The following is a 142,512-nucleotide window of genomic DNA, read 5'->3' on the forward strand; positions in this document are numbered from 1 at the left end:
CGTTCGCCTCATTAAAACCTCTCCCATAGATGTACCACTTTGTACAGCTCTCCACTCATCATCACCTCCAATCCGCTCAACCCTGCCTCCCTGTGAGCTCCACTATTTATTTTCATCAGGGCCTCTCTCTCCCCTCTTCTTTCTCCTCTGCCTCTCGCTCTCCCTCTCACCCACAGTGGACTTTGTTGCTGGGCTGTCATGTATTGAGGCACCTATTTATTTGCTCTTTTTACTTTCTTCGCCGCTAATTCTCTCTCATTGTCCCTCCTGGCGCTCCCCGGTGCGTCGGGAACAAGGCCGCCGCGAGAGCTTTCTGCTGCCTGTGCTCAAGACATGAGTCAGTGAGCCAAGATAATGATGAAGAGCTCAGACACACAGGAGACACACAGGAGATCCAGTCTCTATCACCGATCACACCACAAGTCTCCTCCGAACACCTGACACCCCTCACACAAGGTCATTATCCCAGAGAGCTTTCAGTGTGTGTGTGTGTGTGTGTGTGTGAGGAGCTGAGGTCATCACTGGAGCTGGACCAACACTGTGCGACTTTACAAACGTTGTTAAATCCGACCTCACACTGTGCGACCAAATTGTCTGCGCTGAAAAGGCGATTTACGTGCTCTCACTGAACGCTCCGCTGGTCTGACCCGACCTCACTGCTCGCACTGCACGTTGCCGTCGGTTCCTCCGGACCCGTTTCGGATCAGTGCTTTTGCCAAAGAAGTCGAAGTTTGTTTACCGACAATGCTAACAAGGAGAAAACATGCAGCCTTGATCATGTGTCATTTTAGCCATTTTCAGACATGACATGGCCAGAATTTGGTCTGGACTTTCTGCGGAATTTACCTTTCACACGTGCACAACGCAGCAAATGACTCTCTGCTCATTGTCACGTGTTTGATGAATCGTCAAAAACCCACTCGGGGATTTTGTGTTCACACAAACAGCCCCTCTGGAGAATGTCAGGAGGATCTCTAGAGTTTGGTGCATTTCTGAAAGCAGCTTGTGTGTCAAAACAAAAGGAGGTATCAGCACATGGACACGCTGGTGCATCTCATCGTTCCTCGCACCCCCTTTTACACTGTACGACAAACTATCCCTAACCTTGGAAAATCGATCCGTTGGGGAAACGCATGCAACGTGTTTTTTGTGCGTTGTCACAACGAGACAGTTTCTATATAACAGGGTCTGTATGCGTCTACTCCACAAGTCAATCAGATCTGCTCTGTGACTTCAAAGAGCAGTTATCAGGAAGAGGCCATCGAACCGTGGATGAACATTCACTTTTCCCTTTTCCTTGGTCAAGGGAGCACGCCACCGCTGAGAGGACGTTACCACCATCTGACTTTGAAGTCAGGCCTCGGAGCAGACCGTGTTTACATTCTTCTTCCTGCCCACTGCGTCTTACACACATCCCTCTATCAGACTGGGGGGAGTGGGAATGCTAAATACTGAAAACTGATATATTATTATTTTTATTATTATTATTACTATTATTCTTATTAAGTAACAAATAAATGCACTTCTTGGAAATGTAAGTTGTCATTTCCAGATTGGCCACAAGATGGTGTTGTAGGCACCCATTCAACATCTTGAAAGATACGTGTGTGTGCATGTGTGTGTGCGTGTGTGCGTGCACGTTTGTGTGTTCATGTGTGTGCGTGCGCATGTGTGTGTGCATGCGTGTGTTTGTCATCTGATGTTAAATGACATCCTGTCGAGCCATGACTCACACGAGAGTGATCACCATTGCAAAACTCTCGAAGTGCCCTGTGCACAAACCTTAGTGTCAGAGTCACACTGGACACAGCTGCTGCACGCTGCACCACGTTTTGCACCCCATCCTCTCATTATACAACCGTAGACATGGCACGGAAAACAATATATGTCTTAGTCATCATGGCTGTGACTCATCGTCCACTACACACGTCCATCCCTGTTGCTCTGCAGCTCATTCTGTCGGCACGGTCCCCCCCCTCCCAATCCCTGAACCTGCACACGCTCCGCTCTCCCGTGATGCAAGATTGGAGAAGTTCACAGGGTTGTTTGGTTTTTTTTTCCTTAGTGTATTATAAATAATATCAGGTGACTCAAAATGAGGAAGTGCCCCCATGAGGAACTCTGGAGATTTTATCCTGCTGTGTCATTCTGATCTTTAAAACAAACACAGACACAATATGCCCACTCCAGGAAGAGACGTGTGCAGCTCAGTGGCAGCTAATGCAGCGTGGTGTTCTCTTACAAATGTAACTAAATGAAATGCCGTTAGAGAACAGCCAAACGCAATGAGCTTTCATTAAAGTGCATTTTATAAACATGCAAACATAAACTTAGCAAATTGATATGTCATTGATTGGGAAAACTATTGCTATATAGTGTTGGAACATCATGTTGGAAAAGAAAAAATAACAAAACATTATTTCAGATTCACTAAAGGACAGATGTTTGTCCAAAATCTCAAGATCCAGAATCTCATAAATATGTCATGTGTCCCACTGTGAGAAAAGTAGTTTCATTCCCTTTGCAAATTTTGCATTATATTTTAGTATTTAATGACAGTTAGAAAGCAATGCATATTGATAAATATATATATATTTATTTATATATATATATATATATACACATAAACACTAATATTTTTTTATTAGTAAGCTAGATTTGTGTTCAATCTCTATTTTCTTGTTTAATTCTTATTTCTGTTGCTGTTGGAGGACGAGCAAAGTAAGATTTTTATTGTACATTGCAACTCCTGCTTCTTCTGCACATATGACAACTAAGAATCTTGAATATATATATATATATATATATACAGGTATATATATGGGGAAAAAATATTTGGTCCGAAACCATCCAAACCTTGCAGTTATGTACTTCCTGTGGAAACACTACTTTGGAATTGTAAATAGCAGCAGTTATAGTCACATTATAGCACACCTTCAATTGCAGCACAAATTGTCATTGTATTTGACAGATAAAGAATAAATCTAAAATTCTCAATTACCTGCAGATTGGAGGTTAAAGAAGTCAGGTCCACTTGTTACATGCACAGTAAAAGTCTGGTTCTGTTTCAAAGTCCAATATTCAAATGAACTTGCTCGTGGATCTGCCTCCTCCTGATGCTCAATCATTCCTTGAAGCACAGGCGGCAGTGAAAGGCCTCCAGATTTAAAGCAAGTTGTGTTTCCTCTTTTCTCGCCCTGTAAGAGCGGGGTGCAAAGGGAAGCTTTCGTGTCAACTGCATGCCCCTATAACCAAAACAAAGAAATATACACAGATTCTCGCAAGTCATCCTGTTGCATCATCTGTGGGCTTGTAAAAAAGTTTTGAATGTTTGGATGTTTTTAAATGTTAAGAAAAAATAAGCTTTAGCCTTGAAATACAGTCCGTTGTATATCATTTTTGAATTTTGGACACTTAAGCTGATAACTGGACACTCGAGCTGATAACTCAGGACTCACACTTTCATGTTGTTGTCAAGGTCGATACTAAAAATACAGGCTTGACTTCAAGTGTGGACTGAATGCTGCTAGTTTCATGTTCTTGAGACAGTTTGTCCGCACCTGATCAGTGCTGCACAAAATACACACACACACACTCACAAGTGTTTTCGGTCAGCTTCATGGAACGGTGACATTTTTTCGTTCCAGAGGGGAAAAGGGTCTCCGGTGCTGCATCCACGGTCACACTGCAATCTGCATAATGACAATGATGAACAAGCCTCCCAATTCCCCTTCACATGCGCGTTGATTGTGTTTATTCGCGGCAGTTAGGTTGATGAGGGAGCAATATGGAGGAGGCTGGATGGACACTCGCCGCGCGTTACCGTTAAAATAGCAGACATCTCTCGACAGTGAACAAACAGCGAAGGCCGGACGAAATCAAGGCGTCTGCGAAGGCTCTCAGGAATGCAAATTCAAAAGCACTTCATTACTTTCTCTTTCCCTGCAATCTCGTGTCTGAGAGACTGAACTAAGTGGTTAATCAAGCCAAAAAGAAGAAAAAAAACGTGTCTGAGGGGCCAGAGAGGAGACACCTCTACAAGGCCAAGTGTGTGTGTGAGTGTGTGTGTGTGTGTGTGAGGGTGTGGAATGGGCACTTTGTGTGATTTCTGAAATCTTTATTTTTTATGTTTACAGGATTATATGTTTATAGTGCATGAGAAAATACACAATGATGGTTTGGTTATAGATCTTCACAGCTAACAGAGAAATTCCCACTCATTGTTAATCATTCTGAAAAGTAGAGCACATACCACCAACAGTGATGGTAAATGGACTGTGTTGAAAATGTGTTTTCCAGTCTCATCGACCCCTCAAAGCGGTTTACAGCGCAAGTTGCATTCGTCCAATCACGCACACATTCATTGAGATCTTCTATCACACATCCCAACGTACCTTCTCTCTTTGCACATTACACAATATGTTTTCTCATTGTGAAATATTTAGGAGCAGTTTAAAAAGAAAAAGTTATAGTGTGTGCAGGGTTTGTTTTTTAGTAGCTTTCAAATATACTGTTTCATTTTATTGACGCAAACAAATACAACATTTGGTTCTGAACTATTTAAAAGGCATTCCTATACAAACCCATTAGTAGAACAAAAACATAAGATATTTAAAGGTAATAAATACAGAATAAACACTTGCATTCACCATCTGAGAGCTGAAGGGATTGGAATGGGAACGTTACGAAGATCCAAACCAGCTGAATGGTTAAGGTAGCACAGAGGCCCTTTCACAAATAACACTACATTCCCTGGCATTAACTTAATAAATTGTCTGAACTATTCTGGTCGAGGCAGCGGCTTCTCTTGGCTTCTCTTGGCTTCTCTTGTTCGCAGAAGCAGGGCCCTAAACACAATTTCTCAGTCTATGAGGCCATTGATGCACCAACACCCCAGCCACTGTCCTCTGTTGTCCCAAATTAGATGGGTTTTCCATCCGTGTTGGCTGCTGTTGTGTATGTGGTGACGCTTTTCTTGAGATAAGATAAGATAAAGAGCGCATACCTCCGCCAAGGCCTCAACAGTCCCCTTAAATTTAATCAACTGCACCAAATTTCACACACTCATAGATAATAGTTCCCTAAATGTATTGGATTTTAACGTCAAGATCCAAGTGTCATGTCCTGGGAAATCAGTGAAAAGGTTACAAAATGCTGTATCTCCAAATGTTCCCGGATTCACCCCCTGATCTGGACCTGGACCAACATTTTTTTTGCGTAATCCTTTTTACAACCAAATGGATAGGGGCGAAAACATAAACTCCTTGGTGGAGGTAATTTGATACGAGACGATACTATAAGACGATGCGATATGAAGATATGAGTTCTACAAAATAAAGAAGGGCATGCATAACCTCAGCCAAGACCAAACCTCTATCTCGCCAAGATATGTCCATTTATCCCAATCTGCTCCCGAGGTTCTTCCCTGGGTCATGTCGCACCCCTCGACAAAATAAATAAACAGCAATGGAAACATAACCTCTTTGGCGGAGGTAAGGATTCGCAGCACGTCCTCTCGGAACCAAAGGAGAATTATAAATCGTATCATCTTAGAAAACAGAGCAAACGTGCAAATATTAGCATTTTCGAGACTAGATCCAGTATTTTTTGTCGTATTTGCTGGAAAAGATGAGGCTTTGATGGATTGTGAAAGTTGATGCCGTTAACTGTTACCCATCGACTAGTGAATAAACAGCCTAATAGCTTTAGCTCTAATCAATTTTGTCTGTCTACCTAATCCAGATGTTGGTGGGATTATTGTAGGCTTTTAAATAATAACTTTTCCACGATGTCTGCTGGGCTCAGATCAGCCCAACGTTCCCTCCCTCCCTCTCCGCACTTGATGAACGTCCACGCTTTATACTCATGACGTAGGGATTTCTCTCCCTGATCTTGTTATTGTTCAGCAGACGGAATGTGCAGAATGCGGAGTGTGTGAGTGAACTCTGCGGGAGCTGACACTCGACATTAGATTTATGGGTGGAGATTGTGACCCGGGGCGCTCTGGCGAGAAAGGGAGAAGAGGACGGAGAAGGGCTGAGGCGTAGGAGAGGTGGAGGGAGAGAAACGGGGAGAACAGAGCGGAGGCAGTGAAATGAAATGAGGTGTTTGATCTCGGCGGGACAGGTCAGGGCTCTCGCTGGTGCGGCGTCTGGTCTGATGTGCGGCCTGTGAATGGATGGAGTGTTCATTATAATAGAAAGAGAGGACAGCAGCTCGTTGTGATCTATGTATTTATTTGTCACAGCATCGTCCTCTCTGTAGGTCGCATATTTCCACCTTTTTATCCTCCGGTTCTTTGAGAAAAACCGGAAGAACACTCGCCTTGATTGACACTTTTTGTCCTGAAGTTTCCTTGAGTGCCACTTGGTTTTTCTCTGGGCCTCTGTTGTATCTTCAAAAGGTTGTCTCTCTCTTTCCCTTGATTCTCGTCGATGCTCGCCGCTCAGTGAAACCTAGCAGCTACACCAGCAGTCACAGAATAAGATCCTCCGGAAATGCCCTCTCCCCCATTCCTTGTCTTTTTCAAGGTGGCGATTGTGTGTCGCTGTGTCTGGCGTCTGGTTTACCTGCGGGCCTTTGATCATGACAGCCTGCGACAGCATTTGATTCCTGGGATACTTTGACAGTTTGCGGGCTGGCAAAAAAAGGATCTGCGGTGTCTGAAGTTAGATCAGAGCGAGACGGGGCCCTGAAAAGCAGGCGTCCAGCTGGGAGAAGATCAGAAGAGACACAAACTTTAGCGGGAGCCATTGTGAGGTACACACAGTGGCTGCTGGCTCCAGTAACTTTTCTCCTTTTGTGTGTGTTTTTTTCCTCCATCTCTTATCTGCCGCTCAGAGTGTTGAACGACTCAGTTTAAAGGTCTGTGAGGTTTTATCTGATTTAGATAAAATAGAGAAAAACCTTGTATTTGTCTCTTGGGGTTTAAGGGTACGTTCAGAATAGTGCACATTCAGAGTGTAAGCATTATTCCATAGGGAAAGTAGCAATCACCAATTAAATAAAGGAATTTAATCAGCTACATTTCACGCCACATGCTGGACAATGACCTGGTGTTTGTTCAAAAAGCATTTTTTCCCACTATGAATAAAGGAAAGGAAAATATTGATTCATGTGCGTGAGGTTTTTAGGAGGCTAGAAGTGAAATAATTCATTCATCATTCATTCAAGTCACCGTAAATAATGGTCAAAATAGTTCATGTATATATTTTTGTGATTATGTTACTTCTCAGTCTCATTTCTGAGATTTGAGGAGGCAGGAAAGTGTGGTAATGGTGCCCTCTTGTGGTTCATTGGCAGAACTAACAAAAGGTTTTAGCCTGCTGAAATTCAGTTAAATAAACAAGTGGAATCCAAGTTTTTTGGCTGTAATCATTTTTGATAATTGCATTTCCACTAGTTATGTGTTTTCTCATATATTTATATCATATATATATATATATATATATATATATATATACGTTAATTTCTTTGCCAGGGACATAAAAATGTGATTTCAACTCTTCTTGTCCATATGATTGTATCCATAGCAAAAGTCTTTGTTACTTCTAAAGGATTTTTTAAAATCATATTAAATAAGAGCAAGTTATGAATGTCATCATCAAAAAGTAGCTGCCTTTCCTTTTGGATTTATTCTGCAGTACAGTATAATTACTTGAAACTTGACAAACTGAAGTGGGGGGGGGGGTCATCCTGAACAAGAGTGAGGGGAAATATCTGTGTCACCTCTTATAGATCTGTTCAATTATATTTAATATGAGCAAGATGTGAACGATATAATTGATCAGACTTTACCTTTGATTTTCTTTCAATTTCGTCTCACCCAATTTATCAATCGTCCATAATAAGTAATATTAAATAAGCGATATTAAACTTTCATCGTTTGTTTGGGTCCTTTTTGTCCGCTCCCGGCACCTGTACCGTAACTAAACGAGTAGACGCGCGGCTGGTGTGGTGTTTATGGTGTGAGCACTTGACTCTTCCTCCCAGTCTCTCCCTCGTCCTCTGGAGAAATGGCCGCGACAGTGAAACTCAACACCGGTGCACATATTCCCACAGTCGGGCTCGGCACATGGAAGGTGCGTATTGACATCTTAACTAAACTCTCACCAATAAAACTGTACAAATAGAATTAGCCTGTGAGCTAGTTAGCTGGACGCGAAGCTGCGAGTTTATGAACGAGTCGTCGAGGAACCTGTATTTTAATGGAAAGTCACACGCAATTGCGTTGAATTTGACACGTTACGAGTGGTGGACGTTCAACTTAATTGTTAATAGTTAACAATAACTTAAGGCTGGAACTAAAACTGTTAAACCTTAATTAGTTTTTGCAACAGGACTAAAGTTTCTTAAAATATCTCAGAAGTCTGATGTTTCCTGCTTCACAGCAAATAAGCGATTAGTATCAGCAATATTATAGATATGTATGTGTATAATAGTATAGATTGGAAAAGTAAATCCAATCTGTAACATACAGGCTTGATACTAAAGGTATGATTGTGAAATTCCCTGCTTGGACAAGAAAGTAGAAAAACTGGATCTGCCCCCACATCTGGATCCGCATCCAAACTTAATGGCTTCTTCCCAAACCCACATCGCACCCTTCCAACGATTTTAGTGGGAATCTGCATTTAGTTTCGTTAGTTTTTGCATGAATCCTGCTCACTAACAAACAAACCAATGCAGGCAGAGGTAAGTGGAGCTTAGTCCTCGTTCAAGTGAATTATTCCTGGTTCTGAGCTGAGAAACAAAATCACCAGGTCCCTTTGGAATCACAAGCATGTCACAATTTCTATGTGCCGCACAATCATGTAAAAACATGTCACCAGGAAGCCTATACGGTCTTATTTTCAGTTCAAACTAACCAGTCATGTTCTTCCAGTCTGCCCCTGGTCAGGTGACAGCAGCAGTGAAAGCAGCCATCAAAGCAGGATACAGGCACATCGATGGAGCGTTCATCTACCACAACGAGGCCGAGGTGGGAGAAGGTGTTCAGGCCATGATCAAGGATGGCGTGGTGAAGAGAGAGGATCTTTTCATTGTTAGCAAAGTGAGTTGTTGATGAGGAAATGATCCTTTTATATGTCTGGGTTTTTCAAACTGCTCCCCCTGACCATGCATGCTCTGGCCTTTCACATTGCAGCTGTGGTGCACTTTCCATGAGAAGTCCGCGGTGAGGCAGGCTTGTGAGAAGACCCTCAGTGATCTCCGACTGGAGTACGTCGACCTCTACCTCGTGCACTGGCCCATGGGTCTCAAGGTAGTTTAATGTCCTTTTTGAAGTATGAAGCTCACTGTCACATCTAAGGGTGTAAACCTCCTGCTCACATTCTGCTGGAATCCTCAGTGTTTTTATTCTTTTGTCATGTTGCAGCCCGGCGATGACGAATTTCCTCTGGACAGCGCAGGACAGCTGATCAGTGGTAACACAGACTTACTGGAGACTTGGGAGGTGAGAGTCGATCGGAGAAACACACAAACAGTTCAAACTCCTTACAGATGTAATTCTTCACGGAAGATGCATGTCATCTTTAACTCTTATATTTTAGTTTCAAAACTGAACAAACCGTTTTACCCTGTGAAAGTAACAAGGATCGACAACTAAGTGCACAAGCACACGTTTGCAGCCTTGAGTTGTGCGTGCAAAGTTTTGTCTGTACTATGTTAAGATTAACAATATAGATTTCATTTTTTAAAGATCTCATGTAATCTAAACTTCATGCGTCATCCAAATTTTCTACAGTTTATGGTTCAGACTAGTACAAGCTCAAAATCTGACACCAGTGGGATGTTCACCATAGCAACAGAGTCCAAGTGAATTATAGCTACGGTATATTCAGGAGGTTTGGATGATATCGACGGAGCTGATATTTGTTTTCGTTGCCACAGTTGCCAAGTTTAGGTAATCCTAATTTCTTAATGGTTGTTTGTCTCAGGGGATGGAGGAGCTGGTTGACGCTGGTTTGGTGAAAGCCATCGGTGTCTCCAACTTCAACAAGGAGCAGATTGAAGCCATTCTCAACAAGCCCGGCCTCAAATACAAGCCTGCCAACAACCAGGTACGCTAAAGGACCTCACAGTGACATCACTGCTGGATAACACCTTTTATTCTGGTAACTGTAGAAACGGCCTACATACGCAGCCTCTTTTAGAACTGACATGTTTGAGTCCTGGCTACTGAGAAGCAAGAAAACAGATGCCTTTCAAGATCGCTGTTCTTAAAGGGCAAGAGGCCGTAATGGCATTATCTGTCCCCTGACGTCAGGTCCGAGAAACAAATGTCTTAATTCTTAAAAGGCCACAGCAGAGTCGCCTCGGGCCAGACCAATTAGCTGAGGTGACCTTACTTTTCTGCTGTTTCTCAGAACCTTTGTTCGCCATAAATCTCCTGCTTTTGTTTGGTTGTGTTGTTTATTAGGTTACAGCATCATTATCGTCCTTCTCCTTGTAACAGTACACACCAAACAAAGAGCAAAACAATTGAACATCAGTGAGTAAATCCCTGAGAATGATGCCAATAAACTGCAACCATTTCTGAGAACTTGTGGAACATGTGTAAATATAAGTACAGGAAGTCATAGATTAGTGAGAGTATTTTTTTAAACCACAAATTCAGCTTTAATTCTGACTGATTGTTTTTGGTATTTTAACAAAGTATAAAGCAGTTTGGAACCGACAATACAAGAAACAATATAGTAAAATATGCATTCAGAAAGATTTATGGTTTATAGACATATATGACACACTGCGCTTTCTCAGCTTGTCTCTGTATAAATAATATACTTCATAACTTCAGTTCTGTTACTTTTGATTAAACATGTTCAGCAAATTAACTGATGGATACTGGATACACTTTGAAGTTATTCTTATTCTGTGGTTTAGGCATCACTCCCTTGTTTCTGTACTGCTCCTTAAGAGCTGTGTGTGTTTGATCCACTAGGTGGAGTGCCACCCATACCTGACCCAGGAGAAGCTGATCAAATACTGCCACTCTCAGGGCATCTCAGTGACGGCGTACAGCCCCCTGGGCTCCCCTGACAGAGACTGGTAAGTAAGCAAATATCTCACCAATTAAAACAGTTAATGAGAAAGTGTAAAAGTAATTTTTGTCTGACACAAATCATGACACCTATTCTTTTTATATTCATCTGTTTGCCATCTTCTGTTGCTATGAAAAACCTCTTTATGAGACCAGTTTCACAACAGTTCAACTTCAAATAAAGTTGTGTGTTATATCTTTAGATGATGAAGGATATGCATTTTTTTTAATTACAGGGCTTCAGCAGATGACCCACCACTTCTGAAGAGTCCCATCCTGAAGGCCATTGCAGAGAAGTACAAGAAGAGCACAGCTCAGGTACAACTTTTACACTAGATTGAACAAATTAACAGGAGACTTGAAAGACTAAAAAAAAAAAAAACAGTTCCATTTTTGTTGCAAAGTAGGATTCTCATCAATAATTTGACTTTTATTCTCATAGTCCGTAGTAAGCATTAACAAGGATGCAAGAAAAAGAAGTGTGGTTGATTGAAATTCCATGTATCACGTGTTCATACCCTCTCTCCCCCCCCATCAGGTCCTGATCCGCTTCCACGTCCAGAGGAACGTGATCGCGATCCCCAAGTCCGTCACGCCTCAGCGCATTCAGGAGAATTTCCAAGTAATAAGCTGACAGATTGTTGAGATATTTTCTGGGATTAGCTGTTCACCGAGCTTTGCTTTATTCTGTTGGCTCGTGCGTGAAAACTTTGGTTTAAATCATTGCAGGTGTTCGACTTTGAACTGAGCGCGGAGGAAATGAAAACTATATCTGGATTCAACAGGAACTGGAGGGCCTGTCCCATGGAGTGGTGAGATTCTGTGCACTTACTGTAAATTCTGACCACTTAAATATGTATTCTCCTAATTTTCTGGATAAATTATTTTCCTGTTTTTCTCTACAGGGGCTCGACCCACAAGGACTTTCCCTTCAAAGCTGAATTCTGAAAAAAAACACGCTGGTTTTTCTCAAGGTTTGCAGTGAAAGCTGGGGTTTGCTTTCTTTTACCACCCTGAACCTTTAAAGCCACTTACACTGTCAGTGCGGACTTGTATTAGATTTTTATTTCCATGTTACATGTTTCAGGAAATGCAAGGTATTTTCAGGTGCACACATACCAATCCAGTATCAACAACACTCCTCATGGCCCTAAACCTGCTCTACACTCCTCTCTCCAGATTATTGTTTTCAAATCTCCAGTTGTAGCTTCCTCTTTGTTTTTCTGTCTTTTCTTACGTTTTTATTTTTTTGTGACTTGGGCTGAGGTGTTCGTGACTGCACAATAGATTTCCCTAATCGTGGATGACAAAAGTACTTCCCCCCCCTCCCCCGTTGTCTGAGTCATGTGGCACTTTGTAACCATGTGTATTGATCTTGTTATGAAATAACCACTCTCACTTCCCCTGTCAGCTGTTTTTATTTTTAATAAAGTCCTGTGGCAGAAAAATACAAGTCGGTGCAAGTTTTCTTTCAGATTCATCCAGCAGATACAGCAATGAGCTGCCGGAACCTGCAGTGGTGTGATCAACATACACGCAGGTATAAACATACACACGCATATATATAGCCAACATAAATGTAGTGTGATAGGGAATGCTTCACTTTTAAGGCACATGAAAAGTAGTTTTGATTATTTTGCTACTTAATATATAAAGTATACAGTCCAGTGTACTTTAAGACTAACTGATCCTGTGAGATGTACTGTACATAACAGCCATTTAGATGGAACTAGTTTATGCTGAACATAAAGTACATGTTTATCATTGTACTGTAAAGCAGGTAATTAAGTTTGTCTGGAGGGCTGCATGTGTGAACGTAGAGATAAGTCATATTCTGCAGTTTCTCCTGGCAGCCCCCAAGTATGAACTCCCGAGAATGTCCCAGCGAGCCCTTATGAGAACACAGCAGGAGATTATGCGGAGACGTCACCTCTCACCTCAACATGCTGGAGATGATCCTGTTGTGAACATTTCTGACCCAGAGAATCTCCTGCTGCGTTCTTCATATGTTTGGAGTTCATGTCTGAAAAGGTTTATCAGCAGAATGATCTTGAGACCCAAGTTCATGTCATGAAGACGTAGGAGCACAGACGGTTTAACCCAAAAATGTTTTATTGGCTCAAATATTTCACGTGTATTGCTGTAGTGGTATGGTCCAATTCAGATTTCAGGCAAGTTTATTATACTGCAAAATGCCTACAGAAAGTCATTGTTTTACACAGGAACTTCAAAAGATCAATAAATACAGCATAAGTACCGGAGTCTGACAGAATACTTGTGATCCCAAAGGATGAGCAACTATAAACAAGCGTAAATTTGGACTAAAATTCAGTTGAATACCAGTATTTGTTTATTAACCGCAGCTGTCCTGTCGTTAATTTCAAACACTGATCGCTTTTTCATAACAAAGTTATTTGAGTTCTAAAAAAACTAATCTTATCTTCTTCTTAACCCAATCTGTCAGGCTTTGATCATCAGGATGCAGCTTACATAAACGGTCCACATTCCCGAATATGTGAACACCGCTCGTGATTCTGTAATTAAACTTACAAAAAAGGAACAGTTGTGAAAGTGTCATTAAAATTGTGTTTTACTTTAGTAGCCCGTTTGGATGCGGTTGTAACATTTTACAGCGACAACTTCCACTCCCCTTTTGTCCCTTGTAAACATAACCTTCAACCATTTAACAAGAGAGGAGATCATAGCTCAGTATATTGACGTCCTTCAGTCTCTGTCTTTCTAAACACGTTAGTTTGATATCACAACACGTAAAATCTGAATTATAAGAATAGATGCACAGCAGAAAGTGCAGTCCATTGTATTGTATGTTAGTATTCTGTATTCAGGGGGAAGTCTTTGTGTTTGGAGGCCCTGTAGGAAAAAGAAAAAGGTTAATGTGGTTTACCTGAGAACGATAATTGAATGTTTCTCCCCCTTACTGTTTATTTACCATGGCATCGGGAATCCTCTCCAATTCTTGTTCAGGCTCAGCATGGTCTCCATGTCTTCTTCGCTCAACTCAAAGTCAAACAACTGAAAAGAGAAAACGCATCTGAGCAAGTCAGGCAAAACCAGAGGCAGATTTTTTTTGTGTTCTGCATAAAAGGAACCAGACAAAAAAAGTAGCTAAAAGTTGAAAAAGCACATAAAAGCTGAGATGAGTAGAATTTTACGCTCGATATACCTGGAAATTTTCCTTGACTCGATGGGGTGTTACTGACTTTGCGATAACGATCACATTTCTCTGGGTGTGGAACCTCATGAGCACCTGGTTTGGAAAACGGTGCAAAAACATTTGATGTATTATTGTGTTATCTCCTTGAACATTCACCAAATTCAAACAATGCCGTACTGTTAAAGTTACCATGGTCCGTTTCGTAACACATATTTATACACCATGGGACAGTAGTGGCTTTCTCCTTGTGGTTTCCTGTTATTTAACTTTTGAAACGAAGCCTTGCAAAGTTTTAAACAAAGCCATTTGGCTGATTTCCCTGCAGATCATAATACAATATCTGTTTGTTCACTTGTTCATGCTGAACACTTGTGCTGCTGCTATCTGGTATGTGATCTATGAATATCCAATATAAAGTGCCTTTTATAAAAGCTTCAAATGGCCAACGGCATTTGCTCATTTTACACATGCTTCCTCAGTTTTGAGAAGTTTAACGAAATCGAACACGCTTTAAGATCTTATATTTCCAGGAAAAAAAGAGAAGGGGTGAGACATCACAAAGATGTTTCTTTCTTACCTGTGCTGGAGACTTGTTGTACTTGTCAGCGATGGCCTTGATCTTCGGGTCCTCCAGCAGAGAGGGTTCGTCAGATGAAGCCCTTTTGGAAATAAGAGCCACAAATGAGAGATTACAGTTATTATTGTTGACATGTAAAGCTGCCAATACCTTTTATGTATGATATGTGATATTTCCTCTCACCAGGGTCTGTCAGGGGATCCCAGGGGGCTGTAGGCCGTCACTGAGATTCCCTTCGAGTGGCAGTAGTTGATCAACTTCACTTGGGTCAGGTACGGGTGACACTCAATCTGGGGAAACACTCAAAGGCTTTATCTCAAATTTATTTTTATTTTTCTCACACTGGAAATCGTGGTTCTCACCTGGTTGTTGACAGGCTTGTACTTGAGGCCTGGTTTGTTGAGTAAGGCTTCAATCTGGTCTTTGTTAAAGTTGGAGATGCCGATTGCTTTGACCAACCCAGCATCCACCAGCTCTTCCATAGCCTTATTGACACATTGCACATTGGTATAAGTGATGTATCTTCCATCGCACAGATCGTCCATTTGAAATGTCGCAATGCGTCTATTGCAATTACCTCCCAAGTGTCCAAGAAGTTGCTACCATCAGAAATGACCTGGTTGTGTTCATCTAAAGGAAAAATGTCATCACCTGGCTGCAATTTAAAAACAAAAAACAAACAAAAAAAATACTCATTTAAGTTGGATGGAGATGTCTAAATGATTTCTAGTGATCACAAAGACAATACAATCATTCCTCAACCACAAAACATGAATCAGGGGTGAAGGCCTGGTCCAGAGCCTAAAAAAATGCTTTTTGGTCAGGCAGCAAGGAAGCATTCGACAACGCCAGAGCAAGACGGAAAACTGGCATCAACAAGGTAAAGGGGAGGGACCAGAAGAGACTGGAGATATCAACACAGAGGCTTCGAAAGCACGAGGATCTCCACCGTGTGTGAAACCACAGATGAGCATGCTATGCTATGATCATCAAAGGTTTTTGGGGAAGCCAAAATCATTTTTTATACCCATAGCTGTGACTCCGATTTGCCATTTCCTTTATTATCAAACCATGCCACCATCATACTTTTATTTTTTTGCTGGATTAGCATGGGTGAGCCATCTGCCTTATGTGCATGGCAGAGTTGATGTGTGGTTGATTACCCCTGGTGGGTAGATCGTTACTGAAATGTCACTTACTCTCCAAAATCCAAAACAATCCAAAACATTTCTCTTCTAAGAATGACTCTCTCAATAGTACAAGAATTATCCTGTTTGTTAACCTCCCCTTCACCTCCTCTCCTGCCCTGCAACTGCAACACTACAGCCTCTATGCAACCTTCACTGCTGCACAAAGCCTTCCTCTTTACTTGTGCTTCAACATCTGGGCACATTTTTACAAATTTGACCACTTACGATGCCAATCAAAGACATTGGTTGACAATCCAGATTTTCTGGTGGTGCTTCCGTTGCTCTTTGCTTGTTATCTGGTTTATGGTAGATTAACAAACCAGCCGACAATACTGCCTATGTAGAAGGGCACGCAATAAAAGCAAATAAATAGAACAACTCTCAGACTGCATCTGCTTTTTAGGCCAGTTAGGTTTGTTTAATGTGTGGCTTACACTTTACTCAACAGAGATATTAGTACATAAAATAGGCTACTTAACAGAATGGCAGGCTGAACCGGTCTCATGTAGCACAACAGGATCAGTTGATCTAACAAATCTCCCAAGGGCTAGAAAGAGGACTTCAAATTCTGAGGTAATTTCGGTTCGAGCTCAATGTAAGATGAGGATGAGTAAGAATAATTGAGTGACTGGACCAAAAGGCTTCACTAAGTGTGATGAGGCATAACCAGCAGGTGGACAAGAATCGTGCAACTGTGAAGACACTGACTGCTGCTGTTCTGCCTCATTCTGGTCTTCACACATCTCCACCCGTTTCAAGAGGGGTTCAGACAAATCTGCTCTTCTTAAGGTCAGTTAAAAAGTCTAAATTCCCACACCCAGATCTTATTCACCATTACTGATCGAAAAGAAAATCCTTACTAGAAACACCACAAACTGGAAAAAAGTGTCATTCAAATTCCAAATGACTGCAATGCGTATCAGTGTCTGAAGTCAAGTTTAAACAGATGAAATAGGCCAAAGGTGAGTTGGATTACTCTCTTTTTATGGGCATGAAAGCACAGTGGTTTCCAAACCTTGGTTCCCATAGGGAAGTGCATGAGGTAGAGGTCCACGTAGTCCAGTTTAAGGTCTCTGAGAGTCTTCTCACACCCTCCCTTCACAAGAGATGGAAGGTGGAAGGTGCACCACAGCTGTGGACGACAAACGGATAACTGCTGTGGGTGTGATGGTGGTGATAGTCGTACATGTGATGAATTAAACAATGGAGCAGGCGGAACAAAACGTGGGGACCTCGACTAAAGGCATTCAGGTTTAATGCGTTCCCACATGTGGGCTTATACAACTCATGAGGCCAAGAATGAGCAGATGACTCAGCAATTTCTGCCCTGACACACGTGTTTGTGGTGATTAAAAAGCCTCTGTGTGTGTTTATTAGACTGCAGTTTGTACGGCACTTATCTGGTTTGATTGCTGCTCAAATACTTTACGATGTATGTCTCATTCACCGACAGTCTTCCACTACATTAATGCAGGATCAGGGGCAGTTTGGTGTTGGGTATGACCAGGCATGCACCGTACCTTACTGACAATGAATAGGTCTTCCCTCTTGACCACTCCTTGATCAATCATTGCACGGATCCCAGCGCCGACTTCTTCTTCATTCTGGTACACCAGGGCGGCGTCGATGTGCCTGTAACCGGCGCCTATGGCCACTTTTACAGCCTCTACGACCTTTCCTTGTTCTGCCTGCAAAGATAGGGAGATACAAAAAAGAAAGAAATTGCACATGTAGATAAACATTAGATGTACCAGGTGATGTGCTGATCTAGTTTTACACTAATATCCATTCATCATTTAATGGTAGGAAATGCTCACCAGGGCAAATTGTCAAACCACGACCACTCTAATCTTGTCAGGCAGAGGTCAGTGGACAACAACATGTTAATATTTACCCTGAGGCAAGAGGTAACGTTTTCAAAAGGTCAACGATGTACTTCATTGCACCACTTAAATGCACAATCCTCAGTAACCTACACTGCAGGACCAGTGGATTCAGGCCTACAGTAGCCTAACACTACAGTCGATGCAGATCAGCGAAGCTCTGAAAGCTCATGAGAAGAGAAAAACACATCACAACCCGGTCAGCTGTATTCTCACACTCAGTGAGGGGGGGCGAAGTATAAAAACTGCTGAGCCTCCTTACCCTCCACGTTCCCAGACCCACAATGGGCATCTCCGCTCCGGTGTTGAGCGTCACCGCAGGTATCATGTTGACAACGTGCTCGTGCAGCCCCTCAGCCGGTCGTTGCAAGCGGACAAGTCCTTTTACTCCACGGGGAAAGGAGGCAGCCTCTCCTTTAATAATAAATGCCACGGAGAGAGAGAGAGAGAGAGAGAGGAGGGGTTAGCGGGCAGAGAAGAGGGCCTCTGGGGGTTCGATTAGTCATGTCTTGCCTTGAAAGCCAGACGGTATCCAGGCCATGGAACTGTTCAAGAGGCAGAGCGTCGATAGTGGGGGGGGGGATCAGCACAAATGTTGTGATGGCAACGGATGGTGTGGTGCTTGAAACCCAGGATACAGAGGGAAACTAAGGGATTATGTGACATTGGTAAAGAACTGCTTTGATTCAGTTTGAGCAGATTTCTAAAGACTCTGTTTGACAGGGAAAAGAGTTAATGAGGCCTTCCTTTTGGTGCAAAACCAGGAAGTTGCTTTTTTCATCATGGGAATTATAAAACACACCAAATGAATTTAATAGATTTTACAAACATTAAAGGAAGTCAAACTTTAATATTACACATTTTTACTCCAGTAAATTAATTTATTTTAAATGCAACCTTTGGTAAGGGCAATACATTCAGGTGGTTTTCATATCTCGTGGATTTCACTGACACTTCATGCCTGAACTTTGACAAACGTTTTATGGTTTTACTTTTGTACCAAAACATGTCAAATATGTCAGAAAATGTAAAGTTACCATACAGATCAGTACGTAGTGTAGATTATTACTCACTAGCACTGACATTGCCTATAGGGACAAGTAGATTAGAAATAGCAAAGACTATTATTAGTCGAGCTTTGATAAGATAAGACTTTATTAATCCCAAAGGATATTCTGGTGCCAGCCGGCTCTAAGATTCCATAACACAAAATATAATAGTAGAGTACAGAGAATATTACAGTATTACATCCAAAGGAGTACAAAATATAAAGTGCAATATAAGCTAGAATAAAAATATAAAGTGTATTATAAGCTGAAATAAAAATATAAATTTTATCATAAGACATAAAACATGACATTAAAAGTGCACATACAGACAAGGAAAACACAATAGTAATAAATTGCTGCATCACAGTGATACTAATTGAATCATTGACTTTTGAGGCAGCATGCAGAAATTACACTCGTGCTGTCACAAAGAAAAACATTATGCATCATAAAAATTCTGAATACTCCATAACCAGCGGAACATACTCCCAGTAACTGAATAACTGGATATATTGTCCTCACGTGTACTCTGTATTACTCTATCAGTTACCCAATTCACAGAAGCCTAGAGTGGCATCATGAGCCGCCTCTCTCTCTGGATGAGTTCTTGATTGAAGAGATGGTTGGAAGCTGTAAAAACATTATTACATTTATATAGGTTTAAGTATGTTTTGATATATAGTGTGTATGTTTTACTTAGTGTCCAACTATGCAGTACAGTGTTTTCTTTGGTCCATATTTCTGTTAACTGTGTGTCTGGTATTATGTGTTACATGTTCTTACCATAGACTGTATATAAAGATGGACGTCACGTCTCCTCTTCCGCCACACCATCCAAAAATGAAGCCGAAATTTCCTGGGTACGAACGCCGCCATCGAGGGATGGAGCCACGAGGTCGACCAATCGTGAGTCAGTCTCAGCTGTCAATCATGACGTTTGAAATAAACCTATAATGGGTGCAGGTGTAATGGTGGTGATAGTAGTATTAGTGGATTAAATATTGCATTGTATCCTGTATAAACCAAACCACATACTATATTATTCATAGTGAAGTACATGTGATGAACAGGCTCCAGCCGAGCAGAGGGGATTGGGAGTGAACCTTGATTAAATGTTTGCATGTCTGTGCACAAAATTCAACTTGATACAATATTTCCACGAGTGGAGCTGCACAACTCGTGAAGCAGCACACGAGTCAAAGGTTGACCTTGGAAACAAGTTCCAGTGAAAACAGAAAATGAATTATCCACACTTTTTGGGCAATTTCTGCTCTGACAGACACATTTGTTGTGTTTTTAAAAAAGTCCCTGTGTTTCCATCCGACTGCATTTTGTACAGAGATTTTCTAGTTTAATTGATATTAAAAACACTTAACAATGACCGTACACATTCATACACTGACGATGCAACATCAGGAGCTGTCCATATTTGCTGGCCTGATGTGCCAGGCGTACATTTATTCTTTCACTGATCTGATCATGTTGAAGTCTGACATTCTTTTTTAAATATATATTTTTTTATCAAGGTTCACTTAAGCAGGTATGATAACTAGACTCCCTCTGACATATACCTGTATATCGCATCCTTATTATTTTATTTTTTATCAACTTAGCCTCGTTCAGTGTTTATGTTGCAGATGAACACCCCTCACCTCACCCTCCCCTTCCAAACATGAAAGAGAACCTGTGGATCCTTCAGTTGTCATCAAAACTCAAAAGGTGTTGTGTGTCCAGTCTGGGCTTCTGTAAAAAACATGGTGGCCTTCGAAAGAGAGGACCTGCTCCTGATGTCAATTTAAAGTATTTAAATATAAAGGCACCATTCTAGGGTAAAGAAAACAACAATTCATCCAATCTAGACGAAGTGCACTGGTGAAAACATCACTAGGATTATTTCATATTCAATTGTTGCCAATAGATCTCTTTCACCGAAATCTTAAATCTGAATCACACTGAACCTTTAAACTATGAACTGTCTTCCTGTATTGTGAAAGTACGCCCTCTACTGGTTGTTAATGTGAACAACAGCCTCCTTGAAGACTGGTGAAAAACACTGCTGATGTGGGGCTGACAAAATAAGTTACTTTTTAAATTGAGAATTAGGAGAGTTTCTTCAGTTCTGTAAAATGAGTTGAAAGTTTTACGCTATCAGCCACTGCATATATACATATGCATATATATACACCATATTTCACACTATGTCCCATTATATTTTTTTCTGAGAAGCATGAAAACCCCCACAAGACCTATGTCACTGCAAACTACCTGTTTAACACTCAATATATTTAGATTATGGCCCGGAGGCAAATTTACATTTCATACTCTTATTTATTCTTGACAATATTCTAATTAAAGGGTAAATATCAACTTTACCTGAAATAATAATTCATATTTCTGAGACTAAATAATCAAAAATAAACAATCAAACTTTTTGCACTCGTAACTTTTTTTTAATCATTCTCCAAACATTGTTCAACAAATCAACATTCAGGGTCTCTCATTACACGCACACATACACACACACACACTCTCACTCACTCACACACTCACACACTCACACACACACACAAACAAAGTGCGGACATCAGACAATGACATTATAATAGCACTGTCTATGAAAGATAGACATCATGAAGAGCAAAAGGTTACTAAATATTGCACATTATTATTTTCAGTTCAGGAAACTTTTCCGACCCTTCGGCCTCACTGGCAGATGACTCCTGGATTTTGTGACGGTCAAAACAACTGGTCAAAGAGCTGAGATAGAGCGAGAGCACACACGCTGCCTGCGGCTGCCCTGACTGAAAAAGAAGGTAGATGCAGCTCTGTAGAAAGAAACGGAAAAACGAGGTAACAGTTGATTACGTCCAACCTGCACACATCTTGGGATGTGGAGGTTCATTTTCACAGCAAAATTTGATACAAGTGCCATAAATCCAAATGTGTGTAATTTAATCATTAAGATAAGGATCAAAAACCAAGAAGACTCTAGTAGAACACGATGCTAAATTCAGCATCGCCTGTTGTTATATCAGCAAAAATGCTGTTGTACAGTATGGCCTAATAAGCTGCAGAATGAATGTTGCACAAGTTTATTACTGATGTTTGATCAATCTTATTGCCTCACTGCTCACAAAAGAAAGAATATTCTTTTGACTTTAGGCCATACCTGAGTCTAGTCGATCAGGAAACAAATGAATAAGTAAACAAAATTAAACTCACAAGCTAAATAATAGGGAGGTATCTGAGTGAGACGAATACTTATGCTATGAGCAGTAATGTGAGTAAGTTATTGCTTGGAAGCAGCCCCTCACGAGGCCGGCTTGGATATTTGTTCCTTACATACAGGAAATTACACAAAAAAAGCCACACAAAACCATTCTCTATTCCACCGAGTGATAAATTAGCAATCAATTCAAAAAACCACAAGTAAAAGCCCAGCAGTGTCCTGAACGGCTGCCGTCTGTGAGCGCGCCGTGTTCCGCTCGCCTCAGGAGCAGTCAGTGTAGGTGGTCACCATGTTCCCCCTCCGCTGTGTCACTGTCCTGCAGTGCTGCTTCCCCGCACTCTGGAATCCGCCGTCAGTCCTGGCGCCGTGGTTGAACATCTTCTCCAAGTCCTCAAACATGTCATCAAAGAGTCCTTCGCCGAAGGCCTCCTGCTGCTGGAACTGTCTATTGTGCCTGTTCATGGCCTCGCGGTGGGCCTGGAAGTGGCTGTCAAAGTGTCTCTTCTGGTGTTCTTGGTTATGAGCGAAGGTGTGCGAGTTGAAGTGTTGCTGCTGATGATGCTCGTGATGGTCTTTGAAAAGGTCGTCAAAGTTGAAGGACTGGTAGTGCTGTTGGAAGTTGTATGCGCCTCCTCCTCCTCCTCCTCCTCCATGGCTCTCCCCTGGTGATGGGCCATGGCCAAACTGGTCATACTCTCGCCGCCTCTTATCGTCAGACAGTGTCTCATACGCTGGAGGAAACAAAGACACATGACGTCACTTGTTGGTTGCTATGACCCTGGCTCTGTTCACACATGCTAGTTACACCCCTACTGTGAGATGTGGAGTGGACAGCGTTGAGTACATGTATTCACATTTGGCATTAAAATGTTCTGAATGTGTTACCTGTGACCACTGATCTGACTTCTCTTCCTGTTCTCTATACAAATAATCACGACTGTCATTTATGTATGAGAAGACTAGCCTGTCTGAGACACCAGGTACAAGTAGGCTGTCGTTCCAATGTGGCCTTGGACGGATTAGCGTTTACACAGCGAAAAGAATGTGGCCAGGACACATTCATGAGGCAGTCGGGTGTGTTCAGACCTGTACTCGATGCTGACCACTTGTGATTGGATCCCTCAGAACGGATGCTAATACCAAGTTTGAATGGGGGTCACTGATGCACATTTCTAGTTCAACTTTATGAAATGAATCAATGTTTGTCATCTATTCATTGTCAACAAAAGCTGAGAACCATGATCAGTTTCATTTTCCATGTATAAGCTTTCCCAGAGCGGGCTTGTTGTGTCAGGACGTGTCTATAAATAGGTTCTTGAACATGTTCATTCAGTTTTTTAACACAACAAATGTCACCTGACAAAAGAAACAAGACAGGTTATTACATGTATGAATGTGAGGATCGTCTTTCAGAGAAAAACAGAGAGACGCTCCTATTGAAGATTTTATCCTGAAACACTGGCTTTTCTTTAGTTATTTGACCTTTATTCCTAAAATATGTTCAATAATCTTGTGTCACAGGAGAGATATGATGTTTAAAATCTAACAGAGTCTACCCAGTCAGTAAAGAGACTTGAATATCTTCCCCACATTGTGTAGAAATGACCGACATGATGACGCACATACCCTCCGCTATGTCTCTGAACTTGTCCTCGGTGTCCTGGCCCTTGTTGCGGTCCGGGTGGTACTTGAGGGCCAGCTGGTGGAAGGCCTTCTTGATCTGGCGGTCGGTGGCGTCTCTGGGAACCCCCAGGATGTCGTAGTAGTCCCTCTTGGCGAGGATGAACTCTGAGATCAGGAGGACGTGCACCGCTAGCAGCAACACGGACTGAGCTGCGGCCATACTGCTGATTTCTCTCTTTTCTTTTGGCACCTCTGCAACTGCGAAGAGAGCAGTTTGACACCTCGGTTAAGGGACTGGTCCCACACCTCTGACACAAAGAAAGATGCTGTAAAACGGTTATAAAGCCAGATAGTGGGTTCCAAAACAGCCTGGATGTATGCTATAAAGCTTTACCTGTTCGCATTACTTTGTTAGCAAATACAACTAGATAGTGGGTTCAAAAACAAAGAATGTGGGATATATAGCTTTACTTGTTCGCATTACTTTACCATCTTATACAACGAGATAATGGGTCCAATAACAGCCAGAATATATAATATATGGCTTTACTTATTAGCAATACTTTGCCAACAAATAAAACTAGATAACGGGTTGACAAACAGCAGTAATATGTGATTATAGAGCTTTATTTGATATAATTATTTTACTAGCAAATGGAGCTATATAAAGGGTTTAAAAACAGAATGTACACTGTAGGATATATAGCTCAATTTGCTTCTATAACTTTACGAGTAAATACAGCCAGACAATGTTTTCAATGACAGACAGAATATGTGATTTATAGCTTCACTTTGCTAGCATCACTTTGCTAGCTAGTCTAAAATAAACATTAAAATAAGGGGGGTTAGCTCCAGAAAAAGACAACTCACAGTTTTGAAGGCGCTTCCCTCAGCTCTGCCTCGTCAGCGGCACTTCAGCTGGTAGATGTCGGCTCGACGACATGGATGTTACACGTCCAGTAACCGTCAGCTCACCTGGGAGAGGACCTGAACTTCTCTCTGCGGCTCCAGCTGATCCGAGGCTGACGCTTGTTGACGACTCGCATTCCGGAGCCCGAACACCACGACTCGCAACGCGATTGGTCCGTGCGCCGGCAACAGTGATTCGCGTCGCGCTGATTGGCGGAGCCGGCGGCGCACGTTGAGGGCGGGAAGTGGGCGCGGTGCCACACGAGCGAGAGGACGAGCCGCTTTTTACTTCCGCCTTCGCTTTTCATTAAAGGCGCGGCACTTAAACATCGTTTTCATTATTATTTTGCTAACTTGGGCAATAATCCCTAACTTCTTTGCATAAAATTCATTGTGAATGATTAAAAAAAGATGCGTAACTAATGTTATTTTACGTAATCGCTCACATTCCCATAGCCGTGCATCATTTTAAGAGTCGCGGAAGGCACGTTAACGCTCTTGACGACAGAAATCACGTCCCTTTAGGAGGGCTACAAACCGGAAGTGATAGTGTTTTGAAGCTGTTTCTGTGTGGACGTATTTCTCGGTACAGACGTGTGAGAATAAGGTGTTTTCATGTGGTTCGGCTGCAGACATGCCGCGGTACTGCGCTGTGAAGGCTTGCAGAAACCGCGGGGGGAGCTCGTCCAGACAAGACAACAGGAGAATTAGCTTCTACCCGTATGTTTTTCTGTTTTTAGCTGTTTTCTTTGAGGTGACTTGATTTGTCTGCGAGTGTTTGCGTCTCAAGATAATATTGATCATCGAGGCAGAGAGAAGTTAGCTACAAACGGAGAGCATCTTCCTGAAGTGGGCCAGGATATTTATCTATATAATTATTACAGCAGTTTGTACTTTGTGTTGTAAAGTGTTGAAATGGACGGATGGACTTTATTGATCCTAAGCTTGGAAATCCCTGTGTTACAGCAGCAAGGTGTCAGGCACATAACACACTGAACAAAATTTACAAACCCAAGATTATTCCCCATTAAAACCATACAAAATATTCGGAATAAGAAATATAAGAATGTGCTCATACTAGAAAATCTTTGTTGTAGTTTTCATTTTACCAGAACTTTATTTTACACTTCTCTTTCTTCACCCCCTCAAGATTCCCCTTACAAGACAAGCCCAGGCTTCAGAGATGGGTGGATAACATGAGGCGGGAGGAGTGGACCCCGAGTCGACACCAGTGCCTCTGCAGCGAGCACTTCACAGAGGACTGCTTTGATATCCGATGGGGCATCCGCTACCTGAAGAACACGGCAGTACCGACTGTTTTTCCTTCCACTGAAGGGGTGTGTACCTGCTGTCTTTTTTTCACTGTCTAATGAAGAGAGGACTTGCTGCACATAGCGAAATTTAGTCTTTGTCCAACTCTTCTGCAAGAGAAAGAGTGCAAGTAGAGTGGAAGCAGCTTTCTCTTGCAGGAAAAAGCCAAGACGTTGTTGGTATGCAACAAGCCTGTCCTTAATTTGTCATTCTCTTGCATTGCTTGTGATTCTGCAGTGTCTGTCAGAGTTATGCAGCTCTGCAGGGGAATTCTGTTTCCTTGATCATGTCGCTTGTTACAGTGTTTTTGCCTATGCTTCATCTTTTCTGACTTTTGCATTGTCTTATTTAATAAACTGTCCCTTTCGTTTTTGCTCTCAGGATGGTGAGAAAAAAGTGCGGAGCCCCAAGACCAGACTCGGGACTTTAGACGCTGACATTGAGCCCACAGAGTTTGACTCTGCTCTCAGTAGGAAGCCACTCATTTTGAGGAGAACATGCAAAAACTTTGAGTCAAAACCAACAAACAACAGTGTTGCAGAACACACAGAGATGATATCTGATCTGCCAGACACTGGCATATCATGCCACGCGGACCTGTCAGAGACACAGGTAGCTGCTTGTGTGGTACCAGGTGACAGTGAAATGCCAACAGCGTCTTGCCTCGCTGTGTCTCCGTGTGACCAGACCCACACTGAAGAGCCAGCTGACGCTGCTGTGACTGTGTTCTGCTGTGAGTCGCTGAGCTCTTTCTCAAATGGAGAGGCAAACGTGGACGCAGCGGCGCTCCAAGCAGCTCTGGGCCAGGTTTTCAGCTTCGCTACAGTGGAAATGGTTAAGGACAAACCCACGAGCTGCTCATTGGAGGAGAGGGGACCCGGTGAGGGAGAGCACGTTTCCATTTACGAGCACTCGTACTGCAGACTGGACACGGACGAAGATCAGCTCTGGAGCAAGATCCTGAGTTTGCATGCAAAGATCTTGGAACTAGATCGCAGGGAGGAGAGCACCATGGCTAAGATCCACACTCTCGAGACGGAGGTGGGGCTCCTGAAGAGGGACGGGGCTGTTTTCAAAGAGAAGCAGAAAGTTTTAGAAGATTATATTTCATCCATGTTGCTCTGATTTTGGACAGATATTGTGGATGTGGATGTACTTACATTGTTACCATTAAGTCAGTTTTGCAGACATGTTGCACATGCTTCTATAGATGCCATTCATAAAACACAGAAATACTGATTGTACCTTTTTCTACAGAACTTTATTGATACCTGTTGGTCTGTGACATTTCCCTGATTATCTTATGTCCACATGATGGCACTGTAGGACAATTTTATTTCCTTTATTGTTTCAAATCTTGAAACAATCATTCAGTGGCTTGTTGATATGTATTCCTGACTTACTGGAGTGTGGTGTGATCGACACCAAGACCTATCTTATCGATGGCTCTTTTGCTGGTTTTCTTTAGCATTTCGATCTGTTGTATTTCATCGTCTTTGATAGATTTTCAGTGATCTGTTTCAATGTGTGACTGATACCTATCCTGATCTTCTGTTCTATGATGTGATCAACACCACATCTTATCTACCTATTGGCTCTTTTGCAGTTTTTCTTATGCATTGTTGTCCGTCTTTGTATTTCATCGTCTGGTCTGGTGTTTTATAGACTTCGCCTTTGTTACCCAGTCAATAATATAATGTCATGTTGTTGTGATGTGTCATAAATGTCAATTTTATGAGATGTTTATACTTGTTTATGTCACAAACCTCTGCCCACGTAAAATCTCATTTGGCTTTGACTGTATTGATTGATTGATGACCTAGTGTCAAGAAAAACTCTGATGATTTACCACATCTTATAGGGTTGTCGGCGCATTTTGGGGATTATTACGTCCACCAAGGAGGGCATGATTTCACCAGCGGTTTGTTAGTATGCAGCATTACACAAAAAATACTGGATGGATTACTGCGAAACTTGATGAAAGGCTGTGGTATGGTTCAGGAAAGAACCCAATTAAATATTTGTGTGGATCCAGATCAGGGGAGGGATCCAAGATTTTGTTTACCCCCTTTCTTTAGGGCATAATTCATGGATATTGATGGGGAAAAGAAAACAGACATGTTTAGGGGACTGATATTTATGAGTTGGTGCAGATCCAAATAACAGTCGGCGAATAATAATGCAGAATTCATGGGCTCAGATTATTTTTAATAGAAATATTTTCAGTTAATTTTACAGGTGTTTGTCGACATCTAGTGGCAGAAATAAAACATCGCCCCTTAAAACAGACCTATCGCGTCACTTCCCGTCTAGTTCCTGTTTATTTTCTCCGTCCAGCACCTCATAGAATGAAACATTTCAGCTGCGGTCTGTGTCGTGAAAGGTAAGAAGAAGACTTGTGTAGTTTCACGCGTGATTTTGCGTAGAAAACACCGCATTCATTCACGAGGCTAGCAGCGGCCAATTAGCATGTGGCTAGTAAACGTTTAGCCGTGTGGTTAGCAGGCTAGCCTCCAAACATCACGCTCGAGAGGTGTCATCATTTAAATAAGCTTATACGTAAATCTAAAATGTGTCTGTCCATGAATACGGTTGCTGGGAAACCGCTGGGAAGCTCGCTAACATTTGACGGTGCAGTAAACGCGAGGGACACGATTCAGAAGCTATGGCAGCTAACTAGTCCTTATCATTTCAACAGAGTTTTCGTCTTAGCTAACACGTGCTAGCTGGATGTGGCTCTCGGGGCTGATCAAGGTGTATTTGTCGCATGTCGCAGCGCAGCCTTGCTCTCGATCACATCCGCCAGCCACGTCTCTGTGAACCTGGTGGCTCCGGGCGTGTGCACCAGCGTGTTGGACTCCACCAAGAAGCCCACTTCCACGGGCTGATCCCGGGCTTCCACCTTAGACGCGCACATGACGAAGAAGACTGAAGCCGTCCCCTGGATCGGCCTCCCTGCCGTCGGGCCGCTGAAGCGGGCCTGGTAGTGGTGGAAGGTGTGATGCTGCTCCTCGGTCGTGCAGAGGAAATACAGGCTGTGGAGCCAGTGGGGCGGCAGCTCCCAGGTTCGGATGTACTCCCCGACCTGTCTCTCCCCCTCGTCGACCGTGAAGTCCTCGCTCGACACCCAGTCCACACGCCTCGTCACAGGGCTTCCCTCCTGGTCCCCGGTGACAGTGCGTCTCTTCAGAAGGATTTTCACAAGCTGAGCCGACTCCGCTGTGAGACTCACATCGGATAGCGATGCGAGGTTTTCCATATTTAGATCCAGCAACTTATTTCTGATCTGTTCTGTGGAAGCTGTTGTCACCGTCCGTTTTTGTTGCTAGGCGTTTCTATGGTTACCAAGGCATCCGATGGAGCCCTCTGTTGGTTTTATTTTCACTTGCACTGTAAAAAAAAGAGCCAGCTGTTTTGTTTTTATGAAAAACTGGATTTACTGAAACACCGTGTGCACCTGCAGTGTGATGCAGCATGTTAGATGAGAGACCACATTAAAAGACAGCAGTGCAGCAGTGAGGTTGTGTAAGGAGGTAAAAGACCAGTAAAGGCCTTATTGATAAATTAAACCCAGTGTGTTTCCAGTAGGGGCAAGCTCAAATCGTGGCAGCGGTAGCTCGTAGAGGCACTTACGCTGTCAACAGAAACTGCCACCTACATGTAAAGGCAGCTGCCTTTGATGAGACATCGTTCGAAAGTAGCTGCCTCTGTTGCCACACTGTTTGGCATCTGCCTCTGTTGCCACACAGCTGCCTTTCTCCAAGGACTCTTAGTTAAATACACTAACATCCATCCATAAGAACAAATTAGACTCATTGTTAGCTAACCCTTTTTAAATGCAGTTCAAAAAACACAATTACTAAGCAATATGGTTACACAATACTAAAGAGAAAAAAGGAACATCTTTACCTTGATCTTTAGGGAAACCAGTGTGGGTAGCCCAAGGGCTCAGCTACATTATGGGCTCACTAGTTAACTTCTTTTTCCATGGAGACTGGATTTCTTTGGCTTTTACGAGGAGCGGGTCAGGAATATGGCCCTTCGGACCAACAACCCAACCCATGTTGCTCTGTTCCAAATCATCTTTTCCTCCTCAGGTGCTCAACATACCAGCACAGACATTACAGGGCAAGTCTCTGCTCCATCTAGAGCTTGGCACATACACAAAAACACTTACTCTCAAATGCCTATCTGCCATGTGGACTATTTGATTTAATTATCACTTTTAGCTCGACACAACTGAACATCTCTTTTATTGTGTTATTGTTTTTATTGATCATGCATGTTTTGTCTTCTTTTACTTGCCCTAAACCAAATTGCCTTCGGTATAGTTGTATTGTAACTATGGAACAAGCAATATTCATAATTACCTTCCAAACTGATTTTACACTGTAAACCTCTTCTTGTTCCCAGTGAGCAAACGCATGTCTCGGATCAGGACCACGCTGGACAGCGTAACCAAGGCAGTAGGCAGCACCGACCTCATCTCCAAGTTCTCCCGCTTCAAGCCTGGTGGCGCCGCAGTCTGTAGCACCCATGCAGAAAAATCTGAACCCGTTATGAAAGAGCAGGACGGAGGTGAGAAGAACACAGCAGAGGAAGAGTTGGACAAGCAAAGTCACCAAGTCATAGAAAATCCTTTTGTTGCCACCAATAAGTCCACATCCGGTTTAGCTTCAGCGGCTAAAGTGTCTGCCCCAGGCTCGTCCACCACTGTGGCAAAACAAACTACGCAGCTGTTTCACCCGACAGCTCTTTCAGCCAACATGGACGAGACCTACAACACTCTGGCTCAGCACATCAATAATTACTTTGGCACCAACACAGAGGGAGAAGATGTAGAGAACAGGCCTCTGCAGCAGGACAGAGGAGGCGATGTTCCCGTCTCTGAGCCTGTTCCTCGGAGAACAGGGGAACAGACTCTTATTTTGTCTCCAGTGGCGGAGGCAAAGAATATTGAAGCAGCAACTACCTCTCCATCAGATAAGCACAGTCCACCAGTGGGGGTGCACTCCTCTGACACCCCTGCAACAGAAAACATAGCTCAGCCCATCCCGGTGCCAACTACCTCTGCTAAAAAGGGCTTCACCCGCTACCTGTCCTACCCTCGGCCCAGTGTTCAGGCTTTTGTTGGCAATTACATTGCACCACTGGTCCCAAAATTTAGAAGTGACTCCAAGAGCGCTGCAGCTGAGAAAGACAAGGCTGCGGCGGTCGCTGTGGGAGAGCCCGCTGGTGAGAAAAGAGAGGAGAAGACAAATGAAGAGGAGAAAACGGAGGAAAGGAAGCAACAGCTGTTGACACAAAGGCAGAAGGTAAGAGGCATTGATGCTGAGAAGAGTCCAAAGTGGTAAAAACATCAGCAATATCAAAATGCTTTCAAAAGGCTCGTAGGTAAATAAGCGAGGCCCCTTAAGTATAGACAAGTAAAATGTGTTGGAGGCCTTATATTTATAAGATGTCTATTTTTTGTTCATGCTGTGTATTTGTCATGCAGATAATCGCCAGGGTAAGTGTAGACAACAGGACCAGAGCTCTGGTGAAAGGCCTGCTGAGGGTCACGGACGTCAAACTCCTTACTAGTCGCGTGGAGGAACTCAGCCATCATCTCCGGGAGTTCCCGGAGACACGAGGTGTAGCCATCAAGGTTAGTGAGAGTTTTGTGAGATGGGTTGCACAGTCCTTAAATGTTTGTACAAAGTTGGAAATGTAGTTGACACCATGTTTGTCCTTTAGGCGAGCGCGATGCCCTGCCTGCTGCGATTGCGCCAGGCCAGAGACCTTCCTCTCCAGTCTGCTGTGAGAGAAGCTCTGGCTCTGGTCGGCTACACAGAACCAGTCAAAGGCAGAGGAATCAGAGTCCTGGCCATAGATGGAGGAGGGACCAGGTACAGCTTCTGAGACACTCCCCATCTACATCTAATTTACAAACAAACACTCTACAGATTAATATTAAATGACACAACCTTCCTTTGCAATTGTTACTGCGGCTACAGAAAAGAGATGCTGACCATAATTTGCAGTGTGTGCACCACTGAAATTATTAAAGCAAGACTATGCTATTTTTTTACCTTACCCTGAACGTCTGTTCTCTCTCTGAAACTTTGGTGAGGGGGTACGATCTCCTGTGCGCAGTGTTGACTGAAAGTTGGAGCTTAAATTGCCTGAATAAGATCAAGCAAGTTCAAGAGTAACTGAACAGTGGATCAGTTAAAAAGAGATGTCTCAGATATTTAGTGAGAACATTTTTATAATATCAAAAACAGAGTTTTGATGTATTTGTTACAGCAGCAGCTCTTCTGGTTCAGGAAGCAGGGGATCATGGGTAATATCCACTGTTTCAGTTCAGTGAGTGGGACTAGGCTTTATTTCTTCTGGACATGAAAACCACTTAATCGCTTGGACCAACAAAATGAATCATCACATATGTCTGCAGAGGGTGCTATTGCTCAATGAAATTTACAGGCTTGCTTAAAACTAATGGGGTTCTATTGCACCAGAGAAAAATACAAAACAATCTCCACATGTTTATTAGTTCTAATACAATAATTTTTTTTTTTTTTTTTACAGGGGACTGTTGGCACTTCAAACTCTACGTAAATTGCAGGAGCTGACCGGGAAACCAGTCCACCAGCTCTTCGACTACATCTGTGGAGTCAGCACAGGTAAACTGGCACTGCTTAGTAATCTGTTGACTTTAATTATTTTTAATGTCTTTGATTCCACATGTGATTTAATGTGAACTTCCCTTTTGTACCGAATTTCTTCTTCTTTCCTTTAGGTGCCATCTTGGCCTTCATGTTGGGCATTTATCAAATCCCCTTAGACGAGTGCGAGGAGATGTACAGGAAGTTGGGCTCGGATGTGTTCAAGCAGAACGTAATCGTTGGAACCGTCAAGATGGGCTGGAGCCATGCTTTCTACGACAGTGAAATCTGGGAACACATCCTCAAGTTAGTCTGCAGGACTTGTTTTTCATGTCATGACATCTCCTCCCTGCTGCTCAAAATAAGTCATTCAAATAGCTGCATGCTGGGGTAGTTTAAATTCTGCTTTTTGTGTAATAAATGTTTGTGTTTTCTCCAGGGAACGGATGGGTGAGGGGTGTATGATTGAGAGTGCCAGGGACCCAGACTGCCCAAAAGTAAATCACAACTGTTTATCTTTACACTGTTCAGACAAATACTAAATTTGTGCATGGTTTAATTTTGTTTGTTTATATTTTATAGACATTCAAAGACACCCATTATATTTCAGGTGTTAAAATTAGATGTAAAAATGTATATGACTTGGCACAGTTTTTTTTAAATACAATTTTGTTTGTCCACCAGGTGTCAGCAGTGAGCACCATTGTGAACAGGGGTTTACCTCTGAAGGCCTATGTGTTCAGGAACTACAGACTCATGCCCGGAGTGAGGTCCCACTACCCTGGAGACTGCAAACACAAAATGTGGCAGGCCATCAGGGCCTCGTCCGCTGCTCCAGGCTACTTCCAGGAATATGTCCTGGGAAAAGACCTTCACCAGGTACGACACGAAGCAGAGAACTCTGGGAGAGGCGTTCACCTTTTTCAGGGATGTTAAGTTACATTAATTAAAATAGAAGAGGTTGCAGAATGGATAAAAAGCAGAGCAGCAACATCATTGCAAGTGGTCTGAAATGACCATGTTGGTCACCATGGTGATCTGAGAAGTCAAATCTCTTGAAATCTTTGCAATCAATATTCTTCTTCACAATGTGGCCGTGTCTTTGAAAAGACTGGTGCCAAGGACAGAGAGCCCCTGTCTGTCTGATGTTGTCAGAAATAGATAAAAGTTTAATATTTGATTTTAGTTGGACAGTTTTAGTTTAAAGTAGCGGTTCTCTGTATAATGAGAACACAGAGTATTATATAATTATTTTTGCTGTTGAGTCACAGAGATGGACTATAAACTGTATATAAAGATGGACGCCATGACAGCTCCCCAAAAGTGTATTTTTTGCTGGCTCGCTGCAGTATAGGCCATGAATCCTGCCTCCTCCATCTTAGTTAATGGGAGATGGACCAAACAAAGAGGTAGGAAAAAAAGTTTTTTGTCATTTTAATCAAAAATGATAGTGTTCATTTTTCCAGTAAGTTTCTTTTTTAATTAGTTGTTGATGGGGGCGGGGGGGGAGGCAGTCAGATTGACTGCTGAGACTGGTTCACAATTGGCCAAGCGTGCGTATCCTCGGGACCTCGATACAGTGGCTCAATCCCCCGATGGCTACTGCGCAGACTCTGGCTCCAAATATGCAAGATGGGGGCGATAGAGACACGTCTTCCATGTTTATGTACAGTCTATGAGTTGGACAGGAAGAGGGAAGCTGAGGTTTTGGTCAGAGAATGGTAGATTAGGGTTAAATCAGTGCTCAGTGAATGACAACCAGGCTGCTGCTGTTCCTGTACTGTTGCAGTGATTACAAGTCATTCTGGACAAAAGTGTCTGAAGTAATACAGCACTTTACTTGTGACCACTATGATCTTTATATACCTCTTGGGTTTGCCTTTCGGGAGCTGCTCACACAGTCGGTTTAATGTGTTATTTGATAAAGTTCGATTATTAGGTCAGATATCTTTAGATGGTCTTTATGAGCAGCAATTATCCTCAAGGCTTAGCTTCATTTTGATAACCTACTTAGACAAAATTAGCCTTATCCCTACTTCTTACCAGTATTACTCTCCCCTGCCATTTCCTAATGCCAGAAGACGGCCCATAACTCGGTTTAATCAATAACAGAACCTTAATCTCTAATCCCACTCTGCATATTTACCTACCTTAGCTACGATTCTCCTGAATCAGATTTAAAAGAAATGACCCAAGAGTTTTTTTTGTTGTCTGGGAAGCCAATATCTCCATTTGCTTGTATGATATGTGCTGGCATCTCTGCATAAAGTGTCTGTTTTCCGTCATTTTTCCTGCAGACTCGGGGATGACAGCATGGAATGGAAATATGGGGCATGAATGAGTCGTGTGTGTGCGTGTGTTGTTATCCAGATTCCTCTTTTTATCGTCAGTTTGAGCAACCGTCACCACCCACCGGTCTCACTCCTACTCTAGTTTTCAGCACTAGCCTCAGTATTTCTCAGGAGAAAATTTCCCATGCATGGCACCAAAAATACATACATACATACACACAGCGAAGAAAAACATAGAGCTCGACAGCATGAATTTGGAAGTCAAAATCGTTTTCTAAATGGAGATTTTTAACTATCAGCCGAAAACTATGTAACCATCCAAGCTACACTTACCACAAGATGAAATGATCCCAGAGGACAAAGACAAAAGCATGAATCCAAAATACGTTTCTCAGAGCTAAATATTAAACCTATGCAGGTATTTGTAACTGCGTGATTTAGCATTTAATTCATAAAAACAGACATTTTCCAACACTTTTTGCCCAGAGGAAATAGTGGACCCCCACCCCCATGGGGCATTGAAACGACCTTTACCCCAGCTCCGCTCTGCAGCGTCAGACCTCTTGTGTGCCACACTCTCCATCTCCGCTAATCCTCGCCAAAAGCACTTCAGCGGTTGGAGAAGTTCCAGCGCAGAACTAGGGGGAAAGACTGAGAGGAGTGTTTAGCTCTAAATCAGTTCCCGGGCATCTATTCAGCCTGATTGTGCCTCTTTCTCTTCGTTGTCGGCATCGTTTAGGTCAGAAACACTGTTCGGTGAAAACGACGGCACGTGACCAATTAAAAAAGCGGGCAAATAATTAATGGTAAGCGTCTAAATTGAATCAGTCAGGATTAGAATGGGAAAATGCAATATCATGTTTCGCTCAAGCTGAGTCGCAGCTATTATATTCATTATATAGGTCAATCCTGGTCCAAATCCCCCCCCCCCCCAAAAAAGAGGTCTTTTAGCTGCTGATTCACGTTTTTCTAACTTGTTTACTCCTGAATAAACAGAGCTGTTTGCCAGCGCAGCACATCTCTGGCCCCTGGAGTTTCTTTTCCTCCGGCCTGAAGCTGTGTAGCTCAGGGACAGTGTGTCCTCTTCACCTCATTTGTCCCCTGCAGGCTGTCACAACCAATATATTCAAACCAGAGGTGCATGTCACATATGCAATGTTCCCTTTTATGCGATGATGTGAGTAAACGTATTTTAAGTGAAGAGATGCTGAAGGTGTGTCTCTGTTCGTCTTCAGGATGGAGGACTTCTGATTAACAACCCCACAGCGTTGGCCATCCACGAGTGCAAGTGTCTGTGGCCAAACACGCCTCTGCAGTGCGTGTTGTCTCTGGGCACCGGACGCCACGAGACGGCGGGCAAGAACAACACGACCTACACAAGCCTGAAGACCAAGCTGTCCCACGTCATCAGCAGCGCCACAGATACAGAGGGTAGGACCACAATATGTAACAATTCTATATTTAAAATGTCTAAAGTCAACTACACCTATTTTATATATTATTGTGTACTTACATAATCCAAAATGTTTCCAACAATGTTTAATTCGAGAAATCGACTTTTATTCATGGTAACAGGATGTTTCTTTTTTTGGCCTTTGAAATTCTGTTATATCTGCTTTACCCGTCTCTGCTGTAACTTCTGTGGTACAGAAAAATACACTGCGGGCCAGTTAGCCATTTTTGCTTTCACTGGTTGTATTGGTCACTTCACGCAACGTGAATACAACAACTCCCATGATCACTGCTTCGGGATCTCAGACTAGAGCTGTGTCTCAATTTCGGGCCTAATCCCTTGGAGGATGCATTTGAAGACCACTTGCATCAGAGCAGCAGGACTTAGCTGTGCCATATCGAAGGCTTTGTTAAATGCGGCAGACAAATGCGTTCTTCCATTCCCGGCCCATCCTATCCCCGGATTCATTAGGCGAACCGGTTTTCAAAGAGGCAAAGGTGCCGGCAAGCGTCGAGACATCCAATGCTTCTACTCAACCAAACAGCTAACGATACACATGTTAACCAGGCAGCTTTAAGTCTTTAATTGTTGTTCTCATAGAAAGACACCTAGAGGCTGAAGTTATGTATTCTATGTTTAAGACCAATAATGAACATTTAAAAATTGCCTGTGGTTAGTGTCGGATTTTGACAGCTTTAAAACCCCCCTTGCATCCTGGTTGCAGAGGTGCACACCATGCTGGACGCCCTCCTGCCCCCGGACACCTACTTCCGCTTCAACCCCTACATGAGCGAGGACATCCCGTTGAACGAGAGCCGCATCGAGAAGCTGAACTTCCTCAAGGAAGAGGGCGAGCGCTACCTGGAGAAAAACGAGGCCAAGCTGAGGAAGGCGGCGAGCGTGCTCAGCCAGGAGAAGGGCGCCATCCAGAGGCTGGCAGAGTGGGCCAAGCTGAAAGCCGACATGTACGAGGGTCTGCCCTTCATCTCCAAGCTGTAGTTGTTAGCCTGGCAACAGAAATACCACAAAAAAGAGTTTTTAAGGTAAGAGGACCCTGAGTGTAAAAACACTACCAATAAATAAAAGGGCCCGAACTGGATTTATTATTTTTTTATTTCAATGGGAATCAAAAATGAAATGTGTAAATATTCATGGTTTCACCTTCATTTACCAAACACTAAAAGATGATTATTCATAAACAATAAAGACGGTAGTAATAATAATATTGTGAAAATAACTTAAAAAGAGGTAATTTATTGTTTGTAAGATAGCATTTCTGGGACAAATGCAGCAGGTTGGGGCTGGTGCATGATCCAACCACATTTATTGTTGTTGAAAACTTTATGCCAATTTTGTAAAGACTGATGTTCTTTTTCATTTCCTGTAATTTAACACATGATTGCACAGTAAGAACAGAAACGTGACTGCCTGTTTCTTTACACTGTACAGAAGAAAGACCTCATGCACTTTTGAAAATGTAAATACTATTTGAAATAATATTGATTTTATGAGTGTTATTGTTAGGAATGGAGATTAAGATGGAAGAAATGCATTATTCTGTATTTACACCCACACTGAAATCTGCTAACATAATAAACTATTAGAATATAATCCGTGTCATCCTCGTGTTACAAATCTAATCTGTAGATTAATATGTTAGTTAGTGTAATTTCTATTTAGCCTGAATTCCTCAGCCCTGGTTTTTGATGCCACACCCTTTTATAAATTTGACACATGTTCTAAAAAAAGATTCTTCCCTTCCTCATTAATTTGTGGAATGCAAAAAAAAAAGTGTCATGAAATAATAAAACTTGATTTCAAATGCAATGACAAACTCTGTTCTTTTGACCTCTGAACTCGGAAGGATTTCTTTAAAAGTCCACATGTATAAAAATGTGAGGGATGATAATATAATTTAATATTATTTGATTTTGCTCATCTTTTATCTGCTTTTACGTTCTGCTGCTTCCTTCTTCACACAATCACACATCCCAAAGCGCTCATCAATAGAGTTGCCACATAGGAATGCCAAGTGTCTTCCTATGATGAATTGCCCCCTCAATTGCACACAATGATTTTCTGCTTTATTGTTTTGATCCCACTGAAGATCAAACTGGAATTCCGTCCCTTCATTCCACTAAGTCACACGTCGTTGCCCCAATCAACGTGAACAATATGCCACAATGACTCTCGCCCACAAATCACCACGACACATGTCAGAAGAAACACAAAACAATATGTCGAGTATTTCACTTGACTGGTCCCTCGCTCCTGTCAGTCTTACAACTGGTTTGACTGAGAGATTGATGGACCAGGCTTTTTTCCACCCACCAATGCCAGCAGGAGCTTCACTCGGTCAGCGGCCAGTGTTTGTGTTACCTACATTTTGTTTTGCCCTCATTGGGTCTTTTTAGTGAGTAAACTGAGACTGAGGGGTCAGATCGCTAAAATCAATCTGTTGCAGTGTGAGTGGAAATATTTCTTCATAATTCTTAGATGAAGATGTGTGAGAGTCTTCATTATATATATAAAATTTACTGTTACCATGTTTTAGAGACTGATGGGACTCAAAAACCATTAGTAAAACACAATGCACCAGGTAGCCAATGAATTCCTCAAAAAGGTCACCATTTAAAATGCATTAGTCATAGAAACTGATTATATACGATGTTTATTAGAATGACCAATTGATCAGCTCGCTGTTCAAAATTGAATGAAATGAGACTTCTCCAAACCAACTTAACAATCCAGAAAAGATGTGCATTCACGTTTTAAATCCACCAAAGAAGTTCTACATATTTGGTTTTACTTGTGTTTTCTTTTTGATATAATACAATGTATCTAAAACTGCTGTGTATAGTGCTAAACCTGAGTCATTGAGCCGGCAATTAAATTAATCCATGAAATTGCTTTGGACATATCTCACTTTTTGGCAAATTAAGTAATTAATCACAATGTTTATGGTTAGGGGTTCAGGTGAAGTGTCAAGCCTCAATTACGTTTCCTTGTAAGGGTTTGATAACGGCACCGTGGGAATATTTGCAAAATATAAATCCTCTCTAATACTCTTACTCTCTAATATTGGTTTCGGCCCCCAAAAATCCACACCGGTTGGACTTTTAACGTTCATGTAGAATTTAAAACCTCGCCACAGACGTGAGGTTTCGTGAGACTCCAAAAGTATCATTTAACCCTCCCGTCAGACTGTGTCTCTGACGAGCGCAGTCGAGACGGACAAATGAGGTGAGCAGAAGATAAACACTCTGGCGATGTTCATCCTGGTTCCCATGAGTGTGATGCAGGCCAAAGTGTGGAGGTTAAGTGAAGCCTGTCAGACTGTGCTTACGTGAAGGAGTGACGAATACGTATACATATAGAGAGAGCGATACCGGAGATAGTTTGTGCCGCTGCGTTATTAGTTGCTTGTTGTGGCAGGAGCTGTCCGTCTCCTCCTCCTCCTCCTCCTCAGAATTAGATAGTCTGGTCTCACGGTGTTCCCTAGCAACCATTATAGTTCCCTTCTCGTTTATAATCTTCCTGATGTATGTGAGCCAACATTTGCCTAAATTTATCCCCGATCTGGTAGACGTGTTACACAATTGACCTAAAAAAAGTGATCACATTTAACTTTCCTATCAAGCGCTGTGTTCTTGTTTTCGTTTGTTTTCGAGCTCCCGCAGTTGGCACACACACAAACACCATCAGCCTAACGTGTGTCATCTTCATACACAAACACTAAAGCGCACGAGGAGAGGTCCACACAAGTTGCCATACCTTGTTTCTGTCAATACTTTGCTTTAATTTTCTCATATCTGTGCCCGACCTCAATGTGATGGGTTGCAGCTGCAAATATGTAAACACGGTTACATAAGAAGAGCCATCGAACAAGTCATTGCAACCAAGGAAAAGGTCCCTCAGGGTTTAGAAGTGTGTGTGTGTGTGTGTGTGTGTGAGTGTGTGAGAGAGACGCTCACTCAGGAATAAAAATGAAGGAGAAGGAACTGATTCATATGTCTCCATCTGTCACTGCAGAGGAGAAAATCACGCAGAGGGCTCAAGGAGGATTCACATATAATGAAATCCTTACTGATCCCCCGCCCCCCAGTCCTCTTGCCCGGGTCAGAAACCTGTCAGTTTGCAACATCCCAAGTTAGGAAGGCTGTTGTGTAAACAATAACAGTATCTGGTTGCTATCAGAGAGGCAATGTCTCGCCATGATAAACCCCAGCCTGTATGAACTGGTTTTAAAGTACACAGCTCCCCAGAGACGCTTCGGAGTGGGTCCTAAAGATATAAACTCTTGCTGGAACATGACGAGGGTTTTTACGCAGTGTCTTTTAAATTGTGCTTTTAGTAAAAATGTGGGGATGAGAGAGACAGAAGACTCACTGTTTCTGAAAATATGTCCAAAGCGCCGGGGAGTGTTTCACACTCCACAGCGGCATGTTGGTAATGTCACGGTGCCAGAAAAACATCTGTCTGTCGTCACGTCAAGGAATTGAAAAGCAACGGCTGAGGAGTTTGCACAGTGGTGTGGTTCTCCGCAGGTCCCTGCCAGTCGGTTAGCGAGAGGACACACACACCCTATTTGTCTAACTGCCCTGCATGGATGTCTGTGTCCTCTATTGCAACGTCTGTGCATCATCTTGCACATGCATGTACAGATTGTATCAATACTTTAAAGGTCGGGTTGGTAAGTTGATTCTGCTGATAGCCAGTGATAAATAAAGTTGTCTGGAAAAAATATATAAAAGCCGGTGTCTGTAGCCCACCGCCGAAGCTGAGACAATGGCCAGAAGTTAACGAGCCAATCAGGGAAAAGTCGGCTTCTTGCATGTTCGTTTGTTTTTCGGGGGCCGAACTTTGACGGGAAGGCGGGTTTGGGATGATTCGGTTACATTTTGTTTAGCCGGCTCTTGCTTACTTTTCCAGGATTACCAACCCTATCACCAACTGTTAATAGTTATATTTGGCTCTGTGTGTTTTCCCATCATCTTGCACATACATGCACAGAAACCCCAACACATTGTTTATCTGGTGTGAAAGAGCACGTGTGATGACCAGAGCTCCATCGCCCAGCTTTGTTTTGGCCTTGTCACCATTACTCGCAGCAAACGCCACATGGCTCACTTGTGAACGCTCCTGCCCCTCGGCCTGGATGAGTGTTACTACATGCATTCATCATGTGAAGAAGCAGTGCGCGTTTTTCTCACGGTGAGCTCCAAGCCCTAAAAGCCCGGCACACACATTTTTGACGCTTGACATTTTTCACCGAAATGAATGGTGGAAAATGTGCGGCTGCAGTGTAAACACAAGCGTGTGAGTCCTGGCAGACGAGGAGAGTGGAAACAGCGTGTTGATGGCTTGATGTGTGGATGACAACGTGTGTGTAGACATGCCCGGTCTGTCGCAGGTTGTGAGTGATGTGGGGTGAGGGGGCGCTGACACACGGCTGACATGTGAGACGAAGGGTCTGCAGTTCACAACGGGACGGAGTCAGGTGTTTGGCAAAGAAGCCCCCGACTCTTCGACATTGGGAAACGTTTAGATCAGATGTTACCTCTCAGGTAGGTAACATTTAGCAAAATGAAAAGGTTTGTGGAAGCATCACCATCACATTTCTTGTGTTTATCAAGTTCAGATGTGCAATGCTCTTATTTACATTACATCTACAACAGGCAATAACAAATAAGAGAGATTTAGCTAATTCTCAACAAAACATATATCAGCAAATCAAAGGATAACTATTGGTTTTATATATGTACAAGTACAAATACAAGTGTAAATACAAAAGAAAAAGCTACACTGACAAACTACGCTCCAGGCAACTTTATTTTGAAACATGTTGACAGTGTTGTGCAGGGTTATTGTTTATTTCAGTGGGTGCAGGTGGACCTGCTGCAACTCATCTAAACACCCCCCACCCCTCCTTTTTCTTCCTGCACTGGATTGGAAGCACACACAGATAGTGGGTGGAAAAGAAAGAGGTCTCACTCTGATGTGTTTTTTTTCCAACCCACTACAAGTAGCTTAATATATTGGAGAGACAAGAGCAGGAACCAATGGTTGACTAATTGAGTGAACTGTTGTGTTAATTGATTTTTTTAAACCAAATTTCAAGCAAAAATGTTAAACATTCACTGTTTTGTGCATTTGTTGCTCTTTATCACTCATATCATATATTTGGCTTTTGAATTGTTAAAATGAAACAAGAGTTTGAACATCGACATTCTTCATTGATCAAGATTATTATATGTATATTAATTAATAAAGAAACAAAAGTGAGTTGCAGCCCTAGTCGTTGTCTTCTCATTATAACAAAGATGGAAACTATTTCTAACAAAGATCGATGACATGATGGCTCCCAAAGTGAAGCCAAAGCGTCTCGATTGCCACCTGGTGGCTGGTTGTGGTATAGATCACAAATCCCAAATCCTTCATGTTTGCAGACGGTACATGGACCTAATTACACGTTAAATATTTTTTTTTCAAAGATAGTTTCTGTCATTTTAGATATTTCTTATCACACTGATGTGTGTTTTCCCTTTTCCGGTAAGTTTGTTTTAATTAGTTAGAATGAGTTATTAATCTTATTTAAAAAAAAGGATGAACATCTACGCAGACTCTGGCTCCATATGCAGAAGATGGCGGCATATGACCCGACTATACTTTGGCTTCAATTGTGAAAAGTGAGAGGAAGTGGAGATATGTCGTCCGTCTCCGTCTATGTCAGGAACAATTAGACAAGAATCCACTAGTTCAAGCATTCATTGCTTTTCTTGCACATATATTTTCATATAGGGCTACGATATCTTATCATTTTCATATCTTTGGCTTTTGTATAATTTCTTAAAGTAAAACTATGCTTCTGTGACTTGTCAATCAATGAATCTGAAATTGAATCAATAACTAAAATAACAGGCACATCTGTTGCAGAGTCCTTTCAGTGGAACAAAGATGGAAGCAGGGTATTACTATGGTCTTCACTCCAAATTAATCCCATGCGTTAATGCCACATGCATGCAAGCTATTAACCCCCCCACCCCATGCGCATGCGCTCTGACTCCGCCCACGGTGGCGCAGTCCTCTCCCGCTGCAGAGTGTGCGCTCTTCACCGGGGCATAGACGATCTCGGGCCGGAGCTGGTTTTGACAGCAGCGGGGAGCTGGTGAGGAGGAGAGCCGAGGATCCGTGTGGACCACAGCTTGCTGCTGCAGCGGCTGAGGGGGACGGACACACACATACACGCACACACACACCGGGCACGGCCCCTCAAGACACGCACATACACACGCCTCATCATTCTCTACAGCATCAACACACACACACACCCTCACACACACATTCAGTGCTGCTGCTGCTGCTGCTGGGGGAGGAAACAGGAGCCGGTTTGCAGACGGTGAGTTTGATCTTTTCTCTTTGTAAAGATGGAGGGATCAGATGTTTTTAATCCTCAGTCATGATGTGTGGTTTGAGGATAATGCTGCAGTGCACGAGTGTGAAATCGGTGCGGTTTTTTTTCCTTCACCGCGGCCGCCCGGTGGTGGTGATGGTGATGGTGATGATGATGATGATGGTGACCAGGTGCAAATAAAGCAGCAACATGGAGGCGCCTGTCGCGTTTTCCTTCTATTTCCCTTTGATCTCGCTGAGCGTCAAACGCGTTGGGAGCACTGCAGCCTGAGCGCTCCCTCCACCGCACTGCATCCCGAGGAGCGAGCATCGGAGCAGAGCAATGTGTTGTGTGCTGATGCATTGGATTGGGTTTGTTCAGTTGCAGCAGCAGCAGCAGCAGGGTTATTGTTGCTGGTGCCGGCCGGTGCAGGCTGGCAGGCCCCTCGGCTCAGAGGATCGCTGGATGTCTGCCGGTGATGAAGCAGCTCCTTCTCAAGTGGAACAGACTTGCAGGCAGGTTGAGAGGAAAACCTGCTGCAGGGCCTTGTTTTCACATATTCAGATTCAGATATGTAGATAGGCCAGTCAGCAGGTGTCTATTGATTAGCGGGGTGCAGCAGCAGCCTCTTTTTTTTTTTATTGTTATTGATCAACATCTCATTGATTGTTGCATAAAATAAAACTCAGGGAGGAAAATTGTGTTTTTCTTTCCCTTCAAATGTTGCCAAACCCTGAAAAAGCTGTTTGTCATCGAGGGGAAAACAACCATGTCTCTAGATGAATGGCTTTATCTGTTACCTCTTTAATACATGTTAGAGAATACGTGAAATGCCATAGTCCACAGACAAGGGGTCACAATCAAAAACAACATAAGACACTATCCATGTAACATAAGGATGTAAAAAACATAGGAAAAAGGAGCAGTGTTAAAAACCTAAAAATCTTATTGGGGATGTGTATTTTAGATATTTAATATTGTTCAAATGATAATTTCAATCCAAATTGTAAATTAATTAAAATCCCAATTATCAGTATTTGCAGTCAAGAGTAGAGTCAAGGCAGTTATTTTATAAATTGATTAATGAAACAAACGACAAATCTTGTCATGACGGTGAGAGGGACAATTTTCCTATTTTTGCACATTTTAGACCAAATTACACCATTTTGAGTATCCGTGCACACTGATATCCACCCATTCAGCTCACAATAAGAATGTGATGCAAAGTAACTGGAAATGAGGTCACATATGATGCCATCTGCAGCGGTGTTTCCCAAACTAGGTGTTGGGACTCCTAAGATGAGTTCCAGAAACACAAATACAATTTTTAAAAACACATCACATTTAACCTTTACGCTGGTGACCTGTCCAGTATGTACCCCATCTCTCTCCCAATGTCAGCTGGGATTGGCTCCAGATAAAAGTGTCACAAAAGCTTTAAAAAATACTAACCATTCAAATAATCACCAGCCGTCTGGTTTTCTTTGTCTCCACATGAGCCCTGAGGTGATAACAGATTAGTGACAGCATTGGTTACAGCAGGTTAATTTACAGCACCACAGGAAACGTTGCTACATGAGCATGCAGGTGGTTTATTTTATGTTTTTGTGAACTGGCTCAACATCCTTGGGGATAATGGGGGTCGCAAGGATCTGGCACAGTTATTTTGGAGGTTGAAAACGCTTGGGAACCCCTGATCAGTTTAGTGGAATACTTTGTGTGCGTGTAGGTGAATGTGTGTGTGTGTGAGGGAATATAGTGGGTAAACGCTCCCACATTGTGATTTTAATGAAATGTTAAATGCATAGTTGCATTGTCCTGTGTAGCTCGTAGTTTAATTCCCATTGGGCCCACATGTCACTGTGATAGAATAGTGATACAAACTGCCTTGTGTTGTATTATTTGCAGTGTAGCCAGCTTCCCACCTGACAAAGGGACAGTGAGTAGGAAGAGTCAATATGATGGAATGACAGTGTTATTGTGCGTTACTTTATGCAGTGATAATATTTGCAGTCAGCATCTGCTGCTGTTGTAACACAATGTGATGAGTTCAGTGTGAGCCTCATCCATCATTGCAAATAATTAGACCTTACATTATTTATCGTTCACGGATATATTCCATGCAATCCTGCGTAACACAGAACACATCTGTACTACATCTGGAAAGCTGCTGTTGCGCGGCGCGAACCTCGAGCTGCACGAGAATATATCAGCCCGTTAACCTACATTTTTGAAAGTAGCTGTCAGCGTTTCGTACCTTGTTCTTTAGTTTTCAGGAACACAGCGAGAGCCGAGACGAGACAGTCCACCCATCTCGCCGGCTCCCTCTGATTTCTATCTGTTCCTGTCTGAGACACATTCAACCTTTAGATGATGTGTGGACCGTCTGCCACAGAGAAGCCAATTATAATGAGACATCAAAAGGGCAGGGCAGTAAAACAATATCAATGATTATCGCAATGTAATTTTCATTAATAGCAATATAACAATTGTTTGATGCACAGGGAGGAGGTATAACACATAATTGATCAACCTCAGATTTGTAAAATGTCCATAAAGAAGAGTTTAAAACCACCGACCTCACCCAGGAGTGAAAATCTGTGTCTGAACCTAGAATTATAGATTTTACACAAATGCAACTTTGGCTAATATGTGAAGCTGTAACTATTCAGAAATAAGCAGCGCTCCAAACCTGAACAGGCTTTATTAACTGAAGACATGTTGACTCATCACAGTGAGAAAAACACAGGTGAAAACATTGGATCATGGCTGAATATTACACCTGTGCTGCTCCTGACAAGTCAAAGGCCCCGTCTACCCTGATGCAGATATTCTGCAAAACAAACTTGTTCCTCTGTGTTGGGACTCGTCCACATGCAAACCGTCAATAAAAAGGCCGCACTTAGAGAGCTCACGATGTTTATCTGGTGTTTGACAGATTTCCGAGGTTGACTTTATCGCCACCTACTGGCCCTGCATGCATGCAGGGCCAGTAGGTGGTGCAGCAGTGTGGAGAAGGCCTACGTGTCTGCTGTAATAAAAAGCCTATTATTCAATAACCCTAATGTAACAAATTGTATCCAATTAAAAAAAAAGAAAAAGCTAATCTTTGAAATAAATGACACTCCAGTAATTTACACTTTAACAAGCCAAGTGATCAGGATTTAAAATATATGCAAGGAGTCATTTTCTCAAATACATACAATTTTTTAAAGAAATAATTTACAACCATGTCATGCTGTGGCATGTCATGTCATGGCAGCCACCTCGACTGCTGCTGTTGCAATGACTCGAGTGTCCTGTGACGACTCCGCAGACTGTCGGTGCAGGGCTAGCGCCGAGCCATTACTCACGCCGGATGCGGTGTCATCGTCACTCTCCCACTTATCCACGGCCCATCAGACACGAGTCAGGTGATGGAGCTCATGGCCGCTTTAGGTGCATTCTCTCTCTGCCCACTGTCGCCTGAAGTGAGGGCACAGTTTTAAGATAAGTGCTGTTTGGGGATCAGGGGTTGAAGTCATCTCTTGTGCCTTATCGCCCCTTTAACTTCTTTAAGGCTGTTTTCAGACATGTAATGAAGTGGAATGAATTAAAAAAAGCGGAGCCATACGCGTAGAAGACGTCTACAAAGATGTCAACTTGGACAGACAATGAGATTCAAGAGCTTTTGGCAATAAGGGCTGACGCCAACGACGTGCTGGAAACAATAATACGGGATTTACAGCAAACAAAAGCTGTAAATTTCTGCAAATCCTCTAAATATAATCCGCTTTCAAAATGTTTCAATATTTTTTAAGTAATTTTTACTGCAGATGCTGTGTAGCATCTTTAATGTGAGAAAAATCAGTTTGCGCATCTGCATTCATCCAGTTACATAATGTTATTTATTTATCTTACTGTGCATACTATACTGCTCACGTATGGTTTGGATTCTCAATCTCATCGTCGCTCTGCTTCGGGCACAACAAGGAAACAATGCGCTTTTATTTAGACTCATCCCCAGAGGTCGGGAAGCTCACTCCCTACAACCGCCAGTGAAGTATGCAGGTGCATGAATTAATGAAACCACAACAGGAGCATTCTCCATATGTAGATTTATAAACTCCTGCCGGACATCTGGTCGTTTTCAGACATGAACTCCAGAAAATGAACTCTAGACACGTATCTAGTTCACGTCTGGAGAAAACAGTTTGGAGTTTGTCTTTCTTTCCTCTGTGCATGTCTGAAAGCTGCTAATGAGACCACAGCGAAAGCCTCATGCTTCAGGGTCAACAGCCTCAGCAACCTCACTGTACCCCCCCAAACCCCTGACTCCCAGCTGGACATGTTTGTGCTGCGGTTTTTCTTGAAGGTGCGGGGACACATTAAATTAACATGGATGGCTGGACGATTGATGAATTGGAAAACGGGGGAAAGTTAAAGCTGAGGCTGCAGTGTGACATTCTGCTGCTGCCGGCTGATTCCTCAGAAAGCAGATGCTGTTGTTCTACCACAGAAGACAGATGGTTTTTTGTTATGGTGTTTTTTTTCTTCTCTTGGAGATGATATTATTGCTTAAAGATAGAAAAGACCCAGTTTTTGGCACAATGAAGCGAGATGAGACGTCTTGTGTTAGTCGCACAGATTTTATTTCAACATGACAGTTTAATCTCTCCATCATACTGCTACAGCTAATTGAATATGAGTCATGGACAGTTATTTAAATGATTTGGTTTTTTTGCGGGTTTTTGAAAAAACATTCAATTTGAATACGTAATTTTGGACTCTCTGAAGTTTAATTTTTTATTTTTTGGTGATTCAGAAAATAATTGTCATAGGAATTATCTATAATAAAATAACCTTTTGGATAGTGTGTGCTGTCTTGATGGGAGGAAAGGAAAGCACAGGAAATAAGGGTAATGGTAAAACGGGGAAATGAGAGAAGTAAATGAGTGAAAGGTGAGGGAAGGAGAGGGTAAGGATAGAGAAGAGGGAAGTAAATAAACAGAAAACTAGATACAGAAAGGAAAGGAAATGAAAGCGGTAGAGGATAAAGAGAGGAAAGAAGGAGAGGGTAAGGATAGACAATAGGAAAGTAAAGGAAAGAAGAGAAGCGGAGTGTAAGTATAAAAGAAAGGGGGATGAGGGAAAGGAGAGGGATGGAAAGATTAGAAGAGGGGATAAAGGGACTGATTAGAGCTATAGGAAAGGGAAGGGAAGGAGGGGAGGGGAGTGAAGGACAGGAAAGTGGAGTGAAAGCAAAGGGGAAAAGAAGAGGGAGAGGAAAGAGCAGAGCTTGGGAAGAGAAGAGGGGAAAAATGAAAGCACAATGTTGGAGTGAAGACTAGTGGAATGAGTTAGGAGGAGAGAACACACCTATAAGGAAGCTTAGTTACACCTTTATTCATCTAATATCCGGCTTTTCTTTTTGATTATAACATCACCTGTATGTTTGCGTGAACGTAGGCTGTTTGTAAAGATGGACGACATGGAGCCCGATTGTTTCAGTCGCCCCCTGTTAGCTGGCTGCAGTATAGGTCACAAATCCACCTCCTCCATGTTAGCAAATGGACCAAACTAGAATGCACGTCACATACGTATTTCTCATTTTCTCTCATTTGAGGTGGCTTTGTAAGTTTTAAGTTTTTCCGTAAAATATGGTTTTAATCAGTTGTTTGTATATATTCTATATATTTAAGTTTGCCTGACTGTGATTGGGGGGCGTAACACCGCTTCAGACTGGGCAAACTGATCTGACAGAGGGTGACGTTTGACTATTTGCCAACATGCATATGGTCTTATCCTGTACATCCTCTTTTTCTATAGGGAAACAAAGGAGGAATGTTCAAATCCCAGTGGTGGGAGCTTAACTCGTTGTACAGTAAGGCTTAAAAATAATATTCCCCCCCATCCGCCTCAATCTTTGTCACAGCTCTAACATGATTAGTGAGGATTTAGGTCAAAGAAGCCATTAAAGAGCTGCTCTTATCACACACGCATCCGATTGGTTCAAGGTGCCAGTGTCACATGACGGATGTGAACCAACGAGCTTTAACAACGATTACTAAAGATGTTTTTACAGCATGAAATTGAACCTGGCAGCTATGATTGACTTTTTAAAAACTTTGTATGCTGAGGAGTTGCTTATTTTGTCAAAAAAAAAAAAAATTATGGAAATTAGTTTGATGGGAAATTTATCTTTTGCTGTCAAACAGGTTTTGTGATGTGTTGCTCTAAAAGCCTTTTCACTGGCCAGAAGCTGAAGATGTTCATACAAGGGCTGGACCATACTGGGCAAAAATAAGAATCACGATTTTCTTGCCAAGAATTGAGATCACTACTTTCTCTCATGATTTCTTTTTTCCAAATAAATGTTTATTGGACTCATGTAACGGCAAAAGGAAACGATAAAAAGTATGATTGTGCCCATTTGTATTATATACCTGACATTTTCTTGGCCTTTTACATCTTCAGTCTTCTTGCTCTTCGTGGTGACGTCTATAATATCAATTCGTGCCAAGTGTCAGGAGCAGAGTAACACAAACTCAGTACAGCTTAGATGATCTGCATCGTGCTTGGCTTTGGTTCAGATGCAAAAAACTGAATATCTATTGGGTTCCGGTCGGGCTGAGTTTTCTCCTGGCCTGAGACTGAAAAACTCTTCTCCACTTTCTTTCACTCGCTCCATTTCCCTGTCAGTTCTGTGCTGCTTGGCGTCATGTGGGCCAACGCTGCATTGTCACTGGTTGAGGGAGAAAGCAGGAGCGCTTGTATTGATACAGCTGAGGTCCCTAATTAAAATGCAGCAGAATGGTCGTCAGTTAGGAACGAGATTGCATATGGTTGTGAATCGAGATCACAACTTTAATACGACTTATCACGCAGCCCTAGTTCATACTACACCTAACTGGTCGTTGAAAGATTGGTGTCATTGGGTATTTATCGTATTGAGTATATCGGTAACATTAGTAATTAAACAAAACGTAACGAGTATGACCCCGTTTGCACTCGGGATATTTTGTATTGTGCGTCTGCTCATCATCAACATGTGCATGGTGTGGGAAAAGCGGCTCCAGTTCAATGGAGCCTACTCGTCTGACCCCCGAGAGAGGGCTCTTTCTGGGGCTGGCCCACCTTCAACCAGAGCCCTCCACTCGCACTGAAAGAACCCTGTTGTTGGAAAAAGAAACTGTCCAGCGAGCAGATGAGGACGGACGGACAACAGAAGCAGTACTCTGTGTGGAAAGTCATCAATCTGCCCAAGATGTGTCTGCTCGCTGATAAACCACTTACAGGCAGATGTTTATGGGCCTTGAAGATTGAATGTGAGATACAACATCCGCCTTGTTAATCGTGTTTTAATTTGCGGGTTTTATTCCAACTTGTAATTTTTATTTGAACTGTGTGATCCACATGCTCACATGTCCCCGCTGTGTGCTGCAGGGGAAACGGAAACCCCCGCATGGAACAACTCAGATCTTTCATTGTCGACACTGTAACACACAATAAAAGCCTTTTTATTCGCAACTATACTACACATTTCACATTTGAGCAGTTATATCATTAAAAGATAATAACATTGAGCTGCTAAAGAGACATGTTAATGATGCATGTTACTTACGATCCCATTAAATATACAGCTTCCAAATGTTACAATTTTGGAATATAAATTTCAGGCAAATTCTTTTTTTCTAGCCAATTCAAGAAATACTTATTCAAAGCAATGACATTCTTATTTCCTTATGAATCTACCAAGTGCTGTCAATAATTTACAGTTTTACAGTAATTTGGGGAAATGTAAGACACCGGTAAACATCTTATTATATTGGACGACACAATAAGATGTGTAGTTCGTCTTTTTATAGTCTACCTATGGTTAGGAGATAATGGAAAAAACGAAACAAGTTTGTTTGTTTTTGATTGAAACGACAGCACACAAACCCATTCAAACGTTGCTCAGAACGTGTCGCGCTTGACTCAGACCAGGCTGCATGGACGATGACTTACTGTTAGAACTACTCACTTCCTGTTTGTTCTTACTCAGCATCATTTCATGCTTCTGGATGGCGGCCCATAAAAGTCAATGGGGTTTAACATCAGTGATAAAGCCCCACCCTGTCACCCTGTCCTCCCTCGCTCCCTCTCTCTCTTTCACCCTTTAAACTGCTGAGCTGGGTTTTTTGGAGGCGACCACACTCTCTGCATTGTCCCGTCAGAGCCGTATGCTGCTTCACTCATCTTGTCTGTAGCACTTTAGCTTATTACGGTCGGAGGTGAGATGCTAGACAAGTGCATTTCAGTAGAAGATGTAGATTATCTCTCAAGAGCACTCCTCTGTAGTTTCAGTGGTTAAAGGAAAAAGTGTGTAAAACCAACTTTCTTTTCTATCCTTTCGAGTTGAGCCATTTTCGGACAAATTAGGTGGTATCTCATCTCGTCTGAGCTCTGTTCTGTGGGGAAGAGATCATCCTGATGTACCTGCTCAGATACACAGTGACGATAAGCACAAGTCAGGACTGGAGTCGAACGGACTGTGTGCACAAAGGGCAGATATATATATACAGAGATATGAGGCCATAGAAGATTTAATTTCTATCGCTATACTCCATAAAAACAACTAAGGACGTTATTTATCTTGTCAACAGAACAATGACTGAAGCGACCTCATGTTCAGATGGTGAAAGACATCATCGTTAGATCTTTTGGCTTTTTTAGGATTATGGATCAGCTCAAAAGGGGAGATATATTATGCCCAGATTCAAGTTCATAATTTTAATTTGGATCATTAATTGCTGCTAGATGTGCGTGAGGTGTTGTGATATTACGTGACATCACATTTCCAGGGAGGTATCGGCCGCACTACTGAGAACCTCTTTCAGAAGCTTCAGGAGCAGTTTTCTGAGGCAGGAGAGGAGCTTCCTCCTGCCGTGGACTTCTTAACTTTGCAGACCTTTTGACATAGACCAAAAACTATATAACACTCTAGAGGAGGAAAACTGAGAAAGTATAATATGTCTCCCTTAAAAACTGTCCCACATTTTTAGAATAATATCAAAACTATTGTGTCATGAGGCGAACTGTATTATTAACAGCTATTGCTTTTAGGATTAAAAATAAGCATCTATCTCCAGAAAGCAGGAGCGTTACACACACGTCCAAATCTCAATTAATATTGCATATTTGTAATGCAAAATTAACCATCTGCTCTTGCTGAGGATATTTCACTTAACCCTTTTTTCTTAATAATAGAACTGTTTCCTCTCAGCTTCCTCCACAGGCCCACAGATAATTAACTGCTTTAATGACTTGGCCGGGAGCCAGTAGCTATAGTTTTGGCGAGACAGTCGTATGATGAGCATTGACTCCTTCGTCTTCTCGTGGAAGTACACGGCGAAGGAGAGGATTTGTCCCGAGTGTGTTACGCTGAGATACTTTCTATCATGAGAGTTTTGCTTTTGCGATTTTTTTCTTTTGCATTGACACGCTATGGACCCAAGCTTGTTGTGCAATAAAACTGTTATCAACAAATATGACATTTAAACACATCCACAACATTTGAATTGTAATCACATCGGAAGGCTCTTACACCCCCCCCCCCATCGGTGTCCTTCCCAGTATTTTCCCACCGTGCCCACAACCTACTCCATCCCTCCTCCGCTCTGATCCATGACTCACAAAGTCCATTTAACCTTTACCCAGCTTGATGCAAGACAGCACTCAGTTGCTTCCCACTCGCCCAGGGCCGGATCTAGGATTTTTCTAAATCAAGGGGCCACAATTTACACAGAGGAGCCATTTATATGTCCAACATCCATGCACAATTCCTGATTCAGAAGGGTACAAGTTTCATTCATCGTATACTGTTAGCTATAGAGCTTTGAGGAAAGCCACACATCATTGAATATATTTTGATAATTGCTCTTTGTGTGTTATTCAACATCCTTAAATTGTCATTTTAGTATTGTTACTATTTTTTAGCAAGAGGCACTTCACCCCTAAATACCAGATGTGATATGTGTGTATATACCTGAAATACTTGCAGCAAAGGTGAAATGCATTATGGGAGACAAACCTTAATATGAAAAACAACGATGAGGCTGTAAGAGACCCCCGTGTTTTGACTGCAGTGCCCTTTCCAAAGCACAGGAAACCTCTTTTATCTTTGTCACACTATTCATTCAAGCCACTCATCCATTACAGCTCGGTTACGTGATATATACACTGCCAGATATTCACTCCACAAAAGAACCATTAATATTAAGTTTTGCTGAAATGGGTCTTGAACACTTTTCCCACGGTGGTTTCCTCTGTGTGCACGCTCACATAACCAGATAACACAAGCTATCAGGTGTCACGGCGAGGGAGTGTCCCGCACTATCAGAGCACATAACTCGTTTGGTCAGCATTTATGCAGTGAATACTCTCTCTGGTGTTTTCCTGCATTTGGTAATTGTTTGATTAATGTGGCAGCTGCAGGTTACATGTGACTTCTTCTATGATACTGTATAATACCCTCTTTCCATACATCAGTCTCTATCGTCCTCTCCTCAGAGACCATAGATTTCAGGGATGAATGTGTGTGAGCCTCTACATTAAAAGTAGTAAATCAAACAGAATATTACATAGGCTGCATCTTTTTCTTCTGTGCCCAGGAGGCTGCATGTTGTCGTAGCGACCCGCCTGCTCTCATGAAATGTTATGATATTAGTAAGTCATCCTTCTCTTACCTCTGTCTTCATCTTTTCTCTTTCCGTGCACAAAGAGGAGAAACACAAAGCACTTCTTTTTGAATGTGTGAAACCACATCATAACCATATCAACCTGCCTGTTTGGCCTTGTGGTGATGCTGGTGGCAGGACTCAGTCCACAGAAGCCTGCAGCTGCTCCACCGCTGCTGCACAAAGAGCTGTTCACAAAGCTCAGTGAAGTTCCACTCAGTACGTAGAACAAACCGAAGTGGAGAATCAGTTCAGTTCACTTCCGTTGAGTCCCAGTCGCCGCTTAAGACTGGATTTTGAGAATTTCTAGTAGTAAATACTAAAATACATAACAGAGTGAAAGACCCTGAATTAGCATACAAACTTTTAGCATCACTGATGTTAAATCTGTAGTTATAAAAAGTAATTTGCCTTGAACTGCTACTCTGATTTCTCTTTCCAATGAGATTGAAAAATCCAGATTTGGGCCCTGGCTCAAGGTCTGTGATGTTGGTGTAAATCAAGGTTAAGATAATGCATCTTATTGGACTGCCGGGTCCTTTCAGCCATGAGAAATTATACAATTTGGGATTATTAAATGTTTCGTATTTCTTCCTTAGAAACACCACCACTGCTTTGGTGCATCAAATCCAGGCCATAAAATATGAATTATTGAGTGCTTTGCCCCTCTTGTCACTTGCACTCACAATCTCATGTGTAGCAGGGTTGAATTTGGGATAATTGGGGGATGTGCTATCCTTGATCTGTTGGAGGAAGGGGATGCAGGCGCAAAATCAAGGTTTTGGATTCGTTTCTAGTCGTTTCATCATCTTTTCTCTATCCTCAATCACCTTTTTTGCGATGTTGAATTTCCCCAAACTTGTGTTTTACTTTCTAGACGGACACCGAGCATTCGCATTAACTCACTGATTGATAGTGGGTGTATCAGGTATCACGAATCCATACGCGTCAGCTCAGGGGGTTGAATTGACACGGAGATTATTGATCCCGGGGATTAGTGCTGGGGGAACCCTGAGGGCGTCTGTGTTGCTGAAAGCTAAAAGAAGCCCCCCCTGTATATTTTTTAAGACAGCTGCGTGATCCCTCACAAGCTCATTAACACGAGCCGGATGGAGTCGAGTGGGTTAAGTGCGTTTATCTTTGTTGGCCAAAAAATCCCTGCGGTCAGAGTCGTTTTGTCTGACAGAGCCTAAGTCAAGTTTTTTACTTTATGTTTTTGCAGAATTTCAAGATAGAGATAAAACCTAAATGCACCATACCAGGCTATAAAGTCTTACTTTTACCTAAATTGAATAACAGGTGGGTGGCCTGAATGTATAATAGTAGATAATAGAGTTGTGGACTGTCCCAATGTAAACCCAGGGCCTGCTGTGCTGCGAGGTACATTCATTAGCTCAGACAGCATCTGTTTTTAGGGCACCAAAGTGCTGACCAGGGCCTTTTGTACAGAGATAGCTACAGCCTCTCTTTTCCAGCTGGGCCCATGCGCTCTGCCATGAGCTCAGCACCACTGACCAACAAGGCAGAAGAAGCCTGTGGGCAGCAGTGAATGGAGTTTGTCCATGCATGAAGAGAGATCGCAATGAGTGAGAGCAAGCTGCTAGGGTCTGCTGCTTCGGTGGCTCCATTACAGAGACTTGCTTTACATCTGAACGTGTGGTTTTCCTCTCCCTGCCATTGTGCTTGGTTTTGATTTATGACCTTGGTCTAGGTTATGTTTTTGTCTGTTAGTTTGCAAGATTGCGCAAAAACTACTGGAAACGCTTAGTGGAAGGCTGATGGTGGGTCAGGAAAGAACAGTCCCAATTTTGGTGCTGATCCGGATCAGGGGGTGGATCCAAGAATTTTGCGACAATAAATCAAATGTCACATTGAAAATCCAGATCTAGTGGATTTAAATGTGGTTTCAAAAGGGGAGTGTTTGGCCTTGGCAGAGGTAAAATACGTTTTCATATCGACGCATATCAGCAAACAAAGATGTGTTTAGCAATAAGTCTGTGTCCAATTTCTTATGCTGATATGCATCAGAAAGGCTGGTGCAGAGGCCTGACAAATGATGCATTCTTCTTGTAGAAAGTACGGCGGAAAATCCGTTAGCTCCTCACATCATTCAGATCTATGGTTGGCTATTAGCCCTGTGGTTGGAGAGGTTGGTTTCACTAGTGGTGAATGAACCACTGACTCTTTCCTTTCACTGCAGAGGAACCAAGCAGAACCCGACCTAAACTGAAGTAACAGGGAAACGCTGACGTTGATAGAATGTAATGACCTTATCTAAATCACAGCAGGATGCTAAATGAGGTGATGGGATTCGATTCAGCCCAAATGAATTGTGGGTGGTCTGAAGAGAAAAGCTCTCTAATAGCTTAGAGAAAATAAAACTCATATACCTCTATGGCAGTTTGAGGTTTATATAATTTAAACCCATTTGAATGTTATAACTTTAGACATTGTGATTTTCCGAAGTCACTCGCCAGAGATGAAGAGAGGTCGTGTTGTCGATATATGGTCAATTATAGTAATTGGTGTCAAATAATAAGGTTATTGGGCCACACACTAAGTGGATGACACAAATGTCACAAATTAGCATAAGAGCAGATGTTTTTATCCACTGGGTTTTAGAAGTGTGACAGTAGCACGTTGTAAACCTGAGATCTTTGCTGCTGATGCTGCGGTCGGTTTTGTTTGCGTGATTCTCCTGCACGTCAATGTTGTTTCATTGTCGATTTGTTTAATGAAAATCAGGGAGAAGATGGGAGGCAAATTATGGTGTATGTGTGTGTTTAAACGGCAATATATAGATTCCTGTTTGTCGGGTCCTGCCCACCGCAGCACGGAAGCAGCATCATCCTGCGTCACCGAACCGTGACATCATCCAAATAAGTCCGACCACGCTTTCTATCCTCTTCAGGCGAGGGTCATGAATCACGGGTGTCACATGACACTGCAAGGCCTCTGGAACATTTGCACGTGGCTGCCGATGCATCACGAAGGCCTCCTTTTTTAGCCCGCAGAATGTAGCCGAGCGAAACGCCACGCGATGGGCTATTGAGTGTTTGTTTGACCTCGAGGGCCATAAACAAATATGAAGCACTTACAAATGCAAAAAAGCAAAGCTCACGAGTACGTTCATTCAGACAACACGAGAACTACCAGCGCACAATGCTGTTTGGATAGTGCTCTGTTTTTTCTACTCTTAGCCTCAAGTTCACACAGAAGTGGACTGTAAATGTCACGTTGAGCCAGTGGAGTGAAGTGCGCGGTTTAGAGCTTGTGGGAATTCAGAGGGGAACGTAATTAGTCACTTTGAGTCAGGCATGCACACACACTCAGTTCATCACATCTCACTCACAATCCTGCACATTTGGGAATGTGTAGAAGGCCGTCTTCTACATAATGCATCAATATGGCACTGATTTGCTTTTCCAGATAGATCTTCTATTCCAGTGAGTTTAATGTGGAGATACTGCTCCAAAGTTACTGGGAGGAGATTGAAGTCCGGAGCGCTTCAAGGCCTTTGAGGGCCCCAGGCAAAAGGGACCTGGGGGGGCCCAACATCAAGCCAAACCAAACCCAGGAAAGAAATGATACCAAACCACATTACAAAGCTGTTGGCAGAAAGCTAGTTGTATGGGTCCTTGTAGTAGAGTGGATCTCGGGTCGCAATTTTCTATCCAAACTAAACCAAGCCCGGGGTAAACTTAGCTGTTATGTGTCCGAACCCGTCGTGAACCCAATGTTTTCCCCGATAACAGGCACATGCAGCATAAAAATAATAATACAATTAATCAGCCAGTCAATATAACTGAATCCGATCCAACCCAAATATCATTTCAAAATAGAGTGTAAAAGAGTGTAGCTAAACACTTTATTAAACTGAGGGAAACAATTGGGGTTTTGTTGTTGTTCAACATAGAAAGAGAAAATCATCCAATTCAGACCCAAATCTTACATAAGTCCAATGTGTGCTGCAGGTTAATGCGCAGGGCAGCTTTATGTCAAAATTGGATGCTTATATGATTTAGAATAAATAAACATTCCTATCCAGTTATTTTAATCAAAGCTTTCATATTTCATACAAATCTTTGTTTTACAGCCAACGAGTTTATATTAGGATATAAGATGGATATAAATTTCACAAGACAGTGTTGGATATTCAGGTGACATACTGTACTTTGAAAAGATGGTATCTCTGAAGTTTGAAACCATAATTTGAATGTTTGACGTTTTGTAAAACCATTAAAAATAAACTTTGGGATTTATTGTAAGAAGGGTTAGTCTGAATGAGATATTTAGTTTGAAAAGATATGAATCAGGATTGGGAGTCCACTGACTTTCTTGCTGCTTCAAATAGAGGCTACGTCTTGGGGGCATCCCTGGTGTGGTCTGGTTGGTTCAGTTGGTAATCAGCCCATGTAGCAAGGCCATACTTTATGTGAAAATACTCCCTTTCATCACGTGTCTGAGGGCGTCTCACCTTGAGCTAACCTCATTAACTTTGATCAGAATCCCGACTCGAAGTATCAGGATTTAATCTGATCTGATCCACATCGGCGCGCTGTTTCCCCCTGAGGGAGGCTTGTAGACGGAAAGCACAATGAAAACTCTGATATGTTCTAAAAATAGCAAACTCAGCCGTGTCATCTCCTGCTCATTTTCCAGTTCTGATCTTCGTTCAAAGCGTCCCACAACTCACACAGCTGTGAGGAGCTCCGATTCTGTGGTGCGAGACGAGTGGAGGAGCGAAAGAAATAAGAAGAAGTGTTGTCTTTTGTGTAGTGAAGCTACAATCTGGCTTCGCACTTCAAGCTGAGGCTTTGTTGAAACATTAAGGAAAAAAGTGAGATCTCCTCTTCACAGTAATCTCACTGGGTTTACAGCGACACATGCTTAACATGCTGTCGTGAGTGTGGTATCAGTCCTGCGGCGCCTGTGCAGCCTTTGTACTGTATTTGCTCGTCGCTGCCTCATCACAGCTTAAAGCCTGAGAGCCATGTTTTTTGAGGAGTCTTAAATGTAATGAGATCACATGGAGAAATCCCTCTCCTGGCATCGTTTATATCAGGAGGCCTCAATCCTCCGAGTGTTCGGAGGGAGATATGCAGTCAATATTAGACGTCTCCCAGGCGTCCTATAGCTCCATATACCCTCCACTGTTTGCCCTCCCTTGTCAACAGCCTCCTTTTGTTCCTCACACTCATTTCCACTTTTCTCTTTCTCTCATTGCGTTCGTCTTCGTCTTTGTCTTTCCCCTCGCTTTTTCCTTTTGTGCTGCTGCTTCAGATAGGGCGCTCTCACAGGCATTTTCCAGCGTGTTTCTGACATGTGTATGTCACTGACAGCCAAGCGCTCTGGACTTTATTCTGCTGCTCGACTCCCTCCATATACGCTCAGATCTTGGTCGGCCCAGTTTCTTTGGCAACGTAGGGAAACCTCAGGTTGTTGTATTAAAGATCGAGGCTTGGATATCGAACAAAGCATTGAAATAATAAGTGTAATGGTTGCTGAAGAGTGTAATCCACCTTTATCAAAATATTCTAAAAAGGTGTTAGTATTTGATGGCGTGTGAAGACCTGACTGTTAAACAAAGCATGATTGTTGACTGCTTGTTGCCCTAGAGGTCAGTTGGTGCCATGAAGGTGTAATCAGCATTATCATTAGCATATCTGTTAAACATAAAATATCTAACAATTCTTCATTACAATGTTGAGAAACATTTAGACCAGTGTAATATATTTTGTTGATTTTATCCAAACAATGTTCAAACCCAGAGAAATCCCAGAAAATTTTATTCAAGGGGAAATTATGTTTAATTTCATCATGTCTGCTTTGTCCGTCTCTGCTATAACTTCCGGGGCAAATGACGTATGACGAAGTAAAAACTCACTGCTAGCCATTTAGCCAGTCGGCTGTTTTTTCTTAGTTAAATACTTGCGCCTGAGTCGCATTAGTAGATTTTCATCGGCAATGGTGACAAGGCAACAACTCCTATGATCCCACAATGCTTCATGACATCATGTTTTTTTGTTACAGTTTTGATTGAGAGACACACTCATAGATATCAGTCCCCTAAATATGCCTGATTGTTTTTTATCAAGATCCATGAATTGTGGGAAATCTGAATATGTAAAGAAAAAAGGTTGCAATGTTAAAAAGGGTAAAACGTGTTCAAATCTGTTCAGAAGTTATTGCATAGTCCAAAGAAATAAACAAACAGAAAGGGGTAAAAACATAACCTCCTTGGCGGTGGTAATAAAACCAGTGCCACTATAGGCTCCAAACAGTGTGTGTATTGCATATTTGTGTTAAATGAGGTTTCCTAGTCCACTCCCCCCCACCACCAGCGTAACCTTGGGAGTCATCCCCCTGCACAGCCTGCACAAATCCTGCATTAACATAGAAATCAAAATCCATGGTGGGCTTCTCTCTCTCTCTCTCTCTCTCTCTCTGTGACTGACTTAATGGAGCCAAGCATCATATGGAAAAGTATTTCATCTGCACTGTCTCTCTCAGTCATCAGCTATTTCTGCAAACAGTCTGTTTTTCATCTTCTTCCTCCAGACCTCCAACTCTACTGCTGGTTGCTGTCATTCTCAAGTTTCCTCTCTCTTTCATATCCGTGTTGAAGCTGTAAATTGAGGAGCTCTCACTCACTTTTTTTTTTACAACACCCTCCCTTCCCTTTCAGTTGTAGAGGATTAGAAGCAGAGGAATGCTGTTTCCTACTGTTGCTTAATCTTGATTTCTCTCGCTCGGACCGTCTCTGCGTGCACGAGTGACACTCCCGATGACTCCATTGTGCAGTGCAGACTGGGAACATGGGGGTCGGGAGAATCGTCCCTTTAACCTCTGGAGGGGAAGAAAAAACAACTTTTGGGAGGCAGTAAATCTCTTTGATTAAACCCAGCTCTGTCTGACTGCTCTTTTTTGTGTGGGACGACACTGTGTGTGTGTGGTGTCTGTCCTCTGAAGAATGCTCAAACCTTGGAATAGCCACGGCAACCAACCCCCCCCCCCCTCTCAATCTCTGTCTCCAACACACACACAGTCAGACACGTATACAAACATTAGAAGGGAATGTATGGGTTTAGACCGCTCAGCTGGAGAGGCTGCAATAAACTTGTGGCCTTTTTCAGTCTAGAAAAAAAAGTTTTTGCAGTTAAGAAGTGTGAAAACTAGTAAGTGTATTAAACCTGAGCAAGGGCTGTGAGATTTTTTTTATTTCAGTGAAGACAGGGATGTTTTGAACAACTCAAGGACTTACTTCAACAACATTCTACTAGAATGGCCCACAGAGCACATACCTCCGCCAAGGCCCAAGTCTCCATAAATTCAAACTGCACCAAATTTCACATTCTCACAGATATCAGTTCCAGTGTTTCCCATGAATTACCTAGACTGTGGCGGCCCACCATAATCTAATTTGTCCCGCCACAGTTTCATAACGAAACATACATGTTTTTAGGCTTCTCATAATGAAATAAGAGATCTCTAACTTAGTGTGAGTTACCATGTGCTCACGCTATGGTCCCCAGCATTTTTACCATCCACGCAGTCAGACCTCATAGTTTCAGCATGCAATACGATTCTTTCTCTCACACGACAATTTATCTGTCACTCTTTAGTCTGTGTACCTGTCACGCGTGAGAGTGACCTTTGTGCGTAACAATACTATTATGATATTCATCATATCTCGCAATGATAAAGAAATTTGAATAATTCCTGGATTCTTTTCTAACTCCAAGTTTCGTGGTAATCCGTTCAGTTGTTTCTGTGTAATCCTGTTCACTAACAAATAAACAAAAGCACAGCGGTAAAAAACATTACCTTCTCGGTGGAGGTAATTATTACCGTTCAGTTTCAGCCCATGAGAAGTTCTTAGAGATTGTCTCATTGTGTGCAAACATTGTCTCCACTTTTCAATTTATTATTCAGTCTGGTGGGATTTTAATTTCTACACGCCAAGGGATTAGTAATGGCAGGGGAAGGTTGTATCTATAAAACACAATGACACGGTGCAATAAGCCCAACCTGGCGACCATCTTAATTAGGTCATTTGTCATTTTGTGTGACTATAGGAACATGTAGACAGATGAACATGAGCACACACACACACCCTAAGGCCTGCACAGAAACCTCTCGACACACAGATGGTTTGTCTGATTCTTGATGAACAACCTTCAGGCTCGCAGACAGGTCCAGGTGGTACCGTCTCCATCAGTGGAAGCCTGGTCGTCGTGGTTACGCATCTTACAGTCGGACGACCAAACTGATGCGTTGCTACCCCGTCAAACACATTTACATTTTTAGGTGCAGAGCCCGATTGTGTGCTTCCCTTTTGTTGAAGTGCTGCTGATCACTCAGAGAAACATTTTTGGCCCGAGTGTTGCTTTGTGTTTTCTGCTGTTTGCACGGCCCCAGCTCCAGGGCAACTGGTGTGTGGAAATCAAACGTGGTCTCAGAAGGGAGAAACCCAGACCTCATTCATGGCAAACTGGGCTCGGAGCGAAACAAGCAAACATCCTGAAGACTGTGTTCTCTGTTACAAGGAAAGAATTGGGCAGAGAAATGAGGAAAGAGGCCGTTCAAGATGGCAACTAACACCCGCTAATAGTTGAGCAGACGTTCAGGGCTCCAGCTGGAAGACGTGATTGTTTAAAAGCTGCTTCTCTTAATGATGGCAGTAAAACCATCAAAGCTACAGGAGACAGCAGAATGTGTTCTACAATACACTGACTGTAATAAAAGAAAAGAATGCATGTATGTTTTCAACATTGACTTGTATTTATTATACTTTCATTTTAACAGACTTTAACATTACTTTATGTAATGTTAAAGGGGTTATGTTGTCACCCCTGTTTGTTGGTTTATTTGTTTTAATTAATTTAAATATAAATTTCCATGAAACTTGCTCCAAGGAGATGACATGGCATGGGTCATTTTTCAGTCTAATGTTGCAAGAAAGGGTGTTTGACATTTTCACAGATTTTCCAGGAAATAATTCATTCATCTTAATGAAATAAAATGTGACATATTTAGGGGACTTTCATTTATGAGTGCGTGAAATTTGGTTCAGCTTGACTGAATTTAAGGGGACTGCTGGGCCTTGGCGTACTAATGCGCTCGACTGAGTCCCATTCCAGTTTGATCTTTGCAGCAGGATTACACAAAGACAACTGATCGGATTTCCGATGAAACTTTGAGGAAGGATGAGACAGAGGAAGGAAGAAGCCATTACATTTTGGTGTGAATCTGGCCAAACATGAACCTTGAACATGAACGTCAATCAACTTGAAATAACATTTGTTTGTCTTTTCAACCCAGTTTAAAAGTCATGTCCGATTACGTGTGTATTAATCCGCGAATGCACAGCTGACGTAGGGGTTTTAATTTACCAGTATGTGTGTGGTAATGTTTTGGTGGAATCAGTTGAGGTTAGAGGTGGAGGCCAGTGTGTGTGTTCAGTGTTTTTCATGCAGCTGCTACTGTCGCTGATCACCGAGGCGCCTCAGCCTCGAGGGATCACCGCGCACACACCCGTGCATCCACATTTCTATTCATGCCTGGGGTCAGTTATTCTATCGTCGTCTGCCTGCCCCTCCCTCCCTCTCACACACCCACTGAAACATTCAGATTCACTATGTCCCAGTGGATGCATAAGCTCTGGCAGCTAATTGAAACAGGACAGAGAGAGTAAATCACCAGGCTTTGGGAGACACAGACAGTGATCGCACAGTAGTGGACATTTAGAGGAACGTGCAAGGGCCTAATTTATCCAGAGCTTCACATTCACACTCTTACTTCAGTGTCTTGTGACATGAACAGTTCAGATCTATTTTTGCAGCATGAATTGCTTCTTTAAAACTCCATTAATTTTTTCCAATACTGTGAAATATCACTTCTCGTCAGTTCGACCCCAGCCCTGTCCAAACAACGCCATCGCCACTGTCCAGAAACAAAGCCAGCGCGCTTGAATCAATATGCTTCATGCATGGTTTGTATTCGAATGCATCAAAATTAACTAACAAGCGCAGCAGTTAAACACTTGGCTCGCTGGTGGATTTTCCAACTTTTGCTGCTGCTGATTTAAAAAAGAAAAAAGCTGTGTTAGGCTGCCACTGCCTCTCTTTGACCTGGGAGTGAATGGCAATTGTATAGTGGGTTTTTTCATCAGTGGAAAAGGGGCTTTAGTGTTGGGTCGGGTTGTTGGCGAGACAGCACCCACGTCCTCTCTCTCTCATCTTTGTTTTTTTACATTACCAGCGAGTTCAAACAGCTCGACCTCAGCTTATTAATGGCTGCCCACACGATCGGCTGGCTTTCTCCTCTGCGCTAACTCCGGGTTTAAATGACCTCGCGTATAAACGAGCCCAGCGTTTCTTTTGTCCTTTGCATTTGTTTTGCTAATGGAAGATGAATGGAGCACCTCTCTCTGGAGATTATGATAATGCATTCACGGGCACGGAGGGAAGGAAGCTCGTCTACCGGGCGGAGGGGTGGGCTCTTTTCTGTCTGTGGGCCTCATGCTGGAGGTAAAAGTAATAAAAGTGACCCGAGACATTTTGGTTATTGATTGAAGGCGTTGTGTTCAAGCAAGACACATTCATTTACTGCGTGTTCCCTGGAGGTTTATTTAGATAGAGCCATGAATTCATGTGTGTGACATTGGGTTGATATGCTGGATGAATTAATGTCTTTTAGCTCTAAGGGCTGATTATGTCCATTTATCAATTCTATTTTGAATATTGCATGTCGCTGCTTTTGAGAATAATTTCCATCTTATTATTTTGCTCAACCAAGGGCAAGTGCTACATGCAGTGGTACAAGTTAGAATGGCAAAATTACAGAGTTGGATTTTCAATGGCAGAGTGGCGCTGTCCCTGAATGTCTCTGACAGTTTCTCAGACTGGAGTTGCCTTTGAGTTGTTAATAGTAAGCTCTGCAGAGGTTACACAGTAAGCACGGGTGCTCAAAGTGAAACTCCCCAAAGTCAAAAAAGCAGGTTCTTATAAATAGCGGTGTTTCAGGAAACATAGCATGAAAAACCGACAGGAAATCGTCAGCTGTGGCATACACACCGTTTGTGGTCACATGTACTTTGGTAGACAGAAAAACATCTGCGGTTGCTTCTACGAATAGAGGAATCGATTTCAGAAGTCTGGGTCAACACGAGGAGCATCGCCAAATAAGGGCATGAACTTTGAGGTTACATTCTGTCAGGCAAGACAGCATCACAGTAGTGAGACACTGATCAGTGAAATTGTCCATTACATTGCTCATCATGCAAAGTGAAAATATGTGTTATCCAAGGATGTAGACTCCCTGTAAGGGCACGATGCCCAAGTGTGATGATAAGATAAACAGCTCTTGAGATATGTGAGCCACATACACAGAGAATTCTGGAATTAGTAGATATACTGTACGTGTCATTTATCTGCATCCATGTGCCGTTTCACCTGATGCTTAATGAGAGGACACTGCTCCAAGTGTGCATGAGTAAAAGCTGTGCAAGCCTTTGCCAAACGAGTTGTAATAAAACCATCATTGCTACATAATATCACAGGAGATAAAGCAGTGGTAAAACAGCTTGGAACTATTAAATTGAGATTATTCCTCATCTTTATCCCTTTGCGTAGTAGCATGATTTTCAGAACAGCCCCATTAATGGCTCGTCCTCTTCTCTCTGATGCAGGTTTCAACAACCTTCTGAGGACCAACAGTGGCTGAAGTTAAATCCTCACAGGTAAGTGACAGAAGCTAATGACCCTCCTCTGTCTGCTTTAATTCAACCCTTATTTCACTCTTGGTAAAACACTAGATGAGGATTTTTAACTGTTTTGTGCTGATTGTAAATGACTCTGAATAAAAAGCAATGATGTCATTTTATTGCATTTGCACAAGCCACCAATCGATAACAACAACGTGTGACCTTGTGCAGTGTGTATGCAGCTTCTCAGTGGTATACAGCACTTGCAATATATGCACAGACTCTGCTTGGATTCAGTTATGCTCTTAATGGTCTTTATCATTTCCGTTTCTGACAAAGCTTGTGTCAGTGTGTGAGTATGAGGGGGCGGGGCCAGCAAAGGAAATGGGACGACTCGTTAAAATGCAGAGACACACAAGCTAAATGTTTGAGACACCGGTGCAGGAACATTTTTAGTCGCACTCCACAGATTTAAATGGTTGCAGTCTGAAGAATTATAGTAGTATTGCAATAAGAAGATTGTAATTTTCTCTCAAAATCCCACGAGCACACGTGGACACCATTTGGAAACTACTGCCCTAGAGGTTTCATCCAGTATCACCCATAGTAGTAGGCATAGATGTGAACAATCACAACTGTCATGACTGTGGACTCTTGGATAAAGAGTTTTCTGGGTTTTTTCCAGTGTTTTTTTTCTTTCTGTTTTTGGAATTTGCTTTTTGCTAGTACCTTTATTAAGGGAGACTTGTTGTTGTCTTACCTTGCTCAACAATGCAGCTGTGGATAAAAAGCATATATCCGACCCTGGTTGCTATGTTTAATTCCTTGTTGCAAAACATAACTCAAGGAGAAGAGATATTATTGATGTGACATGTATAAGCTGGAACATATTTGAAAGACTTCTTTTATGTATTTAACGTCATACTAAAATCATTAAACCTACATTTGGGCGGCTGTGGCTGAGGGGTAGAGCGGTCGTCCTCCAACCTGAAGGTCGGCAGTTCGATCCCCAGTCTTCCCCATCTGCATGCTGAAGTGTCCTTGGGCAAGATGCTGAACCCTGAATTGCCCCTTTATAGAACAACAAAGTGCTGCTAATAGATGCACTGTATGAATGTGTGTGTGAATGGGTGAATGTAAAACTGTACTGTAAAGAGCTTTGAGTGGTCCTCAAGACTAGAAAAGCGCTATATAAATACAAAACCATTTACCATTTACATTTAAAAACAAAATTGAAAGTAACATTTCCACTCCCAGAGAGGTCAATAAAATGACCCAGCATGTGTTTGGTCAGGACTTAGTTTGAATGTGACTGGAAAAATAGGAGCCACATGACCTGGCATCACCTGCTGCTGAACACACACACACACACACACACACACACACACACACACAGACAGGGTGAGGAGGGAAAAACAGATTTAATACACTCAGATTCACATGTTGCGAAAAAATGTGTTGTAGGTTATATTTCATATTTTGTGCAGGACTAGAAATCAATGCACAAGTTTTGCAGAGATCTAAAAATACAAAGCTTCTATATCCTCACACATGTCAGAGAACCCAGAGAGGAGCATCATTATATACACACACACACACACACACACACACACACACACACACACACACACACACACACACTCTGGCACTGCTGTAGACCTTTGCCATTTGAATACCGAGCAGCCACACACATAAAGACTGTAATAATGTGCACAGATTGCAGGCCAGAATCACTCAGCATGCTGCATCTGCTTTGTGGAAAACCCATAAACCATATCTGTAGGGAGCAATGTCTTAGTAACTAGAGCAAGCCAGCGTGTGCAGCAGCACAGTGTTGCATAACAAACCACTACACTCTTTCCACCGCTCTTTACTATCATCGCTACCTGAATAGTGTCACGAGAGCACTTCGCTTTATTACCCTGAACCATGATTTTAACAGTGAGTCATTATCCCAACAGTTTATTGAAGTGAAAAGAGGTACGAGTTCAGTTATTGTAGGTTGTCATGACGAATGTTTTCTCCTCCCTCAGTCTTTGCCCTCCTACCGTTCCCCCCTCTCCTCCTCTCTGTGATTAATCCTGACGAACAGATGGGTGGAGGAGAGAAAAGGGGACATGCCAGCTTTTTGCCGGTGCTATAACACCGTCAATCAGTCCCCTCCCCCCACTCTCACCTCCTGCCCCTCTCTCTCCTGTCACCGTTTCAGCCCGCTCTCCCTCAGTATTACATCCCTCTATCAATCGGTCTGACCATCTCTGTCTGCCTTAATATTCATCAGTAGCAGATGAAATAGTAAGTGTACATTCAGGGTCCCCAGACAACAAGCTATTGCTAGTTTTGACACCACATGAGCTTCCTGTATGGAAAGTGCAACAACAGGATCTTCAGAGATGCATCAGGCCCAATTAAATGTTAAGGATATATATAGGAACCATAAAGGTATAACAGTCCTTCCTCTAGGATACACACACACACACACACACACACACACACACACACACACACACACTGTAACTCATGTCACAGTAAAGCTCAGAGACATGTACCAAGGCCTTGTGCATGTATCTCCTCATCAATACCTTTTACCTTGAAATAGCACCCAGGAATACCAATGAGGCTCGGCTCGTTTACAAGCCCGGCTGGATTTACTGTCAACATTGTTTCACTTTATGAGGATGACACTTCAATGACTGTTAGTGCAAGGTCCATTTATCATAACATGCATCGTGTTCCATTCCAAACACTTCACCACATCTTAAGTGGTTATTCATGCTGCGTTTAGGAAAATGCGTCCATTTCAAGCGTCACTACTTCCTTGCGTCCTTTACGTTGGCATGGTTGTTAAGCATTAGATCCACTAGAGGGCAGCAAGGAGTCTAGAGTTTTTGACAACAACAAATGTGGCGAAAGCGACTTTTTGTTCATGTGCAAAAGTTGTTTGTTCCTCTTGTCCTATGGTCGTCTTGCTTGAACTTTTGGCAACAGAGAAAAATAAATGCAGTGATAGGAAGAAGGGTATAGAAAGTACAGGATAGAAAGTGGGAAAAGAGCTGTTATTAATAGTTGCTCAATTCAGTTTTTTTTATTACTGTATATTGCATATAGGCTTTAAAATGATTGACCACCAGTCTCCTTTTTCTCCCTTAATTTTTCTTCCAAGTTTGCACAAATGCAGCCACACAGAAACACATGCCCTTATGGATTTAACCAGCATGTCCCTCTTCTCTGGCTGAGCCCACAGCTTTTGATGAGATGGCCTTAGACAGGCGAGGCATGCAGCTACACACAACCAACCCACAGACACACATATGTGAACATACATGGGCACACACCCAACACCCAGTCAAGCCCCCAGCAGAAGACAAGCCGGGGCACACGCCTGGCAAAATGTGTGCAATCGTCCAAATATCACAGCTTTTTAGTTGGACGTCAGATGGAGCAAATTTTAGTGGCAGCCATCAGAAATGGCTTTTGCTGACTTACACACGGCTGGTTCCAGTGCTTTGTTTGAGAATTAGTAGCCGCTACAGTGTAATTGTGTTCTCTTGAAGGCTTAAGCTCAACCAGAATTTACAATTTGAGTCGCTGCATTTTATCAAATGTTCTCTACCCATATTTTAGATAATAATATATTGCAGTTTTTTTTGTGTGTGTTCTCCACCAGACGAGCATACCAGTTAGTGTCAATAGTTCTTTAGAGGCAGCAGGTGTGACGCCTCAGACAGAGGCACCGACCCTTCACGCTTTCTCACCTTCTGAGAGAGACTCGCTCTGTTACCCGATTGTGCCTGGAGCAACGCTGTTAAGATTCAGTTCAGATAAAAGGCTGGGATGCTCACTTTCCCCTGAACAGGAATAAAGGAAAAAGGAGAAGAGGAAATGACAATAAGCAAAGTCTGCATCAAGGTATTAATATCAGGGATTTAAGAGTGCTTGGAGAAGCATGGGAATTCACTGCAGGGGGGTCGGTTAGAAACTAATGCACTTATGCAGACGCCATTTTTCCTTTACCTGTTATGACTATTGCGTCTTTGACAAAGTAAAATCCGTTAGAAATGCACGGAATCTGTTTCTAATACAAACTTTCCCACCTTGTACACATTTGATTTTCTATCATTACTAAGCACTGATGCAGTTTAGAGCTACACCCAGTCAAACTGTTGTTGCATCTCTTATAATCAGACGTGTCACCTTGTGTAGAACACCCCTGCCGTTTCAGCATTATCCCAGCGGTAAACAACATGAAGGACAATGGCCCCCATTGGGTGGTGGTAGAGGTGCGACTGGCCGGGCGCATGCTGACTATCAGCAGTTCACAAAGCCTCAGAGAAAAGCACGCGCTGGGGGGATTCTGCGGATGGTGCGAGAAAAACCGACCCCCCCGAAATGGGAAAGCCCCCCCGTGTGTGTGTACATGTGCGACCAAAAAGAAGCTTAGATGGTTTGTTTTGATTAGGGGGCTGTGTGTGATCCGGTTTGGGGGCTATTGGGGACAAAGAGGCTGCCAGTGCTGTATTTTCCCTGCAAAGAAGTGGTGTTAGTGTAGAGAAAAGCTCCTCTTAGAATAACTTCCAATGTAGTGGGCAGCTTCTGATGAAGTCAGCAGTTAAATCATGAGGCGCTCTAAAATCAAGCAGTTATAACTCGTGGCTGGAGAGTTGCCGGTTCCAATCTTCACAAGGAAACTTGGGACCGGAGGAACGGCGGCTGGAGTGCTCACGAGCAATAGTCAAACTGTTTTTGAGGCATCCCCCAGGCCATAAGACTTTTAAACTTTTAAACTCCTCCAATCTGTTATAACTCTGCACCTTAGCATATTTGCACTATTGCACACACTTGCACTATTGTTTTTCTTTTTCTTTAGGTGTATATATATATTTTAGATATGTATATTTTATTTTAAATTTTAAATTTTGATTGAGCATTGTTATAAGAGAGCCTGTGACCCAAGCATTTCATTGCAAGCGACTGCTTAATGTTATCGTTGTGCATATGACAAACTCTTGAATCTTGAATCTTTCTTGGTCTGGAATGTAGTGTAACATATCCCTGGAAATAACAAAAGTAACACAAGTATGTTATTACCTCATCCATACAAGAGCTTATTGTCTTTTTTTACAATGAACTCCACACCTCTCGTCTGCATTTCCAAGTGTAAGACAGAAAATACCGTACACCCTGCATAGATTCACTTTAACTTGAGTGTACGCTTTATTCCTGTTCCTCATATAAAGTGTCCCCTTCCCTTCAAAGGTAATGAAAAGCGCAACATTATCCCCCTATTGTCTGATGCATAGTTGTCCTTAAGTAAGTAATACTTAACTCTGTACAAAGATATGAAACTGGCGTGAATAGCTCCCCATCGATCACAGCAGATTAAGTGAGGCTACGCAACCTCTTAGTTTTCCGTCCTCATCAAAAAGTGCAGTCAAGGCTTTGCCCCGAAGATGTAGGGCCATTTTCTCACCTTACAATGGGCTTTGTTCATCTCAGACTCGCCACACAGGGAGAGGGAAAGATAAGAGGAAGAGGAGACAGAGCAGTCGGCCAATAAAGTTATCAAGTGGACAGATTCATAGACAAAGGCTAAGAGAAGAGGTTGGAGTTTAGCGCTCAGGGTCAGGGCCCTTTCTTTCAGGTGTTTACACAGAGGAGTGGGACATTACATACATGGTCTCTCTCGCTCTCTCTCTGGTATCCACTGGCAGTGCTTTACATTCTGCATTCCTTCGCTCTGTGTTCAGCTCCCAGTCTTAACTTGTGTCTCAGTTATACACCAATTTAGAGCTGCTCATATTAGTTAATATTTCCATATTGACAAAGGATCCCATGACTACTTGTATGTGAAATGGGTCACTGAAGAAGTTTTCAGACATTAACCCTTTTGGGTCTGGGGTTTGACTTTAACACATGACGGATTCCTGAGGAAATCGTCCGGTCCAGACATGTTGACAACAGGAAAATGTCCAGAACATTCAGACGAGGGAAGGTGCCTGGGTAGAGCATGCATTAGAGAAGGATATGACGTGTGCTTTCTACTATGAATACACAATGTTTTGTTCAAAGCACATCGACACCAGTGTCAGCCCTCATCACCAAAAGCTCACAAATGTCGTCCTTCAAAGTTGATATCGTTGTCAGAGTCTCCTACGTGTGTCGCATGATACTGAGAGATTCAGTTTCCCATCCGTCGCTACATGCCCACTCACTCACTGAGAATTCTGAGGAAAGTTTCCTGCTGTATTCTCACATGGGTTGACTCGGACATTTTCCCGATATTTTATTCAAGGGCAGGAAGGAAAAGTTCCAGAAAATAGAATTGAAGTGTCTAGACTTCACTTAATATATTGGACAGCAACTTGACCATATTGGTTCACTCCTACCGCTCTCATCAGCCATATAAGGAAGCTGTTCTGCGCTACAATAAACTTATTGGACATTACCAGCACAGATCCAACTGACATTTAAAGTCAGTGGTTTAACACAGTGAAGAATTCAGCAGCATTCTTTGAGAAAAATACTGAGAGACATCAAGTTGAATCTCTTATTTGAGGTGTTTGTTTGGTGTCATATCTGCAATGTTCTGTGTGTGGCCTGCTCTCTGTGTTTTCAGGTTTTTGTTTACGTTTTCTTTTCCTACTGTGTTCACCTTTCAGCTTCTTGGGCTTTTGGTTTCGACTATCATTTCAGTGTGCAGATTCCCCTCCGTTGAAAACCCACAGCGGAACAACAAATGTGTAAAGTCTGCCTCCTCGAATGTCGGCAGTGCAAGCGGTCGTTCCAGTGGCTTCACATTTAGGCTGCAGCTCCTCGCCGTGCGTCTGTGGGAACTCTCATGGCTCAGAGCTCCTATTCTAGTGACCTGGTTACTGGAGATGCTCAAATTGCAAGAAGCCAACTGGAGATCAGTGTGTCATGGTGCATGTTGCTCTAAATGAGAGTAATCTAGGCCTGCAAAGAAAGTGCAGCTGCTTAATTTCATTTTACAACTTGCACAGTAAGTCATTGTGGTATTTTTATGTATAAATAGCGTTCTGTGTGTGCGCCCAGATGCAAGAGACCGTAAACTCCAGTCCAGTCGAGCTGAAATTGAGTCCTGCTCAGTCTATTGTCTCAGAAACCTCTGTCACTGTGATTTGATGTGACTGCAGATGACAGTTTACATCCCCCCCCCTCATTTTCCTCCTGCCTCGTCCCTCAGCTGTCATCCCTCAGTGTGACTCAAGGCTGTGGAGTGACCAACTTAGCACGCTGCTGCAGGGTTTGCAAACTAAGAGGAAGGAGGACTGTTAAGAGTGTGTCGACGGACTTCGCGTCACTCTTTGTTTGTTGTTGGCTCTGGGTATAGTTGCCACTTTTACTGATGTTGCTGCTCAGGAGCAGGTTAGCCGTTTCCATGGTGATTTTCCTTGTTTACTTCGTAGAACTGAAAACCCACAAGTAAACCTGAAGTTACCCCGATAACCACAAATATTACTTCGTAGTACAAGCCTTAGGTCTTTTGTTATTGTTTTGATTGAGAGCCCCCTGGAGGCTGGAGTCCCTTATTGTATGTTTAAATGTAAAAAGCAGCTGTGTGCATGACATAACAGCAGATTCTCATTCAGAACTTCATATCTGTTAATGAGTTTCAAACTAACAATATGTGCCCAAAGACGGCATCTTCACAGAGCTGTGGTTTCATTTGACACAAACCCTGATACAGTCTCACTCACACAGTAAAATGACATAAGAATTTCAAGGTTTGATTTAGTGTAATAGCCCGTCAGCCCGAGTGGTCGGCTCAGTCCACTTCCACTCTGAATTACTTTAATAGGTGCCTCTATGTTAGCAGTGTGCAGCAGTGTTAAGGCTTTTATTGATTCATCCTTTAGTGAAGACTCGGTATATGATTGCAAACTCACACTGTCTGCCATTATGGTGCATTAAAATATCATTTTTAACACTGAAAACCTCGATAGCTCTGCAGAAAATGAGCGTCAGTTACTGCAGAAACGTCTGATCAGTGCGACAGCCAGACTGCGCTTGGTTTGAGGATGAATCACAAAACGAGTAAGTGAAATTGACGAAGGAAGGCAGGAAGTAAGATAAAGGAGACTGGAGTTACTATGTGACTCCATCAGAGCTGCGGGCCAAGTCTTTGACCTCTGGGCTTTGACCCCTGAGTCAGTGAGAAGAAGAACAAGGAGGATGAGAGATGTCCTGCCCAGTAGCCAATGTCATCCCACTCATACTCCCGTGTCGTCATAATTTCTGTTTTGTTCTTGTTTTTTTATCTGTGCCCTGCAAGTAGGGAAATGATTGTTTCACATTTAGCTCTGGGACAAATGTTAGGCTGTGTGTGTAATTGTGCTTCTGTGACACCACTATTGCTGCCAGACAAATATCTTCCTCCCCACTGCACAGTGCAGCCTCATGGAATAGCCTTTCATGATGGCAAATCCACTCACTGGGCTTCATACACTAAATTGTTTTGACCACGCAACAAACAGGTACGAAAGAGTGTTCGTCCTCGTCACTTAAACATTTTGAAAGTTCAGTTTTATAGTGCATGATTATGCAAATCAAGGGCTTGGATGAATTCCCTACGTGAATGTCTGAGCAATTTATCGTGCTGAATATGATGGCTGTTGAAATATGGAAATGTTGACATTTTCACATGGCAGATAATAATGTCTTTATTCTGTTAACTCACCGGGCACAGGCACTATCTGTGTTACCTGATGATACCAGATTTCTTTAATTTGACCCTAGAGCCATTAATCTCTCACTGTCTCTCAGACATAGAAACTGAGACACAGATGACCAATGAAAAGTTATATGAATGATACCTTGCTGCTGTAAGGCATTTCCCAGTTTGGGAACACTTCAATACATCCATCTTTCTGGATGAAAGTGGTGGGCCGACCAACAGACTGAAAATATTAAAATTCAACAGTAGCAATGGCCCTCAAAAATGTATGTAATCCAGGTTTATTTGTGTACATGCTGAGTAAGCATTCACCCGCATTTCCAGCAGGGAGCTCCCCTTCTAGTTAGTCGTAGTTATTTATTTTGGTGCAACTGTCCACCTCTGACAGCAGATCACCAATTACATCAAAACACATCAAAACAAAAAGTCTAGATATTTTATTATATGTGAATTTCAAGCTGAACATAAGAAAAGCAGAATTAGCAGAAGTCTCTCTGTCCTTCACACCTGCAAAATCTAGAAGCTCTTTGCGAAGCCTCTGAACTTCGTTTTCACACCTTTGTCATCTCTCGAAGCTTTTGCCTCTCTGATCGTTATCATTTCGCATTGCACTATTTTTTGTGGAGCCGAGGTTTCACCACCATGTTTTTCATTGTTTTGCAGACGTCTTCACCGTGTCGACCACCGTACCTGCTGTTAGAATCTGGAAAAAAGGTCTTCACCACGATGCATCCGACCACGGACAGAAACAGGAAGTGGCTGCCTGGTTTTGGAGCTATGCTATTGGTACTCTTGAGTCGAGTGACTTCAGCGCTAGAAGTGCCTCTTGATCGTAAGTACCATATTTAATCTCCAATGTAAGACCAGGTATTTTACTTCCTTCAATTAACTTTGAGCGTTGTGGAAATCACGCTGAACTTTTGTGGGGGCACAATGAATTTTAGCTTCAGTGGCTTTAGACATTACATTTTCGCATGTGTCAGCATGGGTTTGGTTGTTTTTCAGGAAAGAAATTCAATTAAACTTTGGACGTACTCTGTTTGTTTTGATATTTCAGCTACTTTTCTTGCATTTATTGCACCTGCCGCAGTCGGGCCGGCTCAATGAAATGCTTAAAAAGTACCTGAAAGCTTACAGTACCTGAACCTGCTGTTTTTTTTCCTCCTCCACAAAAACTAACACCTTCTCCTCAATATTCTACCACTGTGGTACGGCGTGTCATGATGGACTAAAAAGCTAAAGTACTGGAAGGATGTAAGTTGGCCGTTGACGTCTAGTGTGGAGTTTTTGCTCTTTGTATGGAATGGATTATTATTATTTCGACGTGCATGCAGTTTTCTGTTGCCACATGCTTGTTTTGGAGTAAGTTGTCCGTCTTCAGATTGGGGGGTTAGGTATTTTTCGTGGTTTTGTTTGCAGTGAGTGTTTCTATGTGGAATGCGATTGTTGCTCGCTCGAATATGCAAATTCCCGAGTGCCATGTTCAAATGAACCTGTGTGCGCGTGCGTGTGTGACGTTTGCTTCTATTCATGTTTCTCCAGTGCCCCAACCTCCCACTATAACGCTACAGTCCCCGAAGGATTACATCTTTGATCCGCGGGAGAACATCGTCATCCACTGTGAGGCCAAGGGGAAGCCGACTCCCAGGTGAGACGACTGCTTTGAGTCTGGTTATACGAACACGTGCAAAAGGCCCAAAAAGTACGTGGATGTCTGTCTCCGTTAACCACCACGTTAGCATAGTACATTGATTTCTTCCCCGACAGCTCCCGAAACCCGAAAAACATTTGAAGTATAAACTGAGTCAGGAGTCAAGAGCAAACATTGCCATGCTCCCTCTGTGAAATTTTCGATCTGTTTCCTGAGGGCAACGACACCCGGAGCGGTGCGGAAATATGGATCACCATAGCAACCGTTGTCATGGAGCGCAGTCGCTTGAGAGACAGCTGGCAGAGTGAATTAGCCACAGTTTGGATTTGCCACCAGTCTCTGAGTCAAACGAGTTACAATCAGACAAAGTCCTGCCATAGAATCAGTGATCCACACCAGTCTGCACAAATATAGCAGAATGCGTTTCTTTGATTTGGACCGATCGGACTGGACTGTGTCATTTCCTCTCTTATGTTTCCTTGTTGCTGCTAGTCTGGAAAATAAAGGTTTATTCAAATCGTATGTTGTTAAAAGCCCCACGATCCATGGATTGAAATATGGTATTTTGGGGTTTTAGCTCCTGCGCTGTGGAATGACCTCCCACTCATCAGTCTGCAAAATCAGTGGCAGTTTAAAAAGCAGCTACTCACCTGTATAGTTTTTTATTTGGGATTATTCTGGGTAATAATGATCTACGATAATATGATTATCATGATTGTTAGTTGTTCTGCTTGATGCTAGCTTCTCCTGGACGAGAAACGGCACACACTTCGACGTGGAGAAAGACTCCAAAGTCCTGGTCAAGCCCGGCTCAGGAACTCTCGTCATCGACATCAGCGGCGAAAAGGCGGAGGCTTACGAGGGAACATATCAGTGCACAGCCCATAATGAGCACGGCACGGCTGTATCCAACAACATCGTCATCAGACAGTCCAGTAAAACTTCATCATATTTGATCACTTTATTTCCAACTGTGTTTTTTTCTTCTATCTAACTTATTGACTGTGTGATGAATTATTCTTTTCACTTCCAGAGTTTATCAGTTATTATCAGGAGGTGCTGAAAAGAATTAGACCAAAATGAAAAACGTTGTTTGTGACTCACAGGGTCCCCCCTGTGGTCGAAGGAGAGAAATGAAGCCATCACTGTGCAGATGGGGGTCTCCCTGGTGCTGCAGTGCCGGCCCCCTGCTGGGCTGCCCCCTCCTGTCATCTTCTGGATGGATAACAGTGAGTCTTCTGCACGTGTGCAAATCTGCACTCATCATGTAAAGACATAATGATTTCATAGTCACAGAGGTTTACATATGTAGAACATCTATTATATCGTGTATGACCACTTTTAAGCTTGACTTTAACTGTGTAATTTGTGTATAGATTTAATAGAAAATTGTCTAATGGACCCCAGAAACCACTTTCCGAGTCACATTTAAATCTAATAAATTGTTTATCATTTCCACTTCTAACACTCTCTCTCCCTCGTCTTTTAGATTTTCAGAGGCTGCAGCTGGACAAACGAGTGTCCCAGGCCCTGAACGGAGATTTGTACTTTTCCAACGTTCTCCAAGAAGACACCAGGAGCGACTACATCTGCTACGCCCGCTTCCCCCACACGCAGACGATCCAGCAGAAACAGCCCATCTCCGTCACCGTGCTCAACAGTAAGTCCAGACACCGAAATAAACCTCTGCCTTTTACTTCTGAAACTTTCAATTCACAGTTTGTCACTAATTCGCATTTCCACGTTGAAATAGGAACTTGTTTTTATGTTTCTCATATTAAACTGTCTGAATTTCCATTGTTCTTTCTTTACTCCAGCTATCCTGAGCTCCATGAACCATTAATAGAAATGTTTGATTATTACAGAGGTTGTGTGTCAGTGTCACTATGACATTACTGCACAATAAAGTATATATACAAATGCATTTTCACAAGCTAATGCATTTGTATAACATGGGGGGGGGTTAAGCTATTGTAAAGTAAAGCATTGCCTGTTTGTTTCCTTGGTTTGCATGTTCACGATTTTCTGTTATATTACAGTGGAAACAATGAATGAGACTGTGGCTGCTTTATACAATATCACTGAGTTCTATAGTGGTGAGTGCTGCTGAATTCCCATCAGCCCCTTCAGTGTGAACCCAGCCCTGTTTTTACCCTTTGGCATAACCGCACACTCACCTGTAACTCAGCCTCTACCCCCCCTCCTCTATGGTTATATTTTAACATATACTCGTCCTCTGTATGTTGGTTCGTTTGTTTCCTGCACCAGGTTATGTTCTCATTCTTTGTCTGTTTGCAGGATTACGTAAATACTACTGAACTGATTTTCCTTAAAACTTGGAAGGGTGGGGGGGTAGTAGCAAGGAAGAGCCCATTAACTTCTGAAACACGTTAGATTTAAGGAGCAGATCCAGCAAGATTACGCCAAAAAACTACGAAAGTGATTTCTACCAAACATCATTGAGGGAATGGGGGGGAAGGAATAATCACGATTTAGATTTCCATGGGCTGATAGATCTGTAAGAGTGTCAATTCAGCTGTCTACATTAATTGCCTGTATCCTATTAAGCTCTGAGCTGCCTTAAAAGCTACATAACATTAAATATCAGCTGACTGCATCTCCCCTGGCATCACACACACAAACGCACGCCGATCTCATCAAGCTCGCCTTCAGTGATTATCCAAGATGGCTGCCGCGTATGTCACATTATTTTAACATCAGTTTAGCTCCACGTTCTACAGCAGCAGAGGCCCGTGACTTTCTGAGGAATGTGCGAACACTGTACGTTTGCTGCTGCAGGGCTGCTTTCCGCCGAGCGCACCCATGTTGCCATTGCAACCGCGCTCGGGGAGATTCCTCCTGCTCCTTTACTCTCGTCAGTGCTCACGCTGTATGTGATGAGGCGAAACAGAAACATGTCATATTGTGTTACATTGTGTCTAGTCATCAGTCACCCATTTTCCATCCCTTCTCTCCACTCATGACAAATCCCTTGATAAACTGTGTATCTTTGACTCCATCCCCCTGTTCTTTACCCCTGACCTGAACTCCTCTCGGGGAACTCAAACCTTCAGTCCTAATATTGCGGCCTGGTTCTGATCTGGTCCCGTGTGCTCGTGTGTTAAGACAGCCCAGAGGGGGAGCGTCGTCCGGGGTTCATGATGCCTCTGGGCCCCACCAGTACCAAGATGGTCCTGAGAGGAGAGACTCTGGAGCTGGAGTGCATCGCCGAGGGCCTGTAAGTTCTGCTGCAATTTGTCAGCTTCTCATATTCAGGGTGTTTACTTTATTTCATGTTCAACATGGATTTTATGCCTCTGTGCCGGCGACAGCCAGTAGCCGGAGGTATTATGTTTTCAGGTTTTCAGGTCCAAAACACGTTGGTCTCTTGAACCTGATTTCTCAAGTCGGCATTCAGGGAATTTCTTCAACTTTTGACTAGTTGTCCTTGGGACTCAAAGATTAACTGATTAGATTTCAGTGGTAAAATCAAACATATCTCACGCAACTGATTTGTAACGGCTTCCATAACAGGCCCACTCCAGAGATGTCGTGGCAGAAGGACGGAGGTGAGCTGCCGGGCAGCAGGACGTCCTTTCAGAACTTCAAGAAAACACTGAAGATTTCAGACGTGAATGAAGCAGACGGAGGCGACTACCGCTGTACGGCGGCAAACAACCTGGCCACTGTATACCACATCATCAAGGTCACTGTCAAAGGTATGAAGATCGACAGTTATTTGGCCACTTTGCAACCAAGTGCACGTGTTATTCCTCACTTGAAGTAAATCCCTTTATACTTAATGTTCTGACTCATCAGCATATATCATTTTTGCAGACCATATTCACAAATCATAGGGCTGAACAAGGTGCGACGTCCTTTGTCCCAAATCCTCAACTAGAATTAGGAAAACTACCGAAAAGTCCCTTTTACAGGGGGGCAAAAAAACCAACAACCTAGAAACCTCAGAGAGAGCCACACGTCAAGGTTAAGATAAAAAAAAATCCTTTCAACTGAAAGTAGCTTTCACAAATAACTGTTTTTGTTTGTCCCCAGCGGCTCCTTTCTGGGTCAGCGCTCCCAGGAACCTGGTCCTCGCCCCGAATGAGACCGGCATCCTGACCTGCCGTGTCAGTGGAGAACCCAAACCCAAAATCAGCTGGTTTGTCAACGGAGTCCCCATAGAAAGTGAGTCAAACGATAAATCCTCTTTTGCTTAGTGTTCGTGAAGGTTTGAATAACGCACAAGTATTGTTATGTGCAGGTTTCTTCACATGTCTTATGCTGCTTTTGTAGAACTAGCATTGTTATAAAGCCTGCTGATAAAGGTGGGGCAATCTGCATACCTCAGCATGCAGATTACATTAAAGAGGTTGTGGTACAAGTGTGCAGGCTTTATTTTGTTGTTGCTGTTGTACAACTTACCAGTATATGTTGGACAATGTGTTCTGTCTCGCGCTAGATGCTCCTGAGGACCACACTCGCAAGGTGGAGGACGACACCGTGATTCTCAGCAATGTGCAGTCAGGATCCAGCGCCGTCTACCAGTGTAACGCATCCAATGAGTTTGGCTACCTGATGGCCAACGCTTTTGTCAGTGTTCTCGGTGAGTTAGACGTGTAGCTGGAAATATATCACCCCCTTGTTTTCCTCCGGTAAAATGCAGCCCCTTTCCAAATGTTCCACATGTTCCTGTGGTGTTCCAGTGGGTCACTATTGTGCAGAAACACACACACACACACAGCTACAAGTGTGTAAACCGCTCTCCACAAACAGCCCTAACGAGACTGATGTAAATACGAGCATCAGGGGCCAGAAACACAACACAGACATCTGCAAAAAAAACATCATCATGGTTACACACGCTTGCAATTCAGGGCACATTCACACATGCAGTCACAACAAACAATACAATAGTTTTGCTCTCTATAAGCCCATATTGTCTGATAGGGTTTAACAAGGCGTGACATCCAGTTTGCCCTTATCCCTCAACGAGAGCGAGGAAAAACTACCAAAAACAAACTAGTAAAAAAAACATCAGAGAGAAGCATTAGAGATAAAAACGGTGTCTAACATAAATGGAGATCTATGTTTAAATTATCTATACATAAGAAAAAACTTTATGGTACAGTTTACGAGGCATAGTGAGCGATACTTGAGACAGAAAGTGCCGATTTGAATAATATTTGTCTTCCCCCCGCAGCTGAAGCACCAAGAGTACTCACTCCCCCCAACCGAGTGTACCAGGTCATCACCAACAACCCTGCACTACTTCACTGTTCCTGCTTTGGCTCGCCAATACCAACCATCACATGGTAAGATTGACACCCGCTCGTCCGTGACACTGAAGCCATCCTCTTTCTTTGAAAAATGTGAAGTTTTAAAACCATGTTTTTACGATGCCAAAAAACGCTATCAGTAATGTTACAGCTCAACCAGCAGGTTAGCAGAGAATGTAAGAATTTACATCTCTTTACATGGTCTGTCTCGTTTTTCGTTTCCACTCAGGTTCAAAGACAGTCAGACCAGCATTAAAAATGGCGACCCGTATGTGATCCATGAGAACGGCACACTGGAGATCCACGTGGCCCAGCCGCGAGACAGCGGGAAGTACACCTGCATTGCCACCAACAACCTGGGGATCAAGGAGAACCACGTGTTCCTGGAGGTTAAAGGTCAGATAAGGACCAATCGCATCTCAGACAATGAGATAGACAGTTCAACTCTTAGCTTGGTAAAAGTTCTGATACAGCTCCTAAAGAGAAGAGATGCTTGGTCCATATAGCCCAAAGTAAGTATGTGGTCATCAAGCCGTTTTTTTCTCTTCCTCCCCCCCCCAGTGTCAACTCGTATCCTGAAGCAGCCGGAGTACAAGGTGGTGCAGAGAGGAATGAGCGCTGTGTTCGAGTGTAAAGTCAAACACGACCCCTCCCTCATTCCCACCATGACTTGGCTCAAAGATAACGGAGAACTGCCAGATGACGAGAGGTACAACACGCCTTCACATATCTTACATTCAGCCTGTGTCTTACTAGCTGCAGACTGAGTAGAAACATTTTGAACCCGCTGCCGCCGCAAAGCCAAGTCAGATTAACTAATTTAATCATCCTGCTGGTGAATTTGATAATTGGGGTAAAATAATCTCATTTGCTGTGATGCCGTTTTAGGTTTGAGGTGGACACAGACAGTCTGACCGTCAAACATGTGACTGATGAAGACGAGGGCACCTACACCTGCATCATGAACACGACCCTGGACCGGGACTCTGCCAGTGCAATGCTGACTGTCGTCGGTAGGTTCACACGATTAATATTAGATATAGATTTTGCATGTTGATCGGACACGGTGGACGTAGAAATCATACAAGTGACTTAGGATGAATCTAGTTTATCTTTTTTTACAAAAGGTGAAAATGTACTTTCTTTTAACCCAAAAAAAACAAATCAGTCCTTTTCTCCGCTGTCCTGAAAACCTCTCTGCTCCTGCACTTCCTCTGAAACCCCTTCACATACTCGACTATAATGTTTTTCACTTATTTTAAACTCAGACTCCTAACTCTATGGATTTCCCTGCTTCTCTGCTGTTTGTATGAAATGTCTGTCACTAACTTCTAACCCTCTTCTTGAACTCTACTCTTGCTTCTCGCCGGGCACAGAGGCAACGCCTACTCCGGCTATTGTCCACGGTAAAAAAACTAAAACAAGTGTAGCATTAATTCATCTTTTTTTCCACCCTCGTCTTCAATCATAAATTCTGTTTGTGAAACCTGTGACTTCCATTTCTTTTATTTCATGCCTGTTCTCTGTAGTTTGTTTAATGTAGTATGTTCATTAAATGTGTGGTTTCAGAGTGTCTGCAGGGTCATGGTGCACGCACTCACAGGTGTTTCCACTCGACCTCCCTGAATGGCGCTCAGCCTAATTGGCCGCCAGCTCACACGTGCTCCACGTCTAACCAGCCACGAGTGATGACTCCTTAGCTTCTTCTCTTAACACTCCACATACTCCCTGCTCTGTTTTCATTTAAATATTATTAAATGGACATAACTAAGACACTAAAGGAAAAAGGAAACTAGATTTACCACACTGGTTTTTTATATTTCTACATACTTTTGTTCCAGATTCATATATAAGTTCACTGTAACCTTTACCTTTGACAACTGAAACAATCACTTTATCTTTGAGTCCAAGTGACAACTGATCAAAAGTTGAAGCAATTCCCTGAAGCAGTCTTGAGGTATAACGTGCTTTTTTTTCAAGCCACCGTGACCTTTGAAATCTAATCAATGTACCAATAAGTCCAAGGGAATTGTGCCAGATGTAATGAAATTGTAACATGAGGTCACTGTGACCTTTGACTTCCAGGCAGCAAAATCTAATCAATACATAAACTAAATTTCCTGTAGTGTGATTTTGTTGGACAAGGAAAGCTTCCTGCAAAACGTGCTCGACCTTCTGTAAAAACAGATGTAACAGGCGAGAGGATTTCAGTTCTTTTTGGTCCTGACAGTCTCATCGTGTTTGCAGAAAAACCCGACGCTCCGACCGACCTGGAACTGACCGACCAGACGGACAGAAGCGTTCAGCTCAGCTGGATCCCTGGAGATGATCACAACAGCCCCACACAGAGTAGGACATATTCATGGTCACTGCAGCATTTCAAAATACATTTGCCCGCTGCCAAACTCAAAACTGGACAAATGGATGTCAATAGTAGCTGGCATGATGGCCAAATATACTCAGACATTGAATTTAACCCATGGAAGTTATCAGAAATCTTTATTATTTTAACTCTTCAATCTTTCTTCATCTTCCGCAGAGTTTTTGATCCAATACGAGGATCTGCTCCATCAGCCGGGACTGTGGATCAACCTGACCGAGGTTGCGGGCACCGGCACAACAGCCCAGTTGAAGCTTTCCCCGTTCGTCTACTACTCTTTTAGGGTGCTGGCTCAGAACCTCGTGGGCTACAGCGGCCCCAGCCAGCCTTCGCGCCAATACAGGACCAACCCTGCAGGTAAGTGAATGTGACCACCCAGGCATTTCAACAAATGATCTAAAATAGTCAGATTGAGCTTCATTCTTCGGTTTTCACAGCTCCTGATGAAAATCCATCAGATGTTCGGGGAGTAGGAACAGAGTCTGACAACCTGGTCATCTCCTGGACAGTAAGTAATCTTAGATTTTTGTATTTAGCTGGAATATACTGGTAGCCACATGCCATCCACAGTCTTGTACCTCTGTGTCCTGCACTTTTATTCTGTCTGTAAGGATCATGTTTGCCCATATTGTGGCTGGGGTATTCAAATTTATATATACAATTTCTCCCTTTGCAGCCACTGACTGGGTTCCAGTCCAATGGGCCTGGTTTGGAGTACAAAGTGCTGTGGAGACAGAAGGACATGGACGGGGACTGGTCGTGGAAGAACGTGGCCAACATCTCCCGTTTTGTCGTGACGGGAATCCCAACCTTTGTGCCGTTTGAAATCAAAGTTCAAGCGATGAACGATTACGGCAGCGGACCTGAGCCCGAAGTGTTGATTGGGTACTCAGGAGAAGACTGTGAGTGGGACCATTGTTACTTTTCTGGTCTCCTTCAAAACACTTAGTAATCGTTGGTCAAAATAATTACTTGCAAAGTTCACAGAATCATGTAGCTGCTCTGTCAATATGAATTGACCTTTTGTTTTATACAGGCTGATGGAAAAATTCACATTTTCCCCTTTAAACCAACATTTGAATCAAGTCATTTTTAGTCGTCTAAACATTTGAATGAACAGCTTTTTCATCTAATCACTTTACAAACATTGTACGATTTTGTCATTCATTTTTCTTTCAAAGACAAATGTAGTATTGCCATTACTATCTCAAACTTTTTCTGTTTCTTTCGTTTTGCAGTGCCGCTGTCTGCTCCTGAGAGCGTGCAGGTCATGGTTCATAACAGCACGCTAGCAGAAGTGCATTGGGAGCCTGTGTCTTTCCCTTCAGTAAGAGGGAAACTACAGGGATACAAGGTATTGTTTGATTGAAGTGTGTCTGTTGTTGCCACCACACAGTAAAATGCATAAACATCTGAACTAAACATTCTCCCCTCCCAGCACATGTTTCCCCAATCAGTGTCTTTTACAGAATGAGTGCCAGCACTGCCGTTATATACCACCCACAAAATGGCTGCCACTTTATGTAATTATCCAATCAGGAGTAGACAATGGAGGCCAGCTTCCTGGGAATATCAAAATAAAAGTTCAAGGCATAAGGGGACAACACAAACTCTAACTACAACCAACAATTTACAGCCTAACAATGTGAGGAAATTAAAACAACATAAGAAAAGTCTAATTCAGCAGACTGGAGGAGTGAATGCATATATTTCAGTAAAAAGCAAGGCATAAAAACAAAATGCTTTACTTTGCCATGTCTGTCTTGTAAGTAGAGCTTCCTGAGGGGTTGACCACGTATGTGTCGACTCCTCATTGGCTAATTGATAAAGAGGGCGCCATTTTGCAGGTGAGTATAAATAGGCGGTGTTGGCACTCACCCTGTAAAATCTGTGCTGAGGGAAGCATGTTGGAAATTGGGGAAAGTTTTCAGTTCTTTGTTGGTGCTTTTGAGTGGGGGTATTTAGATGCATGACCAGTTGTGTGTGTGTGTGTGTGTCTTTGTGTGCAGAGGGGTGTATCATCAAGCAAGATTAAGTTAAACAAGGTTTCATCCAATATATCGGTTTTATTTTCACGGAGTTTTGTGCATGAACTGTTTTTAAATAAATGTGACCTAAGTTTCCAGTCAAAATATTATCTCTCCTGAAGCCTGGTCCCTGACAAGACTTACACCAGCAACTGAAGAAAGAAGACAATGAGTCGTGATAAGAATAATACTAGGAAATTCAGAGGGAAATAGTTTATTATTAGGTATAACCCAAAGTTTTAGCCTCATTGTGGAAACAATTTTATTTTATTATACTATCTCAGTGTAAAGTGATCTGCGCTTGTTCATATCTGTATTTTGAAGATGAGATAAGATTACACTCAGCCAAACTGTCATATACGTTCTATGTTTACTGTCATATCAGCGTGAAATTATCAGGCTCACTCAATTCCGGCTTTTAAACACCCGTATGATGAGCCCTCTGCATCTGTGTGTTACTATGTCTGTGAGATGAGAGAAAACATGTCAGCGTGTCAACACCACCCTGTGTCCGCTCCAGGTGTACTATCATCGTGAGCGCGGCTTGCATGAGACAGAGAAGATGACGGATGAGGAGGAGCAGGCTTTGACGTTCAGCGGGAACCGTAGCGAGGGCCGTCTGCCGGGCCTGCAGCCTTACAGCCTCTACATACTCTTCATCAGGGTCGTTAATAGCAGAGGAGAGGGGCCTCAGAGTCCAAGCAAGACGTTTGAGACACCCGAGGGAGGTGTGTATGTCTGGAGTTGACTGACATGGTTGGTGGATTGATGGTTTTCTTGTCTTCCCTGTTTGGGGAAAGTTTCCGGAAATATGAGGGAAAGCAGAATTTGTTTTAATACAATGTGATATAGAAACTACCAGATATTTTGGCTTGGGGGGCTGGCAATAAAAGTTCTGGAAAATGTCCAGAGCAACCGACTCAGACATTTGTGTTCTTTCAAGCAGCCCCTCTGGAAGATTTCAGGAAAATGTCTGAACTTCAGTGCATATGTGAAAGCAGCTTTAAAGATTTCTTATGAAGGGCCATTTTGGAAACAGACCCTGACTTGGCTCTGGTTTTTGTTTTCAGTCCCAGATCCTCCTTCTTTTCTGAGAATCCTGAACCACAGTCTGGACTCTCTCACCCTGGAGTGGGGCCCACCAATGAACAATAACGGACGCCTCGCTGGATTTACACTGAAGTACCAACCAGGTAGTTTAACCAACTGCAGGCGCACAACCTGTACACTGCAACAGTATTATGCACAGCTTGCTGAAAAGAAAATGAAATATTGTGCATTCCTAACTCTGTCTGTGCAGTCAACACCACCAATGAACTGGGACCAGTCAAGATCATGACGTTCCTGGCCAACGAGACCACGATCACCCTGAGCAGCCTGAACTCCAGCATGCTCTACAAGTTTTACTTAAGTGCAAAGACAATCAAAGGCTCTAGCCACTTCATCACAAAAGAAGCCTTCACAGTCATGGACACAGGTGAGTCTTGTGTACATAAACATACAGTTAAAGCATTAAGCTTCATGCGCAGCAAACCACAAGCACAATGTACCATAATCAAATGGTGGCAACGCTGGCTGTTATCTCTGAGCTATCAAATGTTGTTTCACCTTGAAACATGGTCAGAGGTCTGGGTTTCTAAACCTGGACCATAGCAGTATGACATTATTCTGCTCATAACTGAATTTGAGATTCCCACCCTTACCGCCATGAGGAAAATGGCAGCCGTGTGAATATAGGTCAATAGGAAGAAAAGGTCAAAGTCACATATCAGCAACCAAAACACAGAGTGCAGTGGTGAGAATGACAGTGCCCTGACCGATATGAAGGACTCACTGAATCTCTATCTCTTTCTCTTTTCTCTGAAGCTCATACTCAGCCCCCTGTAGAATCGGGCAAAGGTAACCCAGGTTTGCCACTGGAAGACCCTGCATGCTAATTATATATTTACATCATATATAATTAGCCTAGCATGGATATTAGCATTTATCCTACTTTTTCCTGCATGTTACGGGTTAGCATGTTTGCACACTCCCGACGAGTAGACTTCCATGGCATTTGCAAGCAGCTAAGCTTGTGTCCTATTCAGATGGAATAGGCTGTAGCATAGGCTAAAACTTAGGATGCTTGTGCATTAGAATTAGCTGATTTGTTTTTATTAGACCCCTACCTCGATGCTTGTGAATGCGTTTATGTGGAACTAACACATTTTATTTACCCCCTGATGCTATAAACTGAAGAACTGTGCATATAAGTTAAAGTAGAGTTTGGTTTGAACCAAATAATAAGCATGCTGCAGTGATGTGATGTATTTTTTTGGGGCCCAGCTCCTATTGTGCTTGAAACTTCAGCATGTCGGCAGCACATGTCTATGTCAACAACAGCTCTTCTGCTCTTGACTTTGTGTTGGCTAATGTTGGTGTGTATCCTGTCTCACTCTTTTCCGTGTTCTTTTCAGGCCCCACAGAGCCCCCCCACCCAACTATCCCCATCACTCAGTCTCTGCCTCCCCCGTTTCACAAGGGTACAAGCAACTACTGCGCCTCCTTAGATATCAGCCTTTCGAGCTAAGTGCTGCAAAAATGATCCACCTCAGCAAATGTTTCATAAGAAAGAGAAACAGAAAAAAATTGTGTCTCTCTCTGGAACTGTCTTTAATAACAGTGATATTGTAGTGTTTGCCGAGATGGACAATTTTGTTGCAACTATACCTTTTTACTTACCTGTTGTACGTTATGGCGAAATCTCAGGGCATTTTCACACCTGAAAATCCGGACCAAGGTTCATGTCTGAATTACATTTTTTACATTTGATCTGGTTAGTTTTGGTTTGACGTAATTTAGGGACTTTTGTCTGACATTTGTACATCTTGTCATCACCTACGTGGGCTGCGTCTACCTTACCTTGACATTGATTAGATAGATGAGCGTGAATGAGACCACCTCTTTTGGTCGGACTAAAGTTTGGTCCGTTGGTAGGTGTGTGAAAGCGCCCTAAGACCATAATGGTTATGTGTAACAAACTATACTTTTTCTCGTTCTATCATTGATAAAACAAACTTTAAGGTCATTTGATAGTTCTTGACTTAAATTTGGCTGCTACACTATGAATTTGTGGTTTAATGGGAAAGACTGGTTTCCAGGCATTATTGTTTGAAGTCTATTTTAAACAAAACACTGAAAAAAAAATTTGATTTCTAATTTGACATATTTTGTCTCTCTAGCAATGTTTGAAAGGTTATATTCCACATTAGTATTTTGAAAAACCAAATAACTTAATAAAATGGTACAATTTGCATTTTGAACAAATGCATTTTCTTTCTCTCTTGTGTGCTCAGCGCCTCCTGTAGGCCCTGCGTTTGGCAATGTTAACACGTCTGTATCGGAGGATGGGGCGGCGATCAGTTGGGAATACTTTGGACACCATAAGAATGTATTTGTGGAATATATGGTAGAAAACAGTAAGGCTTCACTTTGTATTTACAGTCTCCACACTTGAGCCTTAATCGAAGTGATTAGAAGAGCGCGTTACCTCCGCCAAGGTCCAACATTCGCCATTTAAATTCACAGCATTGGCCAAATAATACACACTCATAAATTACATCAAGATGCATGAATTATTCCCTTTGAAATTGGTGAAGATGTCAAAAAGACAAGAAGGTGATGAATAAAAAATTCCTGGATCTGAGCAAAAATGTAACATGTTCTTTCTTGGCTGATGTCCCATCCTTCCAGCAAGTTTTTGTGCAATTCTGCTGACAATCTCTTTATGATAAAGAAAGTGATAAAAAAATCCTGAATCAGCTTCTTTGTTTGGATCCAGCCTATAATAACATTTCCTTCTTGACCCATATTCTATTCTTAAAGTTTTGTGGCAATCTGTTAAGTAGTTTTTGCATAATCTTGCTGAAAATCAAACAAACAGACGGGGGCGAAATAGTAACCTCCTTGGCGGAGGTAACAATGATTTATCCTTCAAAATTACCAGTTAGAATATTGTAATTCAAATAATGTTCTTTTTTCCCTGAATTTCAATCTTCCCCAACCGACACTCCACTTCTAGGCAAAGACGACTGGGAAAAGGAGTTGGTAAACAGTTCACACTCTCATATGATAAAAGGTTTAAAGCCCGGGACGTCCTATAGGGTGCGTGTGGTCGCTAGAGACCCGGCTGACCCGACGGTCCACAGCACAGACGAAGTGTTGGTTACGGTTCCAGGTGAGGTGGCATGCCTCAGGATGGATCGTCCTTGTGCTTAATTATTATTTTTATTTTTTTTGCCTGACTGTCATCACAATAATAAATTACAGCGTGAAAGTTGGCATCAAGTTGTGATGCATGTCGCTTAAAGTCATCGCTAAAAAGTCCATTCATTTTTACTGTCGTGCCTTTTTCTTTTTCTCTTTTTTGCCATGTTTTGGGTGCCTGATCGATCATTGCAGATTAACCCATTTTTAAAATTCCATTTCAGTGTTTACAGCCTCTGTTAATCTCAGCATGAAGAAAAACAGACTCCACCACTTAACCATCCTGGATTTCAGTTTGACCAGGCAGTTGCGCTCACCCTGTTCATCTCTGTCTCTTTCCGTGCCCGTGCAGCCGTGCCCAGCCGACAGGTCGACATCGCCACCCAGGGCTGGTTTATTGGACTCATGTGTGCCATCGCCCTCCTCATCTTGGTCCTCCTCATTGTGTGCTTCATCAAGAGGAACAAAGGTGGCAAATATCCAGGTAATGCACATATTGGTATGAACTGTAATTTCAAGCCTTTTTTGACCCGGATGTGTGAGAAGAAAAAGAAAATAAACTGTTATTTACAGTGAAAGAGAAAGAAGACGCTCACCAAGACCCTGAGATACAACCTATGAAGGAGGACGATGGGACATTTGGAGAATACAGGTGAGAGAGAAAACCATAGCGTTCTTCCAGCGTAGAAGTCCCAACAAAAGGCTTAAAGCATAGAGTTCAATCAGGAAGGACTTGAGAGAAAGTGATGATGTCGCTTGCGATGTCCACATGGTTGAAACACCCTGATATGCAGCTGTTACAACTATGGCAGCTGAGAAGGCTTTTCCTGGTGTATTTGTGGAAGAACTCTCGGAGGTAGATGACATGGCTTAAATACGTGCGGAACACTTCAAAATTTGCTAAATGTAGGTCTGTCATGGCAAAGAAATAAGTTCATTTAATTAAATAACCTAATTGTAAAATACTTGAACATGTCTTCTTACATCTTCAATTGATGCAGCAGCAACTGCCAACTTTCAAATCCATAGTGTACACTGCCTTTTTGATACAGTGAGGTTTATATACACGTCGCTGCTGATTGGGAAACACCTTTGCAACATCCACCAAATAAGAGAAAACCGTAGCAAAACATTGCAAAACACTTTGAGCTTAACCCCAGATTTATAGTTTGAAGGCAAAAGCTGATTGGTTGACTGTAACATCCAGCTGGTCTGAAGAATCAATGGGTCATAGAGAGTCCTCCTGATTGAACTTGCGCCAAGCTTCATTCCTGAGTAAGATTAATTGTCCTTTTTCTTCATTCATTGTGCCCTGACGTGACCGTTTGTATGTAGAACAATTGACCAGGCCGCAGAGACACAATCCCCAACAGACTCCATTACCATAGAGGCAAGGCCAAATCCACACCATTCTGTGCTGATCCTTAATTATCACCAACTCACATTGTAAACAAGCCGATCTAATCAACAATAACATGTCAAATTCAACAAGTAATCGCATCTCTTTCACTCTATCCTAACTTAAAACAGGTGGAAGGAAACTTTCATTAAGTTTTTCGTATTTCATCACATTTGAATAGTTCAATTGCTGTCGTGTATTTTTATTTTTATATATTTTTGGAGCTATTAATATTAGAGCCCGGCCAAGCCCCTCTGCCAAGGCCCAACACTTTATTTGGATCTGCGCCAAATTGCACACATTCATAAGTCAGCTACACATGGCAGATTTATTTCATCAAGATCCATGAATTATTCTCTGAGAAATCAAAAAAAGGTTATCAGCCAAGTACTTTTTGCATAATCTTGCTCACAAACCAACATTAAACGTACGGGGTGAAAACCTAATGTCCTTGGCAGAGGTAACAATTAAGAAAACATGAACATTTATGTTTCCATTTTCAAAAATGTAAATAAAAGTGTGCTTATTTTCCTAATTCAAGTTCTGTATATGTATCTTATTTGTATATAGTGGTCAATGGTGTTTGATGATATCCTTACGAATCCAATTATCCAATTCTTATATATATTGGCAATATATCGTTATTTATATTTTTTTACTCTGCTAATATCTGTATTGGCGTCAGCACCCAAAAATCTATATTGGTCGGGCTCTCATTAATATGAATGTCATTGTGCTATTAATGTCTCTGTATGCATGCTATCCGTATAGAATTGTGCACTCATTGTCTGTGTCTATGAAAAGCTTTTTGGCTCATGAATTGCTTTTCATGTGTCCCTCCATTTTTATCCTTTGTGTTTTTTGGGGTTTAGGTCAATGGAGAGGTAAGACGAGATGCGGTAAAACAAGCATGCAATTCACGTAACCTTCTAAAACGAGAGATACGAATGTAACTATGGTTCTATGAATGCTGGATGACTGCCAGGCAGCGGTGCTTTTGCACTGGATATCTCCGTCTCGCATTTGTGTGGGCCGCACATCTGTTTTGACAGAGGTTTGCCTGTCTTACAGGCCTTATAGCAAACACAGCAGCACTGTCGCTCCCTCCGGCACCTTGGATAAACCTGGCGTACCGAATGCTGTCAGATAGGATTATATACTGGGGCGTGCGGCCAACGTGGCCACAGGTGACTTTGTTGGTATAACTACTCGACCTGCACGTTTGCGAGATGGAGATATCTAGTGCGAAAGCACCGCTGTCTTGCGCTCAGGAAGAACAAAAGTAGAACATCTTTTTGTGCCTATAAAGCAAGGAGTGTGCACATTAACATACCTGGTTTACTGTGTCATCATGTTATCGTCATTAAAACAAGTAAATTACATTTAACTATATTCGCCCCCCCCACCCGGCTTCCTTCATTTAATCTCTTGAATCATTTCATCACCGTTTATTTTAAATGCAAAGAGTTGAACTGTGCTGTATGATCCTGACTGTAGAGCTTGCATACTGGAGTACTGAGTAGATGAGTAAAACAGGATTGAAATGGTTCCAGTTGCATTTTTGATGACTGCATGTAAACTTAAAGCACTGTAGTACTGCAAAGGACTGAGCGGTACACGTTTGCAAAATCTCTTTAGCAGTGGTCACTAACCCTGAATCTCTCAACCTCAGCACCCGGGCTTCCACAACTACAGCACTAACACTGTAGTCATACACACAGGCTGTGTAGCTGAGCTGCTCCACTGTACACTACCGTGAAGTATAATCTGCCAGGCTAATCTTTGTCATTGTACCTCATGAGAAACCTTCCATTAGCAGAGGGAACATTGAGTGCTTGTGTATATTTTTGTTCATTTGCTTTGCACCTGAGCAAAACTAAACTGTCCGCAGAAGACGTCGTAAAACATACTGCTAGCTCTTCGCTTTGGACAGTATGTGTGACAGCGTACAGTTGTGCAGTGGAAAGCCAAATTGCTAATGCTTAAATGAGGCCATGTCTACAGTACTGCAGATATTTTACTCTCTGTCTACATGAGAACACAAAAATGACTTAACAACGCTCAAACAAGCATGCCAGGCCGGTAGATGGCGATAAAGTCTACATCGACGATCCGTCGAAAATGCAGAGGAACAAGTTTGTAATTCAAAATATCTGCATTAGCTCGGACAGGGTGTAAGAGGTTTCTGACCACTGCAGAACAAACACCATAAATAATTTTCTCAACAACCTTCACTCCAACCTTTTCTCCTACCCCTTTTCTAGTGACACAGAGGACCACAAGCCGCTGAAGGGCAGCCGGACGCCGTCCAACGGGACGGTGCGCCGTGACGAGAGCGACGACAGCCTGGTGGACTACGGGGAGGGCGGGGACGGACAGTTCAACGAGGACGGCTCCTTCATCGGCCAATACAGCGGCAAGAAAGAGAAAGACACGCACGAAGGCAACGAGAGCTCAGAGGCACCTTCGCCCGTCAACGCCATGAACTCGTTTGTCTAAGGGAGGGGCCCCCTCCTGATTGCGACAGTTGCTGCTGCCGCTCCTTGTCACCCTGGCAAATGTAACCATTCCAGTGGTGACAGTTGCTAAGGTGACGGTCGTGGTGGAATTATTACAATGCTGACCCGCCCTCATCTCCACACCTGCCAATCCCTGTCACACTGTGACATCCTCCGATCAACACACACTCAGCAGAGACCAACACCACATCCCCCATGACCACTGGAGGACGGCATGAAGCGAGGGATGTGAGGAAAACAAGAAGAGGAGGAGAGAGGAAGCAATATGGAAAAGCAGAAGGAATGTACAAGAAAGAGAATTACCACTCAGACTGAGCAGGAGTGTGGCCAAGTGTGTCTGTGTGTGGTAGTGCCATTTAATCTCCTTTCCAAACACACTTAACTTGATAAATCCAAATATATATTTAATCAAATTTGCCACAGACACGAAAATATGCATCGACTCACATTCACAAACATCTGCATGGCAGCATTTTAACCTCGTCCTGTCACTTGATGCACTTGTTGACTGTGTATAACGATAAACGGCATGACTGCTCCCCTAAAGTGAGACCAAAGTGTCTCGATCGCCATCTGGTGGCCGGCTGCAGAATATGTCATAAACCCCGCCTCCTCCACGTTAGTGGATGGGACATGAGCAAAACAAAAAATTTGAAGTACACGTCAAATACATTTTTTTCAAAGATGGATCTCTCATTTTAGGTAGTTCTTATCACACTGATGTTTGTCCAAGCTTTCGTTTTCACAAGTTATTTTATGCTATAAAAGACTGACTCGCAACAGGTCGAGCGCATGGATCAGTGGGACCTTGCGACTCAAGGTCCATTCCGTAATCCTAAATCGGGATATCCAGGTTTCATTTCTGGATTATGGGAGGAGGCGGGGATGAGTAAAATACAGTTGATGGTGCAAACCTACTAGTGACAGGATTTTCTTTTTCAGTCAAAGTGTTAATGGCATCTGATATACAGAGAATTACTGGCAGCGGTGTCTTTGTGGACACTACATCTCGCAGTAGAAGCTAGAATGTCTTTTTGAGACAGATGAACTGTTTGTACATATGTAATTGACTAAGAAAAAGGTATATTTCCAGGTCAGGGATGTCCATTTGCAGTCATTGGAAAGCTGTTTAGAAACACTTTGAACTCAGTCGGGTCACTCCTCACACCAGCCAGCCACAACTCTCACACTGATTTGACCTTTTTATCCTCGTGATTTCTCAAGATTGCTCTTTTTGCTTTTCTTCTCACCAAACCTACGTTTCTTGTTAGCCAGCTCTAATGGAACAACAACGCAGGTGCGGTTTATTCAGTATCGTCAAGTGCTTCCACCCCTGAATCCTGGCCACTGTGTAAGCCTGGGTTTAAGGCAATCACGGTATTGTCCAAAACTGCTGTCCCAGCATTGTCTCCGATAGCATCTCTTCTACCATATCTGATACATGCACTGGCAGAAAAAAGAGAAAAGCTTATTGCATGTAGAGGTTCACTGAGAGTACACATGGTAGTTTCCAAGTATTTAGATGTTGATGATCAAGAACCTGTTAGCATGGTTTCTAGTGCCTTTGTAGAGAACAATGACTTGGATCCATAGCTATACCCCTCTTCATGCACAGTCCATGAACGCAACACATAGAAAAATACCACCCCACTTTACTGAAATGGCCGTTGCAGAGTATTCAAAGCTCCACATTATTAAGGATAATTTATGCTCAACGTTAGATACAGATACGGACAGAGCTTTCTGTTACCCGTTAATTTTGTCCATATTTGTGCACGTCTTCTGAAAGCTTATGGAGACGGAGGAAACAGACAAATTGGAGCAGTAACACCAGAAATCGTCGGGGGTGTAGCCAGTAGTTCAAGCGAGATGGCCATAGGACATGAGGAAGTATGTGGAATGCATATCTTGCACACCATTCATCTGATTGGCTTCGCATTTGGCATGTCTATTGTAAATTGCCCATAGCGGACTGAGACACAGAAGGGTTGACCTACGACAGAGGCTGATCTCCGTCATGGCAACAACATTCACTGAATCATTTCCTCTTTGGCAATTTGTCTACAAAGCAAAAGCACAACGTTTGTTTTGTTGCTGCAATGCTTAATACTGAGCTGAATTATAGAGCTGTTATTTTGGAATGTTGTGAAAAAGCTAATTCAGTTTCATTTTATGAAAAACAGACTATAAAATCCTAATTGCAGATAAACCTGGTAGGATGAACCGATCATTCTGCACCGTAGACTGTGCACACAAACAATAAAAAGTGTCAGCATATTGTAAAACTGTTTGAGGACGACTCTGTAATGACGAGGAACAATTCTGAAGTAGAATCTGGAGCATTAACACAGGACAAGCTAATAGGCAGATTTAGAACGGGCACTGCACTAGTTTCAGCAACAATGCTACTTCACCAAGGCCCAGGTACAAACTCTCTTAAGAGGTACATTATCGCAACCTCCTCCATCTTTTCTTGTCGGAAACTCTTGCCTCTGGGCTGCCCTCTAGTGGCTGTATTGCTTTAACAACCATGCCAACGTAAAGGACGCATGGAAGTAGGCCTACGTGGGCAGTGATGGCTACATCTCTTGTTGTATGTAAAGGCAGCATAAGTAAGCCTTAAGGGAATATTCAATTTAAAGCCCTTTATTGTGAGCAGTATAGCCTCTTTGAGTCTTATTATGGGGTCCAGGGTGCGTAAACAGAGCTGAAACTGATCTAACTGAAGAATTATTGATAACATCTTTTTTCACAGGTACTTCTGAGGAACAATTTTCAACTAAAGGTTGTAATGGTCTCGTTGACAATCATGTTAGCCAGCATTTGTCAGCCCATTTGCAAAGCGCCCAACTCATACTTACAATGAAGAATTAAAGACGGAGCAAATGTGCCGAATATTAAAATGCAGGTAGCCTGAGGTCACATCACGGACACCGAATGAGATGCCATCACGCATTAATTTCAAACATTCTCCTTTCAAACCCATTCACCTTAAGGAGGATGTGCAGCTGTGCTCAGCACCACTGCCAACGCACTCACCAGGTAACTGCCAATGGGAACCAGACTCAACTTTCTGGTACAGACTACTATAAAAAACAAAAAAATGGGACTCACTGTCACTGGTTGCACTTAGAGAAGAAGGGGTTGGGAAAATGAATTAATGAATGTGGAAACAAGTGTATCTGTTTATGTGAATGAAAATATTGCTTGTTTCACTTCAAATGGTAGACACACTGGTGACTTTGGTTTATGCATTTAACCTTATATCTGTGTATGTCGTCACGATCCGAGCGCAGCACTCAGTGAGTTTTATATTACTGTAAAAGAACGAAGCTTGTGTGTGAATGTTTGGGTGAGCGAGTGTGTGTGTGGGTGTGTGTGTGTGTGTGTGTGTGTGCAGCACATGCATGCTACTATGTTAAAGCGTGCGTCATTATAATATTGATTTCTCATCCCATGAATAATTCTGACACGAGACGAGCAGTCTGTGCCCACTCAACAGGAGACACAAGACTCCCCCCGCCCCCGAGAACATTTCCATGTCTTCATTTTATCATAACTTGCATCAAGTTTTTTGGTTGCAACGTGTCAGCTTTCCACATGTAGATATTTCTGTTGTATTCTGTAAACAATGGCTTGAATTGAGCATAGATGTGTTGAGGTCAGAGGTGAGAGCTTGGCCTCATGCATTAGGGATAAGGGAGGGTGAAAAATGGTTTTGTGTGACATGAGACCACTTACAGTTTTCACTCTTTTTCTTTCTTTTATTTGCCGTGAAATTTTACTATTTATTTCTTCTTTTTAAACTTGTCAGGTGAATTTGCTCATTGTTTAGCTGTTCAGGTATCAAAAGGAGATTATTTAACTTGTGACTGAGCTCTCGTGACACCTGTCTCGTTTCTGTCTCTGACCGTTCATGCACCTTTTCTGTATTTTTTTCTTCTAAAAAAAAAAAAAAAGGCACACACTTAAACAGGATTTATCATTTCAAACTAATTCCTGCATCTAATTTAGGACAACATCCAGTGTGTGGAAGCAGAATGTTGGAAAGCTGTCGTCTTAAATTAGACGTCTCCTGAAACTGACACATCCTTTGTTAAGAGTGTACAAAAAAAACACAAGTGTAATTTGGAGCATTCTGAGCCGGCATGGACAGATAATCATACTGACACAACAGGGTGTGAATAGTGACTGAACATGCAGTAGGATATACAGTATATGATATGGTATAATATGACATTCTGGTTAATGTTGAAGCTACATGAAAAGCATGAAAGGCTGTTAAAATGGTTTACTCTACAGTATAATATTGCAAAATATTTTGTATTTTAAATGAAGTAAAAAAAAAAAGAAATAAATGTTGGTTTCAGGATTTCAAACCGGGCCCTGTTTTCCTTCATGACCGTGCAAGCAGTGCTACATGCTAGTGTGTAACTCCACGTAGTGTGTTAAATGAGGATGATGTATATATGTATGAGAGAGATCTCAAAGCAGTTTGACTACAAAGCAAAAGCACGGTGTTCCTTTTGTTGCTGCACTGCTGTACTTACAGAGCTTATATCTTTAAAGTTTATAAGTTGTGAGCCTGGGTCTGCAATGTATGAAAAACTAACATCCGGTGAACTTATTTATAAGCCACACAAAAAAAGAACCTTCAGTTTCATTTAATGAAAACATTGACTTGAAAATTGGTGGAAAAATACATTACAGATAAACCAGGTGGGATGATCACAAAGTTTTCTAACTTGGCTAAGCTAGCAGACATTAGCACGTACGAGGGTCCGTGAACACACCTCGTGGAAGATATCAGCGACTTTTATGATAAAAACTTGGTGTAAATGACCTTCTTCTTCTTTGTTCACTTTATTGGCAGGTGGCAGAGTCTCACTCATTCTAGACTAAAGAGCCTTTGAAAGGGATAAAGTGTCTAGAGCGGCTTTCTGATACAAACCGAACAAATAGTTGCCACCCGCCAATAAACCAAACTAAGAATAAGAAGAAACACAGCTTATATCACTGCACAGGACTCGATCCTTATAACAAGTTGACAGTACACCAGTACTCGCAACATTCAGTGGTATACACAAGTACATAAATGAAACAATGTTTTTCTGGCGTAAAAATAAAAGTCCCCAGGGGTTCGAGAACAACACGACGCCTCTCGAGGACGGCAATATAAGAGAGGGAGGACTAAGCAGAGAGCATCAACATGTCATGTTGGATAGCCAAATGCAGGACTTGCAGAAAGAGTATACACAGCTGAAAAAGGACATGAAAAAAGACATGGATTTGAACCAGGGTCTGAAATATCAAGTGGACAGGTTGCACAAGCAACTCCAGGATCAAATAGTTGTGGAGGAGAAAAAAGGAATGCTGAAAGGGATTGGGAAATCTAAGAATATAGATCACTGAAAAAAAAAAAAGCTCTGAACAGTAAAAATGATTTGCTGTCTCACAAGGTTGCTCATCTCCGTATTACACTCTTGCAAGAAAACCTGGACAAGCACAGCGACAAGGCACAGAGGCTCAACCGTGCTCTGCTGTCGAAGATCACTCAACTCCAAAAAGAATATCGGGTTTGGGCCAAAAAAGTAGACGATGCACCAAGGATTAGGGCCGAATTTGCAGCAGTAAAAGCTAAGTATTTGGCCATGTGCCAAATGCGTTTACAACTCAAACACACATTAATTAAAAAGAGAGAAGAATATGCACGTTTGGAATAATCGCTCAATGCTTATAAGATTCAAGATGATGCTGCTGCCACTGACACCAATATCACCAGCATCCAGGAGCTTGAGAATATGATCAGAGAGAAAAGGTTTCGAGAGATGGCTATGCGTACACTCTATCAGGCTAAAAACAGCACTGTCCGTAAGAATGTTTCTCCACAACACAATTTAGAAGCTTCGCAAAGACCTTAAACATTTCAAACGTGTGAAGGGCAGACATGAAGCCATCAGAGCAGAGAAAGACGAGGCATGTAAAAAAAACTCTGTCCTCACAAGAGAAGTTCATGGACTAACCTACAAGCTTACAAAAAGGCAGTTAAGGCCGAGAAAGATAACCTGCAACAGCTCAAGTGGGGAAAGATGGAGGTAACTGTCCTGCCAAAAGGGTATGAAAAATGGGCCAGGAAGAGACAAGCTGGACCAATCCAAGACCCGTTTGACCTCACTATGCTAAAGAGAGTTGCAGAGATATTGTAGCTTCTTTGCTCCCTCCTTTTTTCAACTGCGTATAATTTTTATGTCATGAAAAATTGCACTTTCTCTTCTTTTTGTTGTCTTCACTGTGCTCACTTCCTGCTGTACTTCATAAAGGCTCTGCCATTCTTGAATAAAGTTTCTATCTATAGAAATCTATAGAGTCTCAAATATGTCATGAACTAAATCTTTCCTACTGTTAGATGAAAATGGCTGTAATGACAATAATGCTGACCATGAATCTGTGAACAAAACAACCTTAATTTGTAACTCTTCTATCCACTGTAGTGCTGATGCAATTGCTACCATCTCTACTGTGTAAACTGATAGATGGTCTCAGGTGAAGCTTCCTATGCAGAATATAACACGTCAGTTGAATAACTATATTAAGGACTAACTAAGGGGAAATGCAGGTCATGGTGCTGACTCAGTATCTACACGAATTAAAGGTTTGAGGAGAATCATTACCATTAAATCCTTTTTTAAAAAAAAATCTTTATCCCACATCAATGGTTTAGTTTTAGGGATGGCAATGTAGCTTTCCATCAGTGTATCAGTCTGTTGGTTGGTCCACTACTTTCATGTAGATAGATGTTATGTAGTGATCCCAAACTGGGAAATTCCTGTTACAGCAGCAAGAAATCATGCACATAAAATCTGTGGAAAACCACATTACAGATAAACCAGGTGGGATGATCACAAAGTTTTCTAACTTGGCTAGGCTAGCGGATATTAGCACGTACGAGGGTCCGTGAACACACCTCGTGGAAGATATCAGCGACTTTTATGATAAAAACTTGGTGTAAATGACCTTGTTTCAAGTCAAATTTGAATGTCGGGGCTTGCGGACACTTGGATGACACCACATGATCAGTATGGAGGCATGTTATGTCTTTTTTTTAATGTTTTATGTCTTCTGAAGAAGGACTCACCATTGACTTCAATAGTATTGTATTCTGTTGCAACAATGTTTACACCCCTTCAACTCCAAAAGTGTTTTGTTTACTCAAGCAGTTCAACCATCTCTCCATCGGCATAGTGGTGAGTAGATAATGAGTGCATTTTCATTTTTCAGTGAACTATCCCTTTTACACCACATATGTCAAAGAGGTAGTTCATTCAACTGATCTGAATCAGCTGTTTGTGCTCAACTACACTCCCAGAAGCACTGATAACAGAGAAACCAGCTCTCAAAGGTACCTCTCAAAGACTGCACTGAAGACACTTCAAAGACATTTGCTTTGATCATGTGAAAAGTCTAATTCTTTGTTCACTTTATTGTCAGATGGCAGAGTGTCACCCATTCTAGACTAAAGAGCCTTTAAAAGGGCTAAAACTCCAAACCGAACAAATAGGAAGAAGAAAACATATTAAACCTGGTATTGCACCTTGACATTGTCCTATATCACTGCACAGGACTCTGCTCGATCATTATAACAAGTTGACAGTACAGCAATACTCGCAACGTTCAGTGGTATACACAAGTACATAAATGAAACAATGTTTTTCTGGCGTAGAAATAAAAGTCCCCGGGGGTTCAAGAACAACACAACGCCTCTCGAGGACGGCAATTTAAGAGAGGGGGGACTAAGCAGAGAACATCAACATGTCTTGTTGGATAGCCAAATGCAGGACTTGCAGAAAGAGTATACACAGCTGAAAAATGACAGAAAAAAAGACATGGATTTGAACCAGGACCTGATATATCAAGTGGACAGGTTGCACAAGCAACTCCAGGATCCAATCGTCTTGGAGGAGAAAAAAAGGAAGGCTAAAAGTGATCGGGAAATCCTAATCCAAAGAAACGATTTGCTCCTTAAACAACTTATGGCGCTACGAATGCAAGAACGTTTTCAAAAATCTATTGAGGATGAATATAAATCACTGAAAAGAGAAAACGAAGCTCTGAGCTGTGAAAATTATAGGCTGACCGACAAGGCTTGTCTCCTCCATCATAGACTCTTGCATGGTAAGATTGACATGAAGCTCACAGAGGCATTCAGGGAAAACAGTGCTCTCAGGTCGAACATCACCACCATCCGACAAAAGATTCAAATTTTGACCGAAAAAATAAACGATGCTCCAAGGATTAGGTCCGAATATGAAGCACTAAAAGCTGAGAATATGGCCATGAACCACACGCGTTTCCAGCTTCAACGCACATATGTTAAAAAGAGAGAAGAATATGCACATTTGGCAAATTCGCTCAATGCTTATAATGAGCTTCAAGATAATGCTGCTGCCACGAACGCCAATGTCACCAGCCTCACAAAGGAAATCCAGGAGCTTGAGAACAAGATCAGAGAGGCAAACGTCATGAGGGATGACTATGAGCGACCAGCAGGCCACAAAGAGCACTCTCCGTGAGAATTTGATTCTCCAGGACAAAATTCAGGAGCTTCGCAAAGACCTTCAACATTTCGAAGGTGTGAAGGGCAGACATGAAGCCATCAGAGCAGAGAAAGACGAGGCATGTCAAAAAAAACTCTGTCCTCACAAGAAAAGTTCATGGACTAACCCACAAGCTTACAAAAGAGGCGGTTAAGGCCGAGAAACTTAACCTGCAACCACTCAAGTGGGGAAAGATGGAGGTAAATGTCCTGCCAAAAGGGTATGAAAAATGGGCCAAAAAGAGACGGACTGGATTCACACCTGGACCAATCCAAGACCTGACTATGCTAAAGGGAGTTGCAGAAATGTATTAGCTTCTTTATTCCCTCCTGTAATCTCACTTCCTAGTGCTATTATCTTTCTTTTTTCAACTGATTATCCTTTTTTTAAGCACGGAAAATTGCACTTTCTGGCTCCTTTTTGCTGTCCTCACTGTGCTCACTACATGTTGCACTTGTTTGTAAGGTTCTGCCATTCTTTAATTTTTCTTTTTGATTGTTGTTTTTGCTTCCGATTTACTAAATGAAATGTCCTCTTTGTGATTTAGTGCTTGATAAATCCACCCTTTCTTTGCCCTTTATTCCTCTGTGTCCTGGTATTAACTAAAGTTATCACAATATTCATATTTTGAGGTGTATAGAGTCTAAAATATGTCATGAACTAAATCTTTCCTACTATTAGATGAAAATGACTGTAATGACAATAATGCTGAGCATGGATCTGTACACAAAACAACCTTCTTAATTTGTAACTCTTCTATCCACTGCACTGTTGCGATTGCTACCATCGCTACTGTGTAAACTGATAAATGGTCTCAGGTGAAGATTCCTTTGCAGAATATTTTAAACCCACATTAATGATTTAGTTTTAGGGATGGCAATGTAACTTCCCATCAGTGTATCGGTCCCCTACTTTGATCTAGATAGATGTACTGTAGTGATCCCAAACTGGGAAATTCCTGTTACAGCAGCAAGAAATCATGCACATAACACAAGATAAAATAAATTGTTTACTGTTAGCTCTGTAGCTTTGAACAAAGTCACACATCACTGAATATATTTTGAAGATGTATCCTTTTTAAAGCACAATGTGTACTTTTCTTCATATATAAACATTTCTTCATGTTTTATTAATGTTTTTATTTATTCTCAATGAGTCGGGGCCAGTGCCGCCGGATCCGCCCTTGAGCAGCATGACGACGATGATGGTGATGATGCTCGCATTCTCGCATCCTCCCTCTCTCATGGACCAATCGCAGCCAGCCGCAGCCTCTCTGCCACCCAGAGGTGATGCTCATCCCCTCTCATCCAATGGAAAAGTTAAGCAGAGCTGGACGCCCCGGTGGGTGGAGGCGGGCTGCTGCAGGACGGTGCGGTTCGGCTGCAGGTGTGCCATGCGGACAGCTTATTGAAATCTCCCCTCATTTCGCCGCAAAGGTAAGAGAGACAACGCAATGAGAGCGTGTGCGTGAGCAAAGTGGCTCTTATGTCTGGAGAGTAAAGTGAAGACGGGGACGTGTGGAGCTCCGTGGTGCAGAAATGGACCGGGCGGGCGGGGGGGGGGCACAGGAGTACCGCATTGCAGAACAGTGGATTACCGGTGCCGCTCTGTCGTCATCGGGATTGGTGAAGTGATGTAAGGCGCTGTAGAAGGGACTTCTCCGACCAAATGAGCACTGTTTGAAACAAGCTGCGCTGCACATGCTGAAACAAACGCAAGGTAAAAGTGTCAGATCTGGGATCGGTGCGCAAAGTGCGCAGGGGAGGTGCTGGATGCACCATGGGCATGTTTTGGGTAAAGGCCGAACTGTCCTTCATGGGCAAGAGAGCAACGGCTTAAAGATTTGTCTGCACTGTATTCAATAATACAGCTATTGACTCATCAAAGTTATCATTAAGTCCCAAATATGTTTGATTCAAGACAAAGTTAAATATTGCAGCACTGATTAATTCACATATCCCTCAATATCATTTTTAAAAATATGTACACAGTCTTGTACCTTTTATCTTTTTTTAACATTTTCCCATTTCATTATTTGCTCCAAATCAAATGTTTCAGGGTCACGATTCATCTCATTGCTGGTTTATCTTATCTTATCTTGCAATCCCACATCCTCAACATCAGGCCTGAGTGTGTTCATGTCACATTCAGACTCTTGTGATGCAGAAAAGCTGCACATTTGCGAAAAAAATAAATCTAATCTGACAAACAAAACAGAAAAGATTGATGGGATTCCCGATATGGCAGAATTCAAACACGACTGTAAAAATGTCAAATGCAGTCACCAAACCACAGCAAACCCTGTTTATTCAGTCACCCAGACAAAGGGCTTAATACATGTGCTGACCTAAATTTTCGGTACCAAAGAGGATCTGTGATGGGATTACTGGCCAGGGGGGGGGGGACGCATGAAAACACGCTCTGATGAAATGATCAGAGTCACTGGTGGGACAGATTGCTGCTGCCACTGTAATCTGTGTAAAGCCAAAGCTGTGCATAAACGTGCCATGGAGGCTTGTGCGTCTTTTGAATTTGACCTGGGATGCAGTGCTCTTACGCCATTTTCCAAAAACACAGCCGTAACAATGCGGGATATTTGCAGCCAAGTGCTGGGACACTGTACTGATGTTAGTGTTGAGTCATCAGGAGTGCACATGAGGAGACAGCGCTGCAGCCTCTGCATGACAATGCACTGTTCACTGCCTGTATGCCTTTGCCTCTCTCTCTCTCTCTCGACACAGACATGGCTGCTGAGGTGCCAGTCTGTGTGTGTATATATATATATATATATATATATATATATATATATATATATATATATATATATATATATATATATATATATTTTTTTTTTCTTCCTGAGCTGTAGCTTGTTATTATCCTCCTTTTCTTCTCCCTCCTACTTCCCACATCCAGAATGACTCAGGGAATTGCCGTGAGACTTCGCTGCAAGCTTTACTGCAGGATGTAGAGGCACTGGTTTAGGGGACGGCCGCTGCAGAAGGTCGCAGTATTTGTTGTGTCAAAGTTAATAGTGTATTTAAGTACATTTTCACCAGCAAGGACCACGCCCCAACTATATGTGATTTAAAGGTTTGAATGGAAATTGATCTGATCCTAAATTGTATGCGTTCTTCCTTGTATCACGCCCCACCCCTACACAACATTTCATGGTCATCAATCTGTTGAGTAGTTTTTGCATAATCCTGGTCGCAAGCAAACCAACCAACAGACAGGGGTGAAAACATAACCTCCATATCTAGATTTTTGAACTGTTAGCTATATTTTGATGAGCCCTGCCTATGCAGTTTCAGCTATCTGTTGAATTCAGTTCAGAATCAGGCTTTGGTATTGGGGTCCCATTCATGGTTTAGAATGAGCATTGCCACTTTAGTCAATGAGGCGGCACCTCTGGCCTTATTGTGGAAATATGGCACAAAACAAATTTGGGCCTCCTTTGGTTGACATGCGGTATTGCCATGACTTTCTTGTGGCCTAGATCTGGCAAACAGAAGTGTCTTCATTCCACGCTGTATGTGGGCCGTGTGACAGTGTGGTAGTGTGACGGTGTGTGGGCCAGATCTGGGCCAAAACAATGTTGCTGTGAGGGATTTTTGTGACCTTCGCTCCATCACAATCAACATAATAATTGCATAGTTTCAACTACATACTCACTACAGCAACATACTGTATAATTTTAAACCAACAGGAAATAAGGTCAGAAGTTTATCAAAATGCAATTTTAATGAAATTCCTTCTCACAATTTGTTCTTCAGTTTTGACAATCTCCTCCACTTCCTTTTGGGCACTGAATTGTGGGAGAATAGTGTCCATCCACTACACACACTGAAAAATCGACCGCATTTAAGATGCATACTTTCTTTGAGTGTCTTTTATGTAGAAACTTGGATTGGAATCCCAGTGTAGCAGGGTAGACCCGGGACATGGGGCCAATGTTGTGTTAATGTCAGGTCGGACATGAAGTGGTACACATCTTAGGGCTGCAAATTCCAAGCGTTTACCACATCAGAATTCCCACATCCAAATTATTTTTGAAAAGCTCTTGAGCATCTTGTATGTCGTGCCCTCTGTCTCTCCCTGTGCATCCTGTTTGACGGTGAAACGCTGTGGCTGCTCACGTTCCGTCCCTGCAGAAGTGATGTGTAAGCATGTGTGACGGACACAGCAGGGGCTGTCTGCTGCAGAGTTGCACCTTGCGTTTTTGCCCTGACGTGCACATACATGCATGCAGTGAAGGCTCGTGCTCCTCTGCAGGTGCGCGTGCGTCCCTGTGCCTGCTCTGCTCTCGCTGTTCGCTGTATTCTGCTGAGTCACTCACATCCTGAAACATTTATAGGCACAAGAGGGTTTTCCAGCAAGTACTGTGCTCAATCTGTTTTTTGGTGTGGAAAATCCATATACTGTCGACACTCTATATTTGAAGGATCACATGTTTTATTTACCTCTGCCAAGGCGGTTATGATTTTGTCTGTGTTTGTTTGTTTGTTTGCAGGATTATACAAAAGCTACTCAACTATTTCCATGGACTCTTTTGGAGGGGTGGGGCACGACACAAACAAGAACTGCTAAAATTTATCCGAGAATTTTTTTCACCTTCTTTAATAGTAAGAGAAAGGGAGCGTTTCTTAAACATTTTATAGATTTTCCAGAGAATAATGAACGGATCTTGTTGGTGCAGATCCAAATAAAAATCTGGTTCTTGTCACTTTAATTGTGCTTCATGAGGGGACTGTTGGATCTGTTTTTAGAAAAATACACTGACACAGCAAGGAAAGGTGACAAAACATTTAAAATCTTTGTGTCTTGTCTCTCCAGTTCACGCCCGGTTCATCCACGTTTTGTCCGTGTCCCTGTTTCCGCCCGCCTGACTCGTGCACCTGCAGTAAGTCAGTCTGTTGACCACCATGGCCTCCGCTGGTTTGCTGCTCCTGGCCCTCTGCTCCTCCATCTCCATCACAGGTCAGACACCTGAAGATAGAACACCTGCTCCTCAAAGTGATATAATGAAACTGTACTATTCTGAACAAGTGGAAGCCTTGTACACCATTGACTGATGCAAAGATTTTTCTTTTCCACTTGTAGAGGCGGTTCTCTTTGGTGAGCCAAGAATTTATGGAGGTGAGTTCATTTTATTGAAAATGTTTATGCCTCTGCAGTGTGGCCGCAGGTTACCCACCCGTTCCATTCTCGTGAACACAAACGGAACATAAAATAATCGTTCATTAATCGTAATCAAGGTAAAAGTTTAAAATAATTGTGATATTGATTCAAAGTAATTTCGCCCAGCCCTATCTGGTGATCACCAGAAACTTTAATTCATTATTTTTAGGGCCCATGTCACCTAACAACGTATTTTCTTAAGAAATAATTATTTAAAATGTTCTACTTACTCAAGGATTAACTGACTAGATTTGGATGGTCAAGGTCATGTGGGCTTCACAACCACTGGGCGGTAATTCTAGTTTGTACATCGGCTGAAAGTCATTTGATTTTTCCAGATGATGCAACCGGTTATGGTCCCATCTTTGAGGAGGAGCCGGTGGATGTGGTTTACTCTGAGGACTCACCCGACAACAGAATCTCCATGAACTGCAGGGCTCGGTCAAACCCACCAGCTTCATACAGGTTACACAAAGATTTTCATTCATGACAATATATACACATGTTACTGTGCCACTATTTGTACACAATAAATAGATCATGTGCTGTGTTTGTACCGCTGCTAGGTGGCGTCGTGATAACTGGGAGATCAAGCTGATGGAGCAGCCAGATGAGTTCTACAGCCTGGTGGGGGGGAACCTGGTCATCACCAACCCTAGACAGAAGAAGCACGCCGGCACGTACGTGTGCGTGGCCAAGAACATCTACGGCACTGTCATTAGCAAGGAGGCTAGGGTCAAGTTTGGATGTGAGTATATAAACCTTATTTCTATCTCGCAGGGTGCCGATACTTGGTGTTCCTCCACGTCTTATGTTTTTTCGTCCTATGGTTTAGGCTTTTATTTTTCTTTCATATTCACTTTATGCTCTCTAAAAGCGACTAGAAAAATGTCTCTTTAGTTCCCTTGTTTCTATCTCTTCATAAATCAAAGGTATTTGCCGAAATTACAGTGTAAAGAATCCTGTAAGAGATCTGATAGTAAAAACACTTTCCATAAAATTACAGCATAAATAAAGTTGATATTTTACGGAGATTAAAAAAAAGAAATACAAATGTATTTATTAACACAATTATTAAATTTGAGCAATTGAGTAATCCTTTAAATATATCTGTAGTTTCCTGTTATATTAATTTGCGTATTACAAATTCTATTTTATGGTTAATATTTTTTTTATAATAATGATCCTTATCTGCTGTGTAGTTTTGGAGGAGTTTTCTGACGAGGAGAGAACTCCAGTTTACATCAAAGAAGGACAGGGAGCAGTTCTGCTGTGTGCACCTCCAAAAGCCTGGCCCAGTATGTGCCTATTATTATGTCTTCATCACATGGCTCCATCTTTTTTTCTGCATGTAATCATTTTTGATATTTGTAAAGAGGAATTTAGTATGCGTCCACAAACATTTTCCTCATTCTCCTCCAGAGGCGGTGACCTACCGCTGGATCTTCAACGAGTTCCCAGTTTTCCTGAACACAGATCGCCGCCGATTCGTTTCCCAGCAGACAGGGAACCTGTACATCTCCAAGGTGGAGGCTCAGGATGCAGGAAACTACTCCTGCTACGTTTCCAGTCCCATCACCGGGCAGAGTGTCTTCTCCAAGTTCATCCCCCTCATCCCTTCACCCCCCGATGAGGGTTGGTGATAGTAGCCGCATCTAAAACAAGTCTAAAAGCCTTTTTTAAAATTTGAATGTAATTTACTGTTTTTGTTGGCCTTAGGGGAGGAAAGGAAGTACCCTGCAGACATCAGGGTGAAGTTCCCAGATACTACTGCCATGTTGGCCTCTAATATTACATTAGAGTGCTTTGCTCTGGGAAAGTAAGTCATTTAAGGACACAGAGTGCTTTCACGGAGAGCAGGGACCTTTTAATGTGATGATGAGCAGTTATTTGTTGCTCTAATGTTTCTCTGTCTGTTCAGTCCCATCCCTTATATTGTTTGGAGGAAGGTGGACGCCACAGACCTCCCAGCAACTCACGAGATCAGTGAATCCGGAGCCGCGCTTCATTTGTACAATGTGCAGTACGAGGATGTGGGAGGATACGAGTGCGAAGCCATCAACACTAAAGGGAAGGACTGGCACAAGGCCTGGCTCTATGTGGAGTGTAAGTAAAGCTATTTCAAGCATTAGATTCTGCAAAGTACAGTTTTATAAAGACCAGCGATATTCGTTACTTCACTTACAATAAAAGCTATGTGAACTCTCGGCTATACCTTGGGCTCCCCCCATAGGTAGGATGCGTTATTTCACTGTCGTAAATACGATTTGCGGTCTTAGCCTGAACAAGCAAACAAGCAAAAGTTATGACAGTGCATATTGTAGTTCCACGCCTCCAGGTGGTGCTGTGACAATGATAGGCACGCCGTTCTCCCTATTATATGTTTGTGTACCATCAAAATGATTTTGAAGCTTATATTTGAAGGTATAAAACCAACTTAGTGTTTCTTTAAGTTGAGCAAACTTTATATATTTGTGTGTAACCAAGTGAAATCTTATTTTTTAAGTTGGTCCAACTTTTTTACTTCAGTACACATTAATTAATGTTAGGTTCAAGTTTGCAAAGATCTCCATGATGCTTCAACATTGTCAAAATAATCCAAAGTTTGTGAAAGGTGAAAACCTTTGTTAAAGAACATAAATCTAGTCTATTCATTCCAGTCCTCATTTTCACAGCAATTGTCCAACAGGTCAACACCAAGGCAAGAAGTGGAACTTAAGGAAATGTTCAAGGCCATATAAATGTTTTGTCCTTTTTAGCTGCCCCAGAGTGGGCTGAGACCCTCAACAACACTCAGATCGACATCGGCTCCGAGCACACCATGCGCTGCGTGGCCTCAGGGAAGCCCTTCCCTTTCATCCGCTGGTACAAAGACGGATATATGGTGAAAACTCAACATTTATAATTAGATTTAATCTGTCTCTGCTTGGCTTTAGTTGTGTGTTTTAAGTATTTCATGTTTTTTGTTTTGTCGCAGTATGGTAAAGGTGAGCTGAAGTTTTCAAGTCTGACTTTTGATGACTCTGGGATGTACCAGTGTATTGCTGAGAATTACTGGGGCATCAAATATGCCAATGCCGAGCTGCGAGTCATAGGTGAGCCCCCCCCCCAAACATCTACACTCATAATGTCTTATTATATACTAGTTTACAAAATAGAGTATTCAAAGCTTTCACCAACTGAATGATCCTTGCTCTCTAACCTCCCTCCAGCCTGCGCTCCCACATTTGAGTTTAACCCCGTAAAGAAGCAGCTTCTTGGAGCCAGAGACGGACGAGTGGTGATCGAGTGCAAACCCCGAGCGGCTCCCAGGCCTCGGTTCACGTGGACAAAGGACAAAGAGCTGCTCTTTAACAATTCACGGTCAGTACAAGTCATAGGAGGAAAGATTGGACATAATGACGCTGCAATAATAAGAATTTAAAACAGTGTAGCACTGGAAGATACTTGATTTTCATTAGTCTTCTGCTGACTTGCTTTTTTAATTACATTAATTTTTAGCATTTCCATCCTGTTTGATGGGACTCTGGAGATCTTCAATGCCACCAAAAATGATGAGGGCACCTATAACTGCTTTGTCGAGAACGACAGAGGGAAGGCCAACAGCTCTGGTTATCTCACCATTACAGGTTAATGTGCTTACTTTACGTACTGCACTTTTGTATTCTCAACATATTTAATAACATGTTTTTACATATTTCTGCATATTTAAATATAGTACTTTTTTTTAACACTTAGAGGCGACCAGCATCACGGAGGCTCCTGAAGACACTGAGGTCAAGGTTGGCGATGAGGTCATTCTCAAGTGCACTGCATCATACGACCCCATGCTGGACATCACCTTCATCTGGGCCATAGATTTCAGAGTCATCGACTTTGACTCGGAGTGGCAACACTATGAACGTGTTATGGTAGGGTGATGATTCCTCCTCGCCCCATTTTTAATCTGTCAGATGTCTCACAGTTGGGAACATGACAGATGTATTTCCTTCTTCATATCTCTCTCCCTTCCTCTTCCTCCCGGTCGTCCAGACTGAAGATGGCACCGGTGACCTTAGAATAAACAACGTCCAGATTTGGCACGAGGGTCGTTACACCTGCACGGCTCAGACGGTTGTGGACAACGATACAGCGTACGCTGACCTCAAGATCGTAGGTCAGTACCAGCAACGTTTTCCTTTGATCACGATCGGCCCCAAGACTGTCTGATTGTTTTTGTTCATTTTGTTGAAATGTTCAGTAACATTTTTCAAACATATCGTACAAGAAAGCCTTTTAATGTCTGACTTTTTGATGGGTGTTGTTTTTTTTAAATTATTTTATTTGTCTTGTTTTATTACCATGTATTTTGTAAATTACTTTGTAAACTTGTTTAGATAAGTGCTATAGAAATACAGTTTATTATTATTCCATTATCTGATCTCTTTTCTCAACCTTCTTCTAATCCAGGTGTTCCTGGTCCCCCTGGTGTGATCCGTATTGATGAGATCGGGGACACGTGGGTGAAGCTTTTGTGGAGTAAAGGAGCAGAACATAACAGCCCCATTCTTTACTACACCATTCAGACCAGGCAGTACTGGGCTCTGTATGAGGATGACTGGAAGGATGCCAGCACCTGTGAGTACTGCTCTCAACCAGTAGGGGGCCTGCTCGCTCCACAGTTGGAGCAACCGTATCCTTAAATCTCATATCCACCTGCATATGAGACTGATTTTTTTTTAGTACATAATTTGTCTTGGGTGCCTGTCATGTCTCTCAGCTCCAACCGTTGTTGACGGCAGCTTTGAGAAGGTAGAGGTGACGGACCTGTTCCCCTGGATGGAGTATCAGTTCAGGATCATCGCCACCAATGAGTATGGTTCCGGAGAGGCCAGCATCCCCTCCCTCAAGATCAAAACCTGGGATGCTTGTAAGAACAAAACACAAATATTTGATGTATTTTATAATCAGGAAAGTTGTGGAGGAAAAACTAAGATAGACCCTTTTCTTTTCAGCTCCAGTGATTTCACCCACTGATGTAGCAGGCTATGGAGGCAGAAATGGCGAGATTGTGATTACATGGACAGTAAGTAGCCCCTCACATCATGTGACACTATCAAGATTTTGACTTTTTCATGTGCCAAAACTAGTTTATTTTCTCTCTTTCTACTCCTGACCTTTAGCCTGTGGAGCCGTGGTATTTCTACGGCAAGAAGTTTGGCTACATTGTCGCGTTTAAGCCTCACGACGCTTACGACTGGTGGTACAAGACCATCTCGGACCCTGAGACGAGGCGTTACGTCCACAGAGACACCTATTTCATTCCCACTGAGGAAGACTTCCAGGTGCGAGAGTTTCAGGTGAAGGTCAAGTCCTTTAACGTGAAAGGAGACGGACCGTACAGCCTCACCAAAGTCATCTACTACCCACGAGATGGTACATTTTTGTTTTGTTTGTTTCAGTTTGGGTTCCTCAGATTTAGTGGGGACACTAAACCCTGAGCAGATGACCAACCTTTTTCTTTTCTCTGATTTCTCCAGTACCTATAGAGTCTCCGACAGACGTCTATGCCAGGCCGGTGTCCTCCACTGAAGCCCTGGTGTGGTGGTTACCAGTGGTCGATACTGGAACAGGCCTGCAACAGTACATTGAGGGATACCAGGTATAAAGCTTTAAGCAGCCCACAAACCAACTCAAGATTTCTATCTACAACTTTACACATTTACATTGTTAAGCCCAGCTGCCTTTGATTCTGTGTTCCAACAGAAATTATACAACTTGTTTCAGGTTACAAGGCTACTGAAGTGTTGGCATATTAAGATGTAGCTATGTTTATTTATTGGCAAATATCAATTAATCGCTTTTTGGTTTTACAATCCATGGAGGCAGCAGAAAAACAGCTAAAAACCTTTATCTAAACCAAATAAGGAAAATTTGCATAAATAGTAGATTCAATATTATTAAAAAAATTGGTACATTTATAAGATAACTAGATTCACAAAAGTATAGATGAGCTTGGCTGTCAAATTTACCCCCAATTTTGCAATCTGTGCATTATAAACCATGCTCTGGGATTCCTAATATTGCAAATCCATGCCCACGGATTGGCACAGATTGCCAATCAATGTGCACGGTTTGTTACTGGAGACTTAGTGTTTGGCTCTGTACAAATTAATTATATTGTCCTCTTGCTAAAACTAAACTAAATCTCAGCAAAGAAAGACCAACATTATGTCTCTGTAGGGAGAACGACCCAGTACTTAATACTGCCAGTAAACATGCACTAAAGAATGTTAGATTGTTGTATTAGTAACACATTTGCCTCAATGGGCTAATTTGGAGGCTAGCTTGATTAGCAGTAAACTGATTACACAGAAACTAAATTAACAAATCCCAGATCAGTAATCACAGTGGGGGAGTAGATAAATGATGACTGTCGATAATAGTTTCGTCAAAGATCAGACAAAACCCTGGATGTAATATTAGCAGTCTGCTAAACTGCAACTGCTGTAAAACTGCTAGGCTAATAGCAACCTTATCAATTGTACTTAGCCAGAGAGATATTGTCCCACTTCAGAGGCCGTAGACCGGGAAGGCTGAACACAATGATCGGCGTCACCAGCTTGCTCCGCCCTTAACGCTGGTGCCAAGCAACAGAACTCAATAATCTCTTTAAAGAACAGTTCACCAAACCGCAATGAATCCTGGGATAGGTTTGCCTGAGAAGGATCCACATGTTGGAGCCTTCGTTGCTCTGAGATGCAGGTGGCTACATTTGGAGGAGCTAGCTTTAAAATGGAACAGCCTCATCGCGACGCTGTGACGCAATCAGTCTTCAAATGCAGCCTCTGAAGAAGGCGTGGCCCCCGAATTGGGACACAGCTAAGATTCTTCTCTCGACATAACAGACGTAACCGGTTTCCAGTTATAGTTCTTCTGCAAATTACACTGTAAGAAGTATTACCACCACATCACCACTGTACTTTGGGCATGATGCCAGTGCTAGTTAGCTTCAGAAATTCTCTCATTGTGTAAAACATCATGGGTCTTGTTAACCAGGTCAAATACTGGAGAAAGTACGATGACCCAGAGCCGGGAGCCCATCGCATATTTGTTACAGCTGCAGTCAATCAGACCAGGCTGGAGAACATGCTGCCAGACGCGCACTACCTCATCGAGGTCCGTGCCTTCAATGGAGCCGGCCTTGGACCACCTGGTGAACACTGTGAGATGTTCACTAAGAGACCTCGTAAGACCTATTACTCACAACCTATCACAATAAACAGCAACAGTTAGAGGTATCTTACTATGATGATTTGCAGACGTGGTGTTGATAAATACGTTTTTTGATTCCAGCACCACCAGAGCCTCCCAGGATGTGGCGCTATATCTCTTGGACAGGAAAGTGGCTGTATGTGTGGTGGGATCACATCCAGTACGACTGGTTCGGCGATATTTCATTCCCACTGTACTACAAGGTGCGTGTGGAAGGTTTTGCTGCTATCTTTTTTAGCCTAATGTAAATTACATCTAACACTAATTTACAATTCAAGATGACAATAACGGATTTGTTGAAACCTGCCCATTTTTCCTAGGTCATGTTCAGAAAGTCAGGCTACATCTACGGGAAAGTCTACATCACTGGCTGGCACTTCATGGACTTCCCCATGCCTCAGGTTGGCGACTATGAGCTGATGGTGCGTGGTCGTTATGAGGGAGGAGATGGACCAATCAGGAAGATTAAGATTCTGGGTGAGACTAAGACCATTTTAATGTTTGAGATTTTTTTGTCTTTGTATTCTTAGTCCATTCATCTCATGATGTTTCTGTTTCCTCAGGTAAAGCATCGATGATCACACCCAATCTAAGCCTGGCATCTTTGGTGGTGCTGGCACTGTGCATTGTGGGATTGGAAATTTAAGCCTTCCTTAAGTGACATGTATATATAAAGACTCTGGAAAGCAGATAAGTGGATTTAATAAGCAAGCTTCACCTCCAAACACTCTTGTTAAGATCCAACATCGTGCATCTGTTCTGCTGTAACGCCACATTTTAAGCAGTTGTTTCACAGAAATAGAATTTATTGAGTCTTACAATTTTTAGAGATGTTGACTTTATTAGAAGAACTACAGGATACATGCAGTAAACATGTGACCCCTGCATACGTGTGTTTGCAATTCAGGCTACATCCACACTACTATGTTTTCGTTTGAAAACGCATCCACGATGCTACGGATACGCTCACATGACTCCACGAGTCGCAAAAACGGAGAAGTGTAGAAATGGTGGTCTGCGTTTTAGTCTGGACGGAAGAACTGAGATCTCTGGAAACAATGACGTAGATGCAACCACTTGCTGATTGGATCTTCTCAGTTACATCAACAAAACCACCTGCATTACATTATAGCCTCGGCTACCGGTGTAGAACGCAACAAGGAGAATCAATTACAAGCGCTGCTGACCCTGTTGTCTTTGCTAACAGCTGTTGTGCAGTTGAATTCTGCATTTTACAATGATACAACTGCTTACGTGCGTAGAAGATGAAATATTGTTCGCGCGAACGGAACTAGCAACCAAATGTTTCCTGTTTACACCGGCATCGATATGGGTTTTCAGGCGTGTTAGTATGGAAGGCGGTTAAAACTAATACGGAGCCAAAAACGCTCATGTGGACAGAGATCGTTAATGTAGTAGTATGGATGTAGCCTTAAAGAGAAGATCTAAAATGTCTGTGTCAGAATTAGATGTTATACTCAGTTTAACCCAAAGTCAAAATGAATGAAGACATAGGATAATGCAGATAATTCTGCACACTGTTCAGATAGATGGTTAAATGAAAAAGTTTGCAACACAATGTGCCCTGTACATCATCCACCATTTATCTTTATTTTCTATTTGCTCCCTCCTGTTTAAATTAGTTGGACAAACATTAATAGTGTAGAATTAGACCCAAAGAGTGTTTTTTTTAGTTTGGTTAATAGCGATAAGCAATAACTCAAATGCTCAGAATAATGAATACTCTGTAAAGAACTGCATAATGTGTCATTTTGTTTTATGTGTATATTTATTTCTCTTTGGAGCACATAACTCGTAACCACTCACAACTTTACTAGATTCTATAAGTTGGTCTCTCTATTTTTTATACATTTTTTTATTGTTGCCAGGTGTCGGGTACAGAGGATGCTTGCACGACATGAATTTCTTGACATCCTCACCAGAATCATTAGCAGATGCTATTTGAGTTGTAGCTGCACCAGTGGAAGCCATATCACTTTGTTAACTCCCTTCGAGACCAGTGATGGTTTTTGACAGTAGAAATGTACTATTTTAATGAAACTACTGTATTACACAAGCTAGGTTTTTTTTTTTTGGTCATGCTACAAAACCATTAAAATGGACCATATTAACCAACTGTGTATTGTCCTATTGACTTTTTTTCTCAGAGCTTGCAAAATGAAAGGTAAAATGTGATTTTTTTAATCAGCAGATGGCAGTATATCCACATGCTGTTAGCCATCAATCAGTTCAGAAAATTCAACATAATATAATGTAAGATTATTCTCTTTTTTATCTAATATGAATTGGGATAATGTACCAAAACTACATACTAAAACATGCTGATTAACTTGGGGAATTTGTCTTTGTTTGCCTTGTATTTGGGCAGCATCATAGTAATGTTCATCGTTTTCACACGGAATGCTGTTGTTTTATTGGTTTTCTCTGCATTTTGAGTTAAAAACATGCACATATTTCATTTTTACGTCTTTTGTTATTATTTATATAGACACAAAAGGGATTTTTATGTGTGCTTTCCCTGTAAATAGTCATGTGAGTGGCTTTTATCTCTCCTCTTCCCTCCATTACCAGCGTTTTACCCCGTTTTACCTCCTTCCCTTCAAACAAATTACTTGCATATGCTAGGGTGAAATCAAAGCTGCCGTGGTTCATGCAGTCTCGCCAGATGCACTAAAGGTGCGTCCTCCCTGGAGGGAGAGTGAGTGTTTTTCAGGAGAAAGATATTGAAGGGCCTGTTGTTGTGACACAGGTTTCCTCCTATTCTCAGTTACATGCTCGGTAACAACAGCAGCATCACACTGTGTGCCTTTAGTTTGTATCGTGCAATGTGCCGCAGAGCAAGGCACCGAACCACAGGATAGCTGTGAACATGGTTGGCTGAGGTGAATGTAACGTGTTGGATCAATTACATGTGGATCCAAATAAAATATAGCTGAGAAATGTAATGTGGCCTTAGCATAAGGCTTGTCTAGGTTTAAGGGGACTTGGCAGAGGTGTGCGCTCTTCTGAGTGCAATTGTAGCTTGTCACTTTATTTGTTTATCTGGTTGAGATTGTGGTAAGATATGTGCAGGAGGCACCCCCCTCCCCGGGAGTGTTCCTGTAAATAAGAGCGGTGATGCAGTCAACTCACCTGATCAAGATGCATATGCAAACTAAACTCCTGCACCGGCTGTGAATGATAAACTGGGTTTAGGAATGTTCCTCATACGTTTATATTTATTTCTTTTTCAAAGGGACAATGCACATGAATTACCCTTGCTTTTAGTTGAACATGAAAATGTGCTTGTTTTTCATCTGGCAAAAATCATACAAATAATAAATAGACGTGTAAAAAAACACAGAAGTTCATGCACAGACACAAACAAAGGCACAGAGCACACCGAAAGCACATAAACACAAATGACAAGTGAATACACAGCAAAAACATCAAGCATCAAGCAAAATTAATGAGAGAAAAATAAATGTTTACAATAAGTCTACCTCTACCAGTAGTTGTACTTTCCCTAAAAATGTCATGTACCTCTGATCAACTACTTTTCATCAGGAAGTATTATACTTCTGTATGTTCCATATGGTTTCTAGCAACTCAGAGTACAAACAAAACTTATGACGTGGTTATGAAATCTGATACTTTTAAAGATGAAATTCATCATTAAAAAAAAAGAAAAAACACTTCCAGGGGCTACAAAATAAAAAATGCAGCTTAATGCATCTGTAATGATAATCCACAAATAAATCATATCCTATAGGTCCTTTATCATCTCTATCGTGTATTTGATGCTACACAAGTTGCCCACAAATCACTGCAAACAAACTCCTGATTTTTTTTCTCTGTCTTATAAACTTACTCTGTTTCTGACAGACTAATCCCAGGTGTCAGATAAAGTAGGTATAAGCTCCCAGGATGCAGCTGATTAATAACATTGGTTATTCCCTTTCCATTTGATGATAGATTTGATAACAGAGCTGCCGGGGTCCTCGGTGCTCAGAGCCACTTCAGCCTGTGTGATTTCCTGCCCCTTGCATCTTCGCATTGCATTTTTTATCCAATCCTCTTGACCCTTTAAGCCCCATTCTCTGAATTAACCCCTTCTCACCTAAAAACCAGTGGCTGTATTTTTTGTGGGATTTTTGCACAACAGCAGATTATGCATTGAAATAGAGACATGTTCTATTATTTAGCAGCAGTGTTGCAGCACATAAGGGGGGAAACGCATAAGCTTCAGGTGCAGTGCAGTTACAAATGAAAAAAGCCAACAAGGAGCCAAACCAGGACATATGCAAAGCAGCGTGCATTAGCCTCCTCACTGGCCCATAAATCACATACATCAGGCAGTGCCCCCCTGGATTGCGAGCTAGTTAGCCTGCACTAGAAGAGCCACTCCTGCTGGTCCTGCGCAGCAGAGGAGTCTACTGAGCAACATCAAGTGGCTCCCGGGGTTTGGAAAGAGCCCCAGTAAATCTCTAGGACCAATTTGGCATGGCAGAGCTGGCCCAACGTTAGCAGCGCAGCTAACCTGGTTAGCAGCCTGTAAGACCGCCGCTGAAGGCCCCTCCCGCTGTTCGATTGGCTGAAACGGCTTGCGGTGTCAGATCAGGAAGTAATTGCCTCTTCTATGGATAGTTTATGACCCTGTTTGCGAGAGGGATAGCTCCTTCACGCATCCCTCTCTTCTAGGGGTGGTGCTGCTGATGGTTAATGTAGGTGCTCTCTCGCTATTAGCGAACAAAAAGAATGTTCACCTCGAGGCCGAAAGAAACAATTTGAGCTGTATTGTGTGGCTTTGAGGGGGAATTGATTGCCCACTGTGCGTTGTTTACTCTCACTAAAAGGCTTTTCCTCTTCATTGGCTAAATTGGGGAACTTCAATGTGGAATTGTTCCCAGGAAGCCAGCCGACCACCGACAGCGCTGTCTAAATTCAGGAAAATGAAAACACAGGTTGTTTTGTGTGGCTCATCCTATTGTGTGTGCGTGTGTGTGTGTGTATATTGTTTGCCCCCTGCCAGATTTGTGCTCACATTAAATCCTCTCTCTTTCTCTCTGTCTCCAACTGGCAGACTGGATCCTCGCTGTTGCCAGTAAAAACAGTTTCCAATCCTCTTTGAGTTCTCTTGAGTCCAACAGAATGACGTCCGCAGAGCTCATCCCGGGTGATTGCTGAAATTGGGAAATGGGCAGACCCCCACAAAACACACCAATAATAGTGTCATTGGCCGTCATCTGTAGCAGCAATAGTAAACAGAGGGGGCGAGGGTGTGTTGGGCTGCTGGGTTACATTTCTTCAAAGAGCCAGATGCAATACTTCACTGAAGTTAAACAAGGACAACTGCATAAAACTAAAAAAAAACACTTTCATTCAGACTGAAATATCTCCACAGCTATTGGAAGAATATTTATGGCGCCCAGTATGTAGCTCAATGCAATGCTGACCCTCATTTATGATTAGTTGAAGAGTATATTTGACAAATCATGTCTCAGCTATCCTGGTGTAATCCATCCCTACTGGTTTCAAGGGGATAAGGCATTCCCTGCTTCTAATAATCAGTCTCCAGTATTTATAATTATCCAGTCAATCAGGTAGAGAATTAAAGAGGAGAGCACTCGTCAAATGATTCATCACCTTTATTGTGCTCACTCACTATAACCTCTTATTAACAATTGAAACAGCTCTAATACGATGTATTCATAAAATAATTAGTCTTATGTTTAAATAATTCAAATTAGGTAAAATGTAATTTCCAACGCAGATGAATAGTAAAAGCCTTGACAGATCATGCAGGCTAAGAACTGAGTTTTTAAATAACATGATCAACGAATGAATATCTAACGAAAGAGTGAGATGAGAAAATCCTTGTCAAAAAATTATCATGGTTTTGCCCTTTTGTTAATTTTTTGCAGTTGGACATTTTGCAGTTGGACTTTTGATTCATTGAATTGGTTTGATTTATTTTGATGGATGGATTTGTCTTTGTACTTCTTTGTTTCCCATTTCATTTTGCAACTTTCCTTGTGTGTCTCTTGCGTAATAAACTTCCTGTCTGTTTGGTCAGAGGTCCTCCTAGCTAAATGTAACCCAAAAAAAGAGGTCAATGAATCAAGAAGTACAAGTACAGTAACCTTGTTCTTTAAACTCTCTGAGGTTGAATAATACTTAGATCTAAAGATTAAGATGAACAAGAAGGCCGGCTTCCGTGCCCTGTTCAGAAGAATATTTTTAACTATTTTTAATGTCTGATGAATGATTTGTATTTTATATTTTGTAGTTTATTTTCTGTTAACCAATTTACAGTGGCTTTGAGCATTGCTAAATGCACTATATAAACAAAATGTGTTATGATTATATATTGCAAAACAAACAGTTTCCTCCACTTGGGCCTCGCGTCCACACGCAAACACCTTTTTAAGCCACTAAAACAGAGATTTTCTTCTGTGTTTACATGTAAAACAGAATATTTGGGAAACTATGAAGTCACAGCTCACTTAGCACATGCCCCCTGTTGCTTTGTGAGCATGCACGAGGAACAACAATGAACAACCATATTCCGGTTTCTCTATGTTTGATATAGCACTGCAAGGTCTAATTACAAGTTTGCAGCTGAATCTAGTATTACTGTACTATAGTCACAGGCGTCTGCCTCGCCCAATTTATAAGCATAGATACTATGTTGTTGTTGTTGTTGTTGAGCATTGCTCCATTATCATTATACTTGATGTCTATTAATAGACACCTGTGCCTCCTGTGACACCTGTCATTCATTATCACCCCGTTTGTAACAATTCAAATTCGAGTGTGGGTTTCGACAAACATTTCACAATGATATTCTAGGTTGGGTTTGGTCCCGTTGGCTGGGATATCTACTGGATTTTTTTATACTGCACTAGCTGTAATCAGGGAAAACATCAGGCTTGGGTTGGATCGGGTTCAGACACAAAAGAGAAAGCCTTTCGAGTTCGGGTTGTTACTTTTCTTTAGGAGTCGGACGAGCTCAAACTGTTGTTGCTCAAACTGGAACCCAGGTAAAACATAAATTAAGCCACATACTTAACACCCCCAATGTATGAGAAATTAGCATTTCTGCCTCCAGCTACCGGCAGTAGGATGTGTGCATGTAAGGTGAAAGTGCCTCAAGAGTTAACATGTTATCACCTTAATTGAGACAGATGCATTTTTAATAACCGGTCCTAGCTCAAAGCTAGAGAGGCATCAAATTATGCTAAGTAAGTGAAAAATGCTAATGGCTCGACTATGGCTCGGGGTTGCTGCTGAAAGACGAACATTGCATTTTTTAATGTCCCTTTTCCCCCTGGTGAAATTTCCTGAAAACCTGAAAGTAGTCTTGAGCACTTTCAAGGATGCTAGAGTCGTTCAGCTTCGCACACAAATATGTACACGTTAGAAATATGACATTATTTAAAAATCAATTACGGTAATTTATTTTTGTTTGGTGTTAAGCTCATGGCTTGTTCTTGTCACTAAAGCATTTAGCAAATAGAGACTGCTCGTTGCTTCATGATCCATAATAATATTCACAATCACCCGACAAAACATCTGTTTCCCCCCACAGTTCAGCAGTGTTTATCTCCAAGCTTCAGCTCCGACTGCTCCCCTGAGGTGGTTTTTTAACTCTGTTGTGACACCTGGAGAGAATCTGGCAGATATCAAATCAGAGACATTTCAGTGTCGCCGGTACCAGTCGCCACATAAGCGCACTGTTGCAAAACATAGCTCTGCAGACACCGGTACACAACATTTGTTTGTACATATGTGGATGCAGAAGAACGTGCAGTCACAGTCGGGCACATATTTAGACACACATGCAAATAGACTGCTCCCTTTGCTGCCATCTGTCAGCTGAAGACGCCTCGGGAGACTTACAGACGGCTACAGACGATGCCACAGTTGGTTGCTAAAATGAGCAGCATAACAGATGTTTGGGTTTCTTTTTAGTAAGTTCCTATACCAACCTCCATAAGGGGACAGCCAGTTTCATTTCATATGAAGATGCTTGTTGCGCCCCTGTCGTGTAATAATGTCACTTATTAAATTAAAACCCGCGGAAAACGGTTGGAGCAACATCTGCGTGCTGTTCATGGTTGTCTTTGTGATGGACGAGCTGTGGAAGCTGGAGGAAGTTTAAGTCGAGACTTACAGAAGGGAACCAAGCAGGGCCAGGCTGCATTGACAAAATACTTCTTTCTGTAAAGAATGACTTTCGGACAATAGGTACCACGTCCTGTCAATTCCCAGCAGAAAGTGATTCCACAACCTTGCATTAGTCGTTGACGGATGACACAGTGAAGCTTCTCTCGCCATTGTTCCTGAACATAACACAAATTAGCTGCGTCTCTAAGCTCGCTCCTTGCTGATGTCACCAGAGCTCCTCTGTGGGAGTAGATTAGTTGCTAATATCATCTGTTTGAAGGAATAAGCCTTTAATAAGCCATCTCTTTTAAGAGTGATACACGTTTCTACTTTTGGATCCGCCTGTTTGGATTGTATAAACCTTGAAGTCATCAAAGACTGGGGGTTCTTTACTTTTTAGATCTTGAATTTAGCTGTCGCCCTGATCCAGACTGAGGGTGTTTGCGAGCAGGGATTTAACGTCTTACTCAAGGACACCTCGTTATTTAGTTTTTCCCAAGATGCAAAGAACTTTAGTTGTGCAACATAATTGGACAAAAGTTCTTTACACCTGCTGTAATGAATATTTTCATTTGAAATATGGATCAAACGACCACATGTACGTTAAATGGAAAGCTCATGGTGAGCGACTGCAGTTCCTTACAGCTCTACTGAGTGTTTTAGCACCAATTAGCTCATTGTTTACGTTTCATTACTCAGCGCAAATGTCAGAGTCTGTTACATTTGGACATTTTCTCGAACTTTTCCTGTCAGCACCCTCGTAAAATGTCCAGATAATGACTGAGTGAGCCCATGTGAGAATACAGCAGGAAAGTGTCTGGAAGATTTACGGCATGAATGGGTGTGTTTAATGATAAAAATAAAAAAATCATTAATATCTCAAGAAAAAAAAGAGGAGCCATTTACGTAGAAGACACAGACCAAGATGTGAACTTGCAAAGACAACGAGATTCAACAGCTTTTGGTGAAAACAGCCGACGCCGCTGTCAACAAAAACATGTGATTTCCACTTCTGAATTAAGAAAATAGCTATTGGGACGTGTCCAGATGCAGAAATGGCACCAGCCACTTGCTTGTGAACAAACACTAGAGGAGGACAGATATTTCCTTTCAATTGAATACTGGCTGAATATTATGAATACATTTGTTGGGTGATCGGAAATGGCTCCGAATGAATGCGTGACCCCCGTGTGAGCGGGATCGTCAGGATGAGGTTAAAGGTCAGAGGACAGAGGCTTTGCGGTAATGAGTTCCGACAGTGACACATTACTGTAGCCTGAATGCAAGCAGCTCTTCAATAACTGATGGAGGCAAAGAGAAGCAGGGAGGACGAATATTGCACCGCAAGAGATACAGGGTCAGAAATATGTCGACAAGAGAAGCCATTACCTTGGTTTGCCTTCTGACCTATTATCTATTTACAAATCACATGACATACCATGTATCAGTTTGACGAGAGGGACGATGGGAGGAGGAGGTGGGATGTATTAGTTGCATGTTTTCAAAGTGTAGCCTGCTCTTATAGCTTTTCCAGGATTATAAATAATAAGACAGTATTGACCGATTCTGCTACATCATACATTGTATTTGCCATTATCTCATCATCTTTATCACCTCTTTCAAAGAGGTTGTGTTTTCATTGCTATTTGTTTGTCTGTCTTTCTGGGAAGGAAGATTTCTCAAAAACTATTAAACGGATTTCCGTGAAATTTATGGAGCGGTGGGCCATGACCCAAGGAGGAACACATTAAAATTTTACCTTTTTAAAAGGCAAGATATAGGACGTTAGTCTTGGCCAAGGTATCCGCTCTCTGAGCACCCTTTTAGTTTTTATCTGCATCCCCATTAGCTTCCATAAAGTGGTCGCTAATCTTCCTGGAGTCATCTGATTTTATTATCTCAAATGTAACATCGTCATTAATCTGAACAGAATCGCTGAACCTTTGCAATCTCCCACATTTACTTATTTTAAAAAAACTACATGAATGTCTATGGGAAACTAAGCTTTTGACCTCCTCAGATTTAGATCTTGGCACTTTCTTGAGGTGTGGTTTTACCTTGACGTAAAAGAAGCCCTTGTGGTTCTTAGCAGGATATTGCTAAACAAAGTATGTGACGATTATTCGCTGACCTTTGACCTTTTTAAAATGACCCCAATCACAGCTGAGTCAGAGGTTTAAAAAACAATAATGACTAATTAAGGTTGTTAACAGAGACCCGCATTGATCCATCTTTCATTGAATGGTTTGAAAGGTAAAGGAGCTTTAATGGACAGCGTGTTAATATACTGTAAGTCACGCTTCACAGACTGCTTTGTCTCGATGCATATGCTCAACACATTGTCACACATAAGTCCTTCAGGGGAGATTGCTCTGTTATCTGGAGCAATCTGCCAAAAAAAAAAAAAGAAGCAGAGCTTGTCACTGAAAGCGCTGCAGAAAGCTGATAGATCATATTTGGCTGCTGATGGGTGCAAAGCTGTTGTTGTGCGTCTGGAGGCTTCTGAAACTGTCCTTAATTGGAGATAACATCTGGCTTAACCAGCCTGGGACAAAAAATAAGAAATATATAAATGTCAGGAAAGCTATGACAAGCTTTACTTAAGAGACAGAATTTAGTGCAGCGATGTTGAACTAAATCCTTCTTTGCGAGTCACACGGTCCAACCTTTTATTCTGAAGCAGAGGAGGCAAATGCAACATCTAATTAGGAAAAGTAGGAAAAACAAGGAGACAACTTGGATGTAGGATCAACGAACGTTAACGTGCCGTCTGGCGTAATAATCCTAATGCTGGTGCAGAGAAATGTGGGGCGACATTTTCTCCTTCCTTTCATAAAGGATGATCCAATGTTTCCTATGTTAAAGGAAACAAGTTAGGGAGCATAGAAGCTCCTTTCCTTATCCTTTAGAGAATTTGAACAGCTCTTATTATGGCGGCCACTGAAATACTTCCTGTCATTTCAGTCAGTTAGGAAGGTTCCTTAGTAAAATGGACTATCCCAATGTACCCAAAGGACAGTTTCTTTAAACCCATGTCTCCCAGCCTTTTATTCTAATGTGTGAAACTGAATAGCCTCCTAAAATAGAGTGTTGCTCTGAGAAGAAAACGATTTGCATGTGTAATAAAGAGTAAACCCGTGACCCGAAAACCCCAGAGACTCAGCGGAAGGTACTGGGATCTGGTGTGAGCCGTACAGACTGACAGGCCCGTGCACGGGGAACCAGTTCCTCAGACAACAAGACTTGTAATTATCTCCACCGGAGGCCAATCAGACGCACTGCGCCGAAGCAAGAATACCGCAATCAATCTCCGACGCTTATAATGAGAAACATATTTTTTTTCCTCTCCGCCAGTGAAAAGATAATCAGGAGCCGAACAGAGGGGTCAACAGGTCCTCTCTTCGAGGATGTAGCGAAGCAAATAACACAAATCTCCATCAGCCTCCGCTGCTCTTTCGGTGAATCCTCCAACAAGGTTACCTTCAAACCTGCTGCACCATAACACAGCGGCTAGTTTCAATCAGTGTAGCTTTTTCTATGCTCTCCAGGAAAAGCACACGTGTTTTTGAATATGTGAATCTCTCAATCCAACACTTTTCATGTGCCTGTTGGTGATTTCCATGCATCCTAATGTGATGTCAAAGAATGGAGGTTGCAAAGTGCTGTCATAAAGTGCTGAAAGGAGAAATACATTTTCATGTAATGACGGAGATTAATAAATGCACTGAATTTCCAGCCAAATCTTCACATTTTGGTGCAAAAAGCTTTTTAAGAATCAGGAAAAGAGAAAAATTAAAAAAAATATTCAAGAGAATACATTAAGGCAACGTGTTATTGAGTGTTTTGGTTAGCTCATTATTCATTTCAGTGCCTTTTGAAGTACAAGTGTGCACTGTGCTGTGCTACATAATTTAATACTTCATTATTATACGACGGGAATGTACAGGAGGCTATATTCAGTACAATCAGGTACATTGGCCCTTGCTGCGATATTACCATTCTAATTTAATATTATAATACTTAACACCATATACTGTATATAAAGATAGATAATGTGTGTCCATGTACTCCTCTTGCATGGAACGACACGTGGGGGCTGCCATCTTGCGTTTGTGACGTCATTTGGAAAGCAGTAGTGAGTAGGGAGTCGGGGCAGTGAGGTCCCGCCGACTCATGCGCTCGACCAATCACGAGTCAGTCTGAGCCGTCAATCTTGACGTTTCGCCTTGTTAATTACAAGCCATACAAAAAACAGAGAAGTGTCAATTTTATCATCTAACTCTTGACAAAAAAGCAAATGCATGAATTTCCAAAGATAAATATGATGTTTGAGTACTTCAAACAAAACTTTTGTATCCAATTGTTTTAGATAATTGATGCAAGTGTCTTATGATTGCAAACAAATCTATTTTCTATGATTTAATACTTGTAATATTTACTTTAATTTGTAAAGTTTACATTCCTGTGGCGTTTCTTTGTGCCTTTGTGTATCTGTGTGGGTGTGTGCCGACCAGATGAAGTTAATGGAGGTTTTCATTCCGTCATTGTTTGTGGGATGGAGGTGAAACCAATTTCAGATAATTGGAGACAGTAATTGAAATTTATGTTGCCACTTAAATCCCCTTTTCCAAGTTGTATTTGTCCAATTAGAGGAATAGATGGCGGCTCCAAGTTTGAAAGTATAAAAAAATATTAAATCCTATGAAGTGAGGCAGAATAACATGTTAAATAATACAACAAATCCATTAATTACACGCTTGTGTCTTTTAATTGGAGGGATAATTCAATATCTCATTTCTCATTCCCTGCTGTGTGGCTTTTTGAAGCCTGTGTGGATTTTGTTCATTATTGCAAGTTTCATTCTTCTAGTTTTGAAGTTTGTCCTCCTATAATATTGCTGCTTATGAAATCAACTGTGCCGAGACCTCCGCCAAGGTATGGTAATATTTCATTCTGATTTACTTTTATTCACAAAAGCCAGACCATTGTCATAATCCACACCCAATTTCAGCTGTTCATAGATATTAGCACGACACATGCCTGATGAATTCCTTCATTAAGGTCTTTTTCACTAAGATTTCTTCAAAAATTCATATTCATCTCGCAATGTTAAAGTGAAAAGATAAATCCTGGATCAGCACCAAAAATGAATGGGTTCTTCCCTCGCCCACACCACATTGATCCACCAAGGTTTTGTCACAGGTTTCAGGTCACTTCACTTCCTGAGCCTCCTAATAAGCAACAGCCGTAGTCCTGTTGTCTCCTCTTTTATTATTTAGTCTCTGATTTTCTCTTTAGTTTTCACTGGTTCATCTTGACACGTTCAAGTTTAACATACCAGCACATTGTTGTGTACGGTTCCCTCGTGATGTTTGTCTCAAGATTTAACTCAGATAAGATTCGAAACTATTGATCCCACGTCAGAGAGATTCACTCTTGACAGCTACAGAAAGTCAAAATGAGGTAGACAAGGGAACATATGAAAGTATAAATAATAAGTCTGTACATAATATATGCTTTTTACTACAGATCGAAGTATTATTTGTCGAAGAAATGTACTTGAGTAAAGTTCAGTGGCACAGGATGATTTTGAAAAAGATGTATGCTGCTTTTTGCATAATCTACTAGATATTGAAATAGACATATAGACTGTTATAAGTATATATGGTATAAATGGCAGGTATGGTTTACAAGATGAATGAGTATAGAAATTGTATGTGATATATATATATATATATATATATATATGGGTATAAATTCACTGTATTCCACTAAACAGCAATACTATATATAGTTAACAAATATATAGTTAACACACACATACAGACAAAGACAATTGAATGGGTTCTTCCAAGCACCATGATCCACCCCTTCACAAAATTGGTCGAGTAGTTTTTGCGTAAACTTGCTAAATATCAGACATAGAAACAAAGACAAAGTTATAATCTCCTTCGTTGAGGAATTACCTACCAAATGTTTCTTTTAAATGAACCGGGGGTTAGACTTGAATCGGGTCCCACACTCAAACCTGTACGTTTTGCAGGATGTGACACAATTTGTGAACCATAGATGGTTACAGCTGTGGACACACACATGCACAACAAATACAAAAGGGTGGAAGGGTGTTTCTAGGTGACCTCTGTGTTCATCTGACCTCTTGTGACTTAGTTTATGACCTGTGACGCTGCTGGAAGGACACAAAGGCTTCTGACTAGAGACATAAATCCATATTAGCCACTGTGCAGGGGATAATTGGACCAATGCCATTATTTATTGTTGAATACTGGCCGAGTTTAAAGGCCCCGAAAACCTATTTTCTCAATTGGCTTCATGCTCGGAGCGATACGGTCCCACTCTGTGAGGCTCAGCTGGAAAAAGATGAATTTATGAATTAAGCTGTGATGTGTTGAACTCATTAGACTGTACATAAAGATGACGGCTGTCCAAAAGTGAAACCGAAATGTTTTGATCTTCCCCTGGTGGCTGGCTGCCATATCGGTGGTTTGATGCCAGTCTTTCCCATTGGGCAAGACACCGAACCCCAAATTATCCATTAACGAAAATGGAAACAATTTTCAAAATATTTTCAATGATGTGTAGCTTTGCTCAAAGCTATAGAGCTAACATTAAACAAGGAATGACTGAAATGTGTACCATACTGAATGGGGAATTGTGCATGGATGTTGAATATATAATTGGCCCCTCTGTTTAAATTGTGGCCCCTTTATGTCCCCATTATTTGGAAAGATCTGCCACTAATTGAAGAAACTCTCGCCAAGAGACCATCACCACCACATTTGTTTGGCAACAAAGAAAACGTACAAACAGCCCCCTTTTAAGATTTGAAACCAAATTTTCAGGCGCATTAATCCTGTTGCACCACGGTTGAAAGATGATCCCACAGTACGACAGCAAGAGATAAAGGGTTGCTACGCACAACAAGACACAAGGAACTTGTTGACAAGTTTCGTTCTGTGCTGCAACAGCGGCTGCGAATGAGTGTCACGCAGCCTCGTTTTTTATTTTCCACGCAGTCTGGAGCAGGATAATTGTCATGCATTGGAAGCAGGGGAGCATGACGGGCACAAATAGACAGGGAGACGCACCATATATATACACTCCAGTAAATACTGACAGAGCCACAGCCATTTGTCTCACTCAGAGCGGGGCGAGGCAACCCTGTCCGTTGATCAATGCTATTTTCATCACTCTACCTCTCACACCTTTTATGCCGGCCTCTGTCCATCTTTCTTTCTTAATGGCTGCCTCCATTTTTCCTCTTTATAAACCACTTTTTTTATGTCTTCTTCTTCATATCTCTGTCCACCCTCTTTTCTAGGATTCATGTAAACCAATATACTTTTCCCTATATAGTTTCTAAACTGTTGGACACAGTGGCTCTTGTACCAGCTCCTCTGTGAACCACAGTGGTCGGAAAGTTTGTTAAGTACCTTGTGTGATGTTCTAAACCAGGATTTTAAGTGACAGAGCCGGGTTAGAGGAGATGATTATGTTTGATAGGTTTGAATTTAGACATGGACTTAGATTGCATGTATAGGGACAACATGGCTGCTCGCAAAACGTGAAGCCAAAGCATTACAATCACCCCCTGGTGGCTGGCTGCAGTATGGGTTATAAATCCTGCCTCCTCCATTAGTTGATGGGACTTCAAGTTTTTCTCAAACATGGTTTCTGTCACTGTAGGTAGTTCTTAATAATGTATACATTTCTTTTCATTTTCTTTAACGTATCGGTGGGACCTCACTACTGCAGCACCGTCCTGATCGTTACTGCGCAGACTCTGGGTCCAAATAGAAAAGATGGCGGCGTTCGCATCCAAGATATTTCTGCTTGATTTCTGGATAGTGGGAGATGGTGGAGACGCATTGTCCGTCTTTACATGCAGTTTATAATTCGGAGCTGAATAATTGTCATAATTTCCTGCAGGTTCATCAGTATGGATGACACCTTTCACATAACTGTACTTATTTGAGCCATTGTTAATGATAAAATAGTGACTATAACAGCTTTATGTTCAGTTAGTCATTTTTACCCATGTATCTTCTGACACTGTTTCCTGTTATTTAGTAAGATACGACTGATGGGACATTGGTGGTGTTATACGAACATGCTATATCCTGTCACAGTCGCAGGATGACATTGCTCTATATTAGCATGACAGCTCTGGTGCAATAATATTTAATCAAAATGAATTTGATTTGTGCCCATTCTCTCTCTCTTTATATATGACGCTGTAAAAGAAATAGTGGTGAGATCAGGAAATGGATGGATAGCAGGGTGCAGGATTCGAGGAGCCAGGAAAATGGGAGGTAGGGATGAAAGAGTAAGTGGCCAGGGATCCAGAGAAACTAGAACATAGAAGTGCACGGTTAAATGCTCCTAACAATGTGCCATTACATCCAGCTGTGACTTTGTTTGGCACAATTGGAAGCTGGGACCTTTCGCCGGGCTCTTCGTGTTTTTATACCTCGCGCTCTAAAAGCTTTGAGTGGTCTTGTATTTCCACCGCAGCACTTGAGGACACTCATGGATGCTGCGAGCCCCAAGATGAAATTATCATAAAATCCAAACACGGCCTCTTAAGTCAAGTAACCACACAAATGACACAGATGCTCATTAACGTGGTCGGAACAAATCTGTAACTTTTAATCTGGGCCCTTCAAACTTTTAAATTTTGCCTTTATTATATTGTGTCACAGCGCAGATGTAACTTCTGGGTTTTTCTTTGAGTGTCTACGTTTCTCTCGTCTCTCATGCCCCCCCATCTGTGTAAGTGTGTGTTCGAGCATTCACGTGGTGTCGGAATAATCAGAAGAATTAGTAAGTATACGAGGAAAATTCCTGTCAACACCATCTCAAGTCGGAAAGTCTGCGTACATTTTAATATGGGACTTGCCGACCTCATCGTTTATAAACCGATCAACGTAATTTTACAAATCGTCCCTATAGTTCCTAAGGGAACTAGTCAAATGTTTTCACTTGCAAGCTGCAACTTTCACACTTTTTTCTTTGCTCTTCATTATGATGCAAATATTGGAGAGAGGTGTTAAAAATGCTAAAACGCTCTAAACACATAAATGCAACACATTTTGTTGTTTTTTCCACATTATGACTTCAAAGCACATCAACACACCGAAGTGGGAAAAACCACTTCACAACTTGGTAAGTGTGTGTGTGTCTGTGTGTGTGTGGTGCAGCTTCACTCACCTGATCACCTGATTACCTGCACATCTGCTTCCAATCGACTCATCACCTGCAGCTTAAAAACTCCAGGTCTCCAGCCCCTCAGCTCCACATTATCAGCCGTTCCATCAGTGGGAGCTGTGCTCTCGGCCTCTCCAGTGAATTCGCTCGTTTCTAGTGTTTCTTTCATAATTGCAACAAATTCTTGTTTCCTTGCTGTCGTGACCTTCACGCCCGACGCTGCCAACTCATGTGTTCATCATTGTTTTATCTGTTTTATCCCTGCCTCTGCAGCCGATCCCCTGCTCCTCCAGTGCTTCTCCATTTCTGTGTCTGCTTCTGGGTCTGCCTTAAACCACAATGTAACATATTGCTCGCACCAGTGGTGGAGCAAGTATGTAAACATTTTAGCAGAGTAAAAGTTGAAATAAATACAGAAAAATGTATTCAAGTTAAAGTGCTATACTTGGAGTATTGACAATAAAAGTACTTGCTGAATATATTTAGTTTAAAACAAGAATAGTACACACTATATTTATGAAGAAGACTGCTGCTGCAAGGGGGGCAGGGTCTAATGTTACCTGCCTGCTCTGATTGGATCAGTGGACCAATTTCTTATTAATTTCAATGTTATTGATGTTAAAATATAAAAACAATGTGAACATGTAACACAATGCATTGTAAGAAGGTAGCAGAGAAGATATGTGCTGCAAAATTAAGGAATAAAAGTGAAAAATACATGACAATATACTCAAGTAGGGTAATAAAGTAAATGTACCACTGGCTCACAGGTTTTATGTATATGAATTAAAAATCTATATCTCCCTGTGAGATGATTCAGAGCTAATGTACTTTAACTTTTCATGTACACACAAACACAACGAACTCCAGCTGCACTGTGAAAGTACAATGCAATGTCAAACATGGCTGAATGTGTTCACAATACTTTTATGGTTTGTGTACTCGACTGAACCGTATTGAGAACATGATGAAAAAACCTCACTGCATTGCACTGCTGGTCCTCTACATTGTGTGAAATAGAAAAACACAGCAAGAGTGATTGTTGATGAGAGGTTTGAGTCCGCAGAGACCAGTTGAATCAGACCTGTGACTGGGAGCTGTTTACTATTCCAGTAGCTTCACCCAACACTCTGCGTTTCTGCCGGAACAACCTCAGGGCTAAACTCCAAAACCATGCGGCATCTTTGAGGTATAATAACAATTTCTTCTAAAAAAAAAAAAAAAAGTTTCACCTGGTCAGATAATCTTTTTCACAGTACTTGGGAGCAGAAGAAGGAAAGCTGAAATGAAAGAATGAAAGGTTTGGCAGTTTCTGAAGTCCCACACTTTGCTGACCTTGTGGCTTTGTGGATCCACTGGAGAAGCTTCCCTCTCATGAGAATAAGCCTCTTAACCATTTTTGATCTTTTGGACTGAGGAGGACCCCCACTGGGACACAGGCTGACCCTAATGTGCCCTCATGCTTCGCTCTGATGAATTGACCACTTAAGGTCAACAAAGAAGAAAGTTCTTCACGGCGTGAGAGGGTCAGATTTAACCAAGTCAAATGAGACAACCGTTCAATAAACACACGATGCACAGATGTTTTTAAAGGCAACATAAGAGGCCTTTTCAGTTTCTTTCCTCTAGTGTGTTTTATATAGTTGTTTTTTATTGTGTATGTAAAAGGTCTGCACCAAAAGGAAGCTCCTATTTCCCACAGAAAACACTGCTGAGTTCTGTGATGCTAGTCTTGCAAACCTTTTCAAGTGACTACCCAAATCAAAATTATGAATCTGAATTTGAGCAGGAATAAGTCTGACTTCAGGCTACAATACATACAAATTATTCTCGTTGGAAAACAAAGCTTTTGTGCACACCTTCTTATTATTTAGCAGGTGGTGCATTGCAATGGTTCTTTACTGAAGGCTGCTGTGCTCTGATGAGAGCAATGTAAGTTGAACTTTGACCTGGGTTGCCCTGATCTTTGTGGGCGCAGCCAAATGCCAGTAACAATGGCTTCCTCTGAAAGATAGCTATAAAACTAAAGTAGGCCATATGTGTTTCTGAATTCACGCAGATTTACAGCAACAAAATGGCCTCATGTTGAGACAAAAATTAAAATACCATTAACAACATTAGCGTTGTAACTGAAGGGGCACAGTGTATTAAAGCGCCAATGGGAGTTTTGGCGTTGGCAACCAATGCAGTACATGGGCACAAGACCCTGTAAAATGTGACTTCCTGTTTGATGTAATTTCAAATTAAGTAATTTGTTCAAAATCATTCAAAAGCAACCAATGTAAACAACATTTACAGAGCAACCGCTGCCTTGAGTGGCAAGCTAGTGCTACATAAAGGCAGGAGAGCTAACAGCCATTCGTCCACTTTGTTCCAATCTATTGTAAGCTTCATTATTTCTCAGCTGGATTGTTGTCTTGATTTTCTGTTCTGCACAGCTTGATATTTCTCCTCTTTTCTCCATTAGCAAAGAGAACAATGGCCTACAGCCTCGTCAACGGGGCATGCAGAGGAGATTGACACCTTGGCCCCCCCACTGAGGTACAAGATGTAACCTGCTGTGTTGCTGTTTTAACAAATAAAACATGTTGTTAGTAGTTCTAATGATAGTTAAAACTACAAATTAAAAGTGATGGCCCTGCACCATTAGCAACAACAGGAGTTTTACATTATACAATGAATAGATGGTGGCTGGTCACATACAACAACAGAACCTCCTCTTACGGTGACTGAGAGCTGGAAAAGAAGGCTTTTCTTTATTGTTGCGAGACGTCTTCCTGTAGGTTTCTTTATTCCTACGACCCTGACTTTCCGTCAAGTACGACCGAACAGAAAACTAATTTTGTTTGTGTCCGCCATCAATACACGACACACTCTCCAAACACACTTGACATGGCCTCTTTGTCATGTTTGTTGTAGGAGGAGATCGACTATGAGTCTCAGGTCTAATCAAACCCTAAAATGATTTGACTTTTCTGTGGACGCAGCAGGAGAAGAAGTGATGATACATCCACACGTGTGTTTATTCATTTGTGACACCCACACTCTTTCTAGTTTACACACAAAAACATGTGCGCAGCTATCTTTGTTAGGACACTGCATTGACTGCAAGGACAGCCTAACCAAAACCTTAACCCTAACCTTAGATATGAGCAATTCATTCCTAACCAAATCTCACAACATACCAATAACCTTAACCAGGAGCTCGTAAATGAGGTCTTGACTCATTAAAACCAGGCTTTGGTCCCCATGAGGGCTACTGGTCCTGACAAGGTCTGTGTTTGTACTAGAAAAGGTCCTACAGGGGTAAAAAAACTCATACACACACACAAAGACAGACAGGTACATACATCATTATAACATGGCTCCACCATATGAGGCTATTCCAGTGACAGATCTCCACTTAGTGCTCCTCTGTCATCAGCCGTGTCATATCGCATGGTTTCTATGACAACCACAGCATGATGTCAAGTCAGGAGAAAGGGGAAGAAAAAAAAACCCGAGGTCTTGTCTGACACCTACTATTTGCTAAATGAGACTGATTTGATTAGAACACAAGGAACAGGCTGCACATGCAGGTGAACTGCGTTAATTCACGAATCCAATCACGTCTGACAGGCTAATGTGTCTTTAACAAGCAGTTAAAGTGCTGTAAAATGGCTGTGACAGCTTTATGATTTCAACATTGGTACAAATAAAAAACCGACACTCTGACCTTCTGTGCTTTCCCCCCCCCCCATACGTGGTGGCCGTAAAAAAAACAAAGGGCTTGATATTGCATCATAAACAATTGACAGGGCTGCTGCTGGATTAGGAAAACAAGTGATTTTACAAGGTAACAGAGAGCAATAAACATCCAGTGGCTGGTTGCTCTCGTGGCTTTATCCTGGTGCGAACGCAAATGTTGAGACAAGGTCATACAAGCACTTAAAACACATTTTAAAATATTCCTCTGTAAATGTAATTATTTCCAGTTCAAGCAAAGTGAAAATAGTGGTTTATGGTTTGGGGACAAAGTAGAACTGAGCATATTTTTTGTGTCCAGGTCAAATTTGGTGAGCTTTGACTCTCAAAGCATAAAATATTGGGCATGCGGAAACAGCCATCTTGTGCCAACCACGTCTTTTGGAGTCTGCAGAGGCGATCAGGGAGGAGAGTTGGTGTTTTTATAATTATTAATATTTTATTGTATTATATTTTATATAATTTAACCTAATTTACATTTTCTTTTATCACTTTCTTGTTCCTCTTATCCAGACCTACATGCAAAGGTTTATATACTGTTGTCATATATGTTGTTGAAAATGCCTATTAAAAACATTTTATATTTGAAAAAAAGGAATGGTGTGCATTTTGTCATTTGAGACCTGGTACTGATGAAAGCACTTCCTCCACAACACTCATTAGAATGAGAACCAGCATTGTGAAGACTGAGGCCATCTTATCCGCACACCCCCTCCTCTTGACCTCTGGGGTCGTCATGGAGCCTGTGTGTGTGTGTGTGTGTGTGTGTGTGTGTGTGTGTGTGTGTGTGTGTGTGTGTGTGTGTGTGTGTGTGTGTGTGTGTGTGTGTGTGTGTGTGTGTGTGTGTGTGTGTGTGTGCGCGCGCGCACTGTGTATGATCAGGCTGGTTTGAACCAAGTAGCATTAGCCTCTCTAATCTGTGAAATGACCTGCGTGTCAATACAAGACAGATGGTTGAAAGATTGTTATTAATGAAAAAGAGATGTTGTTAATTTGTTGGTGCCTTTTGTCGTTTTTCTTGACTAACATTTTTATATCACACAAAATCCATGAGATTCATCCTAAAATGAAATATACATCACATTTAAAGAATTATCACAAGTAGACTTTTGCTTTGTTGCTATTTTATGCTGTTAATTTAAACTTTTTATATCTAAATGGTTGTTGCTCCACATAAATAGTGTTTACTGCCGAATGAAATGAAACCATTCCATTGGATGGGATGGGTCATCTTTCCCTTGTAAAGTCTGTTTTTTTCTCTCTTGTACAGCCACCGGGGGCACAGTAAATTTTTTTTTATTGGTAACTTTGGGCAAATATTGGAACCAGCAGGGTGCTTAAGGCGGTGCCCAGTCAATCAGACGATCAATCACATTTATTCATGCGTAGATCATCTTTGCACAGCAACAGGGAAAAGGCCCTGTGGCTCTCCGGCAGATGCAACAACAGTAAAATGGGGTTGCTTAGATTTGTTTATCTGCTGATGTTTATTGCAGCCGTGGTGCAGCAACAACAAGTGGAACCATTTGTAAGATTTCATTAGAAAGGCTTTATCCAACAATAACTTTCATCATACAATGAGTCCTGAGAGATTTAACTTGAGGTGATAATAAAGTTAGGGAATTTCATTTAACAAACATTTTATAATGAATGTAACACAATGTAAATTTTAATCTGACGATTATAATAGAATCTGACGACATTGCCGGTCTAATTAAATACATAAAAACTGCACTAATGTCAACCAAACCTTTATGTGTCATTGGGGATAAGTGTGATTAAAGAACCAACAATTAAATGACTTGGGAAAACACACATTTACATCTGTGTAATAATAATTCCCTCCTGACCTGCTATAGATTTTGCCCAATATAGATCGGCTCCATGGGATTTGCCAAATGACTGTATGTTCTACAATCTGCACTTTATTGAGCATATTGACTTTTAGGGCCAACCGCTGCCAGTTAGCCAGCCACACTCCCCGCCACAGAGGGCCCCGGATCAATACCGCTGTGCTTGTTCTCTACATGGGCTCAGGGCCCCTGTTGTTATGGATGCAATGTCGGCTCCTCCTGCCATGTAAAGGAATTGACGTCGATAAAATATTTGTCTATGAACGTGCACATGGCAGATTTTGATCGCTGTCTGCTTCATGGTTAGAATTTTCTCCGGAAACCGAGAAAAGGTAAATTTGGGAAAAAAACAAACACAAATGCGAGTCCAACTTCGGTGCTCCTCAACATGTGTCCGTTTTCTTTCCAGATGGAGCCATTGTTCCTCCAGCCTTTTCTGCTCCGACCACACCTCAGCTTATTGGCGCACCAACATAAGAAGCAATGGAAGCTTCCCTATCTTTCTGACAGGCAGTTGCTTGTCCTGCAGTCGGGATTAGACTGGGGGGGGGAAGAAGGAACCAACAGCTGGAAGCAGGAAGTGAGTCGGCACGCGACACGGCGGGCTCCGCTGTGGGCTCAGCGGCGTATGACTAATCTTCTGTCCTCTGACCGAACTCGATCCGTCTCTCACTCTGCTTTATCACCGTGTGCGGGGGGGCCAGATTAAAGCCACATTATTTCACAATAGGGAAGCCCTTTCAAACCCAGCTGGTGCAGTGATAAAAAAATAAAATTGAAAGGGCCGTGCTCCACAAAGGAAGGATGGAAGGATAGAAAAGCAGACTTTAAAAAAATACTTTTTTTCAAATGAAAATTTAATTCTGCATTATTAAAAAAGACTAAAGGCAAAATTTTGTTTGCATTTTGAGTTTCAATTGGACAGTTTGGACACTATTGAATTTCTGCAACTATTATGGAAACCTCAGTAAATAAAGGGGTAAGACGTTTACGCAACCAGAGAATAAGGCATTTGTTAGACAGGCTAGACAACAACAAAAACAGGTTTGAACATTGTTACAAACATTTTGGGTCATGTGACAACACAACACAAAGTGGTTTGTAGACATTTTAATGAAGAATTGCTACAGATTATATCTTTGATACAACTTCGTTTCAGTTGTACTTTTGCTGTGTGCCTGTATTTGCAGTTTAATCAAATGAAATGTCAAAGTGAATAAAAAGACAAACAAAATGGTATCACTCTCCAAAACCAATAAAGGTTTTAATTACTCGATATCCTCTTGTTTATTTACTGTTTTTTGTGCTTGTGTTGCCTATTTGAACTTTTAGGTTGTGTGTGTGTGTGTGTGTGTGTGTGTGTGTGTGTGTGTGTGTGTGTGTGTGTGTGTGTGTGTGTGTGTGTGTGTGTGTGTGTGTGTGTGTGTGTGTGTGTGTGTGTGTGTGTGTGTGTGTGTGTGTGTGTGTGAGGCTTGCCTTGTGCCCCTCTGTAATCCTGTTAAGCACCTGGACAATGGAGGAACAGCTGGCTCGACCTTCCTGCACTCTGCAGCGTGGCATGGAGGAGATGCTCGGTGCATTCAGATGGAGAGATGGAAATAGATGGACACAAATCTTGAGTATCTATTGATTTATTTTTCTCTCCATCTACCGTGTCTGTCCATCCGTCTCCCCATTTGTCGGTCTGTCTTATCGTTCCCTCCCTGCCTGCCTGTGGTCCGCTGTGGCGCTCTCTTCCTGGCCCTGGTGCTCCATCCATCCTCATGGTTCAATACTGGCACAGATGTTGCTGAAAGTTTAAGAGGCCCACTTGTGCCATTAGTCCAGCAGCAGGGCCTGGGAGCAGCAGGGGAAGACTTCTCTAATCACTTTTATTGAAGCTTGACGATTGGGTTAACACAACAGGGTCAGACCCGAAGCCCAGTGGCACTCCTGTGTAAATGTGTGTGTGTGTGTGTGTGTGTGTGTGTGTGTGTGTGTGTGTGTGTGTGTGTGTGTGTGTGTGTGTGTGTGTGTGTGTGTGTGTGTGTGTGTGTGTGTGTGTGTGTGTGTGTGTGTGTGTGTGTGTGTGTGTGTGTGTGTGTGTGTGTGTGGGGACAGGGACAGGGAGTATCTGTGTATGTTTACACCCCAAGGCTATAGCACAGATAATATTGTCTCTCTACCTCTCTGTCACTTTTATACACACACACACACACACTGAGGCTGTGTGGCAGATGAGCTCCTATTGGTTTAGTGATCGAATAACTGCATTGGTTCACAACTCTCAGATCTATCTTTGCTGGAAATAATGACTATTTTCACAGGAATGACTGAAAGGCGACAAGACCAACACTGTCTGTACCAAAGTCAATAGATTTCATGGAGACAACGTATTTCTGTATCAAATGTCATTAAAATCCACCCAAAAATTGTTGAGAAATGGACTGACTGACCGACAGACTGCCACTTCCTTCCCTCAAGCTAAGCTGCTAGGATGGCTAAAAGCCACTGAAAGTACAACCTGAATTTAGTTGTGTTCAGACATGCACTAAACTCCAAAGATCCTCCACAGTTTTCTCTGACGGACGTGTACATGTGAACGCAAATGTCTGAGTGAGAGCCTCAGGATTTTCAGCAGACTTTCTCCACCTGGCCCCCCGAGTATAAAGTCTGCAGAAGTCAATGTGATGCTGGATTCACAGCGGGCAAGTGGGGGGGTTGATGACGCTTCTAACATGGCACAAACGACAAAACGAACATCTCAGGTTGAACAAGTGGTGCCATACAGATGGAAGACACAGACGAAGATGTCAAGAGAGTTTGTTCTGATAAGAGACGACACCGGTGTCGATGTAAACAAAATCACGGGATCTCCTCAAATACTTGGTAATGTAGTAAGATTCTATTAGTCAGCAACTGAGGAGCAAAGCTCTTCCTTGCTCTTTAGAGTCACTTTTGTCTTGTGCGTTATTGTCAGCTGCTCAGTAATCAAAGCAAACCTATGCCCCTGCATCTGAGGACACCTCCATCCTTATGGGCTACTTGACCCCGCGTGGCCGCTGTGGTGTGAGGTCAGCTGGTCAGACGCCAGGTCGGCTGCTGGCTTATCGAGTAAAGAGGCCGTTGCGGTTTCATATTGCCCCCCCTGGTCACACACCCTGCGGTGGTTACGTTGCTTCATATTGAATCGTGGAGTTAACCAGAGAGAAGGTAACACAGCCTCCGGGCGTCTGGTCACAAAGGATCCTGATACGTTGCTATTTGCTTTTCTAAATAGTTTTGTTCAATGGAGCAAGTGTCAGCAAACGATTCAACAGGGATTTGACTTGTTTTAATGGCTGCCTCTGTTCGTCTGATGCCGAGCTCTGAATGGCTTCATTACCGCACACTTTTGTCCCTTAGTGTAAACGTGTCAGTGTGTGTGTGTGTGTGTGTGTGTGTGTGTGTGTGTGTGTGTGTGTGTGTGTGTATGCCTGGCTGCTCAAAGGGGATATAACAAAGATTGGACGTTAAAACACACTGTCGCTCGAACAACTCATTAATGAATGATTTTTGCCCAATTGGCAGCAAACTATGAACAAAAGGTCCCTGTGTGCTTCATTTGAATGGATCCCAGTTTAGTTATTTCCAGTACTTTTGTGGCTTGGCCGCCTTTCGATCCTCACATTGTTCAAATTTTGATAATTAAACGACTGGAATCACTCGGGCTCTTTTTTTTTTTTTTTTTGTCAGTTATTTTGCTTGAACAATCAGGATCAGGAGACAATGAGTGGAAGAGAGAGTCATTATGAGGATTGGATCTGAACGTTGGCCCCGTGCAAAGTAATTGGACAGTAATGAATAGTTACAATGTAATTACTATCGCAAAAAAACAAAAGGCTGCTGCTTTTCAATTACCATCATGCACCATCGTTTTCCCCTCGGCCTTTAGCTCCGTGCTGTAAGTAGCACTCTAATAGTGTTTCTACCTTGACGAGTGGTTCACAGTGATAAATAATGTATGGGTTATTGCTGTTGAGAGGCGTGTGTGGGTTTTGTCCTCAGGATCTTCTCACGCCGTCGGGTTCGAGACGCCATGAGCTGTAAACGTCAAATGTGCTGATGTGTGGTATTGATCTTTGGACACATGCCATGACA

General features: G+C 42.2%; 8 protein-coding genes across 24 annotated transcripts; 5 read left to right on the plus strand and 3 right to left on the minus strand.

The window, feature by feature from the left end:
- Positions 1-7,922: 7,922 nt before the first annotated feature.
- Positions 7,923-12,494, plus strand: LOC118101482 (aldo-keto reductase family 1 member B1). Its single transcript, XM_035147339.2, has 10 exons — positions 7,923-8,081; positions 8,885-9,052; positions 9,146-9,262; positions 9,377-9,454; positions 9,939-10,061; positions 10,943-11,049; positions 11,278-11,359; positions 11,580-11,663; positions 11,771-11,853; positions 11,947-12,494. Exons 1-10 carry the CDS (start codon positions 8,016-8,018, stop codon positions 11,987-11,989), a joined length of 951 nt encoding a protein of 316 aa, XP_035003230.1. The 5' UTR covers positions 7,923-8,015; the 3' UTR covers positions 11,990-12,494.
- Positions 12,495-13,135: 641 nt separating this feature from the next.
- Positions 13,136-18,360, minus strand: LOC118101481 (aldo-keto reductase family 1 member B1). Of its 2 annotated transcripts, none has more exons than XM_035147337.2 (10): positions 18,129-18,360; positions 17,504-17,671; positions 16,999-17,115; positions 15,371-15,448; positions 15,156-15,278; positions 14,977-15,083; positions 14,794-14,875; positions 14,226-14,309; positions 13,992-14,074; positions 13,136-13,912 (listed from the first exon to the last, which is right to left on the minus strand). In XM_035147337.2, exons 1-10 carry the CDS (start codon positions 18,192-18,194, stop codon positions 13,870-13,872), a joined length of 951 nt encoding a protein of 316 aa, XP_035003228.1. In that variant the 5' UTR covers positions 18,195-18,360; the 3' UTR covers positions 13,136-13,869. The 2 variants fall into 2 exon arrangements, with proteins under 2 accessions (XP_035003228.1, XP_035003229.1); XM_035147338.2 differs by lacking the exon at positions 18,129-18,360 and adding an exon at positions 17,801-18,047.
- Positions 18,361-21,343: 2,983 nt separating this feature from the next.
- On the minus strand, positions 21,344-24,806 carry LOC118101890 (dnaJ homolog subfamily B member 9). The gene is made up of 3 exons (XM_035147954.2): positions 24,638-24,806; positions 23,771-24,025; positions 21,344-22,875 (listed from the first exon to the last, which is right to left on the minus strand). Exons 2-3 carry the CDS (start codon positions 23,985-23,987, stop codon positions 22,406-22,408), a joined length of 687 nt encoding a protein of 228 aa, XP_035003845.1. The 5' UTR covers positions 23,988-24,025; positions 24,638-24,806; the 3' UTR covers positions 21,344-22,405.
- A 242-nt stretch (positions 24,807-25,048) lies between these two features.
- Positions 25,049-27,785, plus strand: LOC118101673 (THAP domain-containing protein 5). Of its 2 annotated transcripts, none has more exons than XM_035147614.2 (3): positions 25,049-25,396; positions 25,827-26,013; positions 26,369-27,785. In XM_035147614.2, the coding sequence occupies exons 1-3, from the start codon at positions 25,311-25,313 to the stop codon at positions 27,110-27,112; spliced, it is 1,017 nt and encodes a 338-aa protein (XP_035003505.2). In that variant the 5' UTR covers positions 25,049-25,310; the 3' UTR covers positions 27,113-27,785. The 2 variants fall into 2 exon arrangements, with proteins under 2 accessions (XP_035003505.2, XP_035003506.2); XM_035147615.2 differs by having other exon boundaries at positions 25,306-25,430.
- Positions 27,786-28,174: 389 nt separating this feature from the next.
- Positions 28,175-29,246, minus strand: akap14 (A-kinase anchoring protein 14). Its single transcript, XM_035147616.2, has one exon. It carries the CDS (start codon positions 29,244-29,246, stop codon positions 28,737-28,739), a length of 510 nt encoding a protein of 169 aa, XP_035003507.1. The 3' UTR covers positions 28,175-28,736.
- pnpla8 (patatin-like phospholipase domain containing 8) lies at positions 28,235-38,205 on the plus strand. 2 transcript variants are annotated; one of them, XM_035147613.2, is made up of 10 exons: positions 28,235-28,370; positions 30,401-31,302; positions 31,485-31,634; positions 31,724-31,875; positions 32,558-32,652; positions 32,769-32,940; positions 33,074-33,131; positions 33,319-33,513; positions 36,161-36,356; positions 37,103-38,205. In XM_035147613.2, exons 2-10 carry the CDS (start codon positions 30,412-30,414, stop codon positions 37,375-37,377), a joined length of 2,184 nt encoding a protein of 727 aa, XP_035003504.1. In that variant the 5' UTR covers positions 28,235-28,370; positions 30,401-30,411; the 3' UTR covers positions 37,378-38,205. The 2 variants fall into 2 exon arrangements, with proteins under 2 accessions (XP_035003504.1, XP_035003502.1); XM_035147611.2 differs by lacking the exon at positions 28,235-28,370 and adding an exon at positions 29,252-30,084.
- Positions 38,206-43,479: 5,274 nt separating this feature from the next.
- Positions 43,480-98,752, plus strand: nrcama (neuronal cell adhesion molecule a). 13 transcript variants are annotated; one of them, XM_047338604.1, is made up of 34 exons: positions 43,480-43,777; positions 66,164-66,214; positions 75,537-75,705; positions 76,110-76,127; positions 76,416-76,521; positions 77,266-77,459; positions 77,631-77,753; positions 78,014-78,184; positions 78,564-78,620; positions 79,651-79,762; positions 80,059-80,243; positions 80,581-80,712; positions 80,987-81,130; positions 81,728-81,839; positions 82,033-82,199; positions 82,365-82,512; positions 82,692-82,816; positions 83,180-83,209; positions 84,051-84,152; positions 84,343-84,540; positions 84,621-84,691; positions 84,860-85,085; positions 85,422-85,537; positions 86,731-86,938; positions 87,281-87,403; positions 87,511-87,687; positions 88,077-88,109; positions 88,667-88,732; positions 89,546-89,668; positions 90,271-90,426; positions 90,808-90,939; positions 91,029-91,107; positions 92,727-92,738; positions 94,119-98,752. In XM_047338604.1, exons 3-34 carry the CDS (start codon positions 75,600-75,602, stop codon positions 94,351-94,353), a joined length of 3,987 nt encoding a protein of 1,328 aa, XP_047194560.1. In that variant the 5' UTR covers positions 43,480-43,777; positions 66,164-66,214; positions 75,537-75,599; the 3' UTR covers positions 94,354-98,752. The 13 variants fall into 13 exon arrangements, with proteins under 13 accessions (XP_047194560.1, XP_047194561.1, XP_047194564.1 ...); XM_047338605.1 differs by lacking the exon at positions 92,727-92,738; XM_047338608.1 differs by lacking the exon at positions 88,667-88,732.
- A 5,509-nt stretch (positions 98,753-104,261) lies between these two features.
- On the plus strand, positions 104,262-117,539 carry cntn1b (contactin 1b). Of its 2 annotated transcripts, none has more exons than XM_035146841.2 (24): positions 104,262-104,403; positions 107,804-107,947; positions 108,071-108,106; positions 108,487-108,613; positions 108,715-108,896; positions 109,351-109,446; positions 109,571-109,783; positions 109,868-109,967; positions 110,070-110,254; positions 110,908-111,032; positions 111,126-111,243; positions 111,361-111,511; positions 111,650-111,777; positions 111,887-112,059; positions 112,181-112,304; positions 112,598-112,765; positions 112,908-113,057; positions 113,143-113,213; positions 113,311-113,563; positions 113,668-113,789; positions 115,187-115,376; positions 115,484-115,605; positions 115,723-115,879; positions 115,966-117,539. In XM_035146841.2, the coding sequence occupies exons 2-24, from the start codon at positions 107,893-107,895 to the stop codon at positions 116,046-116,048; spliced, it is 3,129 nt and encodes a 1,042-aa protein (XP_035002732.1). In that variant the 5' UTR covers positions 104,262-104,403; positions 107,804-107,892; the 3' UTR covers positions 116,049-117,539. The 2 variants fall into 2 exon arrangements, with proteins under 2 accessions (XP_035002732.1, XP_035002734.1); XM_035146843.2 differs by lacking the exon at positions 104,262-104,403 and adding an exon at positions 104,532-104,686.
- Positions 117,540-142,512: the final 24,973 nt, after the last annotated feature.

The sequence above is a fragment of the Hippoglossus stenolepis genome, chromosome 22 (genome assembly GCF_022539355.2).
Source record: "Hippoglossus stenolepis isolate QCI-W04-F060 chromosome 22, HSTE1.2, whole genome shotgun sequence".
Classification (NCBI taxonomy): Eukaryota; Metazoa; Chordata; class Actinopteri; order Pleuronectiformes; family Pleuronectidae; genus Hippoglossus; species Hippoglossus stenolepis.

Excerpts from the sequence above, each read along its gene's own strand:
- LOC118101673 (XM_035147614.2), top strand. The coding sequence starts at position 25,311 with ATGCCGCGGTACTGCGCTGTGAAGGCTTGCAGAAACCGCGGGGGGAGC. Across the intron at positions 25,397-25,826 it reads AGGAGAATTAGCTTCTACCC|ATTCCCCTTACAAGACAAGC; the intron begins GTATGTTTTTCT and ends CACCCCCTCAAG. Across the intron at positions 26,014-26,368 it reads TTTTTCCTTCCACTGAAGGG|GATGGTGAGAAAAAAGTGCG; the intron begins GTGTGTACCTGC and ends TTTTGCTCTCAG.
- LOC118101481 (XM_035147337.2), bottom strand. The coding sequence starts at position 18,194 with ATGATACCTGCGGTGACGCTCAACACCGGAGCGGAGATGCCCATTGTG. Across the intron at positions 14,876-14,976 it reads GGATCCCCTGACAGACCCTG|GGCTTCATCTGACGAACCCT; the intron begins GTGAGAGGAAAT and ends TATTTCCAAAAG. Across the intron at positions 14,310-14,793 it reads ACAACAAGTCTCCAGCACAG|GTGCTCATGAGGTTCCACAC; the intron begins GTAAGAAAGAAA and ends TTTCCAAACCAG.
- pnpla8 (XM_035147611.2), top strand. The coding sequence starts at position 30,021 with ATGGCCCTTCGGACCAACAACCCAACCCATGTTGCTCTGTTCCAAATC. Across the intron at positions 31,303-31,484 it reads TGTTGACACAAAGGCAGAAG|ATAATCGCCAGGGTAAGTGT; the intron begins GTAAGAGGCATT and ends TTTGTCATGCAG. Across the intron at positions 36,357-37,102 it reads CAGCGCCACAGATACAGAGG|AGGTGCACACCATGCTGGAC; the intron begins GTAGGACCACAA and ends TCCTGGTTGCAG.
- LOC118101890 (XM_035147954.2), bottom strand. The coding sequence starts at position 23,987 with ATGGCCGCAGCTCAGTCCGTGTTGCTGCTAGCGGTGCACGTCCTCCTG. Across the intron at positions 22,876-23,770 it reads GTTCAGAGACATAGCGGAGG|CGTATGAGACACTGTCTGAC; the intron begins GTATGTGCGTCA and ends TGTTTCCTCCAG.
- LOC118101482 (XM_035147339.2), top strand. The coding sequence starts at position 8,016 with ATGGCCGCGACAGTGAAACTCAACACCGGTGCACATATTCCCACAGTC. Across the intron at positions 9,455-9,938 it reads ACTTACTGGAGACTTGGGAG|GGGATGGAGGAGCTGGTTGA; the intron begins GTGAGAGTCGAT and ends TGTTTGTCTCAG. Across the intron at positions 11,050-11,277 it reads GGCTCCCCTGACAGAGACTG|GGCTTCAGCAGATGACCCAC; the intron begins GTAAGTAAGCAA and ends TTTTAATTACAG.
- akap14 (XM_035147616.2), bottom strand. The coding sequence starts at position 29,246 with ATGGAAAACCTCGCATCGCTATCCGATGTGAGTCTCACAGCGGAGTCG.
- cntn1b (XM_035146841.2), top strand. The coding sequence starts at position 107,893 with ATGGCCTCCGCTGGTTTGCTGCTCCTGGCCCTCTGCTCCTCCATCTCC. Across the intron at positions 107,948-108,070 it reads CTCCTCCATCTCCATCACAG|AGGCGGTTCTCTTTGGTGAG; the intron begins GTCAGACACCTG and ends TTCCACTTGTAG. Across the intron at positions 108,614-108,714 it reads AACCCACCAGCTTCATACAG|GTGGCGTCGTGATAACTGGG; the intron begins GTTACACAAAGA and ends TACCGCTGCTAG.
- nrcama (XM_047338604.1), top strand. The coding sequence starts at position 75,600 with ATGCATCCGACCACGGACAGAAACAGGAAGTGGCTGCCTGGTTTTGGA. Across the intron at positions 85,086-85,421 it reads TGGGTACTCAGGAGAAGACT|TGCCGCTGTCTGCTCCTGAG; the intron begins GTGAGTGGGACC and ends TTCGTTTTGCAG. Across the intron at positions 85,538-86,730 it reads GGAAACTACAGGGATACAAG|GTGTACTATCATCGTGAGCG; the intron begins GTATTGTTTGAT and ends TGTCCGCTCCAG.